Consider the following 144,179-nt stretch of genomic DNA (forward strand, 5'->3'; position numbering starts at 1 on the left):
AATCAGATTTTATAAAGATAAAATTTCATGCAAGTGAATTTTTGGCATAAAATATTAAATTACATTAAATAATTAATTTCATATAAGAAAATAGGTGACAGACTCGAAGAGAAAACTACATCCGTTATGCCCAGTCATGGAATTTCCATGACTGGGCATAACGGATGTAGTTTTCTCTTCGAGTCTGTCAAAAATGATGGCATTTCCGGCTCTCACATAAAATTATTAATTTAAACAATTACGGAAATTTGTGATTAAACAATCTTGTCATTAAATATATTTTTATAAATAATATATAGCGCATAATCTCTGTATGTATTTCCTTTATTCAAATTGGAAATTAGATATCTCTTCATCAAACGATCAAAATATAAAATTGGAAATGATTCAAAAAAATTCATTTAAAGACACAATGTGTGAAGTTTGTATCTTAATTTGCAGGTGTTTGAATTGGAAATGGCACAGAAGTTTTTCTCAAATTGCAGGTCATTACAAACTCAAGCAATCGTCAAGAGTATTGTTCGATGACCAATATTTTTGATAATTGCTTGAGTTTGATTGAGTCGAAAAATCCACAAGAATTTCTTCGGGGTTGTCCGTCCAGATACGTCGGGCCCCTTTCCTCGGCACCCATTGTGGGCCTGGTCGAACCCACAATGCGCTTGCTAAAGAGTTAAATCAAAGAAAGCACAATAAACGAGGATGAACTTTGGGTCTTCTGAAGAGAAAACGCACGAAACGCGATGCCCGGAGGTTAAAAACATAAATGAAAAAAGACAAATCATAGAGTCCGAGTAAAAGTGATTACTGGTTTCATTGAAATTTTTTGATTTTAATGAAAAATAAGTCACACGAGACACGGAATATTTATGAATGGTTCCAGTTTCGTGTCATTTCATAAATTGCCGCAAAGGGATTTCAATTTTCAATTTGAAGAAAGAAAATACACAGATTATGTGTTATTTAATAACATATTTTTTTTAAAATAAATAATATATTTAGTTACAAAATTGTTTAATCACAAATTTTTGAAATTGCTTAAATTAATAGTTCCATTTATTAAGGATATAAATGTATATAAATACGCGAATAGCGAATATGCATTTGTATTGAATCTATATTGGTGCAAGAGTTGTTAGTAAATAAATATGAATAAATTGCAGGTGCTTTTTTTGGTATATTTCATTTGTGTCAGCAGTGAGTGGATTGTCTTTCTTTATCTATATTTATATCTTGCAACCGTAATAGCGGAGGCTATTTCTTTTACAGAAATGTTCAACGGGGTGAAGTCATCGCAGAAAACCAGTAGTGGGCAACGCAGTGGCGGGCAAGGCCAGATCGTGATAATCAAGAATCCTCCTATCAGACCTTGTCAACCGAGAGAAATTGTAGGTATTTGCAGAGTAGAGTGCATGATACTGAAACTACCACTGTGTAAAAGAAAAACAGTTAAGTGCCGATGTCCCAAGAAACTTTAACACAGTGTTACATAATCTACTCCATGATAAACGCAATAGAGAATAGAGACGACGATTCCGATATTTGTCAAAGAAAAAATGCAATTATGATTTTATGGGTACAAAAATAAAATTTAAATACTTAATTTCGTTTGTCTTGTTTCAGTAAATATTCTGGTGAATGTCAGGTCCAAAGCCGAAAATCGCTCTCGAAACTAAAAATTCCTTTTGCGTTTTCAAACTCGTATTCGGAGTCAGAATATTTTTTTTTTTTTTTTTAAGATTTTTTGTTCCATTTTCTTGCTCTTTCGCTACTCCCAGCCATTCGAGTTGCCATTTTGACCAGTGTTGGCAAACACGTGGATTTCATACTTTAATTAATAAAGGCCCACAGAATTCCTTTTCTCATCATTGAAAAGAAAATATTTGTGGACATTCGTCAGAACCTGGCGCTTGTTTTCTTGCCGTAAAATCTCGATAAGATCATAATTACAGTAAATTGACATGGAAAATCCTTATTACTTTTACCTTAGCTTTATTTATTCCCCGATACTGACCTAGGTACATACCTAATCAGCTTTGTGTATGGCTGAACATGCGTGCCTAACATCCTCAGTCAAGCGGCCGGATGGCCGAGCTATAGTGCTCGACTCCGTCGTGACGATTACAGATGGTACAGATGTCCGTTGCTGATTTGCGGTGGCTTGGTTATAAACATATGGTGTCGCTGCTAGCCCAGAATTAAGATGTGGAATACTGTAAGTCAAATGGAGTTCTGCCACATAGCTCTGGTTATATTTTTATGTATGTCTGTCTTGCTTGCAGTTTGCATGTAGCACGGATCCCTACAATGTTAAATACAACTAGTATTTCTTTCAGCATCTTGTTGAACATTTATCGTTGTACCAAATAAAGATATCTTCTAAGTTAATATAATATATGTTAATAAATTAAATTAATAACCCATTAAATTTGATGTACAGTACACGCACGGAAAGTGGCCCCACGGGCCGGGTATATGGTGACTGGAAACGAGACCGCCATGTTTGGAGCTCCAGGGAGCCAGTGAGATGTACACTGTACCAGTGTTCAGTTGTATGTGAATAAAGAGTTGTCCGTGTTACCTGATCAGTATTACCGTACTATCGAGTCATTTATAATACACTGAATTATCGGTACTAATGTCAACAACTTAAAGAACCTTTACTTCCGGTAACAAAACGTTTAATAAATCGTTCAACGATCGCTTTTGACCATACCCGAAGTCTGCTTCAGGTTAAGCCGTGTTCACACCTTGTGATTTTCAGCCGTGCAGGAAACTGCAACCGCGACAGCTGTTTTCATTATCTAGTAAACCCCCTTCGAAACCGCAACTAGAAACGAAAAGTTTGTTGTACTCACGCCGACTACAAACGTGCATCCAATCAGCAAAGGCATTTGTGACACATCATACAGTGGAATTGAAAATAGTTTATCATCATGGAGGAAAGTTAGAGGATTGATACTTTTACAGAATCGAGATTGATTGAGCTTATTCAGGCTCACGAATGCCTGTGGAATTTTAATTCTTCGTTTTACCGAAGATTTTATCTCTTTGTGTATTCTTGTCAGCTCTATGAAAATGATCGCCTTTTTTCTTTTATTCATTGCAGAAAAGGAACTGCTTGCCATTTTAATAAGAAAAGTGGTTAAAATCTGTAAATACTCTGAAGTAGAACGTAAACCGTCTGTAAACTCATGACAGTAGTCAAAAACAAGCTACTGTAATTTTATTGGTTTATTATAGAGTCACGTGTTTCCGAGTTACAATGCCAGAGAACAATGTGTGACCACGAGAAGACGCGCATCTCTCGTGGCTACTCTAGAATGGATCTTTTCAGGGAAGGAAAGATTTATCGAAAATATCCGAAAGTATTCATGTATCTACAACAAGAGGTATCCCGATTATAATAATGGATGCCTAAAACACGTGATATGGGCGGCCAAAGGAAAATCCTACAATTTCGAGGAGTATATAATAAAAAAGCTAAGCTTATAAATGCTGTATATTATCTTAATACAGTAGAGCGTCGATAAGTGGAACGTCGGTAAGTGGAATGGCCGGAAAGTGGAACGATTTTCAGTCGGACTGTGGTCGAATCCGAACGGGTCGAGAAATCCCCAGGAATTTTTCGGGGGGTGGTCCGTCCGGATATGTCGGTCCCCGTCCCTCACCACCGACCGCCCCATTGTGGGCCTGGCCGAACCCATAATGGGCTTGCTATAAGAGGCCCTCTTAGTGCCCACAGGGCGGAAAGAGTTAAAAAAGAATGTTTTTGATACTAAATTTACTTCTAAAGTATAATTTTCATGTTTTTTATATTCTTTAATATATTTATTTTGTTTGTACAAAATGCAGAAATAATTTTTAACGATACGATAGCCTCGATGATTATTATAAAAATTTTCGTTAGGCTTAAAATCGACGAAAATTCAACACGAAGCGACACGCAACGGAGAAAAATTCAACAGGAAGCGATACGCAACGGAGAAAAATTTGAACATCGGACAGGTTAATGTATTTTTTCGTACAAAGTCGGAAACTGGAACAAATCATTAACTGGAAGGACCCAGTCCCCAATTGGTTCCACTTTTCGACGCTCTACTGTAATACGATAATAAAAGTTAATATATGAAAGTAAAGATATTATTTTTACTACTTTTACTATTTGTATTTGTAATTATAGTACAGAAAAAACTCTTAGAATATAATCATTGTCTTTATATCAATATATCACGTATACAACCGTACAGGCGTAACTTTGACAGCACCGTCGCCGTAAAAAGTTCGCTAGCCGGACCTCCACCGCAATCCCAGCTCAATCGCAAATAGGTCACGTGATTAAAATGTTTAACGGTGAGGGGTTTATACCCGTTTTTTACGCTAGTGGAGTCTCGGCCTAACACCCATACTCCAATTTACAGTGTTTCCATTGGTGCTTTTGTAATGTCGTCGACCAGTTTTCTAGCCGTTCTCTTTTCCTGTACAGAAAATAAAGCGATCGTGTCTTTATCCGAAAACTTTATTTAAAATATAATTCAATTATCAAGATTATCCACAATTTTATCCTTTTTTGTTTTTAGGGCATATATAATTATTATTCCGGATGTTGTATTTGAAATGATGACACAGTTTGGTGCAAGAGACTAGAAACATGTGAAGAGTCTCTAAGATATTCAATTTTTTGTCTCAAAACTGAATTTGATTCCTCTGTTCTGTAGTCTTCACACTGTATCCATAGCGATTTACGTTGTGATGAAGTCATTGTCTTGAAAACGTGTCCACTGTAGTTTTTACAGGCGGGACTCCAGATGAATTTTTAAAACGGTAATAAAATATAACGGATTATTCAAAAACCTCCGGATTTTCGATACGACCGTCGGGGGATTATACACAACACATATTTTATCTTTAAGACGAAATTCAAAATTTGTATACATTCTCCATTATTGCATTTTCTATTGTACTGTACAGTACCTTCCATTAGTAATTGTACTAGAACTGGAACGTATCCTAATAACGTTAAAAATCTTCCTAGTCAGACGAATGAAGGTTATTGGAAATCCTGAGTGCGTTGATTGCTGAAGCACTGTCAGAGTAGATGGTAACTGCATTACCAGTAAAATTTGTCTCATACCATTGTATAGGGCCCACCAGGGGCCAAGCAGTTCTATTCCCTGAACACTGGGAGTTCGGTTGTGGGTTTGAGCCTGGCCAGGACAGGCTAGCCATGCGGAGTTTTCCAGGTTCTCTCCACCTGAATAGGGGCCAGTTACCCTTAAAAAGACCTCCTGGAAGGCATCCTCTTAAGCAGATCGCCCAAGTGTTGCATTGCCATAACTTAACAAAACAAACTAACACCATTGTATAGCCATATACATGGCAAAAAGTTCCGTCTAGAATAATACAGAGAAATCAGGAGGAAGAGAGCCAGAATTATGAATTTCCTCCTCGTTAAAAAACAACAAAGGCAGAGCCAGTGCCTAACACACTCTTTGAACCATCCTTGAAGATTGTATATTCAACAGTCCTTGTAGGGAATTACAAGTAATCAACAAGTAACAAGATCCCATTTATAGGAAGAGCCCACAGTTGCAAGAGCTTGTGCACACCACTTATACATTGAAGGCCACCATTATTTCTGCAACACTTCTCCATTTCCCAAGTAAAGAATATTTATATTTATAGATATACAAAACAATAGATCGATGCCCATGTGACCAAACTACTGTATTACTTGTCCCTCACAAAAAATAATTTTGCATTCGATTAGTCATAACTCTGGTTACAGCCACAGAATGAAATGGTTGGAAGGATTGCATTGCCCTTTCGAACACCACCTTCGTGCCAAAATTCATCAAAATCAGCAAGGGACATAAGTGTACTGTACTGTTCCTTCTAAGTTATTTGTATGGCTATAGTCGAGGAATAAGATTTTGACTGTACGTGATGAAACTCTTAAACATTTTTTTAAGTCGCTAGCAAAGTAATTTTTGTTTATATCCCTTTTTCTCTCAGTAGAGAGATGATCAATTCTTATGTCGTCTTTCATTTATGGGATCCCAATCAGAGGAAATCCGTGGCAAGCCAGCATGTTTGCAGCATTAAAGAGAGAAGTGGCCAGGTTCTGGTCCTTTAATTGTCGACATCTGTAGAAATACACAGTAAATGCCGATGGGGATAAACTCGTGTTATTAGTCAGATAACACTGTGGCAAAAACAGTGGGAATTACCCGACAAATGCAGGTAAATTTTGGCTGGTTATCAATACTTGATTAAATGTGGATGACGTAATAAATGTATTACCTCAAATAATAAGTTAAATCCTTACATGTTTGGTGTATTATCCATTTTTCTCTCTTCTTATTTTTCTTCATACATAACACCCCATAAAAGATCCTAATCCTTTTCAAATATAATTCTTCAAAAGTTAGAGTGGGTTTTCCTGGGCCCCTTTGGATCACAAATTTTTCCATAGGCACCAGAAAATCCTGTAATCCAATACCAGCAATGATTGTACCACTAAAAAGAAGTCAGTGCAATTGGCATGTTTTGTACTGAAATATTTTGAATGATAAATATGTTTTGGTATGGAACCAAACAGAAGTCACAATGTAACTAAGACGTTTTTGTTAAATCAATGAACATTCATTACGAGTTCCCACCCAGAATTTTGACGGCACACACCTTTATCTGGAAGAATCTTCTAAAACTTGGGCTCTCCTAGTTAGAGCACAAATGATTCCCAGCCCGAAATCCTTCTCTGGCAGATATTGTACAATGAGATAATTGGTTAATACAGCAGAGCGTCGTTTATTTGAATCAATTGGGGACTGGGGTTGTTCGGATAACTGATTTGTTCGGATAACCAATTATGTACGAAAAAATACATTAACCTATCCGATGTTGAAATTTTTTTTCCGTTGCTTGTCACTTCGTGTTGAATTTTTGTTGATTTTAAGTGTAACAAAATTTTTTTAATAATAATTGAGGCTATTGTATCATTAAAAATTATTTCTTTATTTTGTACAAACAAAATTAATATATTGAAAAATATAAAAACAAAAAAATTATACTTTAGAAGTTAATCTAGTATCAAAAATGTTTGATTCAGCATGACACAGTCCGACTGGAAAGCTTTCGGATAAACGACGCTTTACTGTATATAACAAAGTTTGAAGTTAAAGAAATAATCTGTTAATTTTACACAATAATCAGTGCCTTGATAAATGATACTGTCAAACTAAAAATGCATTTTCTTAATAATAAATGTGTATTTTAAATAGTGTTTATAGAATTTAAATTTAATTGTTTATTTTAAACTTATAATTGAAGTTACAGACTGTGTCAGAAAAAGTGCCGAACCTTCGTTTTAATTATTGTAGAATATTTCCTTCTGGTAGAATCTAGAGTTATGTGAGTTAAGTTATTGTAAATAGAATTAATTGAGAGGGCGATTGTCTGGGCAACAAAGATTCTTCAGGGCCCATTTTTTGTTTTCTATCTCCTTTAGAAGTCTGGTGTATTCATTTACCAGATTGGTAAAACTGGGTCCCAATCTCTCATACATTTCCAGGGTGGAATGAGCGCTCTTCAATTCCAACTTAACACAATCTTCTTCTTCTTGTAACTTATTCCTGAAAAAACCAAAAGGTTTCCATTAAATCATTTGTAATAAAATAATAATTATGCCAGAGTTAAGTTACAGAATAATGTCAGACTTTTCCTCATCATCCTATTTTAAACTAGTCTTTGAATTTCTTTGATTAAGGAAACAAAGAAATTGCCAGGGGCAAGTCTGGTGAATGTGTAGGATGGCAAGGGACCTTGGCTTCCGTCCTAACACTAATTGCATGGTATTGGTAGCCTATGTTCTAGAATCGTTGTAATAAAGAGGATACCTCTTTGCATTGGCAAGTTCTGAACTTTGAATAAGACAGCAATGTGGCAAGATTCTCAGTACTTAGTGTGATGCTATTTGTGATGTAGTTGTTCCTCCCAGTATGAGAACTTCGCAGGTTAGTAGTATACCTCAAGGGTGTCCACCCAGAAAAATTTTAAAGCGCACTAGCCAGAAGATTCCGAAAAAAAAGGCTCTAAAGTTTTAAGTGCAGCTCATATACTGATCAATTTTACAGCATGGCAACGTAGCGAAATGGCTGAGTCTGTAGAGAGGTTTCTTGCCACGCTGGTGAGCTGGGTTCAATCCTACTGCTGCCTATTTTTTTTTTCTTTTTTTAAAATTGTTTTAAAAATTATACCTTTTAAAATAAAGTTAATAACCTAAAAATATTATTAATTAAATCATAAATAATTCTACTTTATTTATGAAATGACTGTTACAGCTAATTAAAATGTGAATTAAAGATAATATTTTATTTTTAAAAAGTTACATAATTTCAAATGCATTTTTAATGGAGGTAAATTAAAACTTTAATTACCACTATAACAAATTTTCGGGTAGGGTTTTATTTATATAAAAATTTGTCAATTTTTTATTTTACATACAATCACCAGAATGATAATTATCATAAAAACATCGAAAACAAGAACTATCATTCTGGTGATTGTATGTAAAATAAAAAATTGACAAATTTTTATATAAATAAAACCCTACCCGAAAATTTGTTATAGTGGTAATTAAAGTTTTAATTTACCTCCATTAAAAATGCATTTGAAATTATGTAACTTTTTAAAAATAAAATATTATCTTTAATTCACATTTTAATTAGCTGTAACAGTCATTTCATAAATAAAGTAGAATTATTTATGATTTAATTAATAATATTTTTAGGTTATTAACTTTATTTTAAAAGGTATAATTTTTAAAACAATTTTAAAAAAAGAAAAAAAAAAATAGGCAGCAGTAGGATTGAACCCAGCTCACCAGCGTGGCAAGAAACCTCTCTACAGACTCAGCCATTTCGCTACGTTGCCATGCTGTAAAATTGATCAGTATATGAGCTGCACTTAAAACTTTAGAGCCTTTTTTTTCGGAATCTTCTGGCTAGTGCGCTTTAAAATTTTTCTGGAGTGGACACCCTTGAGGTATACCTCTTAACCTGGCAAGTCTCGTCCCGAACTTTGAATAAGACAGCAATGTGGCAAGATTCTCAGTACTTAGTGTGATGCTATTTGTGATGTAGTTGTTCCTCCCAGTATAAAATATGCAAGTACTGTACATGTTTTCTATCCCAAGGAACAGAAATAAAACAACTGCATTGGTCCACATGACTATTACTTTAAAATGATCCTCATTTATAGATTAATAATAATATCTAAAACTAAAGTCAAAACTGATGGGAAAGGTCAAATCCTAAGAAGACTGGTGGTGAGACTTCAAAGAGGATGCAACCAATATAATTTTCCATAAATTTGCACAGAGATAAAGCACAAGAATTATTCTGCAAATTAAATGATAGGCCAGTATGTAAATAACATATTGTTACCTAATAATTTTTAAGGCACTTATAGCTTCTTCCGTGTAGGTTTCGCATAGTAATTTCATCTCCAAAATCCTGAAATAACCAAATAAAACATCAGAAAACACCTTTAAATGGATTAAAATTTAATACTGTATACATTGATGTGTATACAAACTTTTCTTTAGATCAAGCTACTCACAAAAGTTGAACTTTTGGATAAAAATATTCAGGTTTCTAAATTCAAAAAACTATTTTATGAAAAAATAATTTTCTTGTTATATTTTTTCCAGAAATTTTAAAAACTTCTTATTTTAATGAATGTATTATCTAACAATTAATAATGTATATACAGTGGTCCAAATTTAACCTATCAAGTTTATTGCCATATTACAGAGGTGGGCAAGCAAGAGTTCAGTGGGAGCCAAAATGTAGGTTTTGCAAAATTCATGAGAGCCGCAATTCTGTATTGTCATGGCGGATAATATGGTAAGGCAGGGAAGGATAGGGTGTCCCTCATCCGGGTTGAGAACTTGTTTTAAAAAAATAGATTTGAAATGTCAATTTAATTTATTGCACCAACTTGGAAATAAATTACTAAATATTACAATATATATATAATTACATATTTTCACAAAATTGTGGAAATAAAATTGTAAAAATAATAATAAAAAGCAGAAATTAACACTTTCAGCAAAAGCCACATGTAACTCAAAATAGCCACATTTGCCCATATTACAACCAAACAATGAATTATGTACAAATCTTATTCAAACACACTCAAATGAACATTGCAAATTACTTTATATTATGGTATATTCAATATTTCTGTCCTTGACTTACATCTCATTAAAAGGAGTTTGATCTTGCTGCATAAAGAATGTCTCTGAAAAATAGATTTCATATTTGATACAATCAAGCCCCTCTAAAATCTTCAAGATAGTTTGTATACTCTATCCTGGTGATGATTCTATGAAAGGAAGTCTTCAGAATTTGGATATAAAAAATATGTGAGCCACTCAATTCCCTTCCATAACATTTTCCACCATGCAAAGACCAAAGTTAAAGGCAAATCTATTAAATATGCTTGAATATGTAACCTGTTCAGAAACCAACCTCCAATTGAATGGTACGAAAATGTGGTTGACTGCAGTTCCATGGCATGTGCACAGAATTAAGCTGTCATGTAACATCACAATTGGTTAGTGTTTGGTACAGTACATGGTCTGTAACAAGCAGAGAATGATGACTGGTATAATCAAAGTTCAAATGTGAGGTTCACACTGTAATTCACTTTTGCAAGCTGAAGGATGAAATGCAGCTGAAATCCATTGCAGGATGAGTGTCGTGTACAAAGGAAAGTTCACGAGTGAAAGTTGTGTAAAGGAATGATGCCAGAAATTTCAAAATGAACAAACAGATGTGCATGATGAAGATGGACAAGGAAGGCCAACTGTGGTGACTGATGACCTTGTCAAACGAATGACAAAGTGATTCATGAGCAGTGCCGCTTCACAATATCAGAACTGTCTTGTGAATTTCCTACAATTGAATGAACAACACTACAAGATTGTGACTTCAACTCTACGTTATCACAAGTATTGTGCCAGGTAGGTTCTCAGACAACTCACAGATCACAGAAGGAAATGAATAGGGTCAATATTGCATTTTTTCCAATGAACAACACAGACAGATATGCTTTTCTGGTCAAGGTCATAACATGAAGATGAAACATGGGTTCACTTTGAGAATGTGCAGACAAAGGAACAATCAAAACAGTGGATGTATACAATCTCATCAAACAAATCTAAGAAGCTTAAACCAACATTATCAAACAAGAAGCTTATGGCTACAGTCTTTTGGATCATAAGGTAGTATTGCTGATATAGTTTATGGTGCAAGGTACAGTACAACCATTACTGCAGATGTATATTGCAAAACCCTCAAAAAGCTTCAAGAGGCCATCCATAAATTACGTAAGGGTGATTTTGGCCATTCCAGACCCCCACCCACCAGTGTAAGAAACCATAATATTTTCTTTGATCCTCCCTTCCCTTTCCTATCTTATGTAATATTTAGGCATGATTTTATAGAAAAATTTTAACAAAAAAATTTTTTTATGAAACCCTAAAAACCTTAAGTACAAAATAAATAATTCTTAATTAGTTAATTAATATCTACTATTATTTATAAAAAACTTTATGTGAACAAATTTAAAAATAAAAAAATTTAATGAATTCGAATGAACAATTTATTTTAAGAACTTTATTTTTTAATGATTAACAAACTTATTATTATTATGTTGGGTTAAGTGAGATATACTCGGTTAACACCGGTGGCTGTGTACTATGCCGGACCAAAGTCAAGGCATAGTAACCAAAACAGAAATTAAAGAAGTGTATCAGTGTGTGTGTCTGTATTCAGGAATTTTCTCACAATATGACATGTATTCAATATAGTGGCCTTCTGTAGTGTGATGTATATGTTTCTATTCAATTGTAATGTGCCCAGGCTTTTGTGTAGTGTGTGTGGTATGACACCTGTAGAGGAGAGAACAACAGGTACAATAAGCACCCTATCCATCCTCCACAGATGCCTTATTTCTTGAACGAGTTCTGTGTACTTGCTAATTTTTTCAGTGCATGCATTTTGTATATTCTGAGTGTTGGGAATGGATATGTCTATAATGTATGTGATTTTATTGTGTTTGTCAATGAGTGTGATGTCTGGTCTGTTGTGGTAAATTGTTTTATCTGTGATTATGGCTCTGTCGTAGTACATTTTGTGCGTGTTGTTTTCCAATACTGTCTGTGGAATGTATTTGTAGTATGGTTCGTGGATGTCTACTAATTTGTCTTTCTTTGCAAGTTCTTGGTGTATTATATTTGCTACTTGATTATGTCTGTGTAGATAATCTGTCTGTGCCAAGAGCTTGCCACCAGAAGTGATGTGTTGTATAGTTTCTGGCATGACGTGACATTTTCTGTATGTGTCATTTGTGAGTGTTGCATCTTTGAGTATGTGTTTTCTGTAGTTTTTAGTATTTATGACCTGATCCTGTATGGCAATCATGAATCCTTCCGTCTCCCCAAAGAGGCATCCCCGAGCTAACCAGCTGTTTGATGCAGTTTTGTCAACAAAATCCTGGGCCAGATCATAAGGATGCCTGCCATGGAGTGCCTTTCGAGCCAACGATTGCTTAATGGTGTCTATGCTTTTTATATGTTGTGTTGCGTCCATATGATGTGAGTGTAAGTTTAATGGTGTGTTATTTGAGTCTGCTAGAGTTACTACTTTATGTAACTCTGATGTTTCTTGTTTAATGTAGAAAAACTCTCGCAGTGACTGTATTTGTTTGTAGTGAAGGTTAACTATGTCAATCAGGCCACGTCCGCCATCTTTACGTGGAAGGGTTAATCTTTCTGTGGCGGATTTAGGATGATGATGTTTATGCTTAGTAAGTGTAGTTCTTGTTTTCCTTTGGAGTTGCTCGAGATCTGTGTGAGTCCAATGTATAACTCCAAAAGAATATGTGAGTACTGGGATGACATATGTGTTTATTGCTTTAACTGTGTGTTTTGCATTTAACTGTGTTCTGAGAATAGCATTTAACCTACTTTGGTATTCTTTAATTAATCTTTGCTTTATTTGTGTATGTTCTGTTAGTTTGGCCTGTTGAAATTTTAAATACTTGTAGAACTTGCCCTCTTCCATGGATTCAATAATGTCTCCATTTCCAAGTGCAAAATCTTCTTTCTTCAGGATTCCTTTTTCTATGTGAAGTGTTTTGCATTTATGTAGGCCAAATTCCATTTGTATGTCCTTGGTGTATGAATGTGTGATTTGTAGGAGTTGATGAAGTTGTTTTTGTGTGGATGCATAAAGTTTTATGTCATCCATGTACATGAGATGTGACAGTGTAAACTGTGTTGTTTTTTCATGTCTGATATTGTAACCATATTGCGTGTTGTTTAACATGTTGGATAATGGGTTCAAGGCTAGGCAGAACCAGAGAGGACTCAAGGAATCTCCTTGAAAAATTCCTCTCCTAATAAAGATTTGGTTTGTTTGTATGGAAGTGTTACTAACCCTGAGATGTAGTGTTGTTCTCCAGTGCTGCATAGTGTTTTGAAAGAATGTAATGAGTGATGGATGTATTTTGTACATGTGTAGGATATGTAGCAGCCAACTGTGTGGAACACTGTCGAATGCTTTTCTGTAGTCTATATATGCTATGTGTATGTTTCTGTGTTGTTTGTGTGCTTGCCGTAGAATGACTGAATCTATGAGTAACTGTTCTTTGCATCCTCTGTGGTTTCTACGGCAACCTTTTTGTTGTTCTGTTAGAATGTCGTGTTCTTCAATATGTCTGTATATTTTGTTTGCGATACAGGATGTCAATAATTTGTAGAGTGTTGGAAGACATGTAATTGGTCTGTATTGTGTGGGGTCTGTGGTATTGTTGTTTTTAGGTTTCATGTAGGTGATGCCCTGAGTAAGAAAATTTGGCATGTCTTGTGGATTGATGATGATGTGTGTTAGGTGTTTGGCTAGTTCCTGGTGCAGTGATGTGAACTTTTTGTACCAGAAATTGTGAATGTTGTCTACACCAGGTGTCTTCCAGTTGTGTGTTCTGTTAACAGTGTATTGGAAATCATGTATGTTTATTTCAGCACAGGGCATAGTTGGTATGTTGTGCAAGTTTCTGTTCTCCTCCTCGATCCAGCCTGCATCAGCATTGTACGTGACAGCACTGGACCAAAGAGAAGACCAATATGTTGTGAGTTCTTCTTCTGTTGGTTTGCCACTGTGCTGTTTATCAGTGTTTGCTTTGTTATTAATTTGTCTGTAAAAGAGTTTTTCATTGTTTGTAAATAATTTATTTTGTTGTTTTCTTAGTGTATATGTTTTGTATCGTTTGAGTCTACATGCTTTGGCAGCAAGTTTTTGTTTTAGTGTATCAATGTATTCTGTAATGTGTGTGTTATGATGTTCATGTTTTGTGTGTGTTTTTATTTTCTTGAAAATGTTTTTGAGCTGTTTCCTTAATTTGGGTGTTATGTTGTTTTTAGTGTATTGTGTCAGCCTGCCTAATTGCTGTCTAATGTCATTTATTTGTGTTTCTATTCTTCTCTGCCAGGCAGGCTTGTGATAGAATTGTGTTTTTTGTGTATTTGTCTGTGATTGTACTTTCAGTCCATGGTGTGTCACTACTGTGACTGCCCCAGCATAAACTAATGTATGAATGTCTGCGAGTGTAGAAATTGAATGAATGTAGTGTGGTAGTAGCTGAGTGTTTACATAATTTAGTGTTTTTCCTACTTCTCTTTGACGTGTTGATTTTTGGTATTCGTGGTCGTTGTGTGGGATCTGTACCTGTATATTTAGTGAGTGTTTCCTGAAATATAAGTGAGAGCATATTAACTAAATCCATGTCTATGTTATCAGTGATGGATGAGCTAGTGTCTGTAGTATCATTAGTGGTAATTGTTGTATGTGTGTTATTATCAATGCTTGTTGCTGGATTATCCTGACAGGTTACATGATCTTCATTAATGTTAGATGTTTCTGTCTATTGATGTATTTGATCAGCAACCTGTTGTTTGATAAGTTCAAGTGTTGTTTGATAAGTTCAAGTGTTGTTTGTGAATAAGGTTGTTGTGTATAATTGTTCTTTTTTGATCAACAACCCTTTGTTTGGTGACAATGAGATGAGGATACTGTTGTGTGAATCTATGGTGTAGTTGTTGTCTGTATGCTGTCATGTTTGTTTCGAGTTTTGTCATGGTGTAGTAAGTACGGATGATAAACTCATTCATTTCTACTGTCCATTTCATCCATTGGCGTGGTTTTCCAGCCTTTGTGGTCTGTGGATGCATTGCCGCAGAAACACCAAGGCTGGGTTGGTTCCTCACATCTGTTGAGGGCATTGCAGTAGCCATGCTTGGGCTGGTGCTGCTTTCGCCACCGGCAACCAAGGGAGACTGTGGCCTATTTATCGAACATGAGCATCTGTCTAACCCACAAACACAGACCTCGTTAACCTGAGCGACGTCCAAGCCAGTATCACACTTTGATCTGGTTATTACCATAATAAATATCTCCACAGAATGTGGGTGTGGTCATTCTTAGCTTCATTTCTCCCCATAGACCTTACTGGCATGGGTGTCCCTACCAGGAGCTTGTGCTCCAGCCTGCATTGCCCTATGGATCAGTAAAATTACTGGGCTCTCCCACCACGACCAGGTGGTGACCACGGGAGAGTTATTGTTATTGTTATTGTTGTTATTATTATTATTATTATTATTATTATTCAACATCATAATAGTCATTTTTATATTAATTTTAATTTTCACAAAAAAATGCAAAAATTTTGACAGATCGACTAGCTAGTGCACGTGTAAACAGAAACGTCATACAAAATAAAACAAGAGAGAATAAAGAGAAACCACATTCCGTTGTCATATTGATTACATCTTGGCTAAAATGTGCTAGGTGCACCTGAGACTAAATCATAAAGCTTGTAAAACTCTATATAATGGGTCAATATAACCAATGCCTCTTTACACAGCCTCTAGCTGGGGTCATGTAACTATCAATAGTAAAAATTCAGTAGCCAGTAATTTACTCTCTCTTCAAAGACAGTTTGCCCTCAGAATTTCAAAGTGCTGCAGAACTGTTTCTACTAATGCCTCTCTGATACTAGCAGAGCTCCTCCCTTTTCCACTATGTATTGTAGAAAAGATTCTAAACTACTATATCAAAACTACAAATATCAAGGCTCAACAACTGTCTGTACTCCTATCTACGACTGTTCATATGCTACCACATTGCAATTACCCTATCTCTGATCATCACCCTGTAAACAAGGTTATCCCCAGGGTACATTTGGTGACATCTGTTTCCTCCATGGATAACCATTCAGACATTAATATCTGTTTCCTCCATGGATAACCATTCAGACATTAATATCTACAGAGATGTGTCCAAAAGTCTCCTTCGTGTCGGCTCAAGTATCTGTATCTTCCTCCAAACTGACATATTTTGCCCAAAATATGTTAGAATGTACAGATACCCTCCACATACCTCCATCAAGCTGAAGAAGATGCTGTCTACCAAACTGTTCAATGGGTTACTTTACTATCAAACAAAATTCTGTCTATCAACATTTACAGTGATTCTCAGTCTGTCTAAAAGCTCTATTAGATCCCAATTGCAAAAGCAATAAAATCACATATATCCAGCACCGTATTAAAAATCTTGTTAATAACTTTTATATTTGTTCCTGGCCATACTGGCATACTAGGAAATGAAAAAGCCAACTTTGAGACTAAGTCAGCTGTAGAGGACACTGTCTTGGAGTACACTCACATCCCTCTCTCAGGTAGCAGCCTTAAAAATTATATTCATGACAATGTTATGCAAAAGTGAAATCGACAATAACTGAGCAGTAAAACTGGTAGAATAACAAGACTTTATTTTCTCAGTGTTAAATGTAGGTTCTCATCACCACTTAGAGATTAGATTTAACGTTTGCTACTGCTCAAACTATTTACTGAGCATGGTAATTTTAGAAGCTACCTGGCAATGTATAACCAGGCAGAAACTGCCTCTTGCTTTTGCTCTACAGAAAACCTAGACACAATCGACCATATGATCTATCATTGTCCAATTTACGATCAAGATAGACTTATTCTGAAATTAGAAATCTTTATGCTGGGTTTCAGGTGGCCATGTCCTCTCGACATGCTTGTTCAGAAGCCACTGTTTGATGCTTTTTACAATTATGTTCAAAAAATATGGAAGAAAAGACTATTTATAATTTCTTATTTCTAGTTTTACATTTTAGTTTTCACTAAAAGCTGAATACTGATTTTATGTTTACTTTGTATCATGTATTTTGGTTTACATATTCTTAGTGTTATACACCCATAGGAGTGGTGCACTTATTCTAATAAAAAAACAAGAGAGAAACCACATGGCCTTTCTCCCATGATAAATGTGTAGAGCATGAGTCTGCTAGCATTATTATTTTATCATGTCACAGGAGATGGCATTATTACAACAAGCATTCTTAATAGAAACCACCAAATTGAAGCCAAATTCAAAACTCCACCACTCAACAAGATCAAAATTTAAAAATAAGAATATTACGTAAGATGAGATCTATTACCCCTCTACCCCTGAGTAAGAAACCATAAGAAATCCTTGACCCCTACCCACCCCAAAATACCTTACGTAATTATGAACGGCTCCCCAATGGGTAAATCAGAACAAGAGGAAAGCACATTGACCTTGGGCATCATTTTGGTCCATGACAATGCTTGCCCTCAAACAGCTGCATGCACAAAAGAGTTACTCCAACAGTTTTGACCCACCCATCCTACAGCCAAGATCTTGCACCAAGCGATTATTATTTTTTAACAAAAATGCAAATTTGATTGGGATTGCAGCAACTTGACAACAATGAAGAGCTGAGGAAGGTATTCGGGAATGGCTGACATCCTTAGCAACAACCTTCTTTGAGGAAGGTATACAGAAGATAGTATCATATTATAACAAACGTCTAAATTTATATGGCAATTATGTTCAAAAACAGTTTATGTATGTGTGCAACTTTTGTATATAATAAATATAGTTTTCATTTTTACTTGTTTTATTTCATGCCTCTTAAAGGTTGATTTCCAAATAGCCCTTGTATAAATGTTTTCATATGCTGATTTCAGTATATTTGCATACATTATTATTCAGATATAATAAAGCATCAAATTCAGTAGATAGATTTTGAGATATCCTTTATATTCTACATATTAATGGTTAGATCTAACTATGGTCATTATTTGTTGAATAATAATCATTACTAATATATGTTAAAAAAAATTCACTCAACATAGCAACTTGTCATAATTAATGAAATTTCAAGTTTCTTAGGGATTCACAAATAATCATAAATAAATCTGTAGAATTTTGGATTGAGCATCGTACCTAATTGTTTAATAGATCTTGAAACAATGTGATGTCAAAGCATTCACTCCACTAAGAAACATGTTATAAAACTACTAATATTTGATTGGAAAATTATAAATACAATTCATACCTGAGTTTCTGTAACAAACCATGAGCTTTATTTGATAAGTAATCAACTTTTGTTGAATAATAGTTTATGTGGGAGCCATATTTATGTTGAAAATATAATTTTTTTAAAAGTGCTACACTCTCAGTCAGAACCTAAAAGAGCATTGTATAAATACACCAATTTTTATATTTTATTCAAAATATTAAATAAATCAAAACAAACTTGATGATAGTTGTGTATTATGGAAAGACGTCCACCATATCTCTTGCCAGCCATCCTCGTTCTCTCTCCAAATTCTTTGTGTCCGCTTCCAGCAATGAAGGAAGTTGATTTATTTGAGAAGAGTACAGTTTATCACTTGTTTCTACACGTTAAAACTAATTAATAAATAGTTTTGAAGAAATAAATAAAAAAGAATAATATTTCACTCACCTATTCCATAGAATTCTAGGACATATTTGCATTTTTTAATTATGAATTCTTCTAATTTAGGGATAATAATTTCTTTTACTTCCTGTTAAATCCAAAATAAGAAAAATATGATTAAATATTTACAAACTTATAAATGAAATAAATAATAATTAATGTTTTGTTAAAATTTTCTTTTAACAAGAACATACCTCCTCCGTTATTCGTGAAGTTGTTTCCATAACAAAATTGGGTGTTAAATCTAGTAGTTTAACTTCACTTTGAACGTCTTCCAAATATTTACAAATTTCTGCACTTCGTATTCTTTCTGTTACCTTGTAAAAGACCTAAACGAAACAGGTAACACACAGTATATAAATATAAAAAATTTATTGATATAAGTTATACACCCATACCCAAGATAAATTTTAAAATATTTTTTTAAAATTTATCTCGAATATGTTTTATTTTCTCCTATAACAATTTCAATACATCTAACAATTCTGTAGAATCATTTGAGTTTCATCACGATGTCTGTAACATTTCACAATCATTTATTTATACTGCAAGATCAATATACAACACAAATCAAATTATTAAGGTCAGACTTGCAAAAACTGTTTAAAAAAATCAATTAAAAATGTATTATTAGAAGTAATAAAAAAGTATAAAATTCAAAACTGACAAAAACCAAGTTTTGGTCAAAAACTTTAGTTTTTTATCTAAAGCTGTTTGTACTGGAACACAAAAAAGGGTTTTTAGTGTGTTGATTTATTCTTCCCAGGAATTGTGCAAAAAGTTGTTTTGTAATAAAAAGTAATTTTGAAGTTTTAAATAATTTCAAGCAGAAAAAAATATGAAGACACTTTTGTGATACTTCTGTGCATTAAATTTGTAATGTAAACATGAATTATTGATAATAAAGCTTGTTCATTGTGATTTGTTTATTTACTATTAAAAACAAGATCACACAATGTAATTATGCATAACAATACACTTTTCAAATAACAATGTTCTCTTCTCTTATCTATATAAATAAAAATGTACATGTTTGTTTGTTCCTAATTGCTAATCTCCTAAAGTTCTTTCACCAACTGCTTTGAAATTTTGACACAATGTTGCATTTGAATATGCACATGTTTTTATATAATATAGATGTTGAAATTCTCCCCGTGGGGAAGAGAGACAGGATTAAGGCTTACTGTGAAGAACTGGGCTTCTATTATACTATTTTAGATGCGATTTTTTGCATTTTAATAGGGTATGTCAAGAGAATGTAAACTAAGAAGAAGGTATTTTTCGAAATCCCCCTGTGGGGGAAATGTTATACATTTATAATAGATACATTTTGAGCCACAGCAACGTGTGGCAGGTACTGCTAGTAAAAAATAATATTTAAAAATAGATATACACTACTTACTGAAAGTTGATCTAAACAAATAATTATCAGAAAACTTATTTTCAACTCATTATTTACTTAAATCTTTTGGATTAATTAATCATAACTGATATTATTCAAGTCAGTCATCTAAAAATAAAATTTTACATGCTTAAGAAAAGCAAAGATGAATATTTTTGTTGTATTTATATTATCTCATTTTATTATTCCCTAAGAGTTTATACTGAAACAATATTGATGCCATTAGATTCATCTTCTATCACAAACATACTGTATAGGGAATCTTTTCTCATTTAAAACTGCTTAATTTGGATGTCAATCACTTGTGATTCTTTTGAATCTCAATTCCTTAATTGCCAACACACTATCTCTAAACTTCTAAACTTTTAATGACTGACAGCCAAAATAGTTGAAGTGGTTGGAATGAATGCATACTATTCAGAGGAACCCAGATTCTAGTCTAACTCAGATAATAGTAACTCTAAATAAGTTGGTAATGTGAGAAATTTGAATTTGGCACAATTCCCCCAACCTTCATCTGCAGTCCTTTGCAATAAGAGCTTCATACATCAATAGGTGGCAGCATGGCATTGTTTTAAAAAATGGCTAACATTAACATGAGTATAAGATGGTGATCTGTGATAGAATTCCTCATTGCGGAGGATGAAATGCCAATTTGCATTCACGAAAGGCTGAAGGGTGTTTATGGGGATGCAACAGTGGATATCAGCACTGTTAGATGCTGGGTTCATCACTGTACAGAACTGAAGGAAAAAACCCCTTGGTTGATAAGAAGCAGACCAGCTGGCCAGACACTGCAGTCACTCCACGGAACATGCAACAGGTTGATGAGATCATTCATGCTGACCACCAGGTAACAAATTGATGAATTGTGCCACATGCTTTTTATTGGTAAAGGTAATGTGATGGCCATTATAGATAAACTGAGCTAATAAACAGTTTGTGCTTGGTGGGTAAAAATTGTGGCAGGAGATGAAACTTGGGTTCATTTTCAAGAGACAGTTGATGGAATAGCATTATACATAATCACTAAGAAAGAAAAACTTGAAAAGTGTGACAAGACCCTCCACATCCCAAAACACTGTTACCATAACAGTGTTTTGGGATGTGGAGGGTCTTGAGCACTTTTTGAGATATGGGTGCACAACAAATTTTGTTCAATATGTCAGCATCCTGAAAAAGCTTAAAGCACATCTTCAGTGAGTTTGCCCAACAAAAGCTCCTCCTTCTTTTGCATGACAATGCAAGACAATACACCAGTGCACAAACAACTCATCAAATTGCAAAAATTGAATAGGAACCATTATACAGTCCTGAGCACCAGATTACCATCTATTTGGGCCACTAAAGAGAACTCATTGAGCACATCACTTTGAAGATGAGGAGACTGAAAAATTCCATGCACCAATGACCAAGAAAGAACAGTGATTTTTACCATGTATACATGTCCTTGTTAAGAGATGGACAAAAACCTTTAAAAAGGATGGAAATTATATTGAAAGATGAGAACTTAATCATGCAAATTGTGGCTACATGCTGTGTAAATTTCATTAAGTTTTCTTGTAAAATAAAAGAGAAACCAAATAGATGGCATCACTTCCTCAGTGACCTTCATAACTTTATTTCTGATAAAAAACAGTTATTTGTAAATTTATTTTGACATAAAAAAAGAGAAGTTCTAAACGAAAAAATTAAAAATAATTTCTTTTAGGAAAAATATCCTACAGACCAATATAAAAAATAATGAAGAAACTCAATAAAATAAAGTCTCAAAATTATCTTCATAGTTTGTGAAGATCTAAAAATTATCTTCATAGTTTGTGAAATGAAATAATCTTATAAATTTAAATCAATTCCAAATATCCTCAACCAATTTCAAATATAAAATTAGCAAATTTTCTTATCATCATAAATTGTGGCTACAGAACCGTACAAGGCTAACTATGAAACCATAATTTTCTGAAAAAGGGATTTGAATATTGGACCAACCTTCAATTATCACCAAACATTTGATATTTTATATAATCATTTTGGAATGTTACATGTCTTCTTATGGTCCCAAATAGAATGTGTTGAATACAACAAGAATGCTTTATTACAAAAACACCTGCAAAATTTAGAGTTAGACATATCTGTGTTTTTAAATTTTATATTTAAAATTTAATTAGAAATTTAAACCAGAATAATTAAAACTAAACATTTAATTAACACTTTTTGTAAGTAAATTAACTTAAGAAAATGGTTAAATACATTTAATGAACTTAAATCTAGGAAATAAGAAGTTATCTTATTTAATTCAGTCATTACACAGTCTTGAAACAGTCATTTCACAGATAACAATTGTTTGAGACAAAAAACACCTACATAATATTCTTTAATAATTTAACAAAGGGTATATAAACTGCATGCAAGTGTCATACAAACATGTGTAAACTGTAAACACCAATTTACTGGACTGTTTTCTCAATTTATCAATTGAAAAGTAATTAATAGTTGTTCTTTCCAGTTTATAGAGCTATCTACTTTTGTGTGGTTTAATGTGTGTACATAAAATATACATTACTTACTTTATTTTCCTTACTATCAGAGTTTTTATTAGCCATTTGATTTATGCTAAGATCCTGTAAAGCATCGTAGACTATCTGCTGTTCGAAAAAAAAGGATCGGGCCTGTTTCAATTTGTCCTCTGCCTATAATAATACTAAGGATTGTCAAATAATTCTTTCTATTTATATTTTATTTATTCTTTTATAATTATAAATATAAACAACCAACGTAATTTTTAAGTAAAAAAAACCAGACCTCCTTTTCTTCTCTGCTCGTGCAAAAATTGCCATTTTTGTCGGTCAGTCGTCTGCACAAATCCGACAGCAAGTTTCCGAACTGCTTATTTTCCTCTATAATGTCGACAGGTACAGGCACCAGCAACAGACTGGATGCTAATATTAAAAATAATTTTTAAATAGTTTGTTTAAAAACACAAATTTAAATGTCTTTAACCATATCAAATTTTTCTAATCTGCAATTTGTTTCCTTATTTATAAGTTACAGATAAAAATCTTTTTAAATTATAAATAATCTTATTCTGAAACTGTAGCCTTTTTTAATTATTCTTTACTTCACAACTGGCAAAAACATCTTTAACATCACTCTTTATTCAGTGTGTAAGATATTCCTGAATAAAGAGCAATGTTAAAGATGCCCAGTTGTGAAGTAAAGAATTATAAATAGTCATTAAAGAGAATTACCCATATAATAGAGCATCAAATATAATCTCGTTAGGTGATTTCACCAGTGTCTTTACAATTTTATCTACGGGAGTCCCTGCGTACTAATCACTAAAAACGACAGCCTGCATCCAAATTTCCCGCAACTGCATCAAACTTTCCAGTTCGATTCGAACTCAAATTTGTCATTGGTAGGCAGACACTTTACTGTGATGCCTGCAATCTGTACCTTTGACAAAGGAAAAGATTCTCATCTTTCAATTTTTAAATTCTGAGAATAGTTTATATCATAAAACAGCTGCAAAATCAAGAAATACTTTAAACTTTTAACAAACTAAATGAAGAATTAATGCGACTTTTAGAAAATATACATAGTATTGTGTATATTGTCTAAAAGTCACATTAATTCTTCATTTTATGATTAAAAATTCACTTATATTATGAATATTTGAAATATATTATAATAGATTATCTGGTAGAAATTCATTTAAGAATTTATATGTTTATGACACTTTTAATATGATTTCAGTGTTGAATTGTGAAGGAAATGGTGACAAAATGGTAGAAGTTACTTATAAGCCATTTGTATATGCACTGGCTTATATAGAGTAAATAAAATTAACTTGTATCTAGTAAATTACGGCTAAATATTGTTTATATTCTGTATTTATCTGTATTTAATAAGGTAAACGTCCTATAATGACGTAAAATTTCAAATTTGTAAAGAAAAACGGACCTGTATTAGCCGTTTCCACGCTTGAAGGATCGACCACTTTTGAATTATCCGCCATTTTCTAATCATAGACATCGACAGTATTAAAATTTAAAAATTAAAAATGACAAATATCAAATTAATTTTAACCTTTACTATATTATTCACCTTATAATTTTTATCGTAGTATTTTTTTAAATACATTCGGATAATATCTACTTTATTAATGCATTACTTTATTATATTTATCGAGTTTAATTAATTACGTTTAATCGTAGAAATGAAATCTAAAATTTTAAAGAGTAATTTTTAAACACGGTTTTAACTTTTATTTTAAATAATATGTATAAAATGTTAATGTTGATTCGATTTTAATATTTATGGTTTGAATTTGCGCCTCCAGATGGAGTCACGCGTCGTAAGGTATTGTATTTTTCTGATGCCGCATGGAACACATGACATGGAATCACATGCGTTACGAAAATAAAATTTATTTCGCTGTTCATACGCTTGAAAGCGCAGGGAAGGATAATTTTATTTTCGTAATAGTACTATTCTCTACGCTTTTATAGTATTAAAAGGCGCAGAAACCGCATCATTCTTATTTAACTGACGTCCTTGAGAATTTCGTTGAGTAGACGTCCTTATAAAACTTTCGTAATTCCAGGAAACTTCGTTAATATCGTACGTCTTTCTTAAATTGGCCTTTCGCAGGAAATGCCGCAAAACAATCCAACAAACATCACGTTTATCTAACTGTTCAACTACTCGGCTTCCATTCGTTTCCTCCTTCGAAGAATAAACAAAAAAACCAAAATAAATTGTTAAGGTATAGGTTTTTCGAAGACATTTATGTGGTAGAATTTGGAGAGGAAATAAAGGAGGCTTGGCTCAAAATCCTCAATTAATCTGAACCTTAAATTAAAAGAATCTCCTGTGTGTAAACTTCTATGTTAGCCTCTTCGAATCTTGTTTATGAAGAAATGTGAAAATATTCCTAAAATTTGAATAAATACGTCATTGGTTATGGTTTTCCTCGAGTAAAATTATCTGTGACGTCAAGTTAAGGAAGAAATACTACCAAATTGTGTACTTTACAGCTAAGAAAACATAAATATAATTCATAAAAAGATATTTTATCATTTGCAGTGGATTTTATAAAACATTAGAGTTACTTCTACAAAAATACAATAATAAATCGTAATACAATTCGCGGAATAGTAACAAAATATGAGAGTTTCCTCGTCTATATATTACACAAATCACGTAAAATATACACGGCCTCCTCGACTGATTAACTCGTTACTTTTTTTTATCGAATCCTTCTTAAAGATTCGTAAATATCACGTTTCTTATCCTTTTTATTTCTATCTCTCGGAATTGTTGCGTATTTCATACGAAAAATTTCGTGACGAAACTGTTTTTCGTAACTAAAGTAACACTTTTAATAATTATCCAATCGAATCGTTTGTTTTATCGATTCACTCGATCAGTCACGAACGTTCGTGACGTTCGATCGTTTTTTTAGAACGTCCATATTTATTTCACTGTCGAATAAGCGGGATCGAACGGGATTTTAGTGCCACGAGGTTAACTCAATAACGTTTATCGTGTGGGATGTCCCCGTGTCCTAAACATAAATTCCCTTCTCCTCTACTTGGACTACTGTATTTTCAACATAGAAAGGCTTTAAAAGTATACATAACCTTTTAATTTACAAGGGCCGAATGTGTTTTTTGAATTTCAAAGGGTTACAGCTATAAATTCATCTTGTATATAATATGTATAGGCTCCCCGCGGGTGAGATCCGGAAATGATATATGCGGGTTAAACGGAAAAGCTGACATTTTACTCTCGGTGGGGATTTTGTAATAAATTTTACGACTCTAATCCCCTGATAATAGTTAACTTTCACGCGACAACACCTGATCTCGACAGGGATGCGGTGCAGATGTACTACGAGGATGTTGCCCGTGTTATTCTAATTAATATATATTCTAACGAGGTTAAACTAGTTGTGGCAGAGTTTTGACCCCAGAAAGACTTATATATCAAATAAATATATCTTAAGATAAGCGTCTTAGAAGGATATCTTTAAGGAAAACATTCCCAACAGGAAATATAGTAGCTGATATCAGTAAAGCGATACGAGATAAAGAAATATAATTGATTGCATACACTCGCGTGATATTACTTCTGGCTTATATATATATATATATACGATATATAAGCGTTGGTCAAAGTAGAACACATTCGAAGAAATTCGAAATGTCCTAAAACCATGAAAGTCAAAAGGGGTGCAGGAAAAGGGGCGATAAAAGTAAATTATCTCGTGTTCGACGGTCCGAAGAAACCACTAAAACCCCTCCATTTCCCCTTTCAAAACCACCAGATGGGTGATCGATGATAACGCGAACGTCCCGGCTTGGCTACACACACACACACACACACACACACCTACCCGGCATCAAACGATCAGGTTGGAGGCAGCAGCCACGTGCTGCAGAAGCCGGCCAGTCCTCGCTGCGGGCGGCCGCTTACCAAGATGGTGCAGCAACTCGGCTTCGTTACCTGCGCGGTGTGGTTCCTACTACATTTGGTAGTTTCGGGGGTGGAATGCGTTCGACTCTACAGGGTGGAAGACGAAAAGTCGGATACGATCTTGGAAAATAGCATACAATCCGGAAAATATGCTCATCAACCGTAAGTAGTCTCTTATCGATCCATTATTTTTCGATCATATATATACCTCGCGGGAGTAAGCGCTCCGATTGTAGTAAGGTTTTAAACTTTATATTATCAAAATTGTTATATTTGAAAATATGCTAAGCTCGGGTATTATTTTACTTCGTAATTTCAGCTTTCTTACGTATTTAATATCATATTTAAGCACGAAAACGACTTTACATAAACTTTACCCCTAAACCCCCAAATTAAACGATTAAATTCCCCAGACGTAATTAATTTAAATAATTGTATTCTGAACCCGTTCGAGAAGACAGTATTATTATACATTATCTCAAGCCACACCCGAAAATAATGCTTTATTGGGCTCGAAAACTTCCATTAAATATAAATTTTGGATCGGTTTAGGTTCGATTGCGAATATTTCATCCCTCCTTTCGTATTTAACTGTATATTATTAATATTTATAACATTCTAAGCACTCGTCCGTGTAATAAACAAAATAATCACGTCTCCAGATTTTTCTGTATATAAAAATATAATAAATATGCCAATATGGCAGGAAACAAACTGTTCTGTCCTGTTGATATTTTCTACATTTCTTCTTTAAATTACCAAATTTAATCCTACGGTTTTACTGATTATTTTTAAAAATAAATAAATATGGCTTTATCTTTTAAGCTCGTAAAATTTATATTTTATTCTTTTAATCCCGTAGATAATTAATATTATTATTTAATAATATAATAACGAGAGATATAAACACGGTGCATTACTCCGATCGAACCTAATTTCGATGAGTCGCCTATACACCTGCCACTTCCTTAAACGAATCGATGCTCATTGTAAACAATTTCGCCATCCAGATTACCTTGATCTTGTCTACCTTTTTCCTATTCGTGGCCTTCTATTATCACGTTTATAAACCATCCCACGGAAGGTAGCGGCTTCTAAATGATAAATAAACTCATAAATTGCAGAAACAATTTTTGTCGGTGCCTCCTCCGACATCATTTTCCCAGTGTGGAGCGGCTGATGAAACAATTCATTTTTGCGTTTCCTCTCGACGTACGTGACAGAATACAATTACTACGGGACGACCCCCTGCAACGTAGAAGACAACGTCAGATTTTCTTTTTTTCGCTTCTGTTTTGTTTTGTGGGCAATTGGTTTCGTGATGCGTGAAATATTGATATTGTTATACAAGCAGTTACGTCAAAAGTCACGTAATTACGAGCGATCTCTCTGTCCGGGTCTCCTCTAATTTACGCTTCAACTATGATAGGTGGATGATTTTTATGAGAAATCTACCGAATAATCGAGTTTGTGCTTTTCGTGCACCAACTGTAAGTTGCGATGCGCTAAAATTGATCCGAAACTATGAGTTTCGGTACATTACGACACGGAATCTTACACCAATGATGTGGTTTATACAGCGAAGACGTGTAGTTTGGTAGTCGTTTAACACAATTTTTACATCAGAATGGAAAAGACGAAGCATTTCTTCTTGATTTTTCTCTCTACACTTTCCAAAATTTACATAATTTGGGAGGAACTTATTATATTTACACTCTGCCCTTACTTATTCCATTTGTAAGATGGATACCACACTACTTTCCACTCGCATAAAAACGTAATTGGGTGGAGCGTGCAATGTTTATACTTATGATTCTATTAACAAAATGTAGATTTTTGGGAGGAGTACGATGCTTAGAATAAATGTAATTAAAGTTTTTTCTGCTATAAAAAACAAGCGATAGCAACCCAAGTAGGTTGCACATGTGCAGAATGCATTCATAAAGGTAAGCAACTAGCTAAAGGGTAGGTCACAGGAAAACTTCAACAACATTTTGTGATTTCTAAATGTGACTCGATTGCTGTTTTCCTCGTATTATTTTAACTAGCCTTTCGTAATAAACACATTTTAGATGGTTGAATCAGATAATGTATCACCAGATGTAGGCCTCCGCTTATGCGAGGAAGAAAGAACAATAATCTCTTGCCCTCTAAGGAAAAAAAATCTTAATTTTAGACTTTGCATGGGCCTCCGAGGGTCTGGACGAGTGCACGATGTTAAAAGAGACTTGTTCAAGCTGCATTCGTCGATGGCACGCTTCACGTTTTCATATTTTAATTACCTTAACTGCATTCGTCATGAAGAATAATACCAAAAGTCCAGTTTCGTCACGAAAAGGATATATTGCCCGAGGTCGTGTTCGAAATCCGAACGAGAAACCGAGGTTGTTACACCTGCCGAGTAGGTGGTGTCCTTAAGGACTTTCCCCCGCCGATTCTCTCTCTTTTTTTTTAAATCGTACCGAGCTTCGCTGTGACACACAAATAGGTCGTTCATGTGATTACAAAAAACAGCTTTTTCCCACTGTTTCTAGGACCTTTGACTTCACTATACCACTGTAAAATCCCTGAAAGGGAGGTTGCGGGCAAGTTTACTAATGAGCATTCCTTTCTTTCATCTCGTCATTTTTTAAGGAGATAAACACTCAAACGGGCAAGAGTTCCTCCCGAAATCCACTATAAATCATTCCTGTCACGACTAAAAAATCATTTTCTTCTTCTTTTTCTTCTTCTCTACCCTTTCCAAACGAGCAAATTAACCGCATTTTCAATATGGCAGCTGCAACAAACGGGTTTTAATAAGCTAAAATTCAAGTTGATTAGGGTCACACGAATGTTTTCAGCTGGAAATTATTCGTCACGAAATACCACCCAATCATCTTCTAAAGTAACTATTTTCCACTTGTGTTTGCATAGTTTATTTATATTACACTTAAAGAAACCAATAACTCCATCCCAATGCAAAACTCCAAACGGACATTAACCTTAAACAATCTTTTATTTTCGAATTAAATTATACTCCAATTATTTTCGACTAGACCCAATTTTATATAATTCTTTTGTCCATGCTATTTAACAAGGTAAAAACCTTGTGGTTTCTTAGATATTAGACAACAGACATGGCCAACATACGGCCCGCTTAATGAATTTATGCGGCCCGGGATTAATCCTTCAATATTAGCTACTTAACTTCCAACAATTGGTCGAATGGATTCGCGATACTTCTTTTTTAAAAAAAAAATCCATTGTAGAGATTTACAACTTTTGTACTCGTCTGTGTGATAGTATCAGAATTAAAAAAAAATGATAAATTTCAAATATTAATATTTATTATAAAATAATGTGTGTTAGACAGTAATTCAAGATATACAGGTGATATTCAGTTTAACATAGCAATTCGTGTGCTTTGCTAGAAATGTAATACTAATATATTTAAACATTTATTTACTTAAACGAATCGTTTTTGTATTTAACATTTTTTAATTTTAATATTTCGTTCGGCACGTGAAAAAACTTTTCTTTCCAAATCGGCCCGGGGGCAAAAACTGTTGGCCACGCCTGTACTATTGTAGTTTATCCCTTCATCACATATGGATCTGAAGCAAGCCTTTAGTTTTTTTTAAAATAACCAATCAGAAATTACGAAGACTCCGTTTCCGTTACGTCACCAGGAAAAGAAGCCTGTCGTGTGTTTTCAGTTTTACTACGAAATACGAAAGGCCTAATTACGTCATTCTCTCGTGCAGGCCAATACTATACACCAGAGGTGGCCAACAAGTCGATCGCGAAGTCAATTTTGGTCGATCGCTCGCGATGTCTTTACTTTATTTGTTACACTTGTAACCGAACGCAACGCCTGAACGTAACACGCAAACGCAACAGTATGCATGCAGTTATGGGTCGACTCGTAGAAAAACACAGCCATTTAGCTTGAATATTTGGTATTGTCATACGGTAGCTTCTTTTCTTTAGTACATGTATTAACGATATTATTACTATTTCTCCCATTTATTATTAAGGTAATAAAATAAATTCCAAATCTGTCTTTATCTGTAACTCATTTGAATGAATAAATATTGTTAATAATTACTCATGTTATTTTAATTCCCCTGGATGTGAGTTTTTTGGCCCGTTAAATAATTATGTTGTCTTTTACGTAGGTAGATATACAGGATGTTTCAGTACGACGTGCACTCCCGCGATTGATAGATTAAGAAAGAATAAATCTAAAAATCTTATATCATTCTTCCATGATAAATTTTCCTGGCCCACAAAAAATCGCGAAAGAAATCTTAAAAATCAAATTATCAGCCATAGTGTACTTTTTCATCTCTACGAACACATAGTACCATAACTTAGCCTATACATTGCAATTGATTAAAAAAAATTAAATTATATTTTGAGTTACTAAAAATCTATCTTGAAAGATTTTTTTAGGTACCGCCTGTACGGAATGAACTGGTAGCTGCAAATATTAAAAGTTGGGTCTGAAAGTTTATTTTTTTATGAGCTCTATATCTCGAAAACTTAATAAGTGATTTAAAAAATAGAAAAATAGTTTTGAATATATTTTGCTTATCTGCCCATAGCTCGCGGGAGTGCACCTCGTACTGAAATACAGTGTATAAACATAGTATGTATTACACACTTCCCCTCTCCACTTAGACTATGCCTATAACAAATAGATCGCGACTCATTTTTAAGATAAAAAGTAGATCTTATGTACACAAAAGTTGGCCACCCCTGCTACACACTATATACATCAAATTCCGCGTATTTTTTATTTGGCTTGTGATTATTACAGTAATTTAATCGTGACGCAATGTCAGATATGTCTAATGTTATAGGTTAATGTAGTTTTCCGCATCATCTGTCTCCTCTTCTTTATTTTCCGCATCATTAACGATGCCCACATTTTTCAAATGTCCATCTCGAACCGGGGAATTCCGTACATTCTTCCTTAATTAACAGAATGTAACCGTCAACAACGCCTCTCTCTCTCTCTCTCTTCCTGTACGCCTTTCAATTCAATATTGAAATTTTCTCAGACTAGTGCATTATAAGTGTCTTCCCAATCGGACGAGTATTGTATTCCTGCAGACAAAAAACAATTTATAAAAATAAGAAAAATATGTTAAATATATCTAAGCCTTGTGATGAATTCTATTTGTTTATTTTAAGCAAAATTGGCGAGTAAAGTAAAAAATAAATATATTTACTGTTCTAAAATAGAATATTCAATAGGTCATATCTCCGTGTGTTACTGAACGTAACCGCTCTGTTAACAGACCAAATATTCAAAAAATAAATTATCTTTAATTTAAAATATATTATTTTTATTTATCCTTCTCCTTTGAAAAGAAAAATAAAATTATCCAATCCAGAGCCCTCTTACTATTTTAAACTCTTATGTTAACGTTGTAGTTTTTGTAAAGTTGATGGCAATTGGTAAAAAATTAAAACGTTTTTAAATTAAATTTTTTATTATAAAATAATTAAGCAAGATTGTAATATTATTATTATTAAAATATTTTAATAAATTTTAAAAAATAACGATTAATTTTAACATATTGACGATATCCAATAGGAATATTACACTAATCTGCTTTTTTTGGTCGTTTATTAATGAACTAATCTGTCATAGGCTATTAATATTGAAATACTATTTTGATAAATCTGGTTTTAAATTGATTTTATTTAATATTCAATCATTTTAATTCGTGTCTATTTAATATTTTTCTTTATAAATAATAACGTTTATGGCTTCATATTTATCTCCAATAGCATGCAATTACATAAAATGAATTATCAGAATATCTATCTGATTTATATGATGTTCTAATTGATGATCAAATAGAATCCGTTGAATGTTATTTTAATGATATAATAACAAATAAAAAATATTTTATGAATTATTTTTCTTTTATGTATTAAATAATATTATTTATTTTCACCAATTATAAACTTCGTAATATATTTTCATCTTCTATACGTCACAGTTCAATTTTAATTAATCTAGTATAAATTTTTCATAAAGTTTTATTTATTATTATTTAATATTGTTTAAAAATTAGCAGTTATTAGTGTATTTAAAATTATTATTATTATTTTTTAATTATGCTTAACGAATCGAACTATCGTCGCTTTCCACGGTTGCTTAGCAACCATTCAAATTGTTTCCTATCACGTGACGGAATCGTAACAGTCTTGTTTATGTTGAATAATTTATGGAGTTTTTTTTTTAATTTACATTTTAAAATATTAAAAATATTAAATGACAACTCTACGATATAAAATTACCATAAATTTAAAGGTTTAACAATGAAAATTTAACTTTTATGGGAAAAGTGGGCGGTAAATGCTATTTTACGATTGGTCTGCTCGTCGGGGCATAAATGTTACAATGTAATCACGAAACGAACAGAGGAAACTAAAATCGTAAAACACGATCGTTAGTTTAAATTACATCATCATCAAATTTCGAATTAATCTTTAGCTTTTCTTTTTTATTATCGTTACGCGTAAAATATTACTCGTTTTTACGCTTTCATTTGATAAATGTATCATCGAATAATCCCTTTTACTTCATTATCACGTGCCGTCATCAATTACCAATCACTTAACGTACTAAGTATCACGTGATTAATGGCAGCAAAAATTTAATATTTAAATAACCTTCCTCCAATCAATTTAACGATATTTTGCCACGTGATCGATTAGCAAACGATGACGTTTATTAATAAACGCGCAAATAGGTCAGAGATCACTCTCGCGCTACAATGTACAGTAAAGTTATTTTCATTGGATGTTATAATGGTTGCCATGGTTCCGGTAATAAAACAAATATCGTAACTTAAATCCAGCTTGTCACGTAACTACGTTTAGTCGTTAAATCGGCGTTGACGTAATTGTTATCACTCAAACAGCACACATACGTCATCCTCCAATCGGCTTCTTCGTGCAGTAACACGTGACCTTGCACGCACGTTAATTCTTCCTGCCGTTTTGCCCCGCTTGTTATCAATTTAGCAACTTCGTTTTCAGATTGTTTTTATTAACTTTTCGGCAAGCTCGACATTCAGATGAATAATAAATGAAAACGTGTTATACTTCGCTCATTAACGTCGTCACCAATTACGTCGCGCGCGCGTCATTCCGTCTCCTAGCAACGTAGTACTGTATTTAAATTTTCAAAAAATTTCAAATCTTATTGCGCTTCGCCGATTGGCTAATGGAATTATTAATTCGGTTTCTCCAAATTTAAATAATAAGTCTTCTAATATCAAATTTAATAATTGTATAAAGCAAATACGAATTTTTGTATAAAATATTTATCAATTTAAAGCAATTAACGAAAAGAAACAATAATGAAGTCGTCTGCTACTTAAATTAATGAAAGTCGATTTCTTAATTAAAATGTTCTTTAATTACATTAATGTATTAGTAATGATCATTTAATGAATTAATAAATATTTTAGCAAATTAAACTTTATTCGAGAAACTGATTGGTGCAAAGAAATATTTTAAAAATGTAGACGATGACGTTCTTTAAATTGTTAATCACGTGATTTATTAAAGATTTAAAATTTATCTATCTAAAGTTTGATTTTATTTCCTTAAATTAATTCATGATTTTAATTATAAATTACAGCCAATATTTAGCCATCGCATCAAAAATAGTTCGGCCGGGCCAGGTGTATAGAGTGGCAATGACCATTTTATCTTCCTCCCATCCTCTTCGTGTACGAGCGTCATTACTTCGAGAAGGAGAGGAAGTTGCCTCTGCTAAAGAAACTATGGAACCTGGAGACACGAGATTATTATTAATGGAAGTAAGTTTAGCATGTAAAGTGCTTAAAATGCAAATAAAAGCGTAAATCGATCCATTTGAAAAAACACGTTCCACCCTAACGATAATGAGATCACCTGTTGTTATAGATACCGTAACTATGGTGATTTCAATATATTTTTTTAATTTTTTGAATCATCAAGGTCGATTTATTTTTATGAATACGTTTATTTTTATTTTTTTGTTAAAATAATTTTTATTCATGATTAAGTTTTAGAAATAAAATAAATGTCAAATCAATTTTAATTTAATTTCTTAAAAATTTTCTGATTTTAAAATAACGTAGTTGCTATGGTTACTGCCTTGTTTGTTTACGAATCTGTTCGTATTTTGTATTATTTATTTTGAACTCTTTCGTTACAGAATTTAACCTAGTTTATTAATTATCTAATTTTAAAAATAAGATTTATTATTATTATTATTATTATTATTATTATTATTATTATTAGGGTTAAGGTGAGATATACTCGGTTAATACCGGTGGCTGTGTACTATGCCGGACCAGAGTCAAGGCATAGTAACCAAAAACAGAAATTAAAGAAGTGTATCAGTGTGTGTGTCTGTATTATTATTATTATTATTATTATTATTATTATTATTATTATTGAAAAAGTATTTACAAATATTTTTAACTATTTTTCATCCGTTTGATTTTAAGTCGCAGTGTGGCGCATTGTTCGCATGAAATTCAAATAGGCCGCGTTTGTTTATGAAGGCGAGAGTGTAGCGAAAATGACGTCACAAGCAGCTGTCGCTGCATCATATTTTAGAAACGCTTTCCGCTCGAGCGAAACATGGACGCCGTAATCTATCCTTTAATTGCAGTTACAGCCAAAAGTAGTGCTTTAGTTAAACAACTACAATATTTAAATAAAGAGATATAAAGAATTGAGCATTTCTTTTTTCGAAAATGTGAACGAAGTAAAGAGATAGATGTATAATTATATTTAAAATATAGTATTTTCTTATTCTTTAGATAACTTTCAGAGTCATTTTACAAAATTTAATTCTTCTTAATCTTTGCATAATATTTTTTATCAACAGTCACTTCGACTTTTTTATTTTTACAGCATAATATCGTATTATACATACAAGCGTCCATTTTGCTTTACACGTGTAGCGGACGTAAAAGCTGCTTTATCTTTGCTGCAGCGATCTCTTGCAGCAAACGTTTAGAAACGGTTTGCTACATTCCAGCACTGCATTTAGAAACGGGTTTCAGAATGTTCGCTGTAAAGCGCTTCTCGAGCGCTGCATAAAGAAACGCGACCAAATAATACACGTTGCATCGTATTTATTCGGTATTTTGAATATATATATATATATATATAAAGTATTTTATTTATTTATTTATTTATTTATATTTATCTTCATTTACAAATAAATAAAGATTACGCCCGTGAATGCCATTTTTTACGACACATAGTTATTATTATGGACAGAAAACACAATTTATAACAAGATTAACTTTAAACTGTCACGTCATTGGTTAGAACTAGAGTCAAAATTCGAATCGATCCAATCACGTTGTTGCTTTTAAATTAAAAGTTGAATGTCGGACTTAGCGGCAAAAAAAAGTAATTTTATAGTAAAACTCGTGTGTATACTTTACTCTATTTAACATAAACAGGACGTTACTCATTGTTTACGGTTAACTAACCGTACCAATTACGACAATCGATACCTTGATGTTTGAACTGATATCTCGCCGCTCACGGGAAAACGGGTGTGGTTAAGTTATGAAAAAATTCAAAATGAAAACAAAATAACAATAAATAAACAAAACTATTCTATAATAAGATGCGGCTTAGAATCACGAGTAAAAAGGCGTTGCCATAATGTAAACTAAAAAATTGAAGTTCTGCATTCGTTTGTATTATTCAAAAATGGGCGTGGCCTATTTTAAATTCAAATTTAAAATTGAAAAAAACGATTATCTCTCTTCGGACTGGTTCTTATTGGAGATTACGAAAGAGTAGGCGTGGATCTCGTTTAAATTTAAATTCAAAATAGGAAAAAACGGTTACACACAATGTTTTAGGTATGGTAAAGTACAATTCCGGTCGATTCACGCTGCTTGAATTTAGGCACGGGTGAAGATCGTTCACGTGATCGAATAAGCATCATTTTGTGGAACTATTCACGTGATAGGACGAAGAGCATTGTTCTGAGACAATGTATCTTTTTCCTGTTATTTGTGTAAAATGACAGGAAATGTTTAGAGAACGAGGTTAGAACGGTCTCATCCTATTCAGCTTCAAGCGTGTCCTAACGAAAAATCTTTCTATTAAATCATCACATTAAAATAAATTCTCGTCTTCGTGTCGATCGTGTACGCATCGAGGGACAATTTTGTTTTCCTAAAAACTGTACCAGGCTGTGGTGTCGTATCTCACTTATCTTCGTAAATTTAAAAAGTGACTTAATTTCCGACATAATTTTATATATTTTTTTTCTAAAATTAAAATATGTAATGTATACTCATACTAAAAGTAGGTTATTTAGTGAATATTAAAGTTTAAAATGTCAACATTGCAGCTGTTTTCTCGGTAAGCAGAATGAGGAGCAAATGTTAATCACATTGTTTTCTGGTGCTGTATCATAAAAAATGAAAAAGCACTGAATCGTCAGTCTTGTATCTTCTTTCAAATTTTATTGTTGTGTTGATAATTAGAGTAATTTGATTCTAATTCCTTTTCCTGGAAGCACTTGTAGAGAATTTATCCGGCAGATAAATCTGCAGGATAAATTTATATTATCTTTTTATACTTTCTTTCTTGTAAATGGTAGCTACCCAAAAAGTTCGCTTATATCATCACGATGTGTCGAGTTTTCTTCTCAATTATACTATAAATATGCTTAGAATAAATATATCCTTGATATCATATCAGATAAATTACTTCTTCGGGATAACTTTCATATCTTCTGATAGAATCTAACTTCAGTTCCTCATGTATCCTCAGGAGTGATCCTTGGAGTATTCTCTTTGCTTTCTCTAGGATTAACTTTGACTTAATTAGCACATTTATATTGAAGTATATCTCTTTGGCACGTTACCCTCCGTATCTTCTGAAGGGCCTCTTTACCTCCACTTCCTAGGTGGCGCACGAATCGGCCAGGTGCAACCAACCGGGTTAAAACTCGACCATTTAATAATTCACAACCGAACCCAACCAATCCTATTCAATTCGTGTTCATACTCTATTAAAGTTATTTTATAAACCGGTTGCTATACGTTTACTTCATTTATTTGTAAGAAAATAAGGTTCAACGTCCTCTTCATTTGTGTGATTAGTGAGTTTTTTCGGATTCGAAACAACCACAGACTTTGTTCTATGCAAACAGAACTAGCAGTTATGTTGTTTGTACACGGATTTCTTTGATGAAAGTCGAAATTGCGATACTTCTCGGATGAAACGTCACGTACTGTACTGTACAGTACCTGCGCTGGCAACCTTTTTAAAACTGTCTGTTAAAGCAGTTCTTTTGCATCACATTTTGATATAACCCATGTTTTTATACGCCATTTAATCTTGAAAACAGCTGTTTTACTGATTAACATTTGTCATTTCTGTCAAATCGGCGGCACTGTTATCGAAAAATAAGACTCTCCACTTCACTTTCAACAACAACCCTGTCGGAAGACTTCGCTGCATCGCGTCATCTTTTATTCATATATCGATGCGAAGAACAAATGCGTACACAAAAAAAAATATTTTATAAATAATTCAAAGAAAAAAGAAATTTTAAAAGTCAATCATTTAACTCTACTTTCATATTCTACAAGAAAAATATAATTTAAAAATATAAAATTATCTGAAATTATAGAATAGATAAATAAAGAAAAGGCATCTTCAAGTGGGATTGATGGCATCACGGCAGTATATCTGGTATAGACTCAACAATACTGGTTATAAGTTTAAGTCACTAGAAAATTGACAATAATTCTGCATATTTGCTTATACACTAAACAATCATCTAGACACACTTACCACACTAATACGCTAATAGTAAAATACAAAATAAGATGACAAAACAAAAATACCCTTTCTGGAAGAGATAAATCTTAGTCCAGTTTGTTATTTTTACTGTAAAAACTCTATTTGTTTGGTTTTCCAGTGGAGTTACGTCTGGTTTGACATGTGGTTACCAAATGCCAGACTGGAGTTGCACATTTTTTTCGTTTGATTAATGATTTTTCTAATCAAAAATCAGATTTATTATTTAAAAATATCATTATCTTCGACATATGAGAAACTGTAAACGGCAAGTTTGTACGTAATTAATCTTCGGAAGGCAATTTACATCTGTAATCGACGCCATCTTGGATCGTGACGCGATTCAGACTTCTCTTGTTTATTCTGTTAGTCACGTGTGAAGATTAAGACGCGTGTACTGTGTAATGAATAATTCCCACTTCGTTAAAATGCGAGATATATTTAATAATATATTTACTCAATGAAAAGTATGGATGCAGCACCATATTCACTGCATCCAACGAGAATATACCACCGCTCCCATAATTTTCATCACTGTAATTTAAAACAAGCCATTATAAAAAGTTATTTTACGACAAGACGAATTTAACATAACTCGGATACACAAATTAATGCATAATTACTTTTAAAACTGCTTTAAACTATGAGATTTTTCTCTTAAGTTGATACGCGACGTAAATTTAACCCATTATTTTCAAACATGGTAGATGCCTATTATGAAATTTAAATATGCAAATAGGTCGTAGCAATAATCTACTTAAAGATAATAACACTAATTTACGTAATAAATCTAATTTTATTACGTTTCGCAATTCAAAAACATATACGTAGTCGCGCGACGTGAACGTTCTTCTATACTTGAACCAATTTAATATAGAAAATATTAATTAAAGCTATTTTCTGAAGTGATTACGATTAAGTAATTAATTATAATCTAATAAATGATACGGAACCAATCCGATAATCGTATTTCTTATCATAAAAGAATTTGGCAATCGCGTCGCTCGGCGCGCGAAGGACACGAAGCGCCGAATAAATATCACCTTCCGCGATGCTCTTTAAACTTTACATACGTTTAATCCGAGCGTTTTTTGTACTTTAAACTATAATTTAAAATGGTTTACAATTCTTAGAATCGAGAACACGATCTACCCAAACAACTAATTAATTCTGAAGATACTAAGTCAACGAACCGATAGAAAAAAAAAACTTGCACGGGACGAGATGATGGTCGATATCAGTCGATCTACCTGTTCCTCGGATGGGAAACGCCTCGAATATTCTATCAAAATACAAAAGTTGACAACAACGTCCTTCATTTTTAGCTCTTCTACACAATACATTTTAGTTTCCTCTAGCGCAGCGGCCCTTTTTTGGTAACGAGTTACGCGGCAAGGCGAACACGTCGACGGAAAGGTGTCAAGGTCGCTTCAATCTCTTTTCGTCCCAATTATTTCTACACACACACAAAAAAAATAAAGAACCCAGCGAGGGTTCGCCATCTTTGTTCCATCGCAACCAGATCAAAAGATAGTTTGGCTCGAATAACTCTTTTCCAAGGAGGAACAACCCGTGCATAGACACTCTTATCAATACCTCGAGGCATCGTAAGACACGATATTGATCTCGCCCTTCTCTTCGTGCAATGAGCTGCGCTACCTCAGAAGCCCGTGCAATCTTTTTTGACTTGTGTGTTCTTCGCTTTAACACTTTTATAATGATTTCAAAACGATCAAACTTCCCATTTTTCAACCTGCATCGGGTGGCTTTTAACGAGTATAAGAGCAGTGCTACCGTGGGATTCTATAATTACGTCAGTCCTTTCCTCTATTCACCGTGTACTCTGCATAAGAAAAAGTTGATCAATAAAACGTGCCGTGTCATATTTTCATAAATACCTCTTTGAATATCTTAAGGATTTCATTTGTTTTGATTTCCGCTTATTTCGGACGTAGTAAACATGCTATTATGTTAACAATAGTAATCATGTATTTAGGACAAAATGTCGTTTGTTCGGCATGAATTTTTGGCTTGATTATTCTTACAACGGAAACTCGCCTTTATTTTCGTTTTATGTATACGTTCCTCCATAATTATTTTCTAATTTAGAAAAAAGTTAATGATTTTTCTATTAACTCTTTGAATAAGTCTAAATAATTAATAGATGCACTTGGCGCCATCTGTTAACTATTACATAAAACTTCCTTATATAAAATCTTTAGAAGAATTTTATAAATTAATAATTTTTAATTTTTCTAAATTTTAACCTTTAAAATTATATAATTACTCTTTTTATTCAAATATTTTAACGAATGCGCTTTAAACGGCAATTAATTGCGTATTAAAGTTTAAAAAATCAATTATCCAATTAGAGTGGATTTGAATTTGAATTTATCCAATAACAGTGTCCCTTTAATTAAAAAAAAAATACTTATAAGCTCTATAATTGGCTAGTTAAAACTTAATATATTCCAAAAGTATATTTATTTGCAATCTACGCGCTGTCTAATACCATTAAAATTGAAGCTATACTTATCTTCGGAGCCATTAAATGCGTGAATAAATTGTATAAAAACTGTCTGTCCGACATTTATTTCATTCCCACTTAATTATTCAGTGTTAAAACGAAGAAAATGGTCGAACACGGTTCTATTTTTATTGTTACACGAGAATGTAACCTACATTTCTTTATTAAATTTTCGATCAATGGAAGGTTTAGTCGAATTTCTTCATAAATGCTACCTACACCTCATGATTCACGTTTGTCTACCTTTTCCTATTAAATTTTTTCTTGCTTATTAAATTAACTTCCTAGTTTCAAGCACAATAGTGAGTATTGTATACGACGCATTGTATCTGTATAATAGAACTTATTCTATAAATGGATATTGTTGCAAGATACTAAGCTGTTTGCATTATAAACATTTTTACTTTACCGGCTGTTATATATAACAGAGGGAAAGTATGGCCATCAGTCAAAAAATGACCCCCTAAGATTTTTATATTTTTGGACTTAGGACACCTTGAAAGTCGAGAAATGCAAAACATTTCCGGGGGTAATTTCTGTATGGATATTAGTGTTTGTGTGTGTGGGGTACGATTTTGTTCACCCTCTTTGAAGCTTCAAAGCTTAATAACCCCTGTGATTTTTGTCGAAAATCTCTTAAATTTTGCAGGGAGGTTCGTGTAATAAGGGAATTAATGGTATTAAATTTTGTGGTTAAAGGTCGAGGGGTGGGGAGATAATGGAGGTCGTGTGTATCTCCAGTAGGGTCAGACTTAATGACGATTTTACTCATTATTAGCATTTACAATTTTTTATAAAACCCATGCCTACCCTCGAAATTAAGCTTTTGGCCATTTTATAATAGTTAAAAATATAAAAAGTTTATTAATAAAATATGATAACAGATGGTGCCACCAAAATTTTAAATCTTGACGGGAAAATTGAGCTACTCGTTGCTAGTTTATTGTTGTAGGTGTATAATAATCACCTCCTAAATACTTTCAGGTATCCAGTAGTGTCAAGGAGGGTAGATACAGTTTAAGGGTCGAAGGCAGCATCAACGGAGTTTTGGGTGGATCCGGTTTTCACAACGAAACGGAGTTGGAGTTTTCACCAAATTTCCTGACCATTCTCATCCAAACCAACAAACTCGTGTACAATCACGAACAACCCAGTGAGTACTCCTCGTTTATCTTATTGTTTATATCGCATTCTTTTGAGAAAATTACGTCGAAAATCTCCCTAAAATGGGCGCGTTCGACATAAATTTTTTCCTTTGTCCATACAGCAGTATCTTGAATCTTGTCCATGGCGTGAAAAAATGTTCTATAACTTTGTAAGCTGATTTTTAACTTATATTTCTTGATTTTCACAAACTTAATTTTTAATAAAAGAAAAAAAAAAAAAACTACTTGAAATTTGGACGAGGAGCCATTTTGGTGTTCCAAAAGTCAAACGGTGATGTTCGTAATTTAAGGCAACGCCCTCTGAAAGTCGGTATATAAATTAGGAAATAAAATAGTGAAAATGCCTGTAGTCCTCGGTCCTAATTTTATTTGTTGAGGTGACAGGATTCCAACAAGACGATTAAATTAACTGGTTTATTAGATAATGGCATTAATGGAATTAACTCCGAGTAAGACGAGTGAACGTCAAAGAACCGATTTAAGTGGATTACGTACGCAATTAATTTATTAATTAGGCATAATATTTAAAGATATGGAATGGGAAATTAGCAAATATAAAAACGTGACGTCATTAACTAGGCACTTTTTTGCCCTCCTAACGAGGGGATGAAAACCATTTTTTTCGGACGTCTCTTCTTCCATAAGGCAGAATTTCGATCAGCGGTGACGATTCTTCCAACGGCTGGCGAATTTTATTAATAGACGGGTACAGAATTCCATAGGTGTGAGTGACATATTTAACTCGAGATTTATAAAGGGATGTCACGTAAAAGAATATTATGAAAAATTCAAGGGGTGGCATTTGTCCGTGGAATTTTATATAAATTCGCTTCTACGTGTAGTAATAACAATAACAGTAATAAATTTCTAATGTTTCGTATTATGCTAAAACATTACAAATTTCTTTTTGTTATGGCACCCTACGAGAAGTTGGTGACACGGATTAAAAACCGGGGAATAGGGTTTACTAAATAGAAAATCATACATCTCCCTACATTGTGTACAGTGTGAGGGAATGGTTTAGTTTATGCATTTGTACAGTTCACTAATTATTATTATTATTATTGTTTTTTTCATACTTCTTTTTCCAGTTCGAATTCGTGCAGTGATGCTGACAACAGAATTAAAACCCTATTCCGATCCAGTTAATATTTATTTGATCGTGAGTGGAACATTGGACAAACTATAATTGAGTAAGTAATGGCGGAGGAAGCGTGCATTAAACCGTATTTGTCGTCGACAGGATTCGAGGGGATTTATCATGAAGAGGTGGGTGTCCGTTTATCCGCATTTGGGTTTCGTCAGCGTCAGTTTCGTTCTTCCCAGAGATTTTCCCCACGGGTGGTGGACAGTGAGGATCGTGGCGCTAGGCCAAGTGGAAGAGAAAAAAATTCTTCTGGAACGTTGGTTCAGTCACAGATACGACGTCAACGTCATACTACCCGCCTTCGTACTGGATTCGGAAGAAAACTTGGAAGGTTCTATCATGGCCAACCACACCAACGTGGCGCTGGTCCAGGGAAACGCCACCGTCAGAGCCTACGTGCGACCTCTGAAGAAATCCAAAGGAGATGACACGTTGCAGAAGGATCTGTTTCTACAAGAGAACGTCGTAGAAGTGAGTCCCGTTCCGCGTTAACTACGGTACAATATCCTCGAAATCGCGGTAATCCTCGAATTTCGTTTTCAGTTTTACGGCGTGTACGATTTTAGTTTCCCCATGAGAAGCCTGCAAGAATTGGCCGGCTCCACGCCTCTAGACCAGTGCGAAATCGAGGTGCGAGCCAGCGTGGGAGAGCGTTTCTACGACATCGTGGTCACAGGTTACGCCAGAGCTCGCATCGTCAATGACACCCTCAATCTCTTCTTCCTCGGATCTCAACCTCAGATATTTAAACCCGGAATGACGTTCCAACTGCGAGTAAGTGATTCCTTGCCGTATTTCCACCTTATTTCTCGGAGGTTAATTTCCATTTTACTTTGGTGCGCGTGTAGATCGCCGTCTCCTATCACGATTTCGTCCCCCTTTCCGAAGAAAGGTTGTCCACTTCCTCTCTTCTGATCGAATCGATGGCAATAATGGAACTGGGAGGTAGAAGAAGGTTGCTAGAGATAGAAGAACACGTCGACTCTACCGGAGTTCTGGAAAAATCTATCGAGACTCCTCAAGACGCCGAGAGAATAGAAGTTACGGTAAGCGTACGGCACATTAAGTAAAGTTATCGATTGGATAATTCGTATATGAGTATTTCGCTATTTTATGTGGCTGTATGGCTCTCCGACACATTTATTATTACGGATAGAAGTCGAAACGTAAACGAAATGTGTGGCCTGGTAATCCGCATGATGAAAACAGCGCGTGGTCTTTTCCGCCCCAGACTTAAGCCGCCGTTATATAGTTGTACGAACAAATTGCGGTATAAAATGGAGACCAAAATTAACCAATTGCCGGAGGGATCCGATGGAAATCTTTACAACGCATCGCAGATAATTACTATTCTTGTAAGCCATTGATATCTGTTTCTCGATAGGCGAGATACGAAGACGGGCAAGGGAGGGCTCAGACGTCGATAACTCTATTGGCACACTACTCCGAACGCAGAAGAAACCTTCAGATAACTTCCAGCACAAAACTCGCTCAAGTTAGTCTTTCACGAAATTAAATATTTAACTTTTTATGATAGTAAAAATTAAACTTGGTTCTGTGTCCACCAGGCGGGAGAATTCGCAGTTTTTCACGTCAGGAGCGATTTCCACCTGAAAAGTTTCAATTATTTGGTAAGAAGCGCGAAAACGTAATCCGTCCACTTTACGTTCCTTCGCGCGTTAAGGACTGTTCCTTTCAGGTCGTATCCAAAGGCATAATACTTCAGATGGGAAGCGAAAAGGTGGCGGGTCTGGTCAAGAGCATCACTACCTTCGTGGTTCCCGTCTCACCGGAAATGGCTCCCAGTCTGTCCGTCCTGGTCTATCACGTGACGAACGATGGCCAATTGGTGGCCGACTCCATGATACTTCCCGTCAACGCCGTCAACAGAGTGCCGGTAGGTACGCCTATTTTACAGTTTTCCACCCGGAGCCCACCCCTTCTAATAATTTAATTCCGTCTTGCAGTTTACCTTGGACGTAAATAAAAAACAGGATCGAACCGGTAACATTATAGAATTGGTACCCATTTTGAGCACGGAAGCTCGCGTGGGACTTTCGGGCGTAGACCTGGATACGGTTTCCACTCAAGGATACAACGATCTCACTCCCTCTTCCGTAAGTATCCGCGATTTTTACCAATTTTCAACCCAGGGTTTCGATCCAACATAGTATGCAACGTCCTAAATATGTGCGTGTTTTCGTCGGATCCAATCCCAATCCGACGCCAATGCGGAACTTTTCTAGTAACAGTGGAATGGGGATTCTTTACTGTTTTATGGGGGTTCCATTCTCACTTTGAAGAGATGGTTTGACAGGCGAGGTTTTGTGGTGTTTAGAGAATTTAGAGAACAAATGCCTTGGTGTATTAGTCCGCTTAATTCGTGCCAAATTCGGAAGTTGACCGAAAATTCATTTGTCATTCCAGTTGTTGGAACAAATGTACAAGTTCGAGAAGCATCACTTGCTTCGGCAACGCGTATATTGGCAAGACCGAGAAGGGGGACCCAGCAAAATACAATACTTCAGCACGTCTAATTACGGCACGGACACTAACAAGACTTTCTCAGTATGTATGTTACGTTATAAATTTATCTCGCCTGGAGAACGAGATGTCATATTCGTTGCTTCACAACTGCATTTAACACGTTTTCTTTTTGTCTTAGTTCTCGAGTCTGGTCGTATTCACCAATTTGAACGTCGGGTCTCATCCTCGTAAGTATCGAACACTACGATGCTAGTTAATCATTTACAATTTACGAACAATCCCCTATCTTTCTACAGGTGCGTGTCTACAGACGGACGGTCTCTGCAGGAACGGTGATTGTTATCCCAGCGATAGAAAGTGCGATGGTTACAAAGATTGTTCGGATGGTTCCGACGAAACCGGATGTAAACAATTTGACGTTGTTGCCTCTCGAGATTACGTCAAGTTTTGTAAATTTCTAACGAATTTACGCCGTTTCAGGCGAGACTGCAGACGAGAACGAGTTGCTACACTTCTTCATTTACAGAAAAAACAGACAGAACTCGTTCGTGGATGCCACCGCCAGCGATTTCGCCTGGCACGACGTTCTTCTCGGGTATTTTATTGTTTGTTTATTTAGCGCTAATTTTATCTGGTAAACAACTAAGATTTCCCGTATCTATTTAGTCATCAGAATAACGATTTCGTGGAATGCGAAGTACCCAAAGGTCCCAGCGTTTACAGGCTCAATGCCATAGGAATAAGTAAATTGCACGGTTTGGTTATACTCGAGGACCCTCCTCTGGTAAGTATGGTTCTTACTCACACCTCCCAAAATCTAAAAAATCCGGTAACAATGGTCGAACCGTTAGCACGATTCGGCCAGACCCTTCTTCATCACCATAGAATCGCCGGAAGTGGCCATCATCGGGGAACAAATAGGAATCAAAGTGGCACTCTTCAATTTCCAACGCTTCGAAATAAAGGTAATGGCGTTAAAAATACGGGGAAGAGAATACAGAATTGTAGATTTTGAATATTTGCGCAGGCGGAAATAATTTTGGCGCCTTCCGACGACTACAGATTCGTGCAAGTGGAAGCATTCGGCGTGGTGTCTTCGTACGGTCCCCGTTTGACTTCGGGAGAACATCAGCATTTGGTTTACGTAAGCCGCCACTATTTCAAAAATCGTAATCGATATCGTTTTCTAGTCAAAACACATGTTTATCGAATTACAGATCAAACCGTACGGACAGTTTATCGTCCACGTGCCAATAGTGGCTACCAGGAAAGGAAAGATTGAAGTGGTAATCACGGGTAGAACACAAGTAGCTAAAGACGTTGTCACCATTCCCATAGAAATTCTGGCAAGTAATTTTATATCCTCTCGCGTTATTTTTATGGTTAATGCAGAATAAAGAATAATTCAAAAATTTAGCCCGACGGCGCTCCCGTGACCGTACACACGTCGCTCTTACTCGACATGAGATCCGAAGCCTACAACATAAAATACCTCAACTTGACGGTGGCGGAAGATCCCATAATTCCTCTGGAAGAGACGTACAGGCGTTACCTTTTCGGGTCCGCTAGCGCCAGGGTGTCAGTCATAGGTAAGAAACAAGGCAATTTATAAAAATTTAAAGGGCAAACCGTAACGGGTACTCGATCCTCAGGCGACATCGTGGGTGCACCTTTGCCTACGGAGGATTTCGTGGACGCCACGGACGTCGGACACAGTTACTCAGTCAAGTCGGGGGATCAAGTCATGTTCAACTTCGCATACAACTTGTACACCTTAATTTACTTGCGCCTGACTAATCAGCTGCAAGCTCCCATCACCAAGAAGATCTTGGAGTATTTAAATCGAGGTACGTTCGTTTTCTCTTCGTTAACCATTAAAGCCTCTTCCATTTTCAAAAATTTTATACCACAAATGGTTTTCTAGCCTACGTATTCGCTTGCGTATTTTACAAAGATGACGCATTCACCATGTTCATGAAGGAGCCCAGCGTTTGGTAAGCATGGCGGATTCGAGTCCCAGAAAATGCTTTTAGATTAGCGATAAAATTTCTGCTTTTACAGGTTGACAGCCTACGCCGTTAGAATTTTCCACTTAGCGCAATACCCCGATTGGGAAAATAATTTGTACGTCGACCCCGAAATAATATCCAAGGCCACGAGATACATTCTGAGAAAACAGACCCCTCAGGGTTCTTTCTACGAGACCACTCTTCATCCTTGGAACGGAAGAATGGATCCCAGGGTGAGTCGTCGCCCATTCTATTTTTAAATTCTTATCAATAACGGCATTAATTTCGCCTTTCCGTTTACAGTCGAAAAGTTCTTTGGACCGCATTCAGTACAAGAACATCTCTCTGACTGCACACGTGCTCATCACTCTGTGCGAAGTTAACGATCTCGTAGGAGTAAGTATCGACTGGGAAGAGGACGACGCGACTTCTTCGACGTTTTTGACCACTTCTCACTGTTTTAGGATTTACGAATTGAAGTGGCTTCGGCCAAGAAGCGAGCCACTGCCTACCTAGAAACGCAGCTACCCGATCTGAACCATCCCTACGAAGTGGCCATTGTCACTTACGCTCTGATGTTGGCGGGAAGCGCTGATGCTCAAGTGGGATTTTCCAAATTGGAAAACAGCAAGTTGTCTGCAGGTTGGTTTCTTCTTACGTCCAATTGGTAAATAGCTGCCATGCCTACCGTTATCCCTAAATTATTATTTTGGAATACTACAGAAGGCCTAGTGTATTGGAGTCCAGAGAAGATCCCTCCGCCGCAAATCGTCTATCAGAACCAGAGGCCTTTCCTGCAACCACGTTTGCCTCAGAAGCATGATGCCATGGCGGTGGAAGCCACAGCTTACGCTCTCATGGTATACCTCAACTACGGTGGTCTGTACCAAGAACATATCGTCAAATGGCTCAACAGCATGAGGATGTTTGACGTCGGCTTCGTATCTACTCAGGTACGTGCACTTTTCTTCCCTGTTCCTTCCTCCCCAGTGTAATAATGGCAAGTGGTTTCCAGGACACGATAGTGGCCGTGCAGGCTCTGGTAGAGTATTCCTTCCGCACTCACATACGAGAGATCACCAACATGAAGTTGACCGTAGAATCTAGTTCCAATGCCGGAAATATCCAAACTGTTTACGTCACCCAGAAAAATTTGGCGCAGAGAACAGAAATTGAGGTAATTCTTTATAATTGCCAATGGTGTTTTTCATAACACTACAAGATTACCTGATGTAGGCCTACGAGATTACGCACAATTTCTTTTGTTTCAATTTTGCAGATCTTGCCTAACGTTTGGGGACATGTCGAAGTCCTGTCGCAAGGATCAGGACTGTCTATTCTGCAACTGGACGTAAGTTACAACGTGGATCGTGATTTCCTGATGCTACCTTCACCCGTTCCCGCTTTTGATTTGACAATAAGAGAGTTTTATCACGGAAGAAATAAATCGCACATGAACATTGAGTGTTGCGCCAAGTAAGTGTGCTCTTCCCCCACGAGCGTTACCTAATCCTTTGAAAAAATCATAGTGTGACCTGCCTTTCAGGTGGCTGTTGACTTCAGAGAGTCCTACCAGTGGAGTGGCAGTGATAGAAATTTTACTACCCACCGGATACGACGTGTATCGACCCACTATGGACGACTATGTCAGAAGCCGAGTGGTGCCCAACTTGAAAAGGGCCAGGGTGCTACCCAAAACCGCAGTTTTCATGTTCGATTACGTAAGTACCATGCAGTTTATGCAAAGATTGTATGAAATAGCATCTGGTAACACAGTTTGATAAATTAGTTAGAGAATGAATGGACGTGTGTCAAGTTTACCGTCGAAAGGTGGTTTCCAGTGGCCAACCTCACCCGCTATCTGAAAGCCAAAGTTTATGATTATTATGCGCCAGGTAGGCATTGGCCACCACTAGAGGTAGGCCGATTAACATATTTTAAACACAAATTTCTATTATTTCAGAATACAGTCAAGAAATAATATTTGAAGACTACAGTCTTTATGTGCTGAGCATCTGCGAAGTGTGCGGTTCCTATCAGTGTCCTTACTGTCCCTACTTCAGCACTGCCGTAGCATTAACCTTTAATTGGGGAATGGTTTTGCTAGTGGCCCTTTTACATCTCTTCTTTTGTAAATATCCTTCGTGATGCCACAATTCTTTAACCTCGTTAACCCCAGGGGATGCTCCGTGGTGTGTGTGTGTATGTGTGTATATATAATATATATATATATATTTACACAACCTGTACAGTACATAAATTATCTTATGACCGCTCATCGTCCAAAATGAAGAAAAGTTGTGCGCGGTCGTAAGCCATGCCTCCATGTCCAGAGTGTAAAACTTGGTTTTTATATTCTACACATTTATTTATAGAAGTGTTATTTTGCAAATTATTACCATCGACTTTTTATTAAATTTGTATATAAAAAGTGGCCTGTGAAGTTCTATTTCAATCTGTTGAAAGTGCACTTTTTAATTTTTTATACTTTTTTGAAAATAAAATTTATTTGACTTTTGAAATTATTCAGAGTAGCTTCTGATATGTTTCATTCTGTACTGCTACAACACAAACTGTCCAACATTAAGTAAAAAGCTACATCTACCTTGTAGCGTGTCAGTTCTGTACGACAAAAAACTGATTAGAATGCAATTCACATATAATTTCAGCACATTTATATCAAATATTCCCAAAATTTCATGTAGTGTGGAGCAATTAAATTACTTATTGTATTTTGTAGAAACAAACTGACCAAATATGCAAAAGCAAAAATTTATTTAAAAACAAAGATAACTGCCTAAATTAAAAGTTGGAAATATAAAGTAATTTACAATTAAGATCAATTTTTTCAAAAGGTAAGATCCGATAAGTTACAAACCCTTTTAGTTTTATTTACAATAGCAGAAAACTTTTTGAATGTTTAACATAATTTACCATAATTTTGTGCCAATAACATGGGCATACACTCACTAAACACTGTTAGAACTGAAATAAACCTTCGTATAACATGAACCTCCAAAATGGAGACGATGGAATATTTGGGACTGGACTTAATATTTCCTGTATAGAAGTAACATATGACAAAATTCTTGGAGAAGGATTTAATAATAATAATTAACAGCCGTATAATAATTCTGCTGCAATTTAAAATCGCAAACCTGTAAATTCCTTCTGTCCTTCCTTACTCTCGAAAATTGAGTTACATACATGAAAGCAGAGACCAGATATGAAAAACATAGGGACCAGAGGACCAATTAACTATATACGAACTTCCGGTTTAGACCATAAGTCACATTATTTCAATTCAAATACAGTCAAACCTGTTTTTATGCGCTCTTTTTATGTGCGATTTTTTTAATGCGAATTTTTAATTTGTGCGGTATAGTTGGCGACTAGTCTCGTGCGATTCGTCATGTCTTACGTTGACTTATTATAGCTAAATAAACTTATTATAGCATAAATGCACTTATTATAGTAATATTATTGCATGAATATGCGAAAAATGAAATAATTTACTTTTTAAGTCAACAAAACACCACCTGGACAAAAATATGTAAAACAGACGATAGACCAGACGATGCAGTCAAGTGCTGACATCTGTTGTCAATAAATTCTATTTCGTACGGTTTATGAGTTATTTTCTATGTGAGACTTTTTTTTATGCGATCCCTGTTGACCGCATAAAAAAAATATTTTTTAATTGTGTCGCGAAAACTATTATTTACAGCCATTCGTGAAGTTTGGTGAGATTTTTTTTTAATGCGTTTTTTTTAATGCGGTCCCTATCCCCCGCATAAAAACAGGTTTGACTGTATTTCCTCCAGAACAGAGTTATAGATGACTGACACAACTGTCTTGTTAACAAGAAATGTATGGCTTGGCCTGGCATTGTAACATCATCACAATAAATAATTGCTTGTTCCTCTTGTTTTCTGTGCATATGTGCCTTTTTGATGGATTTGTGAAAACTTCCAATGGCCGATGATACTGGATGCACGGAAAGAATTTTTTATTTTATAAAATTGCTCTAAGTTTAGATGGGTTTGTGGTTGCGGGTTTAAATTGGTCCATAGCCTGCATTGTGTGACCCATGCCCATTTTCAGACCGACTTTTTAAAGACAGATAATCTCTAGAGTTATTGGCAGGAAATTATAGTATTTTCTAAACAGATCTTAAAAGTATACATATAATATATTGAGTAGTCCCAAACATAAAAACTGCACTGTAACAGTTTAAAATGATGTATCATTTCAAGAATTTTGGCATAAAATGAATTGGATGGAACTAGTAACAAGTACCAGTAGCCTAGATTTATACAAAGTAAATCAAAAAGCACACTTTTGTCTTTTGAAAATGGAATGTTTGAATGGTCGAGATTCTTTTTTTTTTTTTTAACAATTTTCTGCCGACCAACTTTTAATATTTTTGAGTAAAATGTCACACAGATTTTGCCGGTCATTTACAAAATATGTAAGTGTACCATGTATCGGTTTCGTAAAATTCAAAACTGACTAGAATAAATAAATCTAACATTTGCCAAAATCCAATAAAAGTTTTTATGTCTAAAAAATAATTAAAACATGTATAATGTCCTTAGCGATACAAAAAAAAATTGCACCTCGAGTGGGCTTCAGTCTTGTTTGTCCGACTTTCCCTCGACCATGGATTCGCCAAACTCGACCCTCTTCGTATCGACAGGATACAGCCTTAAAATGTAATTTGTATTTAGAGATATTTGAAAATTTATATATATATATATACCCAATTGTAAAGCAAAACTTGACTCACCAACGTTGATATAAATAAACAAGAAAGACGATGTCGTCTCTGAAACATGCCACCCTGTGAGCTATTGGCATGGTGATGATGAATGCAAACAGGTCATCAATAAACGTGTTAAATGCCTAAAGAAAGTTTGCATTTTTAGCATAATATCATCATTAACTCTGATAAATAAGACAATTCTTCCTCACCTTATACATAAAGGATCTCCAAGGGAGATGAGCAACAGATTTTAACTTATAATTAACAAAGAGTTGGGGAAGCATGAACAAGAAACCAAATGCATAAACACCTATAAAGTAATTAATATGGATTTATAAATGCTTATTATGAAAGAATCATCTATAAATATATGTACTGTACATACCATTTACTAAGCTATGTATACACCATGAGTACCAGCTGAAATGCAAAAATAAACTTTTATCATAAAGCATTCTAAAAATCATCAAAATCATCAACACACACACCTTTTTTGAGGAACATAAAGCAGAGAATATACAGCACCTCCAAGGCAGAGAGGATATAGAAGATATGATAAATATTTCATGCTCTAAAATGAAAATAATATTGTTATAATTAACTTCATTATAGTCTGTCTATGGAAAGAATTGACTTGAGATCAACATCAAACATGATGTGGCTTCAGTTAAACCAATCAGCACATTCCCAAATTATGTAAGTTAAAAGTCAATGTTGTGTGGGTTTGGGATGGAGAGTGACAATGCCTTGTTATCATCAACAAAACCATTTATTTGAAGTAAGGCTTCTTAAAGACTTCATATGTAAATACGTGGAGGGGGAGAGAAAAAAATTGTCTCATCTGTATAGAGTGGTCAACCAATAAGGACTGTTTGCAACAAATATTTTAGTTTGGACTGACTATTATCTTGTTTGTTGATTTGTGTCATGACTAAAAATTTCCTATTGCTCTCCACCAAAATCTTGTGACTTGAATGAAGTGAGGTTTCCAATCTGTCCTTTTACATGGATTGAGCTTTACGAAATTAAATGAATCTGAGTGAAGATTTTTCGATTATGTGGACAATCCAAATTTAGAAGATTAGTTCCTAGTTTGTCAGGAAGAAAGGCAATGCATTGTTATCATCTTGTGAGGAAATCTTAATAACAATGGCAGGTGTCATCCAAAAGGATATTAAGATTAGACGAGAGTAACAGAATTGAAGAATGAAACAAAATATTAGGTCAGTTAAGAATTTTGAATCCTCACAAAGATTAAAAGTTAGAGTCACATTCAAATAAAAATTTTAACAGTTAACAAAATTGGGTTTAAAAAAAAATCTAAATTAAGACATCGGCCAACATTCCACAGCTTTTAAGACAAGTGTTGGAATAATATAACTGATAAATCATCTGTGATATCCCATTTTAATCAGAAAATAACAAAATTTAAACTGGAGAAATAACCAAAACTAATGCCAATCCCAAACTGGTTTTGTACAACTGAACAAAGCTCTCATTTGATTTGGAAGATAGTAGTGACAGCATTACATGCAGTTAAATTGTATTTATGGAGAAGACAAATATCAAATATGTCCATCAGATGATATACAATACATTGAACATCCATCTCTCTGCTAAGTATTGCTTACAAATAAAATTACAAATATATTGTATGCATTTTGGCTTAGGCTACAGGCCAGATCCACTAAAACTATAAAAACTTGTTGACTTATCAGTTTTCAGTTGTTTCATCTTAAACTAATCATTCTGTAAGCATTAATATTTCTTTACAGTATCAAACTTCTTTTAGGAAATAAAAATATGAAAACTTCTCAGATGTAAACTGTAAAAATGTGAAAAATATTCTCGTATAATGTAAATTAATGATATGAAATTCATTTTTTAACATTTTTTAAAATTTTTTAAATAAAATTTCAATTTTTATTAACAATAAACTATAAAACTTTCAGATAGGTTATCAAGATTGTTAGAAGAAACATTCAGCATATATTAAATAATAAAAGTCAACTGAACATACAAAATAATTTCTAGAAATATTCTGGATTAACAAATAATTTAAAACTATTTTTACTCCAATCAAGTGTTATTTCTAAACTTATAAATTTTAGAGTAAAAGTGTCTTATCAATTTGCCCCCTTGTACAACTCAGGATTTCATAATGTAGTTTGAGGAAGGCTACCACAGAGTCCTCCTTCGACTACATTATACAATTCTGAGATGTAAAAAGAGGACAAACAGTGAAGACACTTTTACTCTCAAGTTCAGAAGTAAAACTAATTATAACTATAATCCAGGAGTTTTAATTATTTTGTAACTTTGGTTTGAATTTTTAAAATTTTGCAAATTTTTAAAAAAATCTATTAAAACTCTTGTTTTATTGAATTTTTAACTTGTCTCATAATTTGCACATACAGGAGCTCCCCTATTTACAAATATTCAACTTACAAACTTTCAGACTTATGAACAATTTGACTGTATGTCGAAAATTTAAATTTCACACAGGTTCCGAAGTTCTCTTGCTGGTGCAGAGTGGTGTTGAAGCAAGTCTTTAACCAGTAATAAATAATAAATTTTTAATAAATAATTAATGTCAATTTATTTCTATTTTGCATCATCATTTTTCATTTTTGTGTAAATTGTGATGTTTCATCATAACCCAAGAGGTCACATTGTAGTCAATAACACTGGAGTAACAGCATTTTTTGTTATTTGCAATTTTTTAAACTTTTATGATTATTGCTTCAAAAATGCATCCAAAACATAGTAGTAAATCTAACAGTGGAGATAAATGCAAGAAGTGTTGTTCTATTTCCATTGATGGGTTCTGCTATCTTGGCCCATGGGAATGTTGGCCCACCTGTCATGCAAACAATCTTAAAGTTCTCCACAGGAAATGGTTTCTTGTGAATGTCATCACTCTGCACCATCCATCAGATTCCAGACTTGTCAATAGGATTTGTCAGGTGACCGACTGATTTGTAAAAGTTTGCGAATTGTTTTGCCAGCAATTCCATGTCTTTTATCAGTGTGACGAGGAGCTCCATCATTTGTAAACAGAGTGGACATTTTGCCCATCAGCCCACTGGAGAACATTGGAAGACCCTTCTCCAATACGGCAATGTATTTTTCAGAGTTAATACTGAATCATGTATTTGCTGACATTCAGAGTGTCTATGGACTTACAAATTGTCTCTGTGCATTAAACTTTTTGAATTCATTTCATAGTTGTTTCAAATCCCATCTCAGACACAATTGTTTACATTTACTGAAGATTACTGCTCCCAGAGTACACAATGGTCATGATAATGTATAATACCAGGTTGTTCAATAAGTTTTGTCGTTCAATAAGAGATGGCGCTATTAGGTTTGTCGTTTTATTTCTCTAAAAATAGTACTACTTTTTAATAAACACGTGTGAAGTTTCATGTAGATCTGTCAACTCATTCGTATATTTGCAGCTGTTCAAAGTTGACGTGTCAGTGTATTTTTTTACAATGGAAAAAATTGAATATCGTGCAGTGATAAAATTCTTATTTTTGGAAGGTGTAGCACCAAAACAAATTCATGAACGATTGGTAAAAGTGTATAAGGACTCTTCACCTTCAATTAGAACAGTAGAAAGATGGGTTGCTGAATTTAAACGTGGCCGTACAAGTCTCAAAGACGATCCACGTGAAGGACGTCCAAAAAGTGCATCAACACCAAAAATCGTAGCAAAAATACAGCATATGGTTTTGGAAGATCGTCGATTAACTGAGAGAGATTTAGTAGAAGCCCTAGGGATCTCATTAGGCAGTGTGAGCAATATTTTGGCTGATGTTTTGGGTTACAGAAAGCTGTGTGCACAATGGGTGCCGCATTCGCTAACTATGGAGCAAAAACACATTCGAGTGCAACTTTCTCAGCAACATTTGGAGCGTTTTAGAAAAAATAAAAAGGATTTTGTGTGTCGTTTCATTACTATGGATGAGACTTGGGTCTATCATCATGATCCTGAATCAAAACAAGAGGCTAAGGAGTGGTGTGAACTTGGTACTTCGGCTCCGAAGCGAGTTAGGGTCCAGAAATCGGCCAAGAAAGTGTTAGCATCAGTTTTTTGGGATGCAAAAGGAATTTTGTTTGTGGATTATCTCCAAACTGGTAAAACAATAAACTCAGACTATTATTGTAACCTTTTGGACCAGCTGGATGTAAAAATTCGTGAGAAAAGACCTGGTTTACAGAAGAAAAAAATCATTTTTTATCAAGATAATGCACCCTCTCATACAGCTCAAAAAACCATCGCGAAAATCAGTGAATTAAAATACGAATTGTTGCAACATCCTCCCTATTCGCCAGATTTAGCTCCCTCTGACTTCTGGCTGTTCTCACATCTCAAAAAATTCATGCATGGGAAAAGATTTTCATCAAACGAAGAGGTAATAGCAGCCGTGAAAGCGTATTTCGACAGTCTTCCGGATTCTCACTTCAGGGATGGAATCCATAAATTAAAAGATCACTGGAACAAGTGTATTGAAGTTCAGGGAGATTATATTGAATAATAAAATGTATTTCAAACCATAAAATTGTGTTTTTTTTATCGAACGACAAAACTTATTGAACAACCTGGTATTATACTTACTCCAAATTAATAATAACCACTCAATGAAAGAAATGAAAACTTATTAAAAAAAATATACTAGACAATTCCAAGTGAGTTCTGAAGCTATGTATTTTTAGCATGTGTAGAATTTTCAATGGTGGATACTGACATAATTTGTCTAACTGTTAACAGAAGATATGGCCTATTACTGAAGGAAAAATATTCAGATTTCATTCAATATCAAAATTATTTTTTAGTGATTTTAATTTTGACTTCTTTCTACAGATGGACAAAATTTACATACCCAGTTTTATACTTTGATTCTTACATGATGTTTTTGGTTATTATAAAAATTTACTTTTATAAACTAACAAGTAATATTTATTTATCTTTAAGCTAATGTAAATATAGTAGAGCAACGATTATCTGAAACAATTCGGGACTGGGGTTGTTCAGATAATCGATTATATCTGGAAAAATATATTAACCCATCCCATGTTAAAATTTGTTCAAATCCTGGCACGTCTTTAAGTACCCTCTCATGGTCGCACCAGTGCTGCCAGCTAAAACACGCACACCAACAAAAATAATATTGGAGTAGCCCAAGACACAGCCAAATATTGCAGTGCCACAGTACTAGCGGAAATTTAAATTTGCTGACTGGAATGCTTTCGATTAACTGATGTTTCGGTTGATTGATATTCTGATAATCGATGCTCTACTGTATGTTTTTATCCCATTTACGTTAAAAAAAAGCTAACTTACTTGAGAATCATACATTGCAGTTTCTTTTTCATCATTGCTCGTACTTCCAAACTATAATTCATAAAATCAAATTCAGTATTAATTAATTTTTTAATATAGATACTAACAATAAATTCATACGCTTATTTTCGGCTTCCATTCAACCCAAGAAATATTCATTTTCGAAGCTTTAGTAACTTTCCATAACTAAAACAAAATTCATTATATTAATAATGAAATTACACTATAGTTTATGTTATCTGAAGGATTACCTCAATGACAGCTGCAATTCCCATAGGAATTAAAACCAGCAAACTAGTTTCTTCATCTAAAAGATATAAAAACACTATGGATTGACTGACGCATCTCCAAATGAGAGTTCGGTAAGATAAACCAACCATGTTGGTTCGCTTCCTCCAGAAACTGATGTCATTTTTAAATGCCAAAAAGTCAAAAAGCAACTGAAAAATTTATATAATAAACGATATCAAATTCACTGTATATATATTCATAATTTGTAGAGATAATCTGCTCATTCTATAAATTAAATTGATCTTGGCTTAAAACTGGACTATTCTCTATGTGATTTTCAGTAATCATTTTTTAATTTTATTGTACTGATGTGTTGTTTTTATTGCTACTGACAATAGACTTTGCTTCATAGGAAAGTTGATGAAGCATTGTTTTTTGCCAAAAATGTGTAAAATAAAAAGTTCTCGAAAGCTGTGAAACTACTGTTTATATATACCCCATTAAAGCATTTCTCTCACATGTTTATTAGCTCCTATCATGCATATAATACATGTAGAACTTTTAATAAAAATTTAAAAAATCAAGCACAAGATATTTTCAAAAAATATTACAACTGAAGACAAATACAAATAAAATTTGAAATTCTTTTACATTTTTATAAAAATCTAATGCCAAAAGAACTTTTAGACAATTTTTACATATTTGTGGATGAAGAAGAGTCCAAAAAGTCAATTCCACTAATGTTTTAATTATGAGTTGAGTCATAAATAAGTTCTGTTCCAGGGTAGGTGTGTCTTTCAAATACTTGAGAGATGATGAGTCACTTCAACTGAGATTTATTAGTGGCTATTAGCAAACAGTCTTTAAATGTAAATTTTAACACTGAAGTGTCAATAATGTTATATAAAATTGTTTGTGAATTTATTTAAAATGGAACATTTGAAAGTGCACATATGCCATATCATGTTGTGGGAGTTTAAACTCAGCAATAACACTACAGAAACAGCAAAAATAAATTTACAATGTCCATGGCAGTGGAGTAATTTTAGTTAGGGCAGTTCAAAAGTTGTTTACGAAATTCTGTTCTAGTAATTTGTCCTTAAAAGATGAACAAAAACTAGGCCGCTCCTCAAAGTTCGATGATGACATTTTAAAGGTCCTGATTGAGCAGAACTGACAGCAGAGAAGCTGTTCACGTCTCTATCAACCATCAATCATCACCTTCAAAAACTAGGGAAAGTGAGCAAATTGGGAGTTTGAGTTCTGCATAATCTCAGTACACAGAATAAGGCTGGCAGGTCAATTGCTGCTACCTTGCTTTCTTGGCATAAAGAGGAACCTTTATTTGGAAATTGTTATGGGAGATGAAAACTGGATCACATACAAAAATGTCATTAGAAAAAGAAAATAGGTTGATAAAGATGATCAGCCTCAACCAGACTGCAAACCAGTGTGCATGGAAGAAAAATTTTGTTATGTGTATGGAGGGATTATCAAGAAATTATCCATTTCAAGTTATTGCCAAGCAACGTAACTTTTACTACAAATATATATATTCAACAGTTAGAGCAGCTTCAGCTAAATCTTCAAGAAAAATATCCTGCACCCATTAACACCAAAAAAGATCACCTTATTGCATGATAATGCAAGACCACTCGAAACAAAGATTACACAACACAAGAAAAAATGGAGTTTGGCTAGTCTGTTTTGCCAAATCCACCATATTCTCCAAACCCAGAACCAACAGATTTCCATCTTTTTCTGGGCACTGCAGAATGCTTTACGTGAGCAACACTTCCAAAATTATGACCAGGTCTTGAACCTGGTCATAATTTGGTAAAAAAAACTCCTGGATGAACTCCTGAAGTTGGTCCAGGAGTTTTTTTATTCAAAGTCACCAGAATTTTATGCAAGAGGAATTGAAAAGTTTTCCAAAAAATGGTAAGAAGTCATCAATAATGACAATGAATATCATAGAGCACAGCAGTGCTCTATAGTAGAGCTCAGCCACGTGTGTAATGTTAAAGTGCCAAATTTAATCATTAATATCTCCAAGACCAATAAACCAATTTGAAAGAAATTTAAAATATTTAGTGTCTGTGATGAGCACTACAGAAGCCTTAAATTTTGACTAAATTCATTGGATTTTTCTGAACTTATGCAATACCAAATTCAGCACTTTTTCCACTGTGCCTTAAAGTCGTTGCACCTACATTAATTTGGCCAAATGTTAGAACATCTTTGAGCAGTATCAGAAAAGAAAGTTTGAAACACAAAGTAAAGCTCAAAGCCTTATTTCTGTGACAATGCTTATTTTCCCAAATTATTATCATGACAACATCGCTTCATCAAAAACTTCCTGTATTTGTAGTCTGTTTAATGTACAATTTATTCACATGTCGAGTCTTACTGTCAAATCTGCTTACACTATTCTTATGCACTATTCTAAATGAAGGAAACTTTCGAAAGTTTCCTTCATTTAGATATTCTTGCTGAGCACTACTTTTTTCAACCTAGTTTCACCAGTTTTTTATGGGATATATTATATTAAAGTCTATTGTTATATATTTTATTGGCAAATAAATTTCATTTTAAAAAATGAAACTTATTTATGACTCAACCCAAGTATATTCCTGTGGTTGAAAAGGATGTTGTAAGATGTCAAATTTTATTTTATTTGTCTTTGATTGTAATATTATAATTCTAGTTTCTAAACAGGTATTCAAAGGTGCTCAATGAATTTAAACTGGACACTAATGCAACACAAGTAACCCACATGATATGTAGAGCATTTGGAAAGAATACAGTGAGTGAACACACAGCCCAAAAGTGGTTAACAAAATTTGCATTTGGTGATTAGGCTCTTGAAGATGTACCTTGTGAGGGGTGATCAAACATTGTTGATGAGGATGAACTGAAGTTCAGTCTGGTGGCCATCAAGTTGGATTCAAGACAAACATGCCAAGAGGTTGCAAAAGGTTCAATGTGAGTGATGAAACTGTGCTGGAAACAGTTGAAAAATTTCTTTGCTTCCAAAGATTGAGACTTTTTCAGACTAGTATTCACAAAATAATGTGTATCTCGTTGGGAAAAGGTTGTAGATTGTGATGGTGCTTACTTTACCAAATAAAATCTTTTCATTCACTTTTTAAATACATTTTAATTCTAACCTCAAAAACTACACCAACTTTTTTGGTCACCTGATATTCTATTATATTCCCACTGTTGTTATTTCTCTCAATTAACTTACTCCCAATTATTTCAATTGTTTGATAATGCATTATAAAACTAAGAAAACATGTGTTCAAATCATTGACCAAGCACTTAAACTTTTCATATTAAATACTTATATTGGACTACAACTAACTTATTAGAGTTTTATTGTAATATTTCAAGTATCACTCAAAAGCAACCAAGGCCAATAACTGATGTATTGTCAATAACAGAATATCTTCCACAGCTGTGAAAGGATCAATATAAAATAATTCAAAGCAGTGGTTCTGAAACTTTGAAAGATTTCTGGAAATTTTGGAATTCTATAAAAGATATATTTTGGCTAACCCCTACCTTTAGCCATTAACCTTTGGTCATTAATTATGAACTACAATAATAATAAACACCTGAGGCATTATTCTGATTAGCAAATAGAGGAGATCTTAGTTAAGTCAAAACAAAAAATTCAAAACAGGTGTAAATAAAGATATTTTGTTTTGAATTTTGACTAAGATCTTCTCTATTTGCTAATCAGAAACTATACCAGTATAATAAGTCCTATTAATAAACAAGATCAAGTAGACAAGAATACACACAGAAATTTATATCATATTTCATTTAAAACTTAATATATCTTTAAATAATATTTTAAAATATTTTATAAAATAAAAGCACTTCCTTAGAATGTGGCCCTGCACACCCACAATGAGTATCTTGCAGATCTCTGGGGAGTCTGCAGACCACAGTTTTGAAATCACTGATCTAGATCAGAGCTTCTTAAACTATGGGTTGCAACTTCATTTGGGTTGTGTAACAAAATTTAGGAATTTCAAGAACTTTGGCAACTGTTCAGAAAGAATGTCAGCTTCAACTTGAAATGTTCCTCTGTCATATTCTCCAATACTGGTTAGCAAAAATAATTATGAAAACCATTTTGATTTGTATCACTTTATGAACACATAACAGAGAAATAGTGTTCATATATCTTCAATCAGTGTAATCTGCTACTACTTTTTCAATTAATTTACTCCTCTATTTAGTCTCATTCTGTTACCATTTATTTTTTTTATACTTTGCATTGCACATTACATCTTGTGAGGTTACTCAATTAAAGTTTTGTACTCTTATAGACATAATAGTTTAATTCCCGGTAATAAAAATTTTAATAAAATTTCCTTGATATCATTCCTCAGACCCATGAACATTTTGGATTCTCAAAAATTGGGAATTCCTAAATCAGTAAAAAATTTTTCTTAAGAATCAGGATTCACTTTTTAAATTCTCGAGAATCTCAAAATTTAAAAAAGTTGATTATTTATAAAACACTATTAAATTAATTAGAAAAAAACAATGTGACAGGAACCATACAAAGTAGGACTACAGCATACAAGGTCTGTCTTAAAAGTTCATTTTGCAAATAAAAGTTGTTTGCATTTACCTAGAAGTTAGTCAGTTTTGTTGCCTTCGAAGTAGTCCCTCCTGGGTCTATGTACCAAATTCAGCATTTCTACCATGAAAAGGATGCTTCTTTTGGAATGATGACCAGCTCCACTAGCAAATTTTCCTTAATAGAATCAATGGGTTCAAAATGGTGACATTTGAGAACAGATTTTAATTTTGAAAACAAAAAGAAGTCTGCTGGAATTTAGTCCAATGAATTTGGAGGTTGGAGAACAAGTAGCATCAAGCTCTGGGCCAAAAACTCTGTTATCAGTACTTGTGTGGATGGGAGCATTGTCACGATGCCGTTCTCTCCAAGCAGTCAGTCTTTTCTTCCTCACTGCTTCATAAAGACGTTTCAACACTTCCAGATGGTATTCCTGTCTTCCCTTCTGGAAAAAGTTCCTGTTGAATGACACCATCAGAATCAAACAAAACAGTGAGCAGGACCTACACATTCAACTGAACTTGTTGCACCTTTTTGGGTTGTGGTAAAGATTTTCCCACTCACTGTGATGATTGACACTTTGTTTCCATGTCATACCCATAGACCAATATCTCATCCCCAGTGATGATATTTTTCATAAAATTTTCAGTATCAAATGTTCAGTAAAAATTTAACTGTTTATGCAAAAATAAACAACACATCCATCTCATTAGTAGGCACACTTGCTTTCGTCATAATAAATGTTAATGTGGTAAAATTTTAAATATAAGAAAAAATTGTTCGGAATTAAATTTCTTTGATTTATTATCAGTTAATATTTTATTTGTATATTTAGTTTATGTAGTACCTATGTATTTATATACCCAGCATCGCATAAAATGTTTTTGTGCGAAAAAGGGTCAGAAATGGAAAAATGTTTAAGAAGTCCTGATCCAGAGCAATCATATCAAAATTAATTAAAATTACAAGATTAATGAATAATAAAATGTCTTAAATTTTTAAAAACTTACATGAAAAGCAGAAACAAATATGGTTAAAAGTAATAGGTAGATACTAGTATCAAAAAATATTCCTTTAATCTCGTCGGTATCCTTATCGGTGAAACCTGTATAATAATAAACATTTTAAGCTTACAAGTTTAGAGAAATACAAATTAAATGGTCATATAGCATACTGTCATGTGTGTTAATGCACAAGAAAGGCAAGTCCTCAACTTTTACACAATAATATCCCTAAACTGCTTTTCACATAAATATTTCCACCTGTACATTTTAAAGTTGACAAACAAAAATTTCATATTATTACATAATAATGCTTTATATCTGTTTTGAATTCAATTGCATCTAGTTTGTTTCCTTGCCATATTTGTGCAGCTACGATGTAATTCGTAGTATATCAGTGTAAATATGAATAGATAGCTTCAGGGGCAAGAACAAAAAATCAAGTTTGGCTTACATGAACAGAACATTTATTAATTAATGAACAGAAAATATAATCATAAAAAGTTTATTCAAAATCAAAAGCAAAACAATATTTTTATTGTTTGTGATAATTTATAAAACAAAAATATAAATTTAAACGAACAGAAAATATTATAAAATGTTTATTCAAAATCAAAAGCAAAACGATATTTTTATAGTTTGTGATAATTTTTAAAACAATCTTCTACGCAAAGGGCTGGCTTCTCAAGACAGATTGGACAGAAATAACGCGTTTCTCGGCGTTTTTTAGCTTTGGTACAAATTCGACATGGCTTTGTCGGATGTTGTTTTTTCTGAGTAGATGGGATACTCTGTAAATAGTGAAGCTTCTGCAATTTAATTTTTTTTGAAACTGGTTGAATCTCTTCTCCAATCAACGCTTTGACGAATGCTTCTCTAAACTTTTAGTTTAGAGAAGCATTCGTCATAATGAGAAGCATAAGTTTTATTTTAGAGAAAAAGAGAAGCATAAGTTAGCTTATAGAGAAGCATAAGTTTTATTTTAGAAGAAGTTGCTTTTTGAAAGAGTTTGTGTGCATTATGTATATATATTTCTATAATATGTAATGCAACCTTTTTGAGCCATCTAATAGTCTTTCTTAGAGCTGTGTAGTACGATAGCATTTGATCTGATCGTCAATGCCAGACGTTCCATGATTATAATCTCGAATTATATTCGGTTTCGTCGAACATTTTCCATTGCGATTGAACACCTCTACCATTTCAACAACGTGCATGTTTGAAATGGTAAGGACTTCTCGTTTGTCTTTCCATTTACATACAGTAACAGGACCATTTCGCTGCCAAATAAACTCCCCCATCCTCACCAAAAATTTTGTCAGATTCTGAATCACTTAGATTAGTGTAGTAATCAAGTTGTTTTTTAGTCAGTGGTCTTTTCTTATCCATTTTGGGATATTTATAATTTGATTATAAAAATAAATAAAAAATAACACTCTCAAAAAAGACGTAAATGTGATGTGCTCGCCTCTATATCCGATTTATTACTAATGAATTTAGACGCACATCTCCGATTGGCTGTAGCGAAGTGACAGGACGAATCGTGTCTGTGCACGAATTAACTCGTAGTTTGGCTTTAGCGAAGAGCTTTCTGTTACATAAGCCAACTACGAGATAATTCGTAATACCTTTATTTTAAGAAAAACACATTTTATATGCTACTTTGATGTATTATATATACTCTGATTAGAGTTAATGTCCTCAACTTTTACACAATAATATCCCTAAACTGCTTTTCACATAAATATTTCCACCTGTACATTTTAAAGTTGACAAACAAAAATTTCATATTATTACATAATAATGCTTTATATCTGTTTTGAATTCAATTGCATCAAAATCACTTGTAAAAATTAATTTTTGTTGTCTGTTTAATCTAATTCTAACACCTTAAAATAATGATTTAAGCATTGTAACATATTCATTGTATAAAAAGCCAAAACTTTCCTATCATAGTAGGAGATTTCGTCATTTTTACTTTCTGAAAACAGAAACTTCTTTATAACATGCAACGTGGTTTTTTGACTTTTATACACATTTTTAGGAATAAATTACATCCAAAAGTCAGGGTGTGCAGTAAGCTTATGCTTGTATATATATATATATAAATATATATTTATAGATAAGTAAATAAAGAAGACTAAATTAAACTGGCATTTCATATTAAAAAATTATGTATTTTAATGAAAAATAACAAAAATAGTACCCATTTTTAGTAACGAATCCATTGCATGTTCAACAATAACCATTAGTCGCAATCTCCCAACGGTAATTGGAGTGAAGGCAATAGTGAGAGGCATCACAGATTGGCTACTGTTAATAGGCTAGAAAAAATAACATAAATTGATATACTTTGATAATCATTAAATAGTTCATATCTATAGATTGATAACAATACTTACCACTAGATCCTTTAATTTGTAACTCAATTTGCTGACGTGAATGATTGGATAATATTGCTTATTTCCAGTAATTCTACAAAATAAAGAGACTATATAATTTTTTACATTTAATTATAAAATCACAATTTTGTAAGAGTCTTACTTTAAATAATTAGCAATCTCCCCTGGAATTGAGCGCAAAAAAAGCGGTATGGGTTCCGACATCATGTGAAGAGTTAGGTGTGATTTCCAATGAGAAATTGGCTTTACTCGAGACTTCTTCTTCTTCAATTTTTTCTAAGATATAATGCCATAATATTAAAATAACAATATTAATTCAGTTACATGTAAAACTTTAGTAATTAAATTTACTTTCTCATCTTCAGACTTCTTCAACAAACTAAACACTTCTGCTTGTTGAATTTGAAATTCTGTCAGAGAGCCTGTTCCATGAATGCTTTTGGCGTGATTCATTATAGAATTCAGATCCAGTAATTTCCTAGTGGTCTGAAGAGGAATCATGTACACATGCAGGTATAAACTGCCATTATTCAATGTTTTTGATGGCAAGGTGACATTTAATTCTCTAATTAAATAGAATTTATTATCTTATATAAATTATCCAAAATTATAAAAAACAGTATGAGAATACTTACATTTCTTTGTTTTGTGAAATATCAAAATTATTATTAGACCAAACTGACACCAAATCAGATGAAAAATAAACAATGGATTGCGGAGAAGTACACAGAAAGATCTAAAATAAATATTTTTATATTCATGAATATAGAAATTAAATCATTTTAAAATTATTTTTAAGCTATAATTCAGTCAATTAATCATTCTAAAACATCTAGAGGAGTGGTTTTCCACCTTTTTTGGAACCTTGGCACATTCTTATAATCATGTGAAGACCACAGTAAAACTTTATTATTAAATTTGTTGGTCCATTACAATCAACCAATCCATCACAGTATTATTTTCAGTCATAGTCAAAATATCAAAACTTTGATATGAATAATGATGCTCGAGGGTAGACATTCTAGCAGGTATTTCTCGAGACATTCAGTTCTCTAGTTATCTTCTTCTTATTTGGATACACTGTTTCTACTTTTTCTTTCTATCAAGCCTGTGGTAATAGGTACTAACCCAATGACGCAATTGACTATTTTTTTAAACTAACTCTGCATATCTGAACATGACTGTACCACAATCAGTAACGTAACAAGAGTTGCTGGTCCATGCAAGAATTACTTGTAGGATTCCATGAATAATATAGCACTGCATCACCTGCGGACTCAGCTCTTTTCTGACTTTTCTGATAATTAAATCAAATAAATAATTTTTTTATCAATTAAAACACTCATTTTCATATAATTACCTGGAACTTTGTTTTTGTGGTCCAAGATGGTTTTAGGCAGTCCTCTTTTGGTGGACAGGGAGGCACATGGTACATGTTATAAATACTGTAAATGGCATGGGCAATGTAACTGGCAAACAAAAAGCACAGAATTGCAGTGAGTGAGGGTCTCATCTTGAAATACTAGAGGGGAAAAATATGTGCACATTTTAATGATTAAAATGCATTTTGTTCTTTAACATTCTAAAATCTTTATTTAAATTACAACTATATTAAAAATTAGTTGTATTTGTTTCTACACTTACTAAAAAATTTTATTAAAATAATTTTTCAATGCACACACAGTCTATTGATTTATCTGACAAAAGTGTCCTTTGTTTTCACATCCAGAAAAGTAATTATATTTTTCTTCTCAAATAAATTTATTTGCTAAATTCTAATGTCTTTATCAAGTATTACAAGAAGAAACTATTTCTTCTGCATCGAACTGATTAGACAGTCTTCCAACTTCAGATGCTATAAGAAAATCAAATATGATTTGATTGGATTGATACAATAAAGCAATGGGTGATCTGCCAATGAGAGCTGTCTCCCAGATCTCTTATAAGAAACTGGTCCCAAATTTAGGTGTTAGATGTAAGCAGAGTTTAAAATCTGCTATTCATTAGCACCCCTCCCCATTAACTCCACATCTGCGAGGGTCAAGAATTCGGAGAACTGAGGGGTCACGAAGGGGAAGGAAGAGCTTGGACAGGGGAGAGAGGAGAGAAAGGTCACCACTTTTTAGACCGGACATGTGTGTAACAGACGTTGAAGTCATCTGTTCTTGTGATCGCCTTACTTTTTAGTTTAATTATTATATTATTAAATTTTGTAATATTACAAATTGGCGCAGTCGACAGGATTTCAGTACCCAGCTGTATTTATATAGTAGAATCATGCTTTTTAAATTTTTGGTTCAGAAGACCGAAGACTCCTACATTATCTCCCGATATCAACTAGAAGGGGAAGACGAATGGACAGAAATCGACCAAGAATTTCAAGGAATCGAAAATCATCCCGCAATTTCGACCTCGTCGGTTTTTCAAACTGCTATCCGGACGATGACGAATTATCGAACACTATCTATTTCATTATCGGAGACAGAAGGTGAGCTCTATCTTAACAAAACTTTAATACGATCGGTCGCCTCGGACAGTTCGTCTGACCCGAAGTCGGATGTGTTGGCGCAAATGGTTCAGTTGCAAAAGCTGTACATGAGCCAACAAGCCGAGACGTTGAAGATTATGAACTCTTTTCGGCAAACCATCGAAAAAATGTCATTAAATTCATCTCGCGATACGATCAACATAGAAAAATATGATGGAAAATCGGAGAAAGCGCGTGTTTGGATAATTTCATACGAACACGCGTGTGCATCTCACAATTGGATTACAGACGAACAAAAGATTCGTAACCTTCGAAATTATTTGGAAGGAACTGCCGTGAAATGGTACAATTCTCGAGTATTAGATAAGGTCGGTGATAATTGGGAGGAATGGAAAAACTCTTTTCTTAGTGCGTTCGGACAGAATCGGATCCAACTTTCCATATTAGCGGATATGTGGGAATATCGTGGTGGTTCACTATTGGAATATTATTTTGAAAAACAACGGCATATTCAACTTGCATATCCGGATATTGGGGAACAAAGCTTTATCACCATGGTAATACGTGGACTACCGGCGGATATGCAAGCTATTCTTCTTCAACACAATTTAAACGACAAAGAAAACTTACGTGTTGGATTGAGCAAATTGGTACCTACAAAAAACTCTGTACCGAGGAAAATTGAAAAAAGGAATAATATTCATGATAACCGAAGTTTTACCTCCGTGAATGAAATTGATAATGGTCCAAAAAACGAGTAAGGAAGGGTTTACCGATCCCTCAGACAAAATCGGATCATTGTCTAGTCACAGATCATAATGATCCCCGCGTGAAATCGAGGCCAGTCCACCAAATCGACAAACACAAGTGGAAAAAAACCAAGAATGGCCGGTTGATTGTCCCGAAAAATATTCAAAACAGCATTATGAAGCGGTATCATGACGATCCGGACAGTGGGGGTCATGATGGGTTTTGGAGGACTTATTACAAGTTAAGGGCACGGTTCTGGTGGCCTAACATGAGACAAAGTATCCAACGTTACGTGCAGACCTGTCCGATATGTCAATCCGTCAAGTTTAAATACCGACCCCGTCAAGACCAACTCTATTTGCCCCCACAATCGAAAATACCCTTCAATACAGTACACATTGATTTTGCGGAGCTTCAGAAACGCAGTGAAGGGGTAAGAATGACTAAATCATTTCTAGTGGTCATAGACGAAGCTACACGGATAACTTATGCTAAAGCTATGAAGGAGGATGTGCGTAGTGTCATCCGTTATTTGGATAATTTACCATTATTCAATAATGTAACTACTATCATCAGCGATTGCGGATCTACCTTTAAATCGGACAGTTTCAAGCAATGGGCCAGAGACAGGAATATCACATTAAAAACCACATCTCCTTATCATGCTGCCGGGAACGGAGTGTGTGAGAGAAAGATACGGGATCTCAAGAAATTCCTTAATTGTTATCCAGATTTCAAAGGCGGGTGGAAAAATTGCTTGGATGCTGCAGTTCGCCACGAAAACCGAAGCTACAACTCTTTTTTAGGTTGCTCTCCATTATTCAAATGGCAACGAACAGTTGTTAAGCTGGAAGCTGACAGCGAATTCGGAATTACAGATTTACAATCGTATGAAAAGGAGCGTACCGAGGAACAACGAAAGAAATATAGAGAATCTATCAAAAAATATTATGATAGGAAGCATGCAGGACCATTGGTAAATATTAAAGTTGGATCCTGGATTTTAGTTCAGAGTGGTATGAGGGGAAAACATCCGAACATTAAAGGACCGTATCGTATCGATAAAATAATATACTACGACAACATTCCTAAAAATGTGATGTATAGAACGGAAAATGGAACTAAAAAGATAGCTCACCTTACCAATATAAAATTGTATCATCACAGGGGTGATGACAAGGCTAAGAAGGGGGGTGTAAGCAGAGTTTAAAATCTGCTATTCATTAGCACCCCTCCCCATTAACTCCACATCTGCGAGGGTCAAGAATTCGGAGAACTGAGGGGTCACGAAGGGGAAGGAAGAGCTTGGACAGGGGAGAGAGGAGAGAAAGGTCACCACTTTTTAGACCGGACATGTGTGTAACAGACGTTGAAGTCATCTGTTCTTGTGATCGCCTTACTTTTTAGTTTAATTATTATATTATTAAATTTTGTAATATTACATTAGACACGAGAAGAAAATCCAGAAAACTCCATACAATCACCCATCAGTAAGTGCAAACTCATAACCAACTACCAGCATTCAATGGTTTATCCACTCGACCACTGGTGGATGCCATCAGGAAATCATTATACCACATTTAATCCAAGTGATTTATGTTCATATGTAATTCATTATCTCTTTGTATAATTTTAAAAATTTAGCTGTCTGCCCAATTTTAATATAGCTTCATTTAGAAAATCTGTACATCTAGTTATATCTAAACACTGCTCAACAGTGTTTTGCATTTATCAATAACATAATTGAAAATAGAATAACGCAACATTTATTGAAAAAAATCTAACATTTGTAAATGATTAAACCAATTTTTATAATTTATCAGAGTTATTTTTCATATTAATCATTTATTTAAGAGAAAATTATCATATTGATATTGGCAATATAAGTTTACTATCACAACATAGAGTTGAGAGCCTCACAATAACATGTTATCTCAATTTTTCAACAGTGGTTTTGGTATAGTATTTAAAAGATAAATATTTGTTTTCCTCTATGTTATTGTTTAGATTAATTAATGATCTTAATTACAGTCCTTATGGGTAATCTTAACTCTGAAAACTATCAGTCAGCATGAACAAGGGTTAAAGAACAATGCAATACCTGAACCACCTGCAAAAATAGCAAGAATACCAACCAAATTTGAATATAGATTCTTGTGACTGTACGTCTACCATACAACTGTATTGTCTTATGGCATAGTTCTACCACACAGATATATGGTAAATCTATTGCTACAAGAATCTGTACCCAAATTTTGCATTCATTCAAAAAATTATAAACAATCTTAAATGACAGAAAAATGCTATTTTTGTAACTTTTAAATTATCCAAATTCCACTATAAATCCATACATTTTTCTAATCATTCTCAACTGCAGAGTATCCAATGATACAGTACAATTCAATTACTATTACAATTAAACTGTTCAGTATCACTTCATAAAATGTTAATATTGATAAAGGAAATATCATAATTTGACAATAAAAATAAGCATATATATTATATAAATTTATTACATTTAAATAACTTTTATGAACATAATTGTTTTATATGAATGTATAATAATTTTTAAATATTAATTGTTCAAATTAATATACTTTACATTAATTAAAATAATATAAGCATAATTTATATCATAAATTCTGTTGGATTTGATCAAAGAAAGAATTTTGAAACAATTGGACCAAATTTTTAGCACTTAATGAGCAATTCTTTTATTATGATATTGTTAAAATGCCAGGCTGCAATTTTTAATCACATTTTTTAATTTATTTAATTTAAAATATATGCTCTCATCTTCAACTTGCCCCTGTACATCATACTTTTCCTTCAGGAATGGAGTTTTGCCTGTCATCTATGCCAGTGGTTCTCAATCTTTTTGAAGTAGGGGAACACTAAACTTTTTCACATTGTTTTCCACGGAACACTTACATCAGCTTTAAAACAGGGGTGGCAAACCTTTTTGAAATCAAGTGCACTTGGTTAGTAGATGATGACATTGGCACTTGCTAATTACATTCCTATACAAAAATTATTTTACATTGTATTGATTTTTCTTTTGCAACAATTTTTAATTGTATATTTGTTTTTTTGCAGAACACTTGAAGTGGCTTCACGAAGCACCCATGTTCCGCGAATCACTGATTGAGAACCACTGATCTATGCAACACCTTTCAGGGGAAAATTTCTGAATTGAAATAACGTGACTTCCTGCTTGCATTGGAAGTTCGTATATAGTTGATTGAGGCCTCCTGCCCTTAAGGTTTCCATATCTGGTCTTGTCTTTCATCTACCTAATACCATTCTCGAGATTAAGGAAAGACAGACAGACAACGGTGAGAATTATAGGTCTACAATTTTTTCAAATTGCAAACTAATTGGCTAAACTAATTAGGAAAAACTAATCTCCTCTTATTTGATAAAAAAATGTTTCTAAAAATTTAATTGCATTAACAAATGCATATATAACATTTATTCAAAAAATGTTGTAGCTGACTAAAGGTAAAAGATTTGCTACATAAACAAACATCTTTTATTGGCCTTTTTTAATCTGTTAACATTTTTATATGATGTTTTATATCTTTTAAATTTATTTACCAATGCAAGTATGCAGGATTTAAATATAACTATTCATAAGCTAATAAATTTATTACAGATAGAAAATTTAATTATATAAGTTTAGTAAGACAAACAGATAAAATATAGTTTGCCCTAGATAAAACTTTTCATCTCCCAAAGTCAGTCATACATTCTTATATAGAAAAAATTTGCAAAGCAATCAGGGATCCGGCAACAATCCTTCAACGGATAACTGCCATCAACATTTTCCCAACGTAAAAGAATTTGAATTATCCACACATTAAAAGTTACGCAATAAAAGAACAAGTTGCATAATTAAAAAATTGATCTACGACTCCGCCGCCTTATTCCACAATTTTACCAAAGATGTAGCCTATCCCAGCCATCATCATGCTCTCCGGCAAAACGTTAAGCTGATTTTTGTAACTTTCTAGTACAGCGAGATCCACAAATCAACCAATGCATCAGAACAATATGCTCCAGACTACTTTAACACTAACCGACAAGTCAAAATATGGGCTTTAAAGAGTTCTCATCTAGGTAGCCCGAACAGCAGTACTTCTAAGACTACAGAGTTTAATTATTTAGCACATGTGACTATGCCGGCTTCGAGTAGCCCACTCAACCATTTGTGGAGTGCTCAATGTTATATAATTTTAGGAGGGTGTGGGGGCTTGCCCTGATCCGGGTGCTGAGGTGCAAGCAATAGCGAGCACCAAGATGCACATCTACATGTGAAGCATGATAAACTGATACGTGTTAAAAACTGACCTTCACCCCCCTGGTGTGAAGATCGGTTTTTACTGAGTTCTTCCTCAACAAAGGGTTATATCTGGCCACTTGGAATTTCTCTGCATATTTCATTAATACAAAAATTGCTTACAACTCGTGGGAAACCAACAATGTGTAACAAGTCTCCGAAGTTATCTACCGAACTGGGATGTTAAGCGAGAAAGTGAGTTTCTGGATGTCAAATCTCTTGTTAAATGAGCTGGATATAGTGATAATATTAATAATCTCAGTCCATAAGCAATTTTAAAGTTACTGGCGCAAAGAACATTGTTATTTCCCAACTTGAGTAACAAATCATTCGTGCAGTTAATAAATATAAATTGTTTTCAAAACTTCCAACATCCATCTTTTTATAAACGTAAAAATATCGTATCTAACATTAATTACTTAAATTAATAAACTTGGATGATTCCAGCTTAGCGAGTCCATTCGGTGACGTACCTCGAATTAAAATTCGTTATAAGCATCTAAATATGCTGATTTTTAAATATTTAAATTCTTCACATCGTTCCGAAGAATATAAACGTTAAAACAAGCTACTTCTTACGAGCTACCGAACCTGACTTTCCGCCATTTTCGTTACGCATAACGCCCTCTAATCGATTTTATAAATAAAAATTGTACTAAGCAATTTTTTTTATAATTTAAAATTGTCAAGTTTGAACTTAAAAAAATAACTGCGAATACAATTGAATATTATTTCTGATATTAATTTTTAACAATTAAAATTAAAAGTTACGTAATTAAAACTTCGGTTCGACTTTTTTTTTTTTTTTTAACTCTTTCCGCCCTGTGGGCACTAAGAGGGCCTCTTTTAGTAGGCCCATTATGGGTTCGGCCAGGCCCACAATGGGGCGACCGGGTGGTGAGGGACGGGGCCCGACATATCCGAACGGACCACCCCCCGAAAAATTCCTGGGGATTATTCGACCCGTTCGGATTCGATCCCGGGTCCCCCAGAGCGGTAGGCTGCCACCTTTACCGCTCGGCCATCCGGCCGTCTCGGTTCGACTTACTGTGATGAAATCTGAATGTTAGTTACATTACATACTGTGCCTAACAAATATGTTTTAAAATAAATAATACGAAATGTAATTTAGAAGTTTCATTTAGTCTTTTTAGATGTTTGCGTTAACGTAATTTCGTAAACTGAGACTTTCAATAACCTAGAAATACGGCCGGATTGCCGAACGGTCGAGGTCTCTGGTGGACCCGAGTTCGAATCCGGACGGGTCGATAAATCCCCAGAAATTTTTCGGGGGGGGGTCCGACCAGATATGTCAGGTCCTATCCCTCATCACTCGGCTGCTTAATTGTGGGCCTGGCCTGATTCATAGTGGACTTACTAAAGGAGACTCTCTTAGTGTCCACAGGGCGAAGAGTTTAAAAAAATAATAATAATCTAGGAATAGCGGCAAACGTCTAAATAATAATACCGGTAATTTTAAAGAAGCAAATTAATCTTTTAAATTGCATAATTATAGAAATAAATTAACATTCAACTTTCGTGTACATTTTTTCCGGGACTTTACCTCTAAATGAATTCAAAATGACTTTATACACGTTATGGGTTCATATAAAACACAAAAGAAAAAGCATATTAAACTTACACGAGCGATCAACATTACTAAAAAAGAAAGGACGGCGGAGGTGGCCACGGTGGTGTAGTCCATATCGGATTTCAGGAGATGTTTTGATGACAGACTTATCTTGTAGTCGATAATAGGTATTCAAAATGTTACTGTTACCTGGAAGTTTGTCACGAAGATCGATTCGTTAACTGTTTATGTTCTACTTATTGATCTAAATCTACTTTATAATAAATAAATCCGCGTTTATTTCTTATTATAAAATACAGAATCTCCCCAAATTTAACAAAAGTTCATTTACGAGAAATAGACTAACTTTCACGATTTCTTTTATAAAGATTCAGTGTGAGCTAGTGGCATTTACTATTGGCGCAATGACGAAGAATTATTGAATTATAAGAATATTTAGTTAAATTTTTTCATATTTAATCACTTAATAAGCTATAATATCTAGCCAAACAAATATTAGTACTATATATAGCATATAAGAAATTTATTAATTGCAACGAGTTCGATTAGCAAAATGTCATTTCAAATATTTTACTCTAGTCAATTAGAGAATAATATTCGCGTCACGTGACAGATCGAAATCCGATGAAAAACACATTAATATAGTAATAATAAACAAATTTATTTTTTAAAACATAATTAAACTTGTATAGATTTTATTGATCGAAATATAAAACAATAAATTAATACGTTACAAGATTTAAATAAGTTATTAATTACTTTAATTTTACGAATTTCCATTCTCCGGACAAAAACTGGCAATGTGATTTTAGCGGCTTATGCTTGACGCCATATTGTTTTTGTCGGGCTTGCTTTTCAAAGAAAAAAGATGAAGTTAGTCAGGTAATAATTGAATATTTGTTATTGTTTTGATATATTTCATTTCTAATTATGTTTATTAACCATTCTGTAATTAAATTTTAACATTAAACTAATTTTATATTTGAGATTTTTATTAAATTAACATTGTTATTTGAATATTCAAACTTGTCATTTATCAGGCTCTTAAGAAGCTTTTATACAGGGTAAACTATGGGTAGAGGTTTCTTTTAGGTGCTCCACTCTTATACACATATATTAATAAATGACCTAAGGGTAACTTTCACCAAAATATGTTTTAATTATTATAAAAAATCTTGATTTTATTAAGTATGTAGTGTTTAGATGCATCATTGAATATGGATGAATCTGTCAAACAAATGAGTAAAAATAAATCTAATATACTTGTCAGAAGAATGTGTTATCTGAGTATAAAACCTGTAGGTAGACTGAGTTTGATATGACGACGACTTAACCATTCAGTCAAAGCTGACTTTTCGTCACTCTATGCATTAACTTTCCTGTCTTGAGGTGTTTCTTTGGGTTCTTCTTTGTATCAGCCAATGACTTTGACATGATCCTCCTCTTGTCCCACTGACTGTGCTGAGCATTAATGTTATTTACAGAGAATTGGCTTTATGATATGAACAAAGTATGAGAGCCGCTGCTTTGTGATTTTGCTTTCTAATGATATTTTTGGATTTACATACCAGATATTAGAATTGTTTTATTTGTAAACTTGTCTGTCCAAGGTATGCACGACGTTCATCTCTGACGTCCTAGCTCGGAAGCATCGATTCTGCTGTCTGCTTTCTTGATCGTCATTCTTTCAGTACGAATTTTTGTCATTTGTTTCATTGTGCTGTGTCTGAGTATAATCCGCCATTTGATTTAAGGTACAGATTCGCCATTGTAGATCGATCTTGGCCCCCAGGAATATGAAATCTTGGACTGATTCAGTTTCTTTGTTATTCATTTATTGATATACTAGTAGCTTGGGATGCCCTCTAGTGGGCGTTCTAGCAACATTACAAATTCCTATGAGGCACGTTTAATGCACTTAAGCGCATAAAACTTTCACATATTAATTTTCAGAAGTGATGCACTTAATATATATAAATGTATATAATTCTTCATCTGAAAAACAACTTAAAAAATCAATACAGAAAAGAGCAAACAATATTTCTATATTAGAAAGTGAAGATATTCTTTATTCAAAATAGTTCAAATAAATAGAATTAATATACAATTTTCAAAACTATTTCAAAACTATCCGTTTTTTCATTATTTGCCTCCTAGTGCACGTTACAGGCATTCTGTGACAATAATAAATTCCTTGGCTTTTTCCACCTTTATATAGTTGATACAGGTACAGTACTTTGACTCGTTTCGGGCATTTTGCCCCTCTTCAGTCAACTAGCAGGAAGGAATGTATACAATATATTAAATACAAAAGTAAATTGTATAAAAATATCTAAACATATGTACACTTTCACAGACATACCGTTAAATCCTTGTACACAAGGGTGCGCGTATACAGCACAGGCTCGAATATTCAGAACAATAAAATGACAGCAACAATTGTATAAAATCCACGTACAACTAATTAAGATATAAGTATAAAACAATATATAAATATACAAGCTTATATTGCTATGAATTAAGATGTATCAAGTATATCCGAAATTACGTCTTACACAGAAATAAATGCAATAAGTTCCTTATCTTCTTATTTAACTCAATGAACATGCTGACAAACTTCATTCTAGTTTTTTCTTGATACAATGCAAATTCTAGAACACTTCTACTACTACTTGTTTCTTGTTGGTACTTTACTCAGTATCATGCTCTGTTGCTGTTTATCAACGATTTACATATTCAACTGTTCGCGACGATCGGAATTTGCATAATTAACCACATAGCCAAGAATAGCCAACCAAATCAGAAATTTTACAAAATTTTCCCAAAATTTTTATTTTATATCTATAATATTTGTAATCAGTTTTCGTTTGTTTGTACTTAAATTTTTAAGTATAAACATAAATTACTTATACAGTTATTAACAGACTATTTATAGTTTTTGGGTTTTATAATAGCTACGTTCTCTTTAAATTTCCTATTATATGTATTCTTCTCTTTATATAGAATTTTTGCATCAGTTTTATTTATATTGCAAATGTTAAGTAGGCAGTGATCATGAAAAACAGAATGTAATCGATGATATTTTAGATCTGCAACATGTTCTTTTAAGTCTCAGTACTTTTATAGTCTCAGCAATAAGATAAAGAAATATATAACAAAAGAAAAAAGAAAAACTGTCATTAAAGACAAAAATTATTACAAATATAAAAATAAAATTAGCAAATTACAAACATTTCTGGTGGATAATAAACTAGAGATAATTAAAGCAGATAAATCAAAACAAGTTATCATCGTATATGCTGATTGGGTAAAAAAAAGAAATATGAATTAATAGAAAGCGAAAGATTCAGGAAACTTCCGCTAGACCCAAAAAAAATTATATTCAAAGAGCTTAAAAGTAGAATTACATGATTACATAAACTGAACAAACTAACTAAGGCTGAAAAGGAATTCATCTTAAGTGATCACAACGACCATACACCAAAAATCAACATTCAACTAAAAACCCACAAAGCTGGCGACAGAGTAAGGCCCATAATTGACTTTAAATATGCAATGTTATATAATCTAGAAAAATTTCTAAAAAAAAAACTCAAATCTAATCAAAATTCCAAGTTTGCCATATCTAATACGGATGAACTCTTAACAGATCTTAAAGATATAGAAATAGAAAACACCTTTAAAATTGCTAGTTTGGATATAATCGACATGTACCCTTCCATAGCATGGAAAATAATCGAAGAAAAATTAAAACAGCTTAATGTAGAACCAGAAATGATTGACCTAATAGAGTTTTCATACAAAAGTAATTATTTTGAAATTGAAGGGAACTATTACACCCAGAATGAAGGTATCAGTATGGGATCAGTGATAGGACCTAAACTTGCTGAAATAGTAATGATAGATATAGATGAAGATATTAATGAAATACAAGGTGTAAAATTCTACAGACGATATGTTGATGACATTGTAATTATATACAACAATTCAGAAATTACAATTAAACAGAAGTATTCATAAACAATTTACATAAACGAATTCAGTTTAAAGTAGAAGAAGAGGACAGTATTAACAATAGCATTAATTATTTGGATGTTACAATTAAAAGGAATGCAAACAGTGTTGAATTCAAACCGTTTAAAAAGCCTTGCACTATTAACACAACTGTTAAATACGATTCCAACATACCCTCACATATAAAAGAAAACATCTTTAAGATGGAATAAGATAAGATTAAAACAAGAACCAGCAAGACTACTAATATATCCAAACATATACAGGAATTAAAAAAGAAATTTATATTGGATGGATACCCAAACTGCATAATTACCAAATGGGAAAAGAAAATAAATGATAAAATAATAAAAATGATGAACAGAAAAAGCAAAGCTCGGATATAAGATATATTAGTTTCCCATATGTAAAAGATTTATATGAAGAAATCAATAAAGAATTGCAGAAAGTCAACATAAAACTTGCACCTAAATACGAAAAATTGCGATCTCAGTTAAAAAATAACAAAGGTACACAACAAAATAAAGAAGAAAAAGGAAAAACCAAGAATGTCGTCTACCAAATTCCATGCACTTGTGATAATGCCAGTATTTACATAAATGAAACCAAACGTAAACTAAATGTCAGATTAAAAGAACATGCTGCAGATCTAAAATATCATCGATTACATTCTGTTTTTCATGATCACTGCCTACTTAACATTTGCAATATAAATAAAACTGATGCAAAAATCTATATATATAAAAATGAATGTATGTGTGTGTGTGTGTGTGTGTGTGTGTTTGTCCTTCATGCACTACCACACCATTTATCCGATTGCCATGAAACTTCGGGAAGTTGTTTAATACACTCCCACGAAGGTTTCTGGCACATGTGAAGACTACCATTTCCTCCCTTTCAAAAATATATTTATATATGGATTAAGGCTTTTATGTCCAACAGATGGCGCTAACTTCCGACGACCTAAGTTTGCTTTTCTGTGAGGCATTATGCTTTTCTGTGAGAATGGACTAAAGCAGATCATTTTCTATCTATCTATATAAATAAAATATAACGTTCGTTTGTTCCTACCAATTCATTTGAAATTTTGACACAACGTTGCATTCGAATACGCACGTGTTTTTATATAATATACATGTCGAAATTCCCCCCACTGGGGGGAGATGGACAGGATTATGGCTTACCGTGAAGAACTTGGCTTCTATTATACTATTTTAGATGCGGTTTTTTGCGTTTTTAATTGCGTTTTAATAGGTTACGTCAACAGAATATACACTAAAAAGGGATTTTTCGATATTTCCTTGTGGGGGAGAGGGACAGGATTAAGGCTTACTGTGAAGAACTCTGCTTTTATTATACTATTTTAAATGTGTTTTTGATTGTGTTTTAATAGGGTACGTCAAGAGAATGTACTGTACACTAAGAAGGGATTTTTTGAAATTCCCCCATGGGGGAAGTGTTACACATTTATAATAGATACATTTTGAGCCACAACAACGTGTGGCCGGGTCAGCTAGTTCTATATAAAGAGAAGAATACATATAATAGGAAATTTAAAGAGAGCGTAGCTATTATAAAACCCAAAAACTATAAATAGTCTGTTAATAAGGCCACGACTCCACTAGCCGTAAAACAGCCGTAAAACCCCTCACTGTAAAAGCTTTTAATCACGTGACCTATTTGTGTTTGTGCTCGGATTGCGGTGGCGGTCCGGCTAGCGAAGCTTTTTACGGCGACAGTACTATTACGGTTTATACGTGATATATCGATATAAAGACGACAATTATATTCTACGAGTTTTCTCTATACTATAATTACAAATATAGTAAAAGTAATATCTTTACTTTCTTATATTGACTTTTATTATTATATTATTAAGATAATATACAGCATTTATAAGCTTAGCTTTTTTATTATATACTCCTCTAAATTGAAGGATTTTCCTTTGGCCGTTCATATTGCGTGTTTTAGGCATCCATTATTATAATTGGGATATCTCTTGTAGTAGATACATGAATACTTTCGGATGTTTTTGATAAATCTTTCTAGATCTTCTAGAGTAGCCACGAGAGAACGTACACAAAAGCTCGTTTTCCGCCATTTTCGCACTGTGTCACGATGACCTAGATTTAACTGACTTCTGATTGGTGGATGGTACCGGTTTACGGTCGTATTCACTTCGAAAGTTGAACACTGCTCAACTCGCTTTTACGTTGGTTTTACGACCTGCTCAGGCGTAAAATATCATGGTCACGTGATTAAAAGCTTTTACGGCGAGGAGTTTTACGGCCCTTTTACGGCTAGTGGAGTCACGGCCTAACTGTATAAGTAATTTATGTTTATACTTAAAAATTTAAGTACAAACAAACGAAAACTGATTACAAATATTATAGATATAAAATAAAAATTTTGGGAAAATTTTGTAAAATTTCTGATTTGGTTGGCTATTCTTGGCTATGTGGTTAATTATGCAAATTCCGATCGTCACGAACAGTTGAATATGTAAATCGTTGATAAACAGCAACAGAGCATGATACTGAGTAAAGTACCAACAAGAAACAAGAAGTAGTAGAAGTGTTCTAGAATTTGCATTGTATCAAGAAGAAACTAGAATGAAGTTTGTCAGCATATTCATTGAGTTCAATAAGAAGATAAGGAACTTATTGCATTTATTTCTGTGTAAGACGTAATTTCGGATATACTTGATACATCTTAATTCATAGCAATATAAGCTTGTATATTTATATATTGTTTTATACTTATATTTTAATTAGTTGTACGTGGATTTTATACAATTGTTGCTGTCATTTTATTGTTCTGAATATTCGAGCCTGTGCTGTATACGCGCACCCTTGTGTACAAGGATTTAACGGTATGTCTGTGAAAGTGTACATATGTTTAGGTATTTTTATACAATTTACTTTTGTATTTAATATATTTTATACATTCCTTCCTGCTAGTTGACTGAAGAGGGGCAAAATGCCCGAAACGAGTCAAAGTACCTGTATCAACTAAATAAAGGTGGAAAAAGCCAAGTGTTTAATAAATAACACAATCTTGTGTTTAATACTCCATACACAGCAAAACACGGTTTCAAAAATAGATAAACTATAAATAATAAATTTCTATTACAAATATAATAAATTATTTATATTGTTATTAGCCAAATGAATAATAATAATTTATATTGTTAATTTAAATGTTTGAAATATGACACATGATAGGGGTGCCTCTAGTGTCTGTTTTTGGCATACCGTTACACGGACACGCTTTCAATGGGTTATATTGATATATGTGAATTGTATCATTTCCTGCTGTTATCATTAGACTCTTCAGATTAGATGGTGCCTAACGTTCACCTCTAATACCAAATTACTTAGTATCTAAATATTAATAGTAGCGAAAAGAAAATAGCTTGATTACTTACAGCAATCATATGGTTTATTAGAGCACTGGTTCTTAACCTTTTTATACCCGTTGCCCACCAAATATTTCATAATATTTTTGTGACCCCCATTTTTTAAATAATAATTTATATTTGTTAAATTATCTATAATAAATTGATTTTTTATTATTGCTTTATTTTTTATATAATAAATGTAAATTATAACTTTATTTCATTATCTATTTAAATAACATTCAAACTTCACAATTAAACAAAAACTCATTAAATTTTAACAGAAAATAAAATAAGAAACATGTCGATAAATCGATCCAAAGTCGAAGCTAAAACTAAACTTGTCGTAAAGATTTTGCATATCTTTTGCAAAAATATTTAAATTTTCAAAGCCTACTACTAAGCCTACTATTTTTCCTAATTATTTTTAAAATTCCAAGCATTAATAGTTTCTTAGAATTACTTTGGAATAAAAGAAGTAAATGCTGCAGTGTAAGTAGCATATTTGCATTTATTTCTGATGTACTAACAAAGTTATATGCAGAAAGAAATAAGAAATAAATAAATAAAAAAAACTAAATAGGAAAACTTTTTCTTATTTCACTTTTCAATACGATATTTGGTTATACATCAATTTTCTTTTTATTATATAATGAAGGAAATTTTGCATAATTTGGCAGGCCCCTGGCAAACTTCTTACAGACCCCCAGGGGGCCGTGGCCCCCCTGTTAAGAATCACTGTATTAGAGTATGGTCAATATGGATAAATATAAGACAGTTGTGAAATTATGTCTGATCTGTCCTGTACTAATACAATATTAAGTTCATTTACTGAATTTTAATATATAACTTTTCTGAATGAGAATGACTATGGTTTCATTGAGTCTCTTTAGTTTTTAATAAATGCTACCAAAATAGGTGCAAAAACTTTTCTGTTAGTTCAACTAACTTTTGCTCTGTATATGTCTGCAAAAGATATGGATATTTAATTAGAAATTTGTATTATTTAGTATATAAATGCAGCTTTCAGCTGCTAGTTGTTTTTATTACATATATCATTTTTTGTCTGAGTTTTGTCAATTTCAAAATGAGACACCAGATTTTATTTACCAGTAATTAATTTCCATGAAACTTTTCTTTTATTTAAGTTCAGCTTGTTAATATTTTTGAAATGTAATAGGTCTACACCTAATTTCACCTTAATGTTAAAACACAGAAAACAGCAGGGCTATAGTTTTATTTTTTTCATTATTTTTATTCCATGCTAATTAAATAATTAGTTGTTCCTAAAATGTTTTATTTTGGTGTAGACCTATTTTATTTAGACCAGGATAGTTTTGTAAATTTTCTTTAATTAGTGGTAGGCTTATAACTTTTTCTATGTTAATATTTCTTTTAACAGGCCATTGAATAATGCTTTGTGTTTTTACTATTAATAATTCATTATAGGAGAGGAGAAAGGGAAGTAGTTTGTTTTCTGCCGAAGGACACAGTGTATCTGAAATATTTGCGAAAAAAGTGTATTTACTAATTTGTGTTATACTGTATTTTTCTTTTTCCTTCCTTTCCTTTTCTCCTTTCCTATAGCCTACTGAATTATTAACCCAGTTTAGTTATCTTTTTATTCTTTAAACATCTAATTTAGGCCTACCATATGTATTTACTATTAGTAATATAAAATAGTTGGTATTGTAATATAATTTGTTCAAAAAGGTTAATAAAATCACTTAGGCCTGGCCCTATATGTTTAAAATTTTGTTTTATTTTACATTTTTATATTGTACACAACTACAGAATAATTTTCAATGATGAATATTTAATCTTATCTACTTACTTCAATTAAAAAATTTCATATGAAGATGTCAAGAAAATAAGCTGAACAAAAAATCATTTTTAAAAATTATATATCTTGGGAACTAAATTTATTACCTGTAGTATCTGATTATTAACCTCCCTGTTGACATAGGCAAGTAGTGTTACCACCCATTCGGTTTTTGCCCAGACAGTCTGGGAATTAACTCACTGTCCGGGTGAACTATTAATTTTGTCCGGGAATTTCGTAGAAATTGTGAAATTATGATGAAACAAAGTTCTTGCAAATATTATTATAAATTTACATCATTTGAACAATGAAAGACCTCACACTCACTGAAACTCATCTGCCATTCCACTATATTACTCTGTTTATGCTGATGTGTGACGTGCAACCTCTCAATCTTTTTATTTTATTTTATTTATTTATTTATTTTTTTGCTTGTATGTTACTCCTACACAAGTCTTTAGTCCCTAACTGTAACTGATTTAGAACCAGCATGCATAATTCTTCGCATTGTAAAATGACATTGTGCATACGTCAGGAACTTCTGTTCGAACAAACCTGACCTGCAGTGCGGGTCAGCGATTTTTGTAAAGGTGGCAACACTATAGGCAAGTCCTTATGGTGATATAATGGGGGTCTCGTATTTTAGCTTTTGAAGGTAAAATATGAGACAGGAAAAAATTTCTTGCTCGACATTTTTCATACATATAGAAAAAATGAATGCTCCATTAGATTTTAATGCCTTCTATAGACCTTGTCATGTATTTCTCTTTGTAAAATACTGATCCTAACAAATTCTGTTACAAAAGTTTTGAAAAGTGTCTCATGTTTATCCACATTGACCATAACTAATTTTAGTTATATTAAAGTTAAGAGGGTGTATTAGTGCAATTAAATTTATAATTTGAAGATTTGTTAATAAATATTATTATGTAATTCATCCAGTATTGTTTGCCTATTGCATTGTCTTTAACAACAACTAGTATGTAACTGAAGCAAAAACTGGTGGCAATTTAAACCAAATACTGACACCAGTTATAGTGAGGTTGCAGCCAAAGTTTTCAACACAAAAACGTGAATGTCCGACATTCATGAAAACATTTGCGCTGACAACTTTGGCTGCAACCACGCTAATGAGCAAAATGAAAATTTTCCTGTAACTTACATTTTCTATTATAACTTATGTAATGGACATTGTCAGGTTTAATTGATAGAACTTAAATGAAAGAACAAAAAACTTAAAATCTTAGAACAAAATGTTTTTTATATTATAGATTAAGCGCACAGAGTTGCAGATGTCTGATATGATTCATTAAACTAAGCTAGTATTTTGACTATATTGATGTTAGCAATTTAAACTGCTGAACAATGGCTATCTAGATAATTAATGTTCAATATTTAACACTGATAAACATTACACATTGAGGCTGAGCATGAAAAGACAGCTTAAAAATGCATTCACCTGAATATAATGATAACAATAGCCTAACTCTGATTATAATAAGTGAAATTCTTTAGCTGTATTTTAACTTGCATGTTTCAGGACCTACTCATAATAACTTTAAGTTACAGATAACAATATCCATGACTATAATAAGCACAGATATCAGCCATAGAGCTGCAGTCGGAAGCAAAGTTGTTGCTAAAGGAGTCGAAGTTGGTAAAAATGGACTGACTCCGACTCCTGTTCATTTATTTTGTACTTTATATTGGTTCAGGTTAAAGTTTATAATAAGAGCATTAATCTCCTATCTTGCATTATACGTGGTATGATCCAAAAGTTTGGGCAATGCAGTAATCTATGACAACAAAAGCATGCATTTGAAGTTACAGCGTATGAAATGGATTCTACCAAACCACCTCTACGTGTTCAGGTCAATTTCACCCATGTCATGTGATTAAACTGCGAGCACTGCTGTTTTTTTCCGGAGATAGTTACCTTTGTCCTGCGACGTAATCAAAGTGGAGTTTCAAGAACAACCTCCAACATTAAATTTTGTCAGCGTTTAGGTAAAACACCTATGGAGATTTTAAAATTGCTAAGAAAAGTGTACGGTGATTCTACGGTGAAAGGTTACGGTGAAGTCAAAATGTTGGAGGTTGTTCTTGAAACTCCACTTTGACTAAGTTGCAGGACAAAGGTCTCTGGAAAAAAACAGCAGCGCTCGTGGTTTAATCACATGACATGGGTGAAATTGACCTGAACACATAGAGGTGGTTTGGTAGAATCCATTTCATACACTGTAACTTCAAATACATGTTTTTGTTGTCATAGATTACTGCATTCCCCGAACTTTCGGATCGTACCACGTAGGAGCCTCCTATAATATAAGATTTTATTTTACGATGATTCCTCTGCATCATGTACTTTGTTTTGCATATCACTAATTACCATTTTTTATTTTTTTAGAAATTTATATTTGAATAAATTGTGTGTTAGCTAATTACAAATTTTTATAGTCAGTTTTATTTTTAGCTTATTAAAATATTTAATGCAATTAAATTTCTTAATTGTCTGCTAACAGAACTTATCTATAAACTAATAGATATATTTTCTGAGATATAGATATATCTCATAGAAAAAATATCTATACCTAAGATCATATTTAGAATCTGTTCATGTCTTAATAGACCAAGATTATTTGAATCTGTTGTTTTGGACAAAGACTTATAAATAAATGTAACAAAAATATTAGTTTCTAATAATTGAATGTCTTATTTTTCTAATAATTGAATGTTGGAAAAATAATAAAGTTTGGAAAAATGTTTGATCACGAGCGACACTAAGATGCTAACGAAACGAGTGCTAAACACAGACTGGTGTAACATGTGCACAATCCGAGACTTCCCCTCTCGTCGTCACTTGTTAGGCAAAACATCGCTTGTTAAGTGAGTCTTAATTTTTTACTTCAAAAAAAAAAAAAAATTATTTAAGCTCCAACAATTTTAATTTAATAAGAAATACAGTGTCATTAACCAACAGTAGTTACTGCAGATTTCTCCAATAAGAAAAATGGGTAAATATAAATGTTTGCTGAAACTGAAATTTGAATTTGTGATCTGATTTTCTGTGACAATGTCTTTGCATATTCTGCTAACAGTTTTCTGATTAGTTTTTATTCTATTATATATTATATTAATTTAGCTTTTATTAATTTTGTACAATATGATGTTTTTATTACATTAAGTACAGTAAGCAGTACATAACTACCGTATTTTACAGACTATAAGACGCACTTTTTTCTTCGAAAAATTGCCTCCAAAATTCAGGTGCGTCTTATAGTCCGTAGCGTCTTATAGGTATTTTTTTTTTAAAAATGCTTAAAAATTAAGGTGCGTCTTATAGTCCGTAAAATACGGTAAGTATTGTACATAATTGATAAATTTTATTCATAAATTACAGGATGTTATTGAAACTTGATTATATTTACTTTATATGGGGCATTCACACATAGTTGAGTCAAATAAGTCCTTGGATTCACATGGATGAAGAAACAAAGAACAATTAAACTTTAACTAACAAAAGGCATTATTACATACATCTGTTTTTCAATGTGCAAGCCACTTTGCTCTACACACTTTCTCCAATGGCAGATAAGATATTCAAATGCCCGTTTGAAGAATGTTGGAGGAGAGGTACTCAGAAATTTGATAACTTATTTCTTCCCCTCATCAACCAATGAGAAGTGTCATTCAGCCAGGTTTTTGGAGCTCTCTAAACATCAAATCACTAGAAGTTCATGATTGTTTGAGGGTATGGGGGAGCCCCTAAATATACTTTGTTGACTGTCAATTTTGTGATATGGTTGGTGTATATAGGTGCAATGTTGTGAAGGAAACAGCAGAAAGTGTTTTTGATTTCTAAAGCAGTTTGCTGACCTCATTTACTAACTAGTTCAGAGTAGTACCTGATGCTGTTCTGAAGGAAGGTGTCACCAAATTTCTGAACATTCTTCCTCCAATATTCTTCAAAAAAGTCATTTCAAGATCTTGTCTGCCACTGGAGAAAGTGTGTAGAGCAAAACAACTTGTACTGTACATCGAAAAATAAATGTATGTAATAATGCCTTTTATTAGTAAAAGTTTAATAGTTTTCTGCTTCTCTGTCTGTGTAATTCTGAGGACTTATTGACTCAACTGTGCAAATGAGAACTTGATTATTGCTATCAAATTTTGGTGATTGTCAATATGGTATTGGATTAATCATTAAATCGTGTGATTAAAATAACTTGGTAATTTAGAATAATTAATTAAATAGAGAAAAGTAGAGAAACAATTATGTGAAGTGAGATTGCCATGTAAGTGAAGCTGGAATGAGTATGCTAATGATAATCAACACTTAACATTTTCATTTGGTACAATCTGTTTAATATAAATCCTGGAGAAGTCTGACTTGGAATGTTTGAATAATGTGGGTGAATCTTGTCATAAGTGAAAATTGTGCTTTCAAATTTTATTTCCAGCTGTTTTCCAGATGATTTTATTTAAATTTGTCTAAAGTTGTAGACAGGTGACAACATGATCTAACTACACAATCAACCATTTCTTTCTTTTACTAACTACAATTCGAACACACTACAATTCTTGAAAAATTTTGAGCCATACACTTTCTTGTGCCATTCCCGCATACCCAATTCTGACCAGTTTTCCTCCATTTATTGGTTATTCTACCTTTTTTCTTTTATCTTGTTTGTAAAGCTTTTTTTCAGACTTCACTGATCCATTCTCTGCACATATCCTAGCCAACATATTCATGTTCTAATCAATTAGTACATCTTTCTCTTTATAACTGATATTGTAGATTCTAACTCTTGATTGTGAATACAGCTGTAAGTACTTCAGATTCTTATCTGAAGTACTTATAGCTTATTCACAATCAAGAGTTGGAAGTTAAGTAATTACTATACTCTGACTTTATCTTCTTGATCTTCCGAAATAAAAAGGGAAAGATTGTTTCACTTTTAAAACTTACAAAAAACCATCGGACATAAGCAAAACAATCAATTATTATTCCTACACCCCTAGTACCATAAAAAAGAATACATATATTATGGACTTAAAGAAAATATACACTAGGACGAGTCAACATAACGAACGCCAAACTATGGTCGAAAAGTTAAATCATAAATATATACTTAATAACTACCCCAAGCACTTATTAAATATCTGGCAAACACAATATTACAAACACAGGTTTAATATAAAAAACAAGAAGGAAACCAACCATAAACCGTTCCCTTATATATCTAAACATATTTATGAAAAATGCTCTAAATCCCTAAAAAATGACAATATTGTTTTAGCCCCTTTGTTAACAAACAAAATATCGCAACAAATCTGTAATGTTAAAAAACCAAATAATAATAATATATGGGAAAAAACAGGAGTCGTTTATAAAATCAGCTGCAATTGTCAACACCCACAATATTACATAGGTGAAACTGGACGTAAATTGGAATCACGGATCAATGAACATATGGCTGCCATCAGGTTGAAACATAACACCTCCCCTTGGTTTAACCACATAATAAACAATAGTTGCCAAATAGAAAAAAATAACACCAAAATTTTACATTCCGAGAAAAATATATATAAACGTAAGTTTAAAGAACACATAGAAATAAAAAAACATAGCAATAATAGTAACTTAGTAAATCTGTCAAATGGAATGCAAATCGACCAACAGTGGTATTATGTAATAGAGGGCGCAACAGACTAATAGTTTTATGTGTGGCACCCTACTGCAAAAACGTTCTAGTATTGTAAAAAGCGCAATGCTTTTCGAACAACCTTAAGTGTATATTTATAGGACCAAAATTTGCTGTAAAATGTTTGAAATACATCCGAAAAAATAGTAAGTACGTATTTAATTTTAGAAAACTCTATATTAGTTACACAGATCTTTGTAAAAGATTTTATATAAGAAAACTTTATAATTATAGTACTACTGTAAATACAAGGGAAAATAGGAATTAAAAAACGAATATGAAAACAGATACCAGTAAGCAATGTATTGTTAATAAAGAGTATACGAAAAAGGTATAAAAAATGTATTTAGTTAAAATGTTTTTAAAGAATTTTTGTAAATCTTATTATGTACGTACTCGCGTCACCCATGTTAATAAAAAACCTTTGATTTCCTGTAGCACTGATGAGGGACCAGGACTCACAAAACTGGTCCGAAATGCATTTGATGAAGAACCAATAAAAAAGTTTTAAGCCTGTTCAGCTGTAAGTTAGTCTACCGAATGTTTTCGGATTAAAGAGACAACCACCTATTAAACATATATACACCAACTAAACAAATTTAATTACTTATAGCTTATTCACAATCAAGAGTTGGAGTCTGTATTTGCATTAATTACTATACACTGTACTTTTAGTATGTGAATGCTTATTGATTAACTTCTAACACTAATTCTTGAACCTTGGTGTGAATATAGACCTTAATCAAGTTTCATATCCACTCACAGATCTAATAATCATTTTAGATAAATTAATTTTCATCATTCCTGAGATGAGATGACACTTATTTCATCTTACTCTAAAATTTTTACTCTATTTGACAATGAATTTGTATAGCATGATTTTATAAAATTGAAAAATATTCAGTGAGCATGATTATTATATTCTAGGTTTCTTATGAAACTCAGTCATGAGACTGTCACCATTGAATTGAAGAATGGAACACAGGTTCATGGGACAATAACAGGCAAGTATTTTTTTGTCCAGAAGATTGTAATTCGGTTGCAGTTTTTTGAAAAGTAATTAAGACATATTTTCTTAATATATATATTTAGGTGTGGATGTGGCCATGAACACTCACTTAAAAGCCGTGAAGATGACTGTCAAGAACAGAGATCCTGTTCAATTGGAGACCCTTAGCATACGGGGTAACAACATTCGTTACTATATTCTTCCCGACAGTCTGCCTCTTGAGACACTCCTCATTGATGACACGCCAAAGGCAAAGGCGAAAAAGAAGGAAGCGAGTATGTATTCTCTTTTTGAGTATATCAATTGTATTAATATCACACTTATTTTTATACATGCAAGTGGTCTTTATTTACAAGAAGCTGTTGGGTTGATGAAAAATATCTGGAATTTTCTATTTTTAAAGTACAACATTTATTTCAAAAAACAAAAGTAGTTTGAATAAGAAAATAATTTGCATTACATTCAAGCTGCTTCTTCCGTTGATTAGGTATGTTATATATTCCTGCCAAATGAAACTAGGACTATTTTGACTCAAAGAACACTGAGTGCAATTTTCATCTCATCATTAGCATACCGCTTTCCATTTAAGAAGTGTTGCATTGAGTGGAAGAGATGGTAGTTGGGTGATGTAATGTTTTTGCATTATGAGGGGTGAGGGAAAACCTTCCAGCTAAGATTGAGCAGCTTCTGTCAGGTTAATGTGTGATCTTGTTGATTTTGCAGATCATTTCAGTGGAAGGTAAATGACAACCTACAGTGACTGGTCACAACAAAGTGTCTTGCTCATTTCTTGCACAGTCTTGTATGGGTTTGCTTCCATTATCAGCTCATCATACAATGGAATGATAGGCCTTCCCAAGCATGGCCTATCTTCAACTTCATGTTGCCTAGCTTTAAATTTACTGAACTGGTTGTAGATTGTAGACTTGGAGATGACATTTTTGCTAAATGATTGCACCATGAAGTGTATATGTGCAAATTTGATCACAAGAAAGCATTGGTAAACTTAACATATTTAAAAAAGTTGGCATTTCCACACAGAATAGCTTTTCACTGAGGAATGTGTACCTCAACACTTCATTTATGTACCCTATAAGAAACTTCAAGATGCCATCTCTAGGAGAACAATTTTGAATATTCTATATAACTTGCAAGTAGAAAATTCCAGAAACTTTGTGTCAACCCAATATATCTCACATATAGATCATAGTTTGAATATTTAAAGATATTTGAAATTTATTATAATTATAGTAAAGTTTGTTAACATTTTTCTGTATAAGGTATAACTGTTGTTTTTCTTTTTATTTCTATAGAAACTTTTTCAGTATTACAGTATTATTAACTCTAAATTCAAGGCAGTACTTTTGGATTTTGTATGTTTTCATATTTTGTTGAAATTTTTCTACACTATACAATATATTCCAGTATAGTCGTTGGGTTGGTTATATCTATTTTAATTCTTTGTGTTCTTTTTTGAATACAAAGGATTAAAATAAAAATTTTTAAGTTACTGAAAACTAACTCAAAAGTAAAATTTTTGAATTACTGAAAAAATTTGTTAGAACTTAATATTATTAGTTAAACATTTTTATTTCAATAGATTTTCTGTAAGATAAATAACTATTGTTCTTATTTAGTCAGTAATATTATGGCATCTTTATTTGAATTATCACATTACAAGAAATTATTGCATATATTTTGTAGAATCCAAAAATTCAAGTACTTGACAGTAATTTAGACTTACTCTTTTATTAATATTAGCTGGTTTTTGTTACCATTGACTTTAGTTTTCAAGTCCACAATTTTGTGAAGGTTTGTATTTATTTTTGTGGAAAATATATACACGTAGAAAAATAAAAGCTCAGTAACAATGCAAAATAAAATCAAAGACCCTTTACCGTGCTTTGAAACTCCTGATGTCTAATGAAAAATAATTTGTTTCCTGATATATGGCACTATTGATATAGACATATGCCGACATATAGAACACAAATTTCTGACATTTTCATCTATACTTCCTATATTTGGGTTGCAATAGCATGATTTCTTTTACTCTGTGTCTCACAGGTTCCAACTTTTAGAAAACATTTGTTAGGTTAATTGTTTTACTGAAAATTATTTGAACTTTCCACAGGTGGAAAGTTTTTATTTACTCAGATTCTGACTTATGTAGATTTTACTGTATTATGAAATGATGCAAAGTAGGGATGTACCAATACTTGGTATCAGTATTGCTGATACTTCAATGAAAAAAAATTCGTAAAACATTGTATATTACAAGATGGAAAATAACAGTTTGATACAACAATAACTAAACATAAACAAGATTAAAGTTCAAGAGTTTAAGACGTAACAAAACAATGTTAATTTTTCAATGTTTATGGAGATTTGTTGCATTCATTCCAAATGTCTAAACACTAGAATTTTTAAGTTCTAAATTAGTTTCATTAGCCAAAAGTTAGCCAAGTAATTTGATTATCAAAATTTGAACTGTTTATATATGTTATATACAGTGCATTTCAAAATTTATGGGAGAAACTTGAATACCAAAATAAATATTTTTGTCATACAGTGTAAATAAACAACTACTAGCCCGTTATAGATAACGATCAACCAATGCCGAATTATCGGGCTAGCAAATGGCTATAGTAATATTAATAATTTAAGATGGCGCCTAATGCCTAACTCTAGTACCAAATTATCTTAAATTATTAATATTACTATAGCCATTTGCTAGCCCGATAATTTGGCATTGGTTGATTGTTGTCATACAGTGTGTGGGTGAAACAGAAGTGTAAAAATTCAAACAAAGGAATGACATAGAATATGGGAAAAGAAACCTTATTTTGGACTAATTACAAGAATTGCTCAAAAGAGCAACTGCCAACCATGATACACGTCAGGCATATTGCACACAGCTGGAGCAATGACGAAATCTTGTGACAAGTTCCTTGTCGGATTAAAGTGAAATCTTATACATGAGGTTCTTAAGACATTCCCATAGAAAGAAATCCAGACTTAACAGATTGGGTACTCACAGAGGTCAAATGATGGGGACATTTTGGCCAATCCATTGTTCCACAAATGTGGCATTTAGCTAGTTTTGCACTTCAGTGCTAAAATGGACTGATACCTTCAGATGGCTGTTGGAACTGTCTTCAGCAATTCTGACAAGAAAATATGGTACATTCTCCCTTTGAAGTGGTCTGGCAGAATATACAACCTAATTAAGATGTGGACAATCCCCACTCAAACATTGATGGAGAACCTTATCCAGTCAGAATGTGGCTGTGTTGGACCATTTAATGTCCATACTGTGCATGTGGGTTCACCACATGCACACCATGGATATTAAATGCTCCAACATGTGTAAAGGTTGCATTGTCTGTGAATAGGACGTGCCAGAAAATCCAGTTGCACTGCAGGAACAAGCAGGCAAATTGATGCAGCATGGATAATCCATAACCTTCCAGGCATGCATTCTCTATGAATGGTAGGGTGTAATGTTTTCTCACATAATACTCACCTTACTGTGTTAAGAGACATACAGCACTGGTGCTTATGTCTGGTCAATCTTCCACTATACATAGAATGTTCTCTATTATATCTTGCGTGCTGACATTCCTGGCATGACCTGCATCGTGCATGCCAGCAAAGAATACAGCACTCAAATATTTTACGATTACTAGTCTATTGAAACAGTAAATAAAATGCATGTCGGTCTTCTCAACACGCATAAACAGATTCATCGAAAAAGCAACATTGGGAAAGCAACATTTTAAAAAATGGTGCTTTTAAATAAATTACTTGCAGGAAAACTTCTAGCGCCTCCATACTTCAGTTTCTACTGTGCCTTGTATGATGAAAAATGTTTGTTTTGATGTGTTTTGCTACTACCAAAAGTTTGCCCACAAATTTTGGAACACCTTGTATTTCTGTAAGGAATCTTATCTTATGCAAATACAAATGTAAGTGAAAATTTTCTCAATAAAATTGATATTTGAAAACTTAAAGCCAAAATTCTCTTATTTCATACAAGTGTGAAATAAGAGATTTTTGACAAATTGAAGAAGCATTTTTATTTTCATTGACAAGTTTATATATTTATTTGCTAATCTGTCAATTGTTATAAGATAAATGTCCTTTATACAGAAAGTTTTCAATTTTCCTAGAGGTACAAAACATGTTGAAATCTGGTTATTTCTCTGGGAGTATTTGTATTGGTTGAACATTGCATATTATCCCTTTCTAATTTTGTGTAGCTCAACATTGCTTTGTGTCCAGAATGTTTTGGAAGAAAGTGCTATTTTAATGAAGTTGATTTTGAATGATGATAAACTTTGTCAATGCATACATGTAGAATTCGCATAAGCAGTTAGTCATAAAATTTCCATATGTATTTTGAGCATCTGTCTGCTCTGGATGTTTGAAATGTTACCGTATCATAGAGGAAGAATGTTATAAAACTGGAAATTTAAATTCTTTGCTGCGTTACGCAATGTCTTTCTCAAATTTATTTAAAATAAAAATTAATATGAAGTGTAACTGTAGAATTTTTAATAGGCACACAGAGTACACAATATGCACTGGTTATGGTACCAATAATAATTCTGTAGAATAGAGATTACCAGTTTGTGTCAGAATCAAATGTTTAGAAAATATTAGACTTTATAAACAAATACCTGATAGTTTCAAAATTTTGCATATGCACTGTGAAAGTGGGATCCTGAAGCCATTACGAACAAAAGTTCTCAATAGATATTAATTACTGAAATATTTGATCCAACTTTGAAAGGTTTGTTGCAGCTGCCTAGAACATAATCAGGAAAATTGATTGTTGGAAGAGTGTTTATCTCCTTATTCTATCAGATATAAAACCCAAAAATGGCACTTAATGCCACATTGCCAATTGCAAGAATTGGACTGCAGTCTTCCAGCAAATGCCATCAGGGCCGGCCATCTGGGGGTGCGGTGGATGCTATGCACCGGGGCCCCAACATTATCAAGAACTAAAATAATATACCCTTACACATGAAAACTTCACAATATTCCTATCGTTGTCAGTATGATGAAAAGTACATTTTATCGTAAACATTATTATTGTAGATCTCTGAATTTCGACAATCTTCAAACTAATTCTTGATGATGCGAGTGTTTAGTTTTTGTTATTTGATTTGGGGAACTCCCAAGGATCCCCACCTAAACTGGACTTTTTAGAAAAAAATCTCAATACCATATAGCCCACATTAAGAAATGAAAATAATACTGTGGTCGTCGGCCATATAAAATTATATGTATATTTGTATATAGTTGTAGTTTTAATGTTTCTTTTATAATTTCTTCTTTCTTTTTGTCTGTCTTATTTCTGGAACTTTCGGTGGTGACCATTATTTCCTCTGGGTAGGATTAGCCATTCCAAGAATCAAAGAGAACAATAGGCAATTGGTTGACTTGGGAAAAGCAACGAGTGGAATTGGCATCTTTTGGACTTGACACCAAAGGAATTGGACATGCCAGGGAAGAGATCAGAGTGAAACCTCAGTAACAAAGACGAGATAGGAGAGTTTGTTCAGAAGGGATGACGTCCTAAGAAGGAGTCTTAAGGAGCCTCCAAGAAGCTGTGATAGTTCAAGAGTTCAGCAGGAGAACGAAAGATGTGTTTACTCACAGAGTTAGAGAGGAAGGCTGATATTCGAAGAAGCCTGAGAACAGAAAGAGAAAATAATAAAAATTGTGAGTACAAGAGCGACCATCGCCAAGAAGACGTCCTCCCCAAGGCACACATCGACTGAGTATAACGAAATCCCGGGTGACTCAATTCTGTTTTTCCGACTTTTTATCTTTCTATCCCTCTTCTTATTTCCCTAGACATAAGTTAGTTTTAAGATAGATGTAAGTTAGGTATTAAGTATGCGGCTAGATCAAATTGGTTATGTGGCTTTCTTGGGTAATATATCCGTTGTTTGCAAAGGAATTAAGTGTTTTTTGTACGGTACATCCCATATTGTATAATATTACAAATAGTTGGGATCCAGCATATAGTATTTTGATAATTCATACTATAAAATGTTTAATATCGTTAGATCTAATCATCCATGCTAAGGAAATATCCCTCTGGGTGTCAAAAAAGAAAATTAGCAGAAAAGAAAAAGTAGAAAAGCTAAATTTCAAGAAATCACAAGTAGATCTTTTTCTTGGCTACGAAGTAATTCTAGCAGTGAAATTGTTTTGACTTCAGAAGTTACAATTCAAGCTTCAGTTTCGACTTCAGAAGTTAAAATTCAAGCTTCAACTGGAGAAGAAAGTTTCGCACAAACTACACAGTCTTGCAATGAAAATGTCGAAACTGTGAAATTCGTTGAAGAACCGTATGTTTATACAAATATGATCGAATCAGAAAATAACGTCGAAAATGACAATAACAAATATGATCAAGTGAATATAAGTGATCCAAGTTTATGGCCAAGTATTATAACTGATAAGTTTAGAATGTTTTGTGTTAAAACGGGACCTGTACAACACAAAGGAGTTTTTGCTAAGAATGGCCGGGTGCAAGAAACTATTTGGCCCAAATGTTTTTCTAAAATAAAAAAATTTACAAACACGAACATATATTAATGCATGTTTATTTAAAGCGTGATTTTGTTCTTGCTAATACATTAATTACTTCAGAAAAATTACTAAAATTACTGCATTCTTGATAATGTTGGGGCCCCTCAATCGCGGGCCCGGTGCGTAGCATCCGCCGCACCCCCGATGGCGGCCCTGACCTGTACAACACAAAGGAGTTTTTGCTAAGAATGCTGAAGGTAGATCATTTACCACTACGTACTACTATTAAAAAAATGCCAAATGGTGAAATCCAGCTTTGCAGCTGGCTAATTTATTCAAAAATGGATCATCCGACATACGCTAGCCAATCAGAACTTACATCTTAGTTGCGCATGCGTATTGCATTCAGTACCGAACTTTAAATTTATGTGACCAGTAGTTAATCTTTTTTCTTTGACAAAAGTAACGATCATGGAGGAATCATTAAGTGACATGAACAACCGATTAAACGAGTTGATAGCAGAAAAAGGTGAAAACAATTAAATTTTTACAAAATCAGCGTATTTGTTAATGATAGAAAAAGTGAGAGCCAAAAATGGAAGTTACTTCTAACTTACCGGAAGAATATCAGTTAATAGTACTTTGAAATAATTCACAAAAAATAAATATTTCTAAATGAAATAAGTGGAGTTTTTTTTAATCAAATTTAAAATTCGGTACTAAACACGATACACACACGCGACTGAGTGCCGATTGGCTAGCATATGTCGGATGATCACTCCTCAACGTATTATCATCACTTTGCCCGACTAGGTAGTAGCAGTATTCATAATGATCGGTCAATTTGATAAATGAATCAATATTTATCACACTGCGTGCCCTTTTTGGTCATTATTTATAACGCCCGGTCATTATGAATAATGCCCGATTAATCACTTTGTCCATAACATGTACAGTACACAGTTTGAACAAACTTGTAATGCCCTAGAAGAATTTATTGATGTAGGGGAGACCGGGGCAAGTTCGTCAATCGCATTTTTTTAGAAACAAAATAAAAGGAGACTCTCTTTAGAGGTTAGGCAGTTGAGTTTTATTGGTGGCTTGTTGAGTGGGGTGTTTGTATTTTTCTCCAACAAGCGCAGTTGAATTAACAAGTAAATTGTCATTTTCATTCAATTTCATGTAATATTTTGCTTCCATTTATATGGAATTGGCATGTTTTGTTATAATTCCATAATAACGAAAGTTGCTTTTCCTGTTAGAAGGATAAAACATTAACTTATTTACGCGACCAGATCATGGCTTAGTACCCTATTCTCAGGGTTCCACTTAATGTTTCTAAATCGTCACTATTGGGGCATCTTCGGCAGCGTTGCCTATCTTAAACAATTTGCTGTTAAGCATATTTCATTTCTACTGTTTATTTGAGTTCACTAATTCATTTTAATTTATATTGCTTTTAACTTGCATTATAATGTTTTCATTTATTATCTGTTTCATTTTTTTCGTAATTAATTTTTTTTTACATTTTCTTTACTTAAATATGCCTTTGATCTTGTATTTCGTTGTTATAATATTAAATACGTCTTTGGAAGAGTATTTCTTTGTTTTAATAGTGAATTCCAACGTATACATTGTTAATAACACAAATTTATATACCTCCCTGTCTTGCTCCATTACTGTTGCCGAAGTTGCCCCTGGTATGGGGGCAACTTCGGCAATCGCTATCTCTTTATAAAGTTGTTATTATTATAATTATTTTTATTTCCAAACAGATTTTAACCAGTTTTTTGGTAAGGTTACATTCTGGTAGACAATAAACAACGCTTTTATTTCAGTTTACAGCAGTATTTATTACACAAAATTTAACTTATTCTTAACATGCCGAAGTTGCCCCGGTCTCCCCTAAGTAACGATAATACAGCGGTATCCGAAGTTAAAAGTCTGTTGGATTCAATACAAGAAATGCTATTTATTTTATGTTTAATAGTATGGTTTGCAATGTTATCTAAAATTAACGCTATCAATATACTATTTCAAGCAAAAACTATTATTCTTGACTCGGCTTTTAATTTAGTCAATAAAATTAAAACTGAAATCCAAAATTTAAGAACAAAATTTAACACATTTTTAGACGAAGCAAAAGTGCTAGCACGTAATTTGAATGTTTCAGAACATTTTCCTGAAAAACGAATACGAAAAAGATTATATTCCGAAATAGAGAGGATGAAGTTATAGAAAACTTGGTAGAGGAATTTAGATGTTATTTTTTTAACCCTAATTGATACTGTTGTTGTAAAAATAGAAGATAGATTTAAAAATACAGTATACCAATATTATTTCTGATTTCAAATTAATCACTGATATAAAACCTTAGAAAAACATGAATTAGAAAAATGTTCCAAAAACTTTGTAAACTTTTATAACAAAGATGTAGGTAGATGAAAACCTTATCCAGGAAATTGGTTTGCTACAGGATTTGATTTTGAATGAAAGGGATGTAAATAATGCACAAGACCTATTGCAATACATAACTCATTATAATTATTATTTAGTATTTCTAAATGTATTAACTGTTAAAACTTTTCTTTACGTTGCCAGTTACTACAGCAAGTGCTGAGAGCTCTTTCAGCAAATTAAAATTAATAAAGAATTATCTTCGGTCAAGCATGTGTGCAGAACGCTTAAATGCACTTGCTATATTAAGCATCGAAAAAGAAATTGCAAAAAATTGTAATTTTTCTGAAGTAATTAATGTATTAGCAAAAACAAAATCACGCTTTAAATAAACATGCATTAGTAATATATGTTCGTGTTTGTTCTTTTACTTTACAAAAAATTTAGGGCCCAAATGGTTTCTTGCCCTCGGGCCCCTTTATAGAGAAGGCTGGGCCTGAATGCCATTATTTATTTAACAAATATTTTCATTCCAGTGAGAACGTTTTTTCGTACATTAAAGTATAAGGAATCGATTAACGTTTGGTAATATAAATAGTTCCAAAGAATTGAAATTTCTTGTTCAATAAATACGCCTACGAGATTTCTGTATTTTGTTGACGGTTCCGGCGGTTTGTTTAGAGCTAACGAGCGGGTTTTCGCTTACGAACAAACGCGTCCAATTTGGCATATTTGGTGTTTGACAGAATACTTGGAGAATGGAAATTTGGCCACTTCCGTCGTCAATAATTAGGGTTGCTTTCGAGAGAGATGAGTTGGAAGGTTACGTCGTCAGATCCGTGGCTGGTCCTATTCGTACTAATTACGACTATCCAAAACACCAAGTGAGTTTTTGATCTTTGGTTTCCTGTAATAACTTGTTAAATTCACCCGAATATTCAGCACCTTTTTTTCAGTACAGAACTATGGCCAATTAGTCTTTTTAAAGTGTCTCTAAAACAAAAACAACGAAGAATAGAACATAAAAACTAGTTACATAATGTTTATTTGCGTTTCTTCGTTTTTAGTTGGTTCTTAAAGTTTTGACATAGTAAAGTTCATATATATATATACATACATACATACACCACTGTATATTCCGGCGTATAAGACGACTTTTTAACCCAGGAAAATCTTAAAAGTCGGGGGTCGTCTTATTCGCCGGAATATACGGTATATCAGTCGCAAGAAACCGTATACAACACTATACAACACCAATACTTTAAATTCGTTAAATTTTTCCTTCTATTTTTCTATTTACCTTATAAGAATTTCACTGAGGGGGTTTTATTGTCGTTTTAAACTTCTTTTGATTGGAATTCGCTAAACAAACGAATACAAGAAATAACCAATGTTTTATCATCTGGAAAACTGGAGCGGATTGTCCCTTACAGTTTTATAGAGGGTTTTAAGCATAGTTTCGTCGATGCTGTAGTTTTTTTTCCCTGCAGTAATTTTCCATTATGTCTAGAAGATGACAGTTGTTTGCTTTAAGCTTTATAAGTTTGAAAGAAAAAGTATGGTTTGTTTTACGTATAATGTTTTTATATTAATTTTTTTTTTCGATAGTAATAAGTGGAGATTGGTTGGTAACGATTCAGTTTGTACGAGGTCTGTTCAAAAAATATGCGGACTGACGTCATAAAACAAAATGTACTTTATGTACATGTCTGGGTTCCCTTCAAAGTACTCTCCTTCCCAACGCACACACTTATCCCAACGGTGTTTCCGCTTGTTGAAACAGTCCTGGTACGCTTCTTCTGTACTGTCCTTCAGCGCCTTCGTCGCATTTGCCTTAATCTCGGGAATCCTCTCAAATCTTCTTCCTTTCAAGAGTCTTTTGAGTTTGGGAACCATAAAAAGTCACAAGGAGCAAGATCAGGTGAGTGGGGGTGGGGGAAGAACAGTGATCGAGTGTTTGGCCAAAAACTCACGAGTTCTGAGGGCTGAATGGGCTGGAGCATTGTCGTGATGGCGTAACCAGTCGCCACTCCTCCGCATTTCTGGCCTTTTGCGACGGATGGCGTCCCTCAGACGTTTCAGAACATCAATGTAGTAAGTCTGGTTCACTGTGGAGCCTTGGGGAGGTACTCGTGATGAACAACACCCTTAGCATCAAAGAAAACTCAACATCACCTTCACTTTGGATCGAACTTGGCGAGCTTTTTTGAGTCTGGGGACGTTTCACCCACCCACTGGGACGATTGGATCTTCGTTTCAATGTCCCTGGGACGATTAGACCTTCGTTTCCAAGTTTAACACAGATTTCACAGCAAGTCGTTGCTCCTTCATGTCATTCATTCTGAAATCCGACAAACGAAAAAATCGCACTTCACTAAAAACCGCGTAGCTAGCTAATCAACAAATAAAGATATCTGTATTCGGGAAATGGCTTTATCACCATAAGAACTGTACAAACCTAGCGACACCAATCGGATTCTCCTGGAACCAACTGGAGCCGTGCAATTCAAATAGTCCGCGTATTTTTTGAACAGACTTCGTATATGGCTCTTATAAGACGATTTTGTTGTATTTGTAGGCGGTTTACGATATAATCGGTCAATGTTCCTCAGACCGATATACTGTTATACGTATTGGATTTTTGGTTCAATGCAAGTGTGATATAGGACTTTTAAATATTAATACTGTAAAACGTCTGAGTCCAGTTAACATAGATATGATAGGCAATAAACTCAGCGACAGTCTTAGTTAAATTTTCTATTAATATAGCTAGATATTTTATATTGTTTACTCTATCTATCTTTTCATTTATTTCAATTTGAAATTGTTTCATATTAACAATTTTGTTTTTATTTACAAAACAGAGTTATTTCGTTTTATTTTTGTTTAATTTTAATATCTGACTTCCATTATTCGGAATTCGAATATTGATGTTTTAAAATGTCTGCGCCATTGATGTGCAATTTGTTGCCGAGAGATCGGAACTTAAACATCGGCTTTTCCAATTTGGCAGTATTGTTTTCGGCATTATTTGCGAATCTTTGCATTTACTGAATACTTAACAGTAATTCGGAAGGCCGTTTGCCGTACGTTCGATTCGAGTAGAATTCGCACCATTTCTTTTTTGTATTACGACGGACCGGCGCGTTATACTCGTTTATCTGGAGACAGATCGCTATAAGTAAAACTTTATCTAAAAACAATGGCGATGTCGTCGTAATACTGCCACCGTATTCTAAATGCGCGAGACGTAACTGGGCAAGTTTTAGTAGCGAGTAACCGCGGACAAATGAGATACTTTTCTCATTTGTCTGCTTGGTAATTGTTTATAAAATAGACGAAGACTAGAACAGTATTTCTTTTGGGTTATGGGATCTCGAAAGGGCGTAACTTGGACAAACTTTCATTTCTATTCGATTCATAAAACGTTAAAATTATTCAATTACAAAAGACTGGGTTTACGGAATTTTTATTTTATTTGCAGGCGTGGGCAGGGGACGTGGAAGAGGAAGAGGCCGAGCCCGCGGCAGGGGAAGGGCCCGCGGACGGAGATGAAGAGTCGGAGCGGAAGAGGAGGCCGGGCCAGACCCGGCCCGCCGAGCATTTGAACGGTGGTTGCCCCGATGGTTCGTGGGATCGGAGGGGAAGAGAAGCCCGAAACATGAGCATACTTCACATCTCATTCTTTTTATTATTAGTCATTTGTAATAAAGATCTTTATTCGAATTTGCTCTACGACTTTAAATGTTTTTAAGCCAAATGCGTCGGGTAAAGAAAGACGGGGCCCCATGCCTTAGAACGGCGTAACCGTCACTACAGTAAGTACTAAAACGTGCAAACTTTTAACGTTAAAAAAATACTCTATAAATCAATAATTAGATTAGTGACGACAAATTCCTTAATCCCGTATTTGCAGGTGTAAAGGAACACTATGGGTTCCTTTGCACGCAAATACGAGATTAAGGAATTTATACAATGGTTTACTCCGGTATTATCACCGACGGACTTTCGTTCGAACGTTCGTAAGGGCACACAGCAAAGATAGCGTTTGTGAAGCCGGGCCATATTTTCCGTAACAAATGGGAAATTCTGGCGTGGATGCAGACCAACGGTAAGTTTCTACGTTTTTATTTATGACCCACAAATACACAAATTGAGCATCGGAAGTCGTCTGTACATTTCGACACGGTCAGGTTTAGAAGTCCGCCGCGCTGGCTCTTAAAATCGAAGGGCCGAGACTCCTGCAACAGAAACAAAAACTTATTTTAAATTATTTTCTGGCTGTCACTCGTAACTGGCGCTTACCCGTCGGACACGGAGGCGGACGGGAAAGCCACGTTTACTGGGGGTGTCGTCACCCGTTCCGACAACGTAACGTAATATAACCTGGTTACGCTTGCCGTAACGGACAGTCGACGCGTTTATTTTTTAACGTCGTTACCCTGACGACTTTGATGGAAGAACTGAAAAGTTAAAAAAGTTTTCCATAGAAGCTATAAAAATCATCGAAAATTTAACAATTCGATTACTTTTCCAGTGTTTTCCTGGCGCATCTCCTATTTGGTACAATGCGCTCTCGTTCATGCCATAAAAATATTTCTCCGTTCGATGGCCCGGTGTCGCCCAATTGTCCGTGGTGACGTCTAAACGATCGTTTCGGCCATTACTGTAGCGCCGCCTATCCTAGTCATTTCTCCCTCGCGCATTAATTACGTACGCTGCTACCTTCGACTATATTTACGAGGCGACTAAGTATTCTGTTAGATCACTTTGTTCTACAAAGATGGCGTCTGGGCAAAGTACTAATCTAATTTTGCCGTAGGCAGTCGATAGTAAAGTCAGTTCCCCGGAGTTTTTTGGTAATTAGCGTAACGGGCCACGTTTGGCGCGATTTTAAAGGCGTAGTTACGACGTAAAAAGTAAAATGCTTACCCAAAATTACCCGTCGGCCAAGGGCGGTGTGACCCATCTGTATTTCTCGTGAAGGAAGCTTCGGCCAGTTTCCTGTTGAATTCCTTTCCGGTTTTGCACTTCCGGAAGATTCTGCTCTGTCCCTTTATCAAACTGGCGGCAAACTGCATGATGATGACTTCCACCGTGTAGGCGGAGGCCCAGCCGCGCGGGGTCAACAGTTCCATGCAGATGGCACCGCCCTCCATGACGTATCCTTTTTCGATGTGGGGGGATATGACCCTCATGAAGGGGGGAGAGAAAGGAAAGTTTTCGGGAAAAGTGAGATTCAACAGAATGTAAGTGATGCCCATTTCTTGCATGTCCCTGTAAAATTCCGATTCCGGGTCAAGCTGATACAGCATGATGTTCCATTCGAAGAGGTTGTCTTCTACTAATTCCACGGTGAAGGGCGGGCGCTCGACGGAGTGGACATTCCTACAGATTTCTCTGTATTCCTTCATCAGCCTCCTGGTCCTGACCGTCTGTCCGTTCTGTTCCGTCTCTTTGCATTTCTGGCCGCTTTTGGATTTACTTTTAAGAGCCACTCCTCCGGATGCTCCGCCCTTACCGGGAGAAGGGGTCTCGGCGGGACCGACTTTGGCGTCCCTCCTCCCGCTCCTGGGGCTAGAACAGTGTCCGAAGAATCGAAGGGCGGCCGACTGGTGGCCGGGAGAGTTGGATTCTCCCGCGTTCTTTCGGCCCCCGGATCCTTCCCCCGAGGGTTTAAACAGTTTGCGAAAGGCAGAAGCCATTTCACTGGTCAAAAGCAGTGCTAAAATCTTCCCGCTGCCGAAAGAATTTTTGTCACGTTTCGGAGCCGCCGACGTCAAACACCGAGACTTTCATTCCTCGAAGACCTGCAAAAGAAAAAGATTAAAATCCCTCCACCGAAAAATTGCTTAAAAATTAAAATAATTATGCGGCAAATGCTTTATTAACAGGCCGTTCCAAGTATAAATTAGTAAACGTGGCACTGAAATCTAACGAAAAGTAATCTTTGATGGGTGGAAGACGCGTCGATTGGCAGGCTGGAGACTATCTCCTTAAATCCCGTTTAAGTAGCAAAAATTGCATTAGAAGTTTGTGTAGAGGCTGGTTGTAAATTTCTTCCTAAACGCCCGTAAATGATCGTTAAGGGGTAACGACCTACATCCCACCACTTACGCATTTTTCCTCCACATCCCCATCGATTTCTGCACGCCATCATCAACGTCCCGTGGGGAAAGGAGGCTCAAAAAAATCCCGCTTTGTCTAAACGCCGCGGTTAAGGGTACGAACCCTTTACGTAAATCGACGCGTGACGTATATTGCCAATTGTTTGGTAAGGTCACGCTAAAATTTCCGCCAAACTAATAGTCGCCGACGTCTCAATAAAACAACGGTCGACCCGCCACCGCCTCATACCAGAAAATTAGCAATTTTAAATTTCGTCTTTGACGGCGGCGACAAAAAAAAAAAAAAAAAAAAATGGCGATGGCGGATTTAAGGACAGACGAGAGGAAAATAAAAATCGATCTCGTACTTTAAGGAAATTTCATGGAAATAAATCTGAGCGGAAGAAAATTAAATTTACAATATAGTTTTGTAAGTTTATTACTACACGCTGCGGATAAACACGTAATATAAAATAGACAGGCCAATGGAAACCAAGAAGTTTTGGCCGGCGACCAAAGAGAAATTCGTGGAACTACGAAGAAAACGAAATCGTTGTATATAAACAAGTCTCAGCAGACGTCACAGAAGATTGCAGCCTCTATGCGGATATTTATACCAAGAAAATATCAATTGGTCCTCTATCGTGTCACGTCCGACAGAGGATCGACAAAAACTTGCTCATTTTTGTACAATTTTGCGGAATTCCTTTCGTAAATATTGGTGAAATATGAGCCCGGGTAAGAAATAACAGCAAAGATTAAGATTATTTCGTACTTTAATCCTTCTCTTGCAGTATTTCATGTATAATTACAAAGGTTATCTTACGTAAGATATAAAGTCTTTCTTGTCATATAAATCAAATACAGTCATACCTCGGTACTCGAACGTTTCGGAGCCCGAACAAATCGGTACTCGACCAAAAGTTTCGAAAAAAAAATGCCCCTGTTCCCGAACAAAATTTTGGTACTCGAACGGGAAAGCCCGCCAAGTCGACGCCGACGCCGACGCCACGGCGGCGGCGTCGGCGTCGACTTGGCGGGCTTTCCCGTAACTGACCTGTCTCGTAACTGACGCCGCCACGGCGGCGGCGTCAGTTACGAGACAGTCCAGTTAGGCCTAAATTTATTTAAATTATTTAATTAAAATTCCAATTATTAAATTTAGCAAGAGATGGCGCTTAACGCCTAACTCTAGTACCAAATTATCTTAAATTATTAATATTACTATAGCCATTTGCTAGCCCGATAATACGGCAGTTGTTGGTCTTTACGAGACAGTCATTGTTTCGTATGCACATTAACTTACGCTGTGCTATATTTTTTGGATTAGCATCCTTTTCTTTTGATTTATTAGCCCTTAAACATGGGTCCCAAGAAGAATAAAAGTGAAAGTGGTCAAGTGAAAAGGAAAACAGTGAGAACAACAATCGAACTGAAAAAAGAAATCATTGCTAAACACGAAAATGGAGTGCGTGTTTCGGATCTTGCTGTCCAATATTCTATGGCTAAGTCGACAATATCGACTATTTTAAAAAATAAAGAAACAATAAAAAAAATACTAGCGAATCAACTGGGGATTGGAACGCATTAATCCATTTTACATTATTTGTAATGGGAAAAAATGATTTGGAGTGCGAACATATTGGTACTCGAACCTCTTTCTGGAACGGATTATGTTCGAGTACCAAGGTACCACTGTACTATAATATCGCGTTTATAGAAAAATTATTGGGTTGCAATTTAAAAAAATTGCATACCTATAAATTTTCACTGTCTGTCCTTCCTTAATCTCGAGAAAGGAGTGAGATATATTAAAATCGAGACCAGATATGGAACGTTTAGAGCAGGAAGTCCAGATTAACTACACGAACTTCCAGTTTAGATCGGAAGTCACGTTACTTCAAAAGTTCTCTAGATGACCGATACGACTCTATTGCTAACAGGAAAAGTATGGTGTGTAGAGGTAAGGCCCTAAAAGAAGTGAGAACATTCTGACGATATCACAATAAATAATCGCTGATTAGAATTAATTTGGTTACTGCAACGCGACACGAGCAATATTCCCGAGGGGAATGCATCCCGGTATGACTTATGTAAAGCTAGCCTCTATTTAGGTGTTACTAACGTGAATAAAACTCGAAAAACTCCACGTGGCCATGCCCGAACTCACTACCGGAGTTCGGTGTTTTATTTATTCGACTACAAGAGGGCACTTATTGAGAAAGTATCGTTCAGAAATGAAAAAGTGGCAAGTGCTATCGCAGTAATTAAGTGAATGATTATTTTGTTAAAATTATACCCGTTTTTGTAAGAATTATATTTCGTTTATGATTTTGTTAAAGTTTTGTCAATAAATGGCGCTACGCATAACTCAGAAGATAAAATGTAAATAAAATTGATTTATAAAAATGCAGCCAATATTTTGGGGTAGGATGAACAGTACATTATCTAAGTTAGGGATATTTAGACGTAACTGCCGAGTTTCGTAGCAATTGTTCGAATGGCCTAGGAGTGTATAGCGAACAAACATTCTCATTTGTAAATAAAGAAAACACTATTGTTTATTTTAATATCGGGCAATTATACCATTTGTTTCTCAAATGATTCTACAAATTTTATTTTACGATATAAACGATAATGTTCATTAACTAACCGACTCAATTATTGCGTGAGAAATTTCAATATAACTTCTATACAATTTTATTTTTATCGTATATATGGGCCATTACATCAAATATTTTTTTTTTAGCTCTTTCCGCCCTGTGGGCACTAAGAGGGCCTTCTTTAGTAGGCCCATTATGGGTTCGGCCAGGCCCACAATGGGGTGACCGGGTGGTGAGGGACGGGGCCCGACATATCCGAACGGACCACCCCCGAAAAATTCCTGGGGATTATTCGACCCGTTCGGATTCGATCCCGGGTCCCCCAGAGCGGTAGGCTGCCACCTTGACCGCTCGGCCATCCAGCCTTACACATCAAATATTTTGTTATGTATGGTCCGATTGGCTCCGGCGGAACTTGGATAATTCGTTGTCGTTGGATATTTTACACATTATGTTTCGATTTTAGATCATATTTCCCAAAATATGCCCCCCCCAAACTGCTATCCCAGTATCCCATAAAAAGCTGACAGAGGCAAAGGATACACAAAATTCCTTCCGAAATTTCGTGTACCCTTTGTTTGAAGATGTTAAATGCCAGGCACTGGGATACCATAAAAATAGCCAAATCATATTGTTTCCATTATTGACAAGACTATGTCTTGTTTATAAAATCGTATTGCCTGATGTGTTACCAGCTTAGAGGTATGAACGAGTACATGTCAGAAGTTGAAATTTGGCACATAGTATTAGGTGCCCAAATCATGCGCGCATAAAAATAAACAGACTTGTAGGTCTGTTTATTTTTATGCGCGTCATTGCACCGAGAACCGAGACAAAATAAAATACAAAATGGCAACTCTCTCTACAAACAGGCAGTAGTGTTGCGAGATTTGCGCATGCGTTGCTGGTTGGGAAGTTGGAAATACGAATATTGTGAAATCGAATTTTGACAAACGAATCTTTGAAAAGCCCCATTTACCTGTCCCGTGTTTTTCCCCGCATACTTCTGATCGCCACGTGCTAACCTTGACCGATTGACTAGAGATATCTCGTATCATCATCCGAACGTTTTTGAAAACTAGATGGCGCGTCGTTATAATTTTATATTAAAACTAACTTCCGAAATATAATTAATTTTTCTTTTTACATTTATTAATATATAGGCCTATATTTCGTTTGTGCAAAATAAAAGAAAATAATTGCGAACGATACAATAGCCACCATAATTTTTTTCAAAAACGGGAAATTTTCGCATTGACAAAAATTCAACCTGGGGCGTCATGCGACGGAGAGAAATTTCAACATTGGATAGGTTAATTTCACTGAAAATGCATAATGGATGACTTCGTGGTCGTCGCTGTGGCCGGCGAAGTTTGAATGATCGCGCTCAAAACCAGCGATATGAAACATGATTGGAGAATGAGAACGAGACCCGCCATGAGCATCGAAGTGATCCCGCATAGTAGTAGTGATAGGAAAAGTTTTGTAAATATCGATATGTCGATATATTGAAAACCCACAAAGCCGATATTATTATTATCTAATATCATTACAAAATATCGATATATCGGACTAAGCTGGGAATTTTGACTACTAAGGTTAAAATTTCGCCTTGCACGTTCAAAAATCATAACAGGGAAGGCGATCTTATAAAGGTATTTAAGTTAAAACCTCGTGAGAAGAAACCTACATAACATTTCCCCACTTTTACTTTTAACAGCGTGGGAATCTAACCCAGAAATATTACAATTCACTGGACCCCATCACTTGCAGTTTAGATTTGAAAGCTGTACAAAGAAAACAAGATAATAATGAACTCAGAAATTACAAAATACCACTACACATGCAAATGCATTATGTAACTTATTATTTTTATGATCTTACTCGATACGTTCTAAACTCTGCCAACTAACTTAATATGTTGTAATAAACCATTTTTCGGAGATGTAAGATAAAAATGTTAGCTTTGCAAGGATTGAGCTGGCTAGCATGTTTCATCTCGACCTCATAATGAGACCCACTTTCGAATACAATCTTTCCGACGGAACAGAGCTTCCTGAAATACAGTAATACTGGTCTGCAAGCTTTTTCGTGTTTAGGAATACGGCAGACAAATGTTCCCATTGTTTTAAGGGCCAGCATTTACAGTCTATCAAATTTTAATTTAGGTAATGTTTTAACTCTGTAACCAAGCTACCTGAGTTTCTGTGTGTTTCAGTGCCTGTCTGCTTTGTAGCTAGACAGATGTGGAAGCTCCAGATATCGTCATTGTTAGCAGTCTGTAGTACAGACTCTGTCCTACCTTATCTTCTAACTGATGCTCATTACTTGCAATATCTTTTAGGGCCTGATTGATGTGAGATATTACCCGTGAACAAGCTATTCGTGAATCAAAATGCAGACTTTTAAATCGCGGATCAAGTATACTAGAAATAGCTAGCAAGTGGTTGCTTTCGGCATCTTTAAAATAGTGTGCCAGGGAATTCATCATGGCAACCTGAAAATTTTTTCCTACTGTTTCCAAAGGAGTTCTGGCAGCTGTGGCTTTAGTCATAAAACTTATCATTTACAGTACAGAACTGACTAATATATTTTTCACTTGAAGTCTGTTTCGTTAGCTGATGAAATGGTTTCAAATCACATAAGTCGCACAGTCTGGCAGTTTGCAAGATAGCGCCACAAACAAACAGCACAGCACAACGACAACGCTGAACCCTTTCCTTTTCCCCAGCCAATCCACAGTTTTCGCTGATATATCGCACCAAAACACTACGATATATCGAAACCACGAATATCGCGATATATCGGAAATACCAGTCACGATATATCGATATTCCAATCCCATCACTACTTAGTAGTGTCTCCGAGACATAGTTTTGTCCCAAATACGGCTTTGCCGTTTTACTTGTAATCTTTTTTTTATAGCCCGTATTGATTCTATTACTGTAGAGCATCGATTATCCGACCCTCGATTAACCGACTTATCGGTTAACCGACCGCGTTCTAGTCGGCAAATTCAAATGTCCGTTAGTGATATGGAGCTACAATATTTGGTCATGTCTTGGCTACTTTAATATTATTTTTGTTAAATTTTTGCATGTTTTAGCTGGCAGCACTGGCTCGACCATGAAAGGGAGGCCAATATTTAAACCAGGCCTAATACACTATACTAATAATGTATTTTTTCATACTTTTCGGTTATCCGACTTTTCAGTTATCCGACCAACCCCAGTCCCCAATTAAGTCGAATAATCGATGCTCTACTGTATAAATTTTTGATTTTTTTTAAAGCTAGATACCCTCATACAAGTAAAAATAGTTAGGTCATTATGATTCGGGAAATTCGTATAGATCGATGGTAAATCCGGCAAAAAATTAGCTATATTGATAACTTTGAAAAAAGCCACTGGCCTCACCCTGGCCGTTACCCCAATGCCTTAATTCTATTACCAGAGTTGATTACCAGATTATTTAGAACATAGCCGAGAACAGTATGAGTTAATATGTCAGGATGCCGATAGCTGGCGATCGACTAGCTTTGCGGCGAGAAGTTGGCTTATCCATTTTGTTAGTAGGTAGTTATACCGTTTTTCAAGCATTTTTGTAATTTTTTCACTGAGATAAAGAAACAACAGCATGTCGAATAAGTGTTTTGTGACTTAGTGTCTGGCTACTGAAAATCTGGTGAGAAGTGGCATTTTTTACACCACTTCGGAACCAGTTAGATAAGTGGAAACGTATAATTCCTCGAAAAGATTAACAACTCACAAGCAAATCCCGAATGTGTGATTTGCATTTTGATGAAAGATTTCTGATTAAGAATTATGTGCATATAATTGAGATTCCCCGAAGAAAATGGCAAATAACACAGGATGCTTATCCTTCAAATTTTTCCAACTGCCCGTGATATTTATCAGTTAAAGTTTCACAACACTTAAAAATACAGAATATTAGCATATCAACTATCATCATCAACCACTTCTCAGACCGGATAAATTAAAATAAAATTTTTTAATATAATAAATAATATTAAAAAATATTGAGATAATATTTATTTACAGTTTTAAATTGAAACATTTAAAAAAATGTTATATTGTTACGTATTGTACAGTACATGCAGGTTTTGTACATAATTTTCTCTCTCTCTATGTATCTGTTTAATAAATAGGTGCATTTTGCATTTCTCTACATTTTATTTTATTGCATATCTGTGACAATATAAGTGGAAAAACCATAGTTTATCTTATAATGCACTTAAACAGCCACAGAAATTTAACTCGGATAAAGGCAAACTTTATTTTTTCAAATAATTTATTAATCCTTCTTTCTCTAATCTGTTCCTAAACTTTTTTGGCTCAACTTTAATTACTCTCTCTCTCATTAATAAGCACAACATCAATTGTAAATAACATATACCGTAGCTCCTTTGTCACTGCATCCTGCAATAATTCACCTAATATTAATTAAAAATAAAAAAAAAAAAAAAAAAAAAAAAAAAAAAAATAGAAAATACGTACTAGTAGACGAAAATAATATTATAATAAATTAAGGAGATTGAGGCATATTAATTTAAAAAAGATAGGGCTTTAAGTTAAACCTTGATACACTCCAAAATCCCCTCTAAATCCCCTTTTTATAACACTCTAGTGTTACAAAAAGGGGATTTAAGAGAGTAATTAAAGTTGAGCCAAAAAAAGTTTAGGAACAGATTAGAGAAAGATAGAGAGATTGCGGCCGAAGTTTTCATCTCTAAAACGTGAACGTCGAGCACCGCCATCTTGTAAGCCTAGAAGTTTGACAATGGTGTTTGGAACGTCATTGGGAATCATGCTCGACGTTCCAAACGCCATTGTCAAACTTCTAGGCTTACAAGATGGCGGTGCTCAACGTTCTGTATCTCTAAAACGTTCACGTTTTAGAGATGAAAACTTCGGCTGCAACTTCTGTACTAACTTATCCCAATGCTTGTCTTAACATTTCTATATGTATACATAATTAAATTTAATTAACTCTCATAAACCTCTCAGTTTAGTGAAGACATCCCATATTAATAACGTATAGATAGTAAAAAAAGAATTATAATTAGCCCTATCTTTTCTTACCCATAATGAAAACTCCCAAAAATATTTAAAAAATGAATCCAAGTTGTGAGCAAACGCAAAGTGTTGAATCAATTTAAAGTCTAAAATCATGAAAGCGACAGTTAATAGAATTATAAATATTAGCGACATTTATGAATAAATAATGTTCAAAATCGAATTAAAATAGTATTTACAAATCATCTTTTAAAAAGACAAAATTTTTCTCGTTTATAACTCAGATATTTTATCTTCGAAAAGAATTTCGAATGTTTACAACTGCCTCTAGCTGTACTGGAGCCAAACGTTAGCCGCAAAGCGATTACAGCGCTCGAAGTGGCAGAAATATTTATTGCTCCACTTTCGTAGCATTACATCTATTGTGAGCAGGATGCTTATATCTGTCGATTCTGCTATGCCGAAAGGATAATAGACCTAAAAGATAAAGGCGCACGAAATAAACATTGGCTCGAGAAAGCCAGATGACCGAATTTCTCGCATGGACCAAACTGCTGGGTCACGTTGGGGAGGTGGCGTCGGAATACTACATCTACGCCGGCCGATAATCGTCTGGTCCCGAAACAAGAGCAATTTGTTACAAAAGTATAGGAACACCATAAATTTTGTTTTTTCAAAATTTATTTTGAAATTATTACTGGAAATATTATTACCGTATATCTCGGCGGATAAGACGACCTTCAGATAAGACGAGGTATAAATTTTCGTTCGAAGTTTTGTAGTTTTAGCTTATATCTGTCCTATAAGACGACCCCAAACTATCAACGGCCTATGAATTTAGTTTAGATCAGCGATCATCATCTGAATAACAATACTGTATAGCGTATACGGAATTATATCCTATTTGTAATTTTTCAAATAAACAAATTTATTTTCTTGCATCTGGCAGCACTGCCTTGCGATTGTAATGACCTTGACTATTCACAAAAACGTCGTATGGGCTATTCTATTTTGTGCACGTACCCTACTCTCTATTAGTAAATAATTACGGTTTGTCAGTTTTTTATAATGGTTTTAATTTATATAAATTTCAATCTAATTTTTTGTATCTGTCCTACAAGACGACCCCGGATTTTCGGGGCCTTTTTTTATAATTCAACTATCGACTTATCCGCCGAGATATACGGTAATAATTTTATATCATTATTTTAATTATTTTATCAGGTTTTTACATTTCGTAAAGCAGCATAAATGTCTTTTTCACAAATATTAATTTTTTGATGCGTTACAAAAGTATAGGTACACCTCTTAAATGAATTTTTAAGAGACTTTATCATAATAATAATTAAAATTATCACCACTAGAGTGAGATGTCATCGTTTTTAACTGTCATAGTGGCTTTTTTGAATGTTTTATTGAATGTTATATAAACATTTTCAACAATGTAGAACTGTAGAACCTTGTAGAACTGTACTTCAGGAGCAAGAAATGCGTAAAAGTTTTTATTTCAGTGGTTCATGCAAGTCCCGAGGCAAATTGCTGCAGCTGTAAGTAGATCTATGAATGCTATTCGAAATGTTTTGCAAGAAGGTAAAAATTATGGACATGGAAGGCAGGATGGCCTAAATGTTTAACATTCAGGAATGAGAGATGAGTTTTTCAGCTTATAACTAATAAAAACATGTCAACAAGGCAAGCTACTGCTGAATTACCAGTCTCAGAATTATCTCATGCGACTGTTTGGAAAACTTTAAAAAACAATGACAACGTAAAATGTTTAAAAATTAAGTTGAAACCACCTTTAACTGCCAAACACAAATCAATGTGTTTAAACTGGGCTAAAGACAAGATGGGATGGACTGAAAAATGGCGAAAAATAATGTTTAGTAATAAGAAGTAGTTTAATTTAGATGGCCCTGATGGGTTTTCATACTATTGGCATAATTTAAAAAGAGTAAGCAGCAACGTTCCCTCTAATTTTTTTTCTTTTTTTTTTCTTTTTTTCTTTTCTTTTCTTTTTTTTTTTTTTTTTTGTATATGAGCGGAATATATACTTCTCTGAGCAAAAAATTTTTCCTGAGTAGATTCTGAGCAAAAACTTTTTTTGAGCATATATATATATAAAATCTTATTTTTTGTATAAAAATTAAAATAATTAATTATAAAGTAGAGATTAAAATTTATTTTAAAACATACTACCATACAAAATATTATCTTTTGTCAATAATTTAATGTATTTAATCGAAATATACGACGCAATAAACATGTTGCAGACAGACTGAGAAATAAGTAAACAACAATTCAAATCAGTGTGCATGATCGCCTGCGCGGCACACAAATTCTCGTGCGCGACAACAATTTGAGCAGTGCGCGGCCGCGCAGCTTAGAGGGAACATTGGTAAGCAGAGTTAAAATAAGCCAGCAACAAGGGGGTGAGTCTGTAATGATTTGCTGTGGTTTTGGATGAGAGATAAAATTGATTTAGTATTTGTTGACAAAAATATGAACTCAGAAAAGTATCAAGAATTATTGTATAATAATATGATTACATTTGGTGCATTAATTGGAGGTTATAAATGGAAGTTTCAACAAGATAATGCTTCCATTCATGCCTCAATGTCAACAAAAAATTGGTTAAAAAAAAAAAAATATTGATGTAATTGACTGGCCTTCTTGTCGTCCAAATTTAAATCCCATTGAAAATTTATGGGGGATTTTAGCAGCCATTGTTTATAAAAAAGGGAAACTATGAATCTGTAAATCAATTGAAAATTGCAATAATGGATGCGTGGGATGAAATTAAGGATGAACAATTAAAAATTTATTAAACTCCACGCCTAACAGAATTTTTCAAGTAATTGTAGCCATAGGGGGATGAAACCAAACACTAAAAGTGTTTAAAATATATTTAAAAATTATTTTTATGTAATTTTAGAAAGTGTTCCGATACTTTTGTAACACATTAAAAAATGAATATTTGTGAAAAATAAATTTATGATGCTTTATGAAATGTAAAAACCTGATAAAATAATTAAAATAATGATAAAAAATAATAATATTTTCAGTAATAATTTCAAAATAAATTTTGAAAAAACACAAAATTTGTGGTGTTCCTATACTTTTGTAACAGACTGTAACTTTTCAGTGTTTAATTTTTATATCATTGAGTTTGCCTGAAAATGTTCGTGTCGATTCTGTGAACGACTCCGTACTTCTATTTCTCTTGTAATAATAACTGCATGGCGTTTAAAAGATTAGGTTTAAACCGATAGTTTTGCACGTTCTCCTTCATCCAAACGGCCATTTTGTCACGTGACAAAAATGCTTGACCTCCCTTGGCTGGATCTTTTCAGATCGCGAATCTAGTAGATTAGCATTCTACTGCAGATTTTTAGCGCGAAAATACCTAAATTGGCAACGTTGCAGGTAGAAGCCCGGTCACAGCAGGCCATCCACGTTTGGCAATCTATGAAGCCGCAGTTGCAGCATTTGTGAGCGAATTCTTTGCAGGATAGCGTACCATGCCCGATTGTATTGCCGCATGTATCTGGACAAGAGAAGATACTATACGAGGTAATAGAAGTTCCTTTATATAATCTTTTGCGCCATTACTATGTTCGCACTGACGTTTCATTGAATGCCTAACTTTTTGTCAACGAATATATATTTGTTTAACCTATACGCAAATAACTTTAAATTTTCGTATCGTTCGCCTGTTTAAAATTACGGAACCCACAAACTTTGCTGAGTACCGTGCGGAGTTCCGAAAACGTGGCGAGAAATGCACTGAAGTCAATGGTCATCTCTGAACATTTTCTCAAGTAAACTCTTACAAAATTAGTTTCTAAACACTTGCATTTTTACATAAATTTATAATGAAAATGATTTATTTTTGGTTTATGTTGTTATTTTTAAATTGCAATAAATTAGATTACGAAAACATTTTATAATAATAATTATTTTTCAAAAATACTAAAAATGTTAACAACTTTTACTTTCCCGCTGTTGCGTATACATAGGAAAATTATTAGAATCGTGTCAAACTTGACCTTTCGGATCTGTTTTTTTTTTTTTTTTTTTTTTTTTTTTTTTTTTTTTTGCAAATCTTTACGTTTTGAAACCCCTGAACCCAAGTAAAAATAAAAATCCAGCAACGAGTTGAGTAACATTCCCGACTGTTAAGATTTCATTTTAAAAAAATAACTTTTACATTATTAATCGTAAGAAAATAAAAGTATGTGGCACCATCTGTTAAGAGATTATATTATTAAAAACTTTTATTATTATTAATTATTACAAAAATGGCAAGCTTAATTTTGAGGTTAGAGACGAGTTTTTTATAAAAAATTGTAAATGTTGTTAACGATTAAAATCACAGTCCGACCCATTTCGAAATATGATACATGACGTCTATCTATCTACCCTCCTCTTCGATCTTTAACCACCAAAGTTTAATTGCATCGATGCCCATCATATACAAGATATCGTGTCAAATTTTGTTTCTTAATCTTTACCCCATCCTGGATATTAAACGAAATAAACGCCAACACATATACATGGAATTTTTCCCCGTTTTACTTTCTCGGCTGTTGTAATACGGGAGAGTATTGTAATCATCTCAAATTTTTACTTTTTTGTTACTTTCCTAGTGGTTTTAACATAACACAGGCTGTCTGTAATCGTGTTACATTTGATCGTCCGGGTGTTTGGAATCGTGAAGTTTTGACACGTCTGAACCCCAAAAAGTCAAATGTATGTGTGATGGAGTCTATTTCACTACTTGGTTTTAATATTTCAGAATGGTGTGAAAATTACAAAACGAAATTTTGCATAGGAACTTGTAAGTGGCATTGATGTTATTAAAAATTTGGTGAATAAATATCGAAGAGGTAGGGAGATAGAAGGTAGTCATGTGTTATATCTCGAGGGGGGTCGTTATTAACATTTACACTTTTTTTTTTTTTATAAAACTCGTCTCTACCCTCAAAATTAAGCTTTTGCCATTTTATAATAATTAATAAAACTTGTAAGTTTTTACAATAAAATCTCGTAACGGATGGTGCCATGCACAATTTTATTCATCACGATTAATTAATAATAATAATAGTTATTTTTAAAATAAAATCTCGTAACAGCCGGAAAAGTCACGCAAGTTGCTAGATTTTTTTTAAATTAACGTTAATCAAAAAAATTTTTAGAATAAAATATTATTATTTTTCAATAAAGAATCCAAAAATAGAAAAAAAAATTGGAGTGTCTCCATTAGTAAGTCCAAGAGGGCGAGTGACTTAAAATCTACGTGGTTCAAAAGCCACCCCAAAATAATTCTTCCATATAAGGCACTTTTTCAATTACGTATATTTGCAATTGGCATTATAAATGGACCACCCTGTAAATGTATAATACACAACGAAGATACATTGTTTCGTTCCATACAAGTCATACAAGGAATTTTTATAAATATGTATAATTGCACAGGCCTTTTATAAAGACAAAATGGACTTTTTATACAAAGTAAAATATATTTTCGTCTTTTTTATGAAGTGCTTCCTCTGGTATAATTCGAACAGAAAGAAAATTAACAGAAGAGAAACAGAATATTAATCGAATTTTCTTTCCGTTCGAAATACTCAAACTCGAGCGGTGGAGGTCTGAGAATTCGAGTAAGCCACTCCAGAAAATTTTCTGGGGTGGTCCCAATACTTTATCTCACCCCATTGTGGACCGAACCCACAACCGGTAAGGGAAAATAAAAAAAAAAAAAACAAAGAAAGCAATGCAATTGCCCAATTTTTAAATAATAATATTAAAAATATAAAAATTTTAGTTCAGATAAATTCGTTACCTTTTAAGATAATTTTAAATTCTTGTTCAAAAATAATTCAAATAGCGCCGATTGTGTTCAGATTTCGAATATTCGAAACTTTTGAAATTGGTAGGAGGCGTTTCGAATTTCGAAACGCCCCCTACTAATTTCTCATTTTTTTTAAAAAAAATTACGTTTTAATATATAACGAAATTTATATTTTGGAAACGAAGCGCGCTGTAAAGCTTTCGATAGATGCGAAATTACTGAATAAAGCATTTTCTATACAACTATATAAAAAACAACGAAGGCCATAAATGGACATCTGTTCTTACGTCGCGTCACGGTCTAGATGAAGAATTGAGTAAACGGCTGTCTGCGAAGAGCTATTTGATGATGTGTCGAATCGACCGGTCCAAAGTTTGGATCACGTGATTTAACACGCGCGTTATATCATTACAGATGAAAAGCAGTTCACATTTTTCAACCTCGTTTGCCGTTACTTCGCGCTACCGGATGACACAAACCAGAGATGGCAACTAGTGAAACAGAAACTAAACGAACAAAACGGCGGCGATAAGCGACGAACCGTACCACAAATGCAACAATAATACAATGCTCTATGCCAGAAAGAAAGACGAACTTTGGCACCGCGTATGTCACGTAATCTAATGTTTACGCGTAGTTTGGCGTGGCTGGTGGTAGTGTTATGTATCTTATTTAGCATCTAGTTTCTTTTAATTAAGAAGAAGAAAAAAACAAAACGAGAAACATTTTACATTTAGATCGTTTATAGAAATAGCAATTTGCTATTCAATTTACTCGTCTTGACGTTCGTTTACCCTAATTGCATCCGGAGAAACTCGAAGAAGTAATAACGGGAGGAAATAATAACCTCATGAATAACAAGGCGGTTAATAGCCTGTCTCCCTCTCTTCCACAAAACAGACATTTAAATGGCATTGTCTGTACGGATTGCTGTGATACAAAATTACAACGGGGCGGCAATCGATAACGCGATTTGCACAGAAATATGTGAATTTTACGTGACTCGCGTAAAGATGCCGATTCGCGTGAACAACACTCGGTTAACGGGAGTTAAAAAAAAAACAGGGAGTTAATCACGTGCTCAAAGAAATTAAACCCTTTTCGTGCCACTCTCTCTCTCTCTCGGCAAACGTAAATTAATATCGTTGATGGGCGAGGTCTCGACCAGATAAGAAAAACGGTCTTACAAACAGTTGACATACCAATAGAGATTTTTTATTCGGTATTTACGCACACGTTCGTCATCGTCTAAGTTTAAATAGAGTCGAATTCGTTACTCGAGAATTGCAAAAAGACTGTCACGTGATAAACCTTCACAGATTTCATTAATTAAAATTACGAAACGATCACGTGGCTGGACACTTAATATATTTTTTTGCCGGCCGATTGGCGCTAAATCCCGTTTTTACAGCCATCGATTCGAAACGTTACGACAAATCTCGCTAGGCCACGTGATCGGAAAAGATGTCACCGCCATAAGATTTAATAACGCGCAATTGACACGTGATTAAATATATCTTGATTGGTCACGCTACGGTTTGAACGCATTCGTCATTCAACCGTTTCCGAATTTTTGGCATTCATTCATTCCGATCCTGTTGTGCGATCACGTGCTCGAGAGAGTGTATATTTTTAAAATCATTTATTACTATGCAAAGAATCATATACTTGCGCTATTCTGAGCAATTATTATACAGTAGTATTCATCAACAATTATAAAAAGACTGAAAATTGCAGCCGTGCTGCCTCGGTAACAATTTGTGGTTAGGTGACTACCAATTTGCAAATTAATTCCGTATTAGACAATGGAAGAAGACTGGAGTAACAAGGTTAGACTTTAATAGATATGGCGATGAATTATTCTATAATGACACCAGAATATAAGTGTCTACTACTACTACTACTAGAGCAATAAATTTTTAAACTATTATTAGATTCCCTTTCCAGTAACAATTCTTTATAAAATCACCCATCCCAAAATCGATCAATATCACACTTTAAGGAAACATTTTTATTGTTATAACAGTATATGATGTAGAACTGTATCAACACCATTATTTTACAATAAAGAGCGGTTTCATTCCTCGATACATCACGCGTGAGAGCTCAATAATGTGTCCGTTTGTATTACAGTAACACAATAAATATACTTACTGTAGTTATAATTACTGTACATACTGGAGATATATATATATTACAGAAAAAAATGATCGAAATAACAATATTTTTAAGTCGAGATAATTGATAATACTTAGTTCCCAAGATGTTTATTAAATAAATAATTGAAAATTTTATCTTCATAATTGCGTCACGGTTTTGCAGACATAATATGCCGAAGCTATCAATCTTCCATTAGTTAGTGCCATCTTCGATTTAGGTCAACTACTTAGGTACTAATAAGCAAAGTAACTTTATTTATTTATAAAACTTTACTCTGTAAATGAGAGAATAAGAAAAATATACTTTGTAAACACTGCAACTACGGCATTACCGCTACATTTGCTTAAAATTTACTGTATTAGCAATAAACAATAAATATGACCAATTTAAAGTAATAAAATATCGAGTAAATTGCGATGTTACGAAGCAAACTTAATTTTATGCTAGAAATAATCAAGATTTATGGACAATCTCACAAACGACAACGTAATTTAAACACACAGAATTAATTCTTAAATCTGATCAATTTATTCGTCCTCTATCTCCAGCGAACACGTTTCGAGTACTGACAGACAAACAGAACGCTATTGTATTTACCTTTCTAACGGAAATACTAATGTAATATTTTACTGATGCGAGGGTATTTCGAACCATTCAAACCTTATCGCAATTTAGCACACAGGGGATCTTTACTTCCCAATATATCCCCGACTATTAACTATTCCAGAAGAATTTAATTAAGAAAATTTAATTTATTTCCGAAAGGAAAGTAATTGAAACAAAACAAATGTCAAAACAATGCTCTTTCAAATTGCTTAAATTAACTTAGAAGCTATTGTTACAATTTTCCGATTAAAATCGAAGTAGGACCGAATGTAATTTTCGAAACAAGATTTTTATTAATTCAAACATCGCGACGAACAAACGGACCCCCGAATCTTACTTAAAATAGGACTAAATTACAAAGACTTCACCTATGATCCAAAGAGTCGAATTGGAGAATAATCCAACATAACGAATAAATCCATCACGCTCTGTCGAGTGTTTACAACTAATACTACAGCAGTACTAATTAGAGAACAAATATTTTTCTTCCTGTATTTAGTCTTGTAATTTGACTTTTGAACTTTATTCGAGCGAAAGAGATGGAACATTAATATTAATGTAGTACAAATAAGTGTAGTTGCGTTACGAATTTAATTCGCTGTAAAGTCAAATAGCTTCGCTTTGGAGCAAGCAATAGATTGTATAATGTTTCCACTCTCGTGTTGCTGGAAAGCAGTTAGTTAATTATAAGATACGTAACCTAAGAGAAGAGTAATTAAGTTTATATAAGGCATCATCGATAATAGTTACATTGCTATATTATAATACATATATAACGGTAGATGGTAGCGAAACTTAATAATATAAACAATTGTAGTGCGACAATAACAATACTGAACGACTACAAAAACACGACATATTAAATGCAGGAATATTTTCTATTAGTTCAGCAGCAAACGTTGATAATAAAACAATTAAAAAAGCCCTCTAACAACACAAAGAAATAGATAAATATGTTGACTCGAATTCCAGTTTCGTGAGTGTCGCAATCATCGATACTGCCATACGATACACTACTGTATCAGTTTTTATTGTTGGATTTCTGTGATTTATTGCTAAAATCAATAAAGACCACGTTTTTCTCACAGTTGTTTTCTTAGGAAACAGGACATTTAGCAAAGGGGGAAATTGCAATTCGTGTCGAAACGTGTTTATAAGTTATTTGCGCGGCGAATTTTTCCTATTTGTAATAATCTGCATGCAAATTTTATTTACACAATCGCTTATATTTGCACAAGTTTTGTCGAGTTTTCGCGTCGACTGATAAATATGCAAATTGAGCGCGAACGGGAAGAGAAAAATCGATTCCTTGCTAAAAATGGTAGCGCGAGTTTTAATTACTAAGCAGTGTGGGTATCACGTGAAAATTTCAAATTTTTCATCGCAATTATTATTACTTTTACGCCAACTTCACGGTTACTCCCATTATTATACATAAAGCATTGGAAACTTTACGAAGAAAAATTTGTTACGATAACGACAACGTTAGTAGCGTAACTCGTCGACACAAAGTCACCTTCGATCGAACAGATACTACGCGAGTAATCTGGAAACTTTGGCAATAAAGTTTGTTGCCGTAACGGCGCAGTGATGGCCGCTCGATATTTATTTCACTATTGGAAGTAACGGGGAGATTTTACTCGATAAATTACGCAAATTATTATTATTATTATAGAAGCACGTAACTCAATCGATTTGGCTTTTTAAAGTAACGTAGGTAGTAGAAATTTAATAACCAATTTTACTTAATAATTTACTACTAACATGGCATTTTATACGTTAAGTTTTCGTGTATATGGCTGCCTTATTAAGCCATACAGCTTATATTTTCTATTGAACTTTTCTATAATATATGGCGAAGATTTGTTTCTATGGCAGCACGTTCTCTTATAGAAGATGTCAGACTTCCACATAGCAACACGACAAACGTATTTTATATCACTTCCAGCGAATAATAGGAGGTGTAAGCTTACGTACGGTGTTACACTTACGTTGTTACTATGGTAGTATCGTTCGTATTGTAAAAAGATACGGGGGAATCAGGTTATTCATAAATATAAAAGAAATTCTAGAGTTAGCACACAATAGTCGATATAAATGTTGCTATGGTAACATAGCGCAAGACTTCATTGCGGTAAATTATGACTTTTGTGTGAAAGAATCGTGTAATGTTATTATAGAAACATAATGTTCACACTTAATTATATTAAAATTTTTAATATTTTATTGTTACATTAGTAACAGAGTTAAATTGGATTGATATCGAGCCAATCAATCAAGTATGTGAAATGTATTTAAGCGGTATGACGTAGACGAAAATCTTAACCCTGTAGTAACACAAAAAAAAAATGTTTATAGTACTGTATTAATTATGTCACAGTACGGATAATTGTCATAGAAATATGGAACTATAATTCATTTATCGGTATTAAAATAGCATTGTGTTACTATAGTATCATTAAAATGCAATTAGTGCCACGGTATTTTAAAACGGTAGTAGTTACGAATTTAAAAGAGCAACACTTTTATAAATATTCCGAATGATTTAAATAAAATTTTATTGTCGAAAGAGAATTATCGGAATAGCCACATCAAACTGCCAACAACGGACACACAATCTTTCAAAGGAGTTATTTATTACCTCTTTGTTCGGTTATATATATATATAACTCCACCAAAAGCAATTTATTACCTAAAGAACAGTGATACTATAGCAGTATTTATATTATTAAAAAGAAAACTTCGTGTTCTCTTAACTTTAATATTTAAAGCTTACAAATGTTTGTGAGCTAAATTTCGGTGCCATTTTGTTCCTGTAGCAGCACAGTTGCCAGAAAAATTGCACGCAATACTAGTTTATCAACAGACTATCCGTAACCGTTCAAGAAAGAATTCGTCGGTTATGCTAATAGTACTCATGTTTAATAGTTGTTACGCTAAAATACTACATATTCTTCTAAGAATAAACCAGCCTTGTTGCCAGAGTAGTAATATCTTTACTTGGATATCTCCGTAACGTCATAAAGTCGTTATAACTATTAAACGAATGGATGAAATTTGTAGAAAGGAGGAAAGCAGTATCATCTGGTGTTACACCGGATGTTTCTAGTATGAGGACCCAATAAAATAGCAAGTATAGTTTCAAATTTATAGCATCCTGTCAAGCGGAAAAATTTTATTCTGCAGCAGCACAATTTTCAAACCGTAGTAGTAAGAAGTGTGCCAGGAATATTGAAGTGCCGTTTCTGGTACTAAGCCAATTTGTTACTTCTGTCTACCGAGCGTGAAAGATATAATAAGAGATGCGATGCTACCGAGATATCAAGCAATATCTCTAAAGGTTAATTTCCTCCCTTCTAATGGGATTTTATCCTAATAGTTTTTCCTCCAGACTGTTTGCAAGGCAGCATTAACTACTTGGTCTTTTTCCTACTAAAATTTGTTCTTGTGGTAGTAAAATGACGTTTACACTCGAGCCTAAATCAGAGTAATGTTTTGTCCTCTAGTAGCGCGAAATTTCCGAAGGAGTAGAGTAAATTAACTAACCAAACGGCTGGTAAGATGCCCGACAGTCGATGAAGATAGTTCCTTTCTAGAAAGAACAGGGCAGTAACAAGATACTTTATACAATATCGATTTGTAACATAGTCAACAAACTCGGTGGTAGAGTCGCTTTTGATGACGTTAACTAGAAAGGGAAAGCAGTCGACTGTCTAAAGGAAATCCTGAAGATGTTCCCGTATCAGCTATATATTAAGAATTCGATCACGCTTGACCCATGTTCTGTATGATTTCATAACACAACAATATAGATATTAAAATAAACTCGAGAACAGAATAAATGCTAACTAACCATTCAAAAATTAAAAAGATAATTAACAGTAAAGGGAACATTAAAACAAACAAGGAGTTATAGATGATACAGAACAGAAAGGTAGAGAATTTCATAGTTATAGAGCAGGCCTAAAATCACAGAATAAAACATGTATAACACACGATAAATGTGCAATAAGACACGAAGTAACACTAAATATAACACCAAAAATAAACGAGCAACGTAACAATAGGAAAAACAGAAATCATTACAGAACGCAACAGAAGCAGTAAAAGACCCTAAAATACATAAGAAATTACACTAAAGTTACACTAAATTTTACATCAAAGTCACGCGTAATTTCTTTTTTCTTTCTATATTTATTATTGATAACAATACTTTTCTTGTTACTAAATATCTTGTCGAAAAATATATTTATTTTTTTTTATTTTTTTTGAAAAGTGGAACAAATTCGTCCACCCCCTTTTACTAAAAAAAAATATATTTCCACCTTTTTCATGTTCAAAAACTTAATTCTTTTATTCTTGATACAATGTTTTTCGAGTGGAGAATTTTTTAAAACTCACAGAAATGTCATAAAAATGGAAAATATAATTATTCCAAAGTTAAAAATGTTTTTTGAAAACATCGAAAAAAAAGTAATTAAGTTTACGAGTTTAGCAATTTCGAATTTTTTAAATCATAAATTATTTAAATACTTCGAGATATTTTTATTTGTCTTGTTTGAATTTTAAATGAAACACGTCAATGTGTATTTTTTAAGGAACGTCTAAAAAATATTTTATTATAAAAGACTCGTTCGAATTAATTGCAGATTATTATTATAAGTAATGTTTTAAAAAAGCGAATAAAATACATTATGTTTTTAGACAATAATACACAGAAAATTGATTTTTTTAATATAATTTTTAGTACAATTTTAACTTCTACATTGCAGTATGTCACGTTTCCAATTGGGGTGTTTTTTATTGCGATCGTGTTCAAAATAAACTTTAGAAAATAAAGAAATTCTAAAAAATATCAAAGAAATCGAAAGTTGTGTGAAAAATTCGAAGAAATTCGAGCATCCACCGAGAAAAAAAGTGAACTTTCCTAAATTCCCACATCGTAAAACATCGAAAACAAACGTTAAAATTGTTTTTTTTGGGGGGGGGACAAACGTTAAAACTGGAGGGTTTGTTTTAAGGGAAAAAGAAACGTTAAAACTGAAGATTTTTCGGGAAGAACAAACGTGGTTTTTCCCAAAGTTGCTCATTTCTAGTGTTAAAAATAATCGAAAACTAATTTTAAACGTGAAAATCTCTAAGATAATTAGAAATTTCATTAATTAGTACTTAGATATTTTTAGATTTTTGGAATTCGATACGAATTTAAATCCTTGTTTTAAATAAATAAAACAAAAAATTCTAAAGAGAATTGTTTAACGAATTAACTGGAAATCTTTTAATTAATTTTAAAATTTTTATGAGCAAAATCTCTGACGTAAATAAAATATTTACCAATTAGTCAAGAGTTAATTGTAATTTTTCAAAAATTTCATTATCTAAACAGTTGAAAATCAATGCGGATTGGTCAAAATATAGACAAAAAGTTTAAGGATATTTAATAAATTAATTGAATGAAATTAAACTCAAAAAATTATTATTATTGTTTGACGATTTTGTCTGTTTTTCTTTAAATTTTAAGGTAAAATAATGCCAAAAATCAATTCGTTTAGCAGAATTTCGACGAGTAAATCATCCGTCACGAAATTTTAGTGTCGGCACGTTTAAGTTCATATATGCAAATGTCCTCATTGTTTTGGAAAATTGTTGATTGTTTCGTGTTTGATAGGCTTTCAGCTTAACGGACGTCAAATTAAATTTCTGCCATTCAACTAATTTCACAGAAATTTCCATAAAACAAAATTATAGGCCCGCAGCTAAAATCGCATAATGAAATTTCGTTATAAACGTACAATACACTAGAGCTTTAAAGTATTATTAAATTTAACAATTTTGTACGACAACGGCGATTAATTTTTGAAGTTTCTAAACCGTAATTAACTTAATTTTGTTTAAAACATTTCTTTCTTACATTCGTAACACTGAAAAAATGATATAAAATCCAAAACGAGCATTTATTTATTGTGAATTTTTAATCATATTTTTAAAATTTATTTAATTTAAAATATATGCTTTCCACCTGAAATTAGTAGTGTCTTGCCCCTGTACATTATATTGTTCCTGTTAGCAACAAACGTGCCATCATCTGTTCATATACAGTTAATCTGGGCCTCCTATACGTAAGCTTTCTATATATGGTCTTGTTTTTCATATATCTAACCCCATTCTCGAGATTAAAGAGAGCCAGACAGGCAGACGGAGGTCTACAAGTTTTCAAATTGCAGCAACATCCAACTGTTACTAAAGTTTAGTGTATTGTATAGTTCAATACACACGTCAGAGAGTTTTTTTTTTATTACGAAGTATTTTACGAATAAACAACAAACAAATCTTTGTTTGCTCTCCTTGTTAAGATGGGAAGTATTTTTGTGGTGTTTGTTGTGTTATATAAAGCTAAAATTCGATTAGAAATATATGTAAAATAACTTAAATTTATAACAACATACGAAAATTTATGTCACGTGTTGTTTAATACAGTAATAGCAACACTTATGTAGTACATTCGAATAATCTTTTGGTGTGTTTATTTTAATTAACACTTAAAACACGTAAAAACGATTTAAGAATTTGTAATAGAAATTAATTAAAATAAAATCTGAAATATAAACAGACGTTTTGGATTTTTAAAAACACCATTTTTCTTATAAAATTAAAGATTAATTATGTTGTTTTCCAGATCTGTCAATTCGCGTTTATAAAAAAAATACCTTTATAAATTGAAAAATCGTTTATTGTTAATTGTTCAAGTAGCAAAAATGGACGAACAAGTAAACAAGAAAACAAGAAAAACTGCAAATCGAGTAATATTCAAAACGATCCAATGGGAACGTTTCACCTTCGACACACGTGCCAGACGTCACACCATCTGCAGCATTAACCTCTGACCTCAAAAACGCCCTAACAGCTTAACCTCCATCTCTAACCGAGGAACCACTTTAGGTATTTAGATCCAAATTCTATTGTTACGTATCGATATTACGTCATAAAACAGCCTAATTTGCATTCTAAGCCTTACACTAACGATCAATCGAAATCGGTAAGATGTCGAGAACGTTTCCCGAGGGTTATAATCGTTGAAAAATGTCAACTTACCTCGTTAACTCGGTCGAAAATAGCAGATAATTGTGAAGATTAAAGCTCGTTTCTCCTTGTGGTCGGCTCCTCTGTACGGCATGTGCTATTCCCCTGTTTAGTCAATAGCAGAGGAGAAAAGGAAAACGACGAGAACGAGGTTAGCATCCGTGACGTCACAGCAGCGATTGTGTCCTGTAGAAAATACCGACAGGTGTTATTTGTCACGTTCGTAATTAACGCGAATAAGATACATTACTCGAATTTTAAAAATTTTAATCGTTTTATTAATATTTTTAAATGCTATTTTTTAACGCTAGTCGATTTTATGGCGTTTAAATCGTTAATAAGGACATTAAATTCGCGTTTGTCACATTACATATTTAGGTACGATCGAGATTCACGCGATTTTTCAATAGACCAAACGAGTATTTGATACTGTTACATTACACACCACATTTTATCTCTCTCACAATGAAAACTAATGCTTTATGTGTGTGACGTCAGTTTTTTTCTATGTTATTTGATTCGGTCTCTGTGACCTCATTGTATAAGTTTAAATTGTGTTCTAGACGTCACATTAGTATTTACTGCGCCTAACATTACAATAATAAATCGAAAAATTGATTCGATGTTTTGTGACGTTACATTAATAATTTTTAAAAAGTATTTCGTAAAATAATGAATTTTAAATACGTAAGCCGAGAATCTGACACTATTCTATATCATACAACACGTCACTAGTGCTTTAATTACATTCTGTGACGTCAGATTGTAAGATTTACGTTAAATAATAAGACGAATGGCTCAAGAATTTAATGTGATTAATCTGACGTCACTAATCATTTTTTTCCTTGAGAAATTGATCGATCAAACTGATCACGTGACAATATTGTACTGCATTATTTTATAACCTAAACAGATACAGTAGAGCGTCGATAAGTGGAACCAATTGGGGACTGGGGTCCTTCCAGTTAATGATTTGTTCCAGTTTCCGACTTTGTACGAAAAAATACATTAACCTGTCCGATGTTCAAATTTTTCTCCGTTGCGTATCGCTTCCTGTTGAATTTTTCTCCGTTGCGTGTCGCTTCGTGTTGAATTTTCGTCGATTTTAAGCCTAACGAAAATTTTTATAATAATTATCGAGGCTATCGTATCGTTAAAAACTATTTCTGCATTTTGTACAAACAAAATAAATATATTAAAGAATATAAAAAACATGAAAATTATACTTTAGAAGTAAATTTAGTATCAAAAACATTCGATTCAGCACGACACAGTCCGACTGAAAATCGTTCCACTTTCCGGCCATTCCACTTACCGACGTTCCACTTATCGACGCTGTACTGTAATTATATTGTGTTATGAAATTTTAGTAACAACGACATCATAAAACTATACTTTCATTATTCATGGCACAATTTACTCGAGCTAAATAACACAGCAAATTCTGTAATGAAAACAATTTTTATTAGTGTGATATCACACAATATCACTCCATCAATTATTGATAGTGTATTTCTCTGACTTCACAACTCCTTTATTATTTTCTGTTATACCAAGTCACAGAATAATTCATTATCAATTGTCCAGTGTTTTCTTTATGAGCCTTACACCAACTTTTCTATAATTAAAATTAATCCTTTTCTTTGTTTTTAGTGTTTAAAAAAATCGTGACATTCTCAATTGAATCTTTATGACGTCATAAAGCTTATAGACACAACAATAAAACCGAACTTTATTATACTACGTCATAATCATAAAATTATACTATTATTATAAAATTATTATGACATAACAATGAGTAATTTTTATATGAAGTCTCTTAGTCTACGTCACAATTACAATTTTCTATAATACTTTTAAGATGTTACTACATCAGAATACTGTATAAACACAGCGCATATGGCGCAGTACAAGTATATTCTATTATGCTAATGAACCATTATGCCAGACTATGGAATCTACTAAATTAATTAATTAATTAATTACCATTGGGGAATGACTGTATAGTTAGTTACTTTATCTTTCGCTATCAATTCCAGTGACATAATAACGAGAAAGTTCGGCCAACCGCTGACGTCATACAGATACCGTCTTTTAAAATAATGTGTATAATTAAAACGTGACGTTATACCGATTGATGCTGTCGTGCCAAGACACAATACGCGAACTTCGCCACGCGTAACGTAACGGAGGGAAGAGATTATGTATATTTTGTGTCATAATACATCAATTGTTTAATACTTTATATCAAAATACGAGATTTATAATTAAGTTAGTGGTATGAGTTCGAAGTTCAAAGCACTTTAATAAGCTTTTACGATTCGGACATTCGACAATAATTGTCATTAGCGTTAATAAATCCCCACGAGGGTTATATTTTTTAAGTGTTACTTTCGAGAAAATTATTGCTAAGTAAGTAGATAACAATACAAAAGAGATTAGAGAAGATAATTTAATGCACTTCGTAAAATCCGAGTTCAACTAAAAATCTAAAAATAGATTGAATAATGAATAATTAATTAGCATAAAATCGAAACAGAGCGCTCGACTAGGCACTAAAATCAAAAAACTGCGGACGAAAAAGTAAATTTTTCTCTCTTTTACCTTTACCAAACGTTAAATCGGGGGTTGGCGAACGTAACGTCGCGAGGATTTATTTACGACGTATTATTTAAAGCGAATTTTGAGTGAATTTTTGGCTTGTATTGATGAAGGATGGAGTAGTAAATACAAAATCGATAAATATTGTAAGGCCGTGTTAACAAGTCAAGATTTAAGCGCTATACAGAAGTTTACGGAAAAGAATTATATTAAATGATATAAAATTTAAAAAATCTAGGAGCTGTTTATAGCATGTTTTATTACATCTTGCGAGATATAATGACGATGGAGTGATAAAAATGGTAAGAAATGGGCTCTGGTGATGTGAGTAATGGTAAAGATGACTTTAACGATGATAGAAACATAAGAAAAGAATAAAGGAAAAGGTAAAAGACGGCTTTAATGTCGATAGATGTGGTAAGTAATAGATCTGGTGATTTAACAATCAGAAAAAACGGCTCTAATGACGATAGAAACGTCAAGAAAAATTTTTAATGATGATTTAAAAAGGTAGAAAATGGTTTTAATGATGATAGAAATTTTAGGAAGGATGATAAATAGAAAATAATAATAAAATTAGTTAGAAAAATTATACAAAAAATGAAAACAAAATGGAAGATGCAAGTTAGAGCGGTTCCAAAATCTAACTTCCTTATTAAATGCCTTAATGTATTACGACTAATCCATGCCAAACCTCGTCGTCATTATGGTAAATTGTATCCACGATGATAAAAAAAAAAAAAACGTTGGCGAGTCACCCGAATAAACGAGTTGTCGTAGCACGTGATCGAGGGAAGACACAAAAATTATTCGTCACTTTCACGCGCCCATTAATTCGATTTTGACGAAATCGTCGTTCACGCGTGGAAAGGAAATTTTTAATGAGAAAAAGCTGGAAAACGGAAGAAGATTAATCAAATCTGCTCGAAAAGAAAGTTTAAAAAATGTTCAAGGTGAGCTCAAGGTCAGAGGTCGAGATCTAAGAGTAAACCTTATCGATCGATCCGCTAATTATATTTTAGTCGGTTGAATTTATTGTGAAAATTTCTCTTCAAAATCAATTTAACTACTTTACGGGTAAACTTAAACGACGAATGTGTGACGTCCACATCCTCCGCTTCACGTGACAGTAGTTAAAATTAACTATTTGTTAAGATCGTATCGAGGATGGAGTTATAGAACACGAGTAGGAGTCGGAAAAGTGTGTTTTATGTCGCGCAAAACGACTTCGAGGGTTATTATATACATTAATGTCGTCGAAAAAAATGTACGCGTCTTAATTCGCCTATTTAAATTCAAATAAACCAATGGTGAAACGTTAATTTCGAATGGACACACCTCCGTGACTTTATTTGCTCTTTTTAAATCTAAATAAGCCATTAATGAGACGATGAAATCGATATAAAACTTCTATTTGTTCGTTTGAATGTAAATAAACTAATTACAAGAATTCACACAAGTTATCGTGCTCGCCTGTTGGTAGACCATTTTGAAATTTAAATTAATGAATAATAAGCTAATTATTATTGATTGATTTACTTTAATTTACAAAAATCGAGACGAACCAATAAAAATATTTCTTTAAAAATTATATAAACAAAGAGCACATGAAGAAAAAACACAAACATGGCGTTACTTCCATTATGAAATGAACTTTTACACACAAGTCGCCTTGTTTAACTCGACATCTTATAGAGAATTTTTAAGATTTAGGAGTCATTAAAAACATTTTCAAAAACCAAAAGAATTTAAGCTGAAATAAGTTTCAGAAGTCGAAGAATTAACGCTACAATACGATAATATTATTAAGTTCTATAAGTGGAATGCAACGTGATGTCCCAAATCTTTCTTAATCCGTTACAAGGAAGTTGTTCTTAATTCTTAACAAACTCTACAAAACTTTTAAAAAGTAAAAGCGAAAAACAGTCGTTACTATAAATTTCCTGTTTTATTTATTATAAAAACCGATTTTGAGTGACAACGTACGTTACTAAGGGAACAAAATGCTTAATGACGATTTCCGAACCTCTATAATGCCCTTCTAAATAACGACATCCGCATAAAGTGCTAATGAATAATTGTAAACGGATCCTCCCCATTGATGTTCTTCACTGCATCTGCAAATTATTTAAATAAATGATTTCTTATTACAAACCACATTAAACTCATATGTAAACATAATCTTATTTTTGAGATACAGTACAGTACCTCAATTTAGCGCCATACTCGATTTAGCGTCTGTTCCGGAGGCAAACAAATAATGACACCAAATTGAAGCTTATCTTTTCAGTTTGGTACACGTTGTTTACCAATAGTGTGCAGTAATTACATCAGTTTTTATTGGAAATTTATTTATATTTTCTTTATGATATAATAATATAAATTCAAATAGTTTCCAATAAAATTTTCTTTATTGTCTTCTTTTATTTTAAGTTTTCATTTAAGAATTGAATTTCTTCCCTCTCTTTTCTACTCCTCAATTCAATACACTTTGTCAAATTATAAAACTGTCGTGTTTACGGAATTATCCGGGTTTAAAATCTCACATTATTGAATTTATAAAAACGATGATTACATTAAAAAGGATTTTTTTTTTTTTTCCATTTATCTCGCATCCATCTTCATTTCCTTACTGACTCCAATGAATGTTTGAGCAAATTTCCATTATAAAATAACAAGAAGACCGATAAACAAGGGGAAAATAAGCGTATTAATTACTTTTCTTTAACTATTTGAAAAGAAATTTATTTCATATTAATTATTGTAAGTGAAAAAAATAACATTATATTCGTGTACTTAAGTAGGGTAAATATGATATTTGAAAACGCCCCCGCACTTGCTTACAGTTTAAATAATTCGATAACTAACACACACACACAAACACAATAAAAAAGAAAAATAGAAAAGCTCGAAGCATTTTAAATTTAAAATAAATAAATAACGTAACGTTGTAGCCGTTAGAAACGCCCACGAGATTTTATTCGTTCCTTTCAAATTCAAATAACCCAATAACAGACATTAATAATAAATTCGTCCATCCTATTCGCTTAATCGAATTTAAATCGTTATTTAAAACGTACAGTACATTTCGCCTAATAACCGTTATTTTCGAATTCGAATTAACCAATAAAAATACTTCCAGCGAATTAAAGACGGATCTTATTTATTATTAGAATAAAAATTTATTAAAATTTTATTTGGAAGGAAAACACTTTTTACATAAAAAAAACTCGTTAGTTTTTAAAAAGCAAAGTAGACAGTACTTAAAATCTCTAAACATCAGAACAGCAAATATTGAATTATTTAAATTTAATATAAAAGTTGTAATTAAAAATCCTTAAATTTAAAAAGATTTCTATGAACAGAAAACAAATTTAATTCAGAAGACAAATATAAAAATAAATAAATATTTTTATTATATAAAAATTGTCAAAAATATGAAAAACATTGTTTCATAATCGTAAAATTAATCATCCGAAATTAATAATGAGCTTAAGTAAGGAAATTTGATATTTTTAATAAAAATTTTCCATTTTTAACACGCTTAAACAAGAAAAAAATTAGAAATAAATTCTGCAATTTTATTTTTTTATAGAAAAGGATAGTTTTATTAAACTGAAAATTTATTTTTTTAAATGCCATACGAAGAAAAATACTTGCAAAAACTCGTCCCGAGTTATATATATAGATAATGAGCTTAGTTTATTTTATTTCTTATAAGCATCTTATAAACGGCATAAATGAGGTTAAAGAGTTTAAAAACATATAATCCTTTTACAGTTATAAAATACAGCCGTATAAATTAGAAATTCCGAACACGAATGGCAAATATATACAGTAGCTGGAATGATACGTGAGGGGAGATCATTCAGTACCGAGGCTTGTAATCCTCATTACATTGAATCGACCGGAAGTTTAAAGTGAGGAAACTGACGTATCTACCAATCGTACCATACTCACTGAAGATCTAGGAGGTAGTTCCTTCAACAGAGTCGGCAGCCGCCATTGAACAAAATGGTGCCAATACGGTGTAGCTGTAATTTCAGATAAAAATTGTCAGTAAACACACTCACGTAGCACTTTTATGATTGTTAACATTAAACAGTTATAACGGGGTCAAATAATTTACATTGACACTAGATTTATTGCCCGAAGTTATTAATTATACTTCAATGATATTATTGTAAGGATCGGCTGAGTAAACTTCGGGATGTTGATGACAATGCGCCATTTAGAAACGAAGTAATCCTTACGTATATTGGACTGATTTGGTACGAACAAATCTGGAACTGGAGCTAAATCAACATCACAATGTGAAATATTCCTCGCAACGAACTTGAAATTCATTGTTCGAACACAATGCTGATGTTTGGATGATGAAGAAATCAATTTAATTGCTAAATTACTAAAAGCATTGTTTATATTAAAATGTTTATTGTACTAAATGAATAATTAAATAGACATTTTGATACAGTACTCTTGGTTAAGGAATCCTTCTTGAAACATTCAGAAATTTTGTGAGGAAAGAAATATTCGAAAACCATTTTCCGAGTATTTGGTCTTTTGATTCGGATTCAATGATGCAACTTGAATTATTATTCTTATTAAGTTTTAAATCTATTAATTTATAGCGACTTCAGCGAAATTTAAGCTTACATCACAATTAAATACCAACAATAATTATTAACTATCTCGCAAGAACTAACAATGAAAACAAGAATTTTAGAATACGGAAGAACTTTATTCGTGTTTCACCTCATGCTTTCGCTTACCGTTTCACAAATTTTGACCAAACAAGAGAGTGTTGGCAACGAAAAGACAATGACAAAGAAACGGGACATCGATTACGTGATAGATGAAAACGAAGAAAGAGTCACAGATGGAAACACGCTGAAAATGAGTTACAGAAACGGGACCTTTTCAGAAAATCATAAACAAGAGAAGAGAACAGCGGCTATCTGGAAAGGAAGAGAAAATAAAAGGAGAACATTACACCTTTTAAGCATTGGGGAGAAAAATGACTCCAAAGATAGAGACATTCTGAAGAGGGAGCAGAAAATTCTGATTTATAGAATGAATGGAAGAAAGGAAAATGATACTCGAAACGATAATGTCACTCACGTAGCTGCGAAAGACAAACGAGTCATTGAGAGGACGTTGTGGCGAATGTTGGCCGTAACCGTGACATTTCTGCTGCTCTTCACCTCCCTGTGTCTGGCAGTTTACTTTACACGTAGAAATAAAAGAAATTCGATCAAAGAACTAATGTTGAGAAACAGGCGAAAAGAAATGAGAGAAGAGACGGAGTTATTTAAACGTAACCAAGAAGCCTTTTCGTTACCCGCCATTTCTTCTCGTCACGCAACGACCGAGGGAAGAGGATCTTTCCCTCGAAGTGCCAAATCCGTAGACGTTTTGAGAGAATTTCATAAATGGGATGACTTTGTCCGAAGATGATCGAAGAATTTTTTAAATAAAATTGCAAATTTCTCGCTTTGTACTGTACTGTACGTGCGTTCGAAAATATAATATTGAATACTTCATCGATTTTTTTATCTCAGAATGAACGAAACCGAAGGAAAAATCGCGTGTTAGTAATTTCAGAAATTGCGTCGTCGTTTGATACCAAATATTTGGTTTGAAGAATTATTAATCGAAACTAATTTAAATTATAATAATATAGGCTAAACGATCTTTTGAGGAGGTTGGAATGCGTAATCAAAGTAGGGGAGACGGGCACAACCGTAACAAAAATCATTTCCGATTGTTTTTCTTAAGACTAAATTCTTGTAAAATGGCTCACACACTCATAAAGTAATAAACTTGTAGTACTTCTTGGTACTTCAACAGATTCCATCACTGTGACTTCAACTTCTGTCATATAGAGCACGACACTACTTTCTGGAGTGTCCTGTGTTGGAAGACGATCGACTCCTCCTCCCACACACACTGGCCCTGCAATCTTGATTAATCCAGACAGATGAACTCTTTAACGCCACAAAAAATCAAAAGAATCTAATCCACTGCTATTCGACCGTACAAATGTAAAATAGTGTCTTACCTTTCCCGTCAGACCTGTTTTTTGTACACATCTGTAAATAGCTGCGTTTGCTCTGTGCTCTGTGAGGAATGGCGAATCTTTTTGAGTCCGCGTGCCATATTGTAAGCATACTTAGCTTTAATTAAAGATGTTTATGCGTGCCAAAGTTTCAGACTTCGAATAACGGTATTTAAAAACTTAGAGGAATATGCTTTGATTAGAATAAAACTGATTGAAAAAGGATGATCGAATGATAAACCAAAAGGATGATTGATTAAGACAAATGATAAATCGAAATCGTATATGTTACGTGCCAGATGATTTCTCTTCACGTGCCAGTTTTGACATGCCATAGATTCGCCACCCGTCTTTGACATTGCGTCCCACCAATCTGTGCCTTTCAAAAAATTTATTTGCGTTAAGTCTATCGAAATTTGTGGTACTTGCCAGGCTACTCGGCTCGTGCTCTCTAGTGAACTGATGAGTTTGGCTTAAACTTAGACTTTGAACAACTTTTTTGTATTTCGTCTCCAATATTCTACGCTTTAAAGTATATTTCGTCTTGGATTTTTAATCTTTACAATACAATTATCTGTAAAATTATTAAGTTATTACTCAAAGCCTTAGCTATGGTGTCTACGAGATGGCTAAACTAACTCGGCTTAGTTAGCAATGCCGTATGTTATATACACAATACACGCTTTCGCTTTCATCACGTAACCTTAGGCTACCGCTACATTTTTAAGCGTTGACTGTATCTAACGGACCTAGGGAAGGCTGTGAGACAAAAAAATACAAGTTAATTTTTTAATTTATGTATGGTTATGGTCCCTCTATTATAAATCTAACCCCGACTACGAAACTTCGTCACTCTGTAAAAAGTTGATAAACGTAGGCTAAATAAAATATCTTGAAAATTCCGAAATAAACTTTTATTTAAAATTATAAAATAACTAGCGGATGGGCCCGGCGTTGCTCGGACAAAATTAACGATAGTGAAGATTAAGATTATTACATTATAGTCAACCTTACCCGTTTTCACAGAATGCAATAATTCCCCTGTTTCCAGACTAATTAGAGAATTTTTAGATGAATCTAAAATTATGTTCGATTTCCCGCAAAAACGAAAAAACTGCATCTGCGTCTTTCTCTTAATAATTCCATTGTTACGTAACACCTCCATTGTTGACAATTCCATTGTTACGTAACACTTTTATTGTTGACAATTCCATTGTTACTTAACACTTCCATCAACAATGGAAGTGTTAAGCCTTATTCCTGTCCCTATCCCCGTGGGGAAGAATTTCGAAAAATCCCTTTTTAGTGTGCGTTTCATGACATACCCTAACTGTGTACCAAATTTCAACTTTCAACTCCTAACCGTTTCGACTCTCCGCTGATTATTATTATTGTGTTGGTTAAGTGAGATATACTCGGTTAACACCGGTGGCTGTGTACCATGCCAGACCAAAGTCAAGGCATAGTAACCAAAAACAGAAATTAAAGAAGTGTATCAGTGTGTGTATCTGTATTCAGGAATTTTCTCACAATATGACAGGTATTCAACATAGTGGCCTTCTGTAGTGTGATGTATGTGTTTCTATTCAATTCTAATGTGCCCAGGCTTTTGTGTAGTGTGTGTGGTATGACACCTGTAGAGGAGAGAACAACAGATACAATAAGCACCCTATCCATCCTCCACAGATGCCTTATTTCCTGGGCGAGTTCTGTGTACTTGCTAATTTTTTCAGTGCATGCGTTTTGTATATTGTGAGTGTTTGGAATGGATATGTCTATAATGTATGTGATTTTATTGTGTTTGTCAATGAGTGTGATGTCTGGTCTGTTGTGGTAAATTGTTTTATCTGTGATTATGGCTCTGTCGTAGTACATTTTGTGCGTGTTGTTTTCCAATACTGTCTGTGCAATGTATTTGTAGTATGGTTCGTGGATGTCTACTAATTTGTCTTTCTTTGCAAGTTCTTGGTGTATTATATTTGCTACTTGATTATGTCTGTGTAGATAATCTGTCTGTGCCAAGAGCTTGCAACCAGAAGTGATGTGTTGTATAGTTTCTGGCATGACGTGACATTTTCTGTATGTGTCATTTGTGAGTGTTGCATCTTTGAGTATGTGTTTTCTGTAGTTTTTAGTATTTATGACCTGATCCTGTATGGCAATCATGAATCCTTCCGTCTCCCCAAAGAGGCATCCCTGAGCTAACCAGCTGTTTGACGCAGTTTTGTCAACAAAATCCTGGGCCAGATCGTAAGGATGCCTGCCATGGAGTGCCTTTCGAGCCAACGATTGCTTAATGGTGTCTATGCTTTTTATATGTTGTGTTGTGTCCATATGATGTGAGTGTAAGTTTAATGGTGTGTTATTTGAGTCTGCTAGAGTTACTGCTTTATGTAATTGTGATGTTTCTTGTTTATTGTAGAAAAACTCTCGCAGTGACTGTATTTGTTTGTAGTGAAGGTTAACTATGTCAATCAGGCCACGTCCGCCATCTTTACGTGGAAGGGTTAATCTTTCTGTGGCGGATTTAGGATGATGTTGTTTATGCTTAGTAAGTGTAGTTCTTGTTTTCCTTTGGAGTTGCTCGAGATCTGTGTGAGTCCAATGTATAACTCCAAAAGAATATGTGAGTACTGGGATGACATATGTGTTTATTGCTTTAACTGTGTGTTTTGCATTTAACTGTGTTCTGAGAATAGCATTTAACCTACTTTGGTATTCTTTAATTAATCTTTGCTTTATTTGTGTATGTTCTGTTAGTTTGGCCTGTTGGAATCCTAAATACTTGTAGAACTCGCCCTCTTCCATGGATTCAATAATGTCTCCATTTCCAAGTGCAAAATCTTCTTTCTTCAGGATTCCTTTTTCTATGTGAAGTGTTTTGCATTTATCTAGGCCAAATTCCATTTGTATGTCCTTGGTGTATGAATGTGTGATTTGTAGGAGTTGATGAAGTTGTTTTTGTGTGGATGCATAAAGTTTTATGTCATCCATGTACATGAGATGTGACAGTGTATACTGTGTTGTTTTTTCATGTCTGATATTGTAACCATATTGTGTGTTGTTTAACATGTTGGATAATGGGTTCAAGGCTAGGCAGAACCAGAGAGGACTCAAGGAATCTCCTTGAAAAATTCCTCGCCTAATAAAATTTGGTTTGTTTGTATGGAAGTGTTACTGAACCCTGAGATTTAGTGTTGTTCTCCAGTGCTGCATAGTGTTTTGAAAGAATGCAATGAGTGATGGATGTATTTTGTACATGTGTAGAATATGTAGCAGCCAACTGTGTGGAACACTGTCGAAATGCTTTTCTGTAGTCTATATATGCCATGTGTATGTTTCTGTGTTGTTTGTGTGCTTGCCGTAGAATGACTGAATCTATGAGTAACTGTTCTTTGCATCCCTGTGGTTTCTACGGCAACCTTTTTGTTGTTCTGTTAGAATGTCGTGTTCTTCAATATGTTTGTATATTTTGTTTGCGATACAGGATGTCAATAATTTGTAGAGTGTTGGAAGACATGTAATTGGTCTGTATTGTGTGGGATCTGTGGTATTGTTGTTTTTAGGTTTCATGTAGGTGATGCCCTGAGTAAGAAAATTTGGCATGTCTTGTGGATTGATGATGATGTGTGTTAGGTGTTTAGCTAGTTCCTGGTGCAGTGATGTGAACTTTTTGTACCAGAAATTGTGAATGTTGTCTACACCAGGTGTCTTCCAGTTGTGTGTTCTGTTAACAGTGTATTGGAAATCATGTATGTTTATTTCAGCACAGGGCATAGTTGGTATGTTGTGCAAGTTTCTGTTCTCCTCCTCGATCCAGCCTGCATCAGCATTGTGCGTGACAGCACTGGACCAAAGAGAAGACCAATATGTTGTGAGTTCTTCTTCTGTTGGTGTGCCACTGTGCTGTGTATCAGTGTTTGCTTTGTTATTAATTTGTCTGTAAAAGAGTTTTTCATTGTTTGTAAATAATTTATTTTGTTGTTTTCGTAGTGTACATGTTTTGTATCGTTTGAGTCTACGTGCTTTGGCAGCAAGTTTTTGTTTTAGTGTATCAATGTATTCTGTAATGCGTGTGTTGTGATGTTCGTGTTTTGTGTGTGTTTTTATTTTCTTGAAAATGTTTTTGAGCTGTTTCCTTAATTTGGGTGTTATGTTGTTTTTAGTGTATTGTGTCAGCCTGCCTAATTGCTGTCTAATGTCATTTATTTGTGTTTCTATTCTTCTCTGCCAGGCAGGCTTGTGATAGAATTGTGTTTTCTGTGTATTTGTCTGTGATTGTACTTTCAGTCCATGGTGTGTCACTACTGTGACTGCCCCAGCATAAACTAATGTATGAATGTCTGCGAGTGTAGAAATTGAATGAATGTAGTGTGGTAGTAGCTGAGTGTTTACATAATTTAGTGTTTTTCCTACTTCCTTTGACGTGTTGATTTTTGGTATTCGTGGTCGTTGTGTGGGATCTGTACCTGTATATTTAGTGAGTGTTTCCTGAAATATAAGTGAGAGCGTATTAACTAAATCCATGTCTATGTTATCAGTGATGGATGAGGAAGTGTCTGTAGTATCATTAGTGGTAATTGTTGTATGTGTGATATTATCAATGCTTGTTGCTGGATTATCCTGACAGGTTACATGATCTTCATTAATGTTAGATGTTTCTGTCTGTTGATGTATTTGATCAGCAACCTGTTGTTTGATAAGTTCAAGTGTTGTTTGTGGAATAAGGTTGTTGTGTATAATTGTTCTTTTTTGATCAACAACCCTTTGTTCGGTGACAGTGAGATGAGGATACTGTTGTGTGAATCTATGGTGTAGTTGTTGTCTGTATGCTGTCATGTTTGTTTCGAGTTTTGTGATGGTGTAGTAAGTACGGATGATAAACTCGTTCATTTCTACTGTCCATTTCATCCGTTGGCGTGGTTTTCCAGCCTTTGTGGTCTGTGGATGCATTGCCACAGAAACACCAAGGCGGGTTGGGTCCTCACATCAGTTGAGAGCATTGCAGTAGCAATGCTTGGGCCGGTGCTGCTTTCGCCACCGGTAACCAAGGGAGACTGTGGACTATTTTTCGAACGTGAGCCTCTGCCTAACCCACAAACGCGGACCTTGTTAACCCGGGCGACGTCCGTGCCGGTATCACACTTTGATCTAGTTATTACCATAATAAATATCACCACAGAATGTGGGTGTGGTCACTCTTAGCTTCATTTCTCCCCATAGACCTTACTGGCATGGGTGTCCCTACCAGGAGCTTGTGCTCCAGCCTGCATTGCCCTACGGATCAGTAAAATTACTGGGCTCTCCCACCACGACCAGGTAGTGACCACGGAGAGTTATTATTATTATGTTGGGTTAAGTTAGATATACTCAGGTTAACACCGGTGGCTAAGTACTATGCCGGACCAAATTCAAGGCATAGTAACCAAAACAGAAATTTAAAGAAGTGTATCAGTGTGTGTGTCTGTATTCAGGAATTTTCTCACAATATGACATGTATTCAATATAGTGGCCTTCTGTAGAGTGATGTATGTGTTTCTATTCAATTCTAATGTGCCCAGGCTTTTGTGTAGTGTGTGTGGTATGACACCTGTAGAGGAGAGAACAACAGGTACAATAAGCACCCTATCCATCCTCCACAGATGCCTTATTTCCTGGGCGAGTTCTGTGTACTT

The 144,179-nt window shown here is 33.8% G+C and overlaps 4 protein-coding genes, 1 long non-coding RNA gene and 1 pseudogene across 6 annotated transcripts; 3 read left to right on the forward strand and 3 right to left on the reverse strand.

Annotated features, from left to right (window-relative positions):
* Positions 1-1,079: 1,079 nt before the first annotated feature.
* On the forward strand, positions 1,080-1,603 carry LOC136990115 (uncharacterized). The gene is made up of 2 exons (XR_010883003.1): positions 1,080-1,197; positions 1,270-1,603. It is a non-coding gene; the product is annotated as an uncharacterized lncRNA (long non-coding RNA).
* A 5,588-nt stretch (positions 1,604-7,191) lies between these two features.
* LOC136990119 (uncharacterized) lies at positions 7,192-24,375 on the reverse strand. Of its 2 annotated transcripts, XM_067288488.1 has the most exons (9): positions 24,287-24,375; positions 23,126-23,262; positions 22,891-23,013; positions 19,116-19,250; positions 18,928-19,009; positions 18,718-18,859; positions 18,517-18,647; positions 9,447-9,515; positions 7,192-7,634 (listed from the first exon to the last, which is right to left on the reverse strand). In XM_067288488.1, the coding sequence occupies exons 1-6, from the start codon at positions 24,339-24,341 to the stop codon at positions 18,735-18,737; spliced, it is 657 nt and encodes a 218-aa protein (XP_067144589.1). In that variant the 5' UTR covers positions 24,342-24,375; the 3' UTR covers positions 7,192-7,634; positions 9,447-9,515; positions 18,517-18,647; positions 18,718-18,734. The 2 variants fall into 2 exon arrangements, with proteins under 2 accessions (XP_067144589.1, XP_067144598.1); XM_067288497.1 differs by lacking the exon at positions 7,192-7,634 and having other exon boundaries at positions 9,446-9,515.
* A 2,340-nt stretch (positions 24,376-26,715) lies between these two features.
* On the forward strand, positions 26,716-50,511 carry LOC136989879 (CD109 antigen-like). The gene is made up of 31 exons (XM_067288175.1): positions 26,716-26,965; positions 34,455-34,635; positions 42,162-42,330; positions 43,435-43,505; positions 43,587-43,961; positions 44,034-44,264; positions 44,339-44,536; positions 44,875-44,985; positions 45,059-45,121; positions 45,190-45,387; positions 45,458-45,607; positions 45,918-46,058; positions 46,156-46,204; positions 46,274-46,381; positions 46,458-46,572; positions 46,644-46,761; positions 46,829-46,942; positions 47,005-47,121; positions 47,195-47,323; positions 47,395-47,566; positions 47,630-47,824; positions 47,902-47,971; positions 48,039-48,219; positions 48,290-48,382; positions 48,451-48,628; positions 48,710-48,939; positions 49,002-49,163; positions 49,266-49,462; positions 49,533-49,707; positions 49,776-49,881; positions 49,950-50,511. The coding sequence occupies exons 1-31, from the start codon at positions 26,808-26,810 to the stop codon at positions 50,132-50,134; spliced, it is 4,740 nt and encodes a 1,579-aa protein (XP_067144276.1). The 5' UTR covers positions 26,716-26,807; the 3' UTR covers positions 50,135-50,511.
* A 2,008-nt stretch (positions 50,512-52,519) lies between these two features.
* LOC136989888 (lipid scramblase CLPTM1L) lies at positions 52,520-74,528 on the reverse strand. The gene is made up of 16 exons (XM_067288187.1): positions 74,386-74,528; positions 67,696-67,857; positions 66,971-67,071; positions 66,687-66,900; positions 66,478-66,611; positions 66,336-66,408; positions 66,140-66,257; positions 63,943-64,037; positions 58,353-58,541; positions 58,222-58,287; positions 58,102-58,152; positions 53,240-53,322; positions 53,137-53,171; positions 52,961-53,061; positions 52,776-52,891; positions 52,520-52,693 (listed from the first exon to the last, which is right to left on the reverse strand). Exons 2-16 carry the CDS (start codon positions 67,846-67,848, stop codon positions 52,618-52,620), a joined length of 1,605 nt encoding a protein of 534 aa, XP_067144288.1. The 5' UTR covers positions 67,849-67,857; positions 74,386-74,528; the 3' UTR covers positions 52,520-52,617.
* Positions 74,529-76,262: 1,734 nt separating this feature from the next.
* SmD1 (small ribonucleoprotein particle protein SmD1) lies at positions 76,263-104,125 on the forward strand. Its single transcript, XM_067288507.1, has 4 exons — positions 76,263-76,385; positions 91,369-91,445; positions 91,534-91,725; positions 103,884-104,125. Exons 1-4 carry the CDS (start codon positions 76,372-76,374, stop codon positions 103,952-103,954), a joined length of 354 nt encoding a protein of 117 aa, XP_067144608.1. The 5' UTR covers positions 76,263-76,371; the 3' UTR covers positions 103,955-104,125.
* A 386-nt stretch (positions 104,126-104,511) lies between these two features.
* Positions 104,512-120,098, reverse strand: LOC136989957 (ubiquitin-conjugating enzyme E2Q-like protein 1; annotated as a pseudogene).
* Between the last annotated feature and the right edge of the window lie 24,081 nt (positions 120,099-144,179).

Source organism: Centruroides vittatus, unplaced genomic scaffold, assembly GCF_030686945.1.
Source record: "Centruroides vittatus isolate TY-2023 unplaced genomic scaffold, ASM3068694v2 contig_1309, whole genome shotgun sequence".
Classification (NCBI taxonomy): Eukaryota; Metazoa; Arthropoda; class Arachnida; order Scorpiones; family Buthidae; genus Centruroides; species Centruroides vittatus.

What these genes read in the sequence shown, in the direction of transcription:
- LOC136990119 (XM_067288488.1), bottom strand. Translation starts at nt 24,341, where the DNA reads ATGGCGGATAATTCAAAAGTGGTCGATCCTTCAAGCGTGGAAACGGCT. An exon ending in CGTGGAAACGGCTAATACAG is followed by an intron (nt 23,263 to 24,286) that starts GTCCGTTTTTCT and finishes TTTTAATATTAG; the next exon opens with CATCCAGTCTGTTGCTGGTG. An exon ending in CGAGCAGAGAAGAAAAGGAG is followed by an intron (nt 23,014 to 23,125) that starts GTCTGGTTTTTT and finishes GTATTATTATAG; the next exon opens with GCAGAGGACAAATTGAAACA.
- LOC136989879 (XM_067288175.1), top strand. Translation starts at nt 26,808, where the DNA reads ATGGTGCAGCAACTCGGCTTCGTTACCTGCGCGGTGTGGTTCCTACTA. An exon ending in ACGCCGTCAACAGAGTGCCG is followed by an intron (nt 45,388 to 45,457) that starts GTAGGTACGCCT and finishes TCCGTCTTGCAG; the next exon opens with TTTACCTTGGACGTAAATAA. An exon ending in CGCCAGGGTGTCAGTCATAG is followed by an intron (nt 47,567 to 47,629) that starts GTAAGAAACAAG and finishes CTCGATCCTCAG; the next exon opens with GCGACATCGTGGGTGCACCT.
- LOC136989888 (XM_067288187.1), bottom strand. Translation starts at nt 67,848, where the DNA reads ATGAGACCCTCACTCACTGCAATTCTGTGCTTTTTGTTTGCCAGTTAC. An exon ending in AATGGAAGCCGAAAATAAGC is followed by an intron (nt 58,153 to 58,221) that starts GTATGAATTTAT and finishes TATGAATTATAG; the next exon opens with TTTGGAAGTACGAGCAATGA. An exon ending in CTGCAATGTATGATTCTCAA is followed by an intron (nt 53,323 to 58,101) that starts GTAAGTTAGCTT and finishes TTTTCATTTTAG; the next exon opens with AGCATGAAATATTTATCATA.
- SmD1 (XM_067288507.1), top strand. An exon ending in GGTTCATGGGACAATAACAG is followed by an intron (nt 91,446 to 91,533) that starts GCAAGTATTTTT and finishes ATATATATTTAG; the next exon opens with GTGTGGATGTGGCCATGAAC. An exon ending in GGCGAAAAAGAAGGAAGCGA is followed by an intron (nt 91,726 to 103,883) that starts GTATGTATTCTC and finishes TTTTATTTGCAG; the next exon opens with GCGTGGGCAGGGGACGTGGA.